The following is a 144,179-nucleotide window of genomic DNA, read 5'->3' as shown; positions in this document are numbered from 1 at the left end:
TTTTATAGTAAAATAATCAAAAAGGTACCTTAAAGTAATTTTACAAAAGTCTATAATAGTACTTTGTCCAAATCTTTCTTTAAACCCATTTAATATAAAGAATTGGGTTTCTATTATCCAATGGATAATAGTTCCCCTAACTTTTATTGTCCAAAGGACAAAGAATAAAACCAAATTTATAAAAGGAAATAAATAAGTAATTTCTAGGGTTGAAAAGGTTGACTAGTCAAATCAACTTTATTAGAAGGTTCCCTAGTCACATCGGTACTTTATTTGGTCAAAAGACTCTATTATCCAAGGGTCACTAACTTCCCTAACGGTTATTACCCAATGGATAATAATTCTCCTTGCGGTTAATAACCAATGGACAAAAGAGTACAAGTACCTTTTATTTAAAATAAAAATTTGAAAAGACTACATGTACTTTTTTTTTTTAAAAAAAATTTATTGTCCAATAGACAAAAATTACCCTAACCATTATGGACCAATGGATAAAGGCAAAAGGTTCAAAAGGTCCAAAAAGTTCATCTAGTAACTAGGTGAGTTGGTTGCTCGGTTCCTCCAAGTAGTCGGTTGAAAACTTAACTAATTTGGTCAAGTAGGGTTTCTAGTCGAGAGCAAAATCTAACTACGACGAAAATCAAGAAATCATATAGCCACTCAGAGAGAAAATAAGTAATTCAAATAAAATTCAAATATTTAACGAAATTTTTACTGACCAAAATTGAGGGTCGTTATAGGTAAGAGAATGGACATGCTCCATAATTTTGATGAGTAATTCCATATTTTATGGGATTAGTTTGTAGTTTTTTTGGCTCGTTTTGGACTTCTCGGCCCCCATGGTCCAGACCAAGGTCTTGGTGGTCCAGACTAGAGCTTGTATTTGTTTCTGGAGCGATCTGTTTTCCTGTTCGGACCAGCACATACCGTGGTTTGAACGACGATGACGGGACATATTAGTATATAAGCAATTTTTAGGGTTTTTGCTTATTGTATTGCATTCACAGCAGCTTTTCTATGAGAGGCAAAGAGACGAACTCTGAGAGATCTCATCTGTAGCCCTTTGGGCATCCGATTACTTCCGTATAGTAAAACCCTTGATCGTCTGTTCGTTACCGAACCACGTATATCTCTGTGTTCTTTGTGATTGCGCTCTCTCTCTTTTTCTGTGGTTTGTTCAATTACATAGCAATAATCACGTCCATTTCTGTGTTTGTTAATGCTTCCGCACAGCAAACTGGTATTAGAGCTCTAGGTTTTCGATCTAAGGTTTGTTTCTGGTGATTTTGCTTTGTAATTGAAGAACTATGTCTGAAGAACCCAATAAATCTGGTAAAACTTCAAAAGATGGAGAATCCACCAAAACTGAATCGAGTTATCAACCTGGGGCTTCGAGGCCGATTATGTCGAGTGCGAAGTTTGACGTAGAAAAATTTAATGGCAAAAATAACTTCGGTATATGGCAGTGCGAGGTTATGGATGTTTTGATCTAAATATATACTTAGAAAAAGGGAAGAAATCTGGTATCGCAAAATTTAAGAAGAAGAAGAAATACCTATGTCTGTTTGGAGAAAGACGAAGAGGAGGAAGGGGAGGAGGGAACACGCTTGTTGCGGAACATCATGTAATCGAGGGGTAATACGACGCCAATCATCATTATCGCCGCTCCGATTATGTACCTAGGAGGTTCTACCTCTACGATTAGATTCTTCAAATGCATCACAAATACGATTTGTTTGAGGGATCTGGATCAACACGTTGAAATCTAGAGAGAGAGGACTTACTGGCATCGTGGTGTATGCAGCAAGAGGAGAGTGACCAAATGGGTTTCGCTGGAACTGTGGCGACGACGTAATGGTTTGGATCTGTCGAGATGAGAAAAAAATCTGATCGAAGCTTCGTACGTTCCAGTTCCAAGATCTCAAATACTCTGTAGTACTGAGTCCTGAGCTGAGAGATCCCAAATATGTTGTTAGCTCTTCTACGCGTACATATTTTTTCAATGGCTGACATCTACGGGTAGAAGATCTAACGACATATTTTAGAAATGATGGTACAGATATTTTTATCTGAAATCACAGGAAGATTTAAATGATATATTTAGAAAGTATGTTGATATTTACTTTGATCGTTAATTTTTCAATTAGTGCAATCATAAGCATGACGCAATCTTCCCTAAAATTACTTTGATCATTATTATTTTTCAATTATAGGGAAGATTTATACCTTCTATAATATCAATTACGCCATCCATCAAATTTTTTTTTTTTTGTATCTATTGGTTTTGTGTCAAATTGTAGACTATTGGTGCGTCTCAATGAGAGAAATCAAAAAAGTAAAAAATTACGATCCAAACTCAAAATTTTATGTATTTTTAACTTGTTTTCCAAAAAAATTAAATGTGGATAATAATTTTACTTTTTCGATTCCTCCATTTGAGACTAACTAATAATTCACAAAAATTAACACAAAATTGACAAATGCGAAAATACATTCAGTAAAGACAAAAAAAAAAAAAGAAAATTAGCCAACCCAGATTGTGAAGCCAAACCACGTGCTAATTAATTTACAGTATACATTTTCGATTGGAATACCAACTTGGAAATAGAAAATTTTCAAAAAATTGCATATAAGATTTATAAGATACTTTTTCGATCAGGAATATTACCTAAATGAAAATACAAGTTTTTCTCCCAAATCTCAATAAATCCTCTGTTCATCATTATACACCATCGTTCATCATTTAGGAATATTACCTAAATGAAACGTTTCTCCCTATTACCTTTTCCAATTGATTTTCCCTTTATCAAATACTCATCACCACGTCTCTCTCTGGTTCAAACCAGATCATTCAAAGTTCAAATGCCGCTTCTCGCTCACCATCACTACTAAACTCCGATCAGCACCTTTCGGAAGTTACAACAACCATCGCCACCAATACCATCGTACACCACCGCAAACCACCATCGTCTACCGTTCGATTTCTCTACCTTTTAATAATTTCTGGTCGACAGCGCTACGATGTTAAATCCAAAAGGGGGAGTTTATTCTCTGTCATAGTTTCCTGTCATTGCTTTTAATTAGTTTAAAACCCTAAGCAAAATAATGTGATTGGGTTCCTTTCGAACTTACATCCAGTGTGGTTAGTTTCTCACCCCCTTTGAGACAGTTTCAAGAAGGGGACCTCATTCGAGACAGTTTCAACGAGACTGATTTCACGGTAATCGTTGATGACACTAGAAGAGACGTTTTTTTAGTAACGTTTGGAAAAACCGTCGGTATAGATGGTGTATAGTAACGGTTTGCAAAACATTACTAGAAACAGGACTATAGTGACGGTTTTCATGCAACCGTTACTAGATTATAAGATTGTAGCAACGTTTTTTAATAACCATTACTAAAAACTGGACTATAGCGATAGTTTCAGAGTTTCCAATAACTGTAACTATAAACTGGACTATAGCGACGGTTTTCATTAACGGTTAGTAGATTTTTACACAGCCAAAACCTATTTTCTTTCATGCGATCGGTTTTTCAAACTCGAACTAACGATCAAGATGGTTGATTTTTTTACCATGTTAATTAAATCATTCTCATAAAAATTTGACTCAATCGGGTTTAGAAAGTTTCTTTATCGAGACACAATTTCATTAACAAAATGAGTTTTTTTATCTGATCAAGTGTGTAGTGATACCTGATTAACTTCATTTTTGGTACGAATGAAGTACTCGTTAATATGTAAAAGATAAACGGTTACGATCGGGAAAAAAAAAGACTCAGGTGGGGGTCGGATCTTACAATCTAATACTTTAATGTCTCGGGATGCATCAAATGTGGTCCGATCAGGCTATTGCTGATATCCGACGATCTTCGATGTTGGTGACAGTGACGGAATTAGTGAGACTTGAAATCCCAATGGTTTAGATTGACGATTGTAAAAATTGAGTTTGTAATTACATTTAAAATATATAAGTTCAATGTAATTCATAACAAATTATGTCTTGTGTTGTACTTGAACGTACAGTAGCCACTTGACCAAAACACAACCGTGATCATCGAGACCATTGATTTTGTTTTTCTTGTTGATTAAATCATTCTCGTAAAAATTTAGCTTGATCGAGTTTAGAAAACTTCTTCATTGAGATAAAATTTTATTAATAAAATATTTTTTTTGCCCGATCAAGTGTGTAGTGATACCCAATTAATTTCATTCTTGGTTTGAAGGATGTACTCTTTACTATGTAAAAAATAGACGGTTCCAATCGGAAAAAGAAGAAGATATTAGTAGGTGTTTGTATAGTATAAACCGAGTTTAAAAAATTGGATTAAGAAAATTTCGGTCAGTATCGTATAAATATTAGTAGGTGCTTCAAGTAACACAAGTGCTTTGCTAGCTTAGCTAATTCATGCGCGCGCGCAAGTGTAGGAGGTCCTGGATTCGATTCCAAGGAAGAGCAAGCAATATTTGTTGTGCTGCCACACGAGTGCCATGCGGGCGACAAGTGGGTGCCACGCCAGTGCAATGTGGGCTCCACAAGGGTGACACGGGGTTGCCATGTCAGCACCACGTGGAGGACACGTGGCCAATCACGTCACAAAATGGTGATTTTTCCAAAAAAAAATTGTCTTTAGGAACGGTTATAAGCGTCGCTAAAGAAAACTTTACTAAAAAAAATTTGTACCAACGCTCGTCAAAACCGTCGCTATACCTCTACAGCGACCAATATCTCGCGACGCTTTGGCCAACAGTTGGTGAACTGTTGTTATAGCCTTTAGCGATGATTATTTTGTTATTTAGTGACTTCTTTAGTGACGCTTTTGACCGTTGCTAGATCCCAATTTTCTTGCAATGTGAGGCCGTAATCGACGACAGTTCCGTCGTCGCTATGCACCCCAACATTATACAATTTTTGCCTTAGGGATAAAAGTGTTGAACCCTATTAGTTGTTTAATCGGACGTGTTGGGTAAATAAAGGGTAATGTAGAATTGTACAGGGAGTTGGTGTTGGATTGAAGACAAAAATAATTTTTGGGTCAGCAGGAGGAAGTTAAAGTATTGCTTGCTCAAAACGTGTGTTCTTTAGTTTTGAACTTACCATTGTGAGATCATAAAGCAGGAGCTATAAGTTGTTGCCTCCTAATTTTTGGATACTTTAAGCTATTTCTTTCATAAGCTGGGTTTTCTACTACTTTCGCGCACGGCCCTAGATTCTTCTAGGACTGAAGTTTTTTATTTTTCTTGTAGCTATGTCATCAGTTTTTGGGGTTCTTGCTATCACCGAAGGTGTACATTTTTCCTTTCTTCATGTACATGCAGCTATGTCATCAGTTTTTGGGGTTCTTGCTATAACCGAAGGTATACATTTTTCCTTTCTTCATGTACAAGATTGAGCATGTCTGTTGTGAACGTGTATAAACGGGAACGTACATACGACAGTTTTTTGCTCTTTGTATGTAGGTATAAATAACTTGATCACAATCATCTTAGCATCAGAAGTTTTAATTGTTGTGTTATTGCTAGGGCTTCCCATTCATTGTGGGAGTTGTACCTTATATTCATGTAGTTACATTCTCTTTGCTCAGGAAATTAGATAAAATCTTTTATTAAGGGGTGTACTTAAGGAGGGTAAAACCTTTTATTAAGGGGTGTACTTAAGGGAGGTTGATGAAGCTGGGGTTTTACTATAGGAGGATGGGCGGGAAAGGGATTTGGAATTTTGTGACGGGTAGGAAGAAGGAGTTGGAGGGGAATTTATGGCTGCAAACGAGCCGATCTGAGTTTTAACTTGTTCAGACTCGGCTTGAAGTATTTTACATTTGTCCAAGCTCGGCTCAAGCTTGTGACGAGCCATGATCCTGGAGTTTGAGCTCATAAACATTAATGGCAGCTCAAGCTTGACTCGTTGCTGCTCGGTAAGGAGCAACATCTCAAGCACTGCCTCTAAGCACTTGGAATGGACTCCAAATTTAGCTATATGAACATTTTAACATGTAAAAAGTTATCATCTCCGTAGTAGATGCTTACCATGTGTCTAAATTAATGTTTCTTCTATTTCATTAGCATTTGTTTACGCTTAGAGGTCAGTTTTAAGAGAGTTTATCTAAAATAAGTGAAGTTCATTTTCCTTCTGTCTTCTTAATTTTTTTTATTAGAGTTGAATTATTATTTTTGAATAAAAAATTTCACTTGACGAGACTAATCCAACAATAAAAAAAAAATGAAGTAAAGACGACATTAGTATTTGAAGAAATGACTGTTTTACTCTCTCTCACTTTTTTTAATCTTTTCTGAAAGTTTTTCAACTTCAGCCTCATTTGTGCACTATGTTGATTCTTTTTTGTTGAAACAAATGTGTACCAAGGAAACTTTGGGTGGGTGCTGTGCAGTGAGGTGCATACTTCCGAATCGTCAGATCGTGCATCCGACAGTTCAGGTCTCATCTCGGCAGCCAACGATCGAGAGCCGTTTATTGCTAAGATGAGATCCGAGCTGTCGGATGTACGATCCTATGGCTCGAACTTGCGCAGCACAGTACTGCGCACACCACTGCACAAAATCATCCTCCAATTCCCCAAAATTAGACTGAAAGCTTAGAATAATTTGGAGTGAAACGTTAGCAACTCAACACATACTTGTCATATAATTCAACTTGTTCAAAGAAAGACGAAGGTACTTGCCCAAAAAAATCGAGCCCCCGAAAAAGCTTCTTTATAGCCATGGCTTGACCATCCCAGGCCATGTTTTCACTTGCAATTTTCGGTAATAATTTATGGCATTTTATTAAGTTGTTTAAACTAATTAACGAATTATTGCTTAGTGAAAATAATTTGATACTAGTATTTTTTAAAAAAAATTTCACTCATATACCCATCTATAATTTATTGGTTAGTAGAAACTGTAGAAATTTCACATCTATCTCAAAATCAATTGGTAATGAGTAGAGAGATTCCAAAAATTATTAAGTGATCACTTATTCCACCCCAAGCAATATGGGACTAGATATAATTAACAACCCTCCTCACGTGCTGCAGTCACTGTTTGAGGTCAATCACGTGTGTCTTTTTTTTAGAGTCTATTATCGTGCAGCCTTTTTGCTCGTTTGTAATCGCGGAGTGTGAATTGTAAAATTTTAAAATGTGGGGTAGAATGAGCCTCACTTGGATACCATCTGAAAACTTTATATTCATTTCAAAATCAATTGACAATAAGTGGAGAGATCCTAAAGGTCTCATTCCATACCCAAGCAATATGAGACTACTCTAAAATCGCCCTCATGTCCAGGCTGCACTAAGGTCTATCACGTGTGGCCTCTAGTTTCTTGGGTCTTGTTAGAATTGTGGCTCATATGTTAAATATGAAGAGATACTAAGGAGTTCTAGAAAGAAGGCCAGATGTCAGAGTGGAGCGGGGCAGAACGAGTGGAGTGAAGCGTAACGAGTGGAAATAATAAGAACAGTAGCCGCTCTCGCTCCCATGGACGTACCCGGTAATGGAAAACCACGTTTATCTCTGTGTTAATTTCTTTATTATTTTATATTCGTAAATCGTGCGCGTATGAGTGTCGATCCTTACAGGTCTTATCATAATGCAATCTTTTTTTTTTTGTCTGTCATCGTGGGGACTGAGGTGTGAGCTTCATTTTAATTTTTGTTATAAAATTTGTGATGGAATGAGCCCGCTCCGATACTATTTTTCTATAACTTATAATTGGCTGATAGAAACAACCAATAATTTTTCAACAACAACAAAATCTCCTTAATTTTTTCCCTATCGAAAACACCCCTCAATGGGTGAACAACCACCACCTATTACCTAGGTACTTATGCCTGTTACAGATTGTAACAGATGTAATTTATAATTAAGCCTTACATATTTCAATTCGAGATTAAATTCTTGCCGTCTATTGTGGACTCTATCATGCGTTTATTATTATTATTCAAATCGTTTAACTTGACAGGATCAAACTGTCCATTTTAAATTCTTGCCGCTTATTGTGGACCCCACCATGCGTTGATTAATTTATCGATGTCCGGTGAAGTTAATTTTTTAAATTAGAATACTACTCTGCGAGCCCTACAAGATGAACAGTTCATATCGACAATTAACGCAACGTAGGGCCCAAAATGAGGGTGATAGAAAACCCATAATTTCCGCCGCGAGCGAAAAGAATTATAGCTAGTCTCTTTCAACATCAATATATTATACCCAACTTTTGTCACCATTAATCAAAACTTATACTAATCTGGATATCAAGTTCAATCAGTCATGGGTCGTGCTAGTGGTCGACACTTAGGAACCCACAAAGTGAGTATTCTTCCATTTATGATTAAAGGAGTAAATATATCAGAAAACCTATGAGTACCGACTATGGGGGAGGGAAAACGCACCGCCGGCCGCCAGCGGGCCGTCTCCGGCCACCGGACGGCCGATCCGAGCCGTCCAAAAATTCTAAAAAAAAAACCGATGGGGCCTACGCGGGAATCAATGGCATCCGAGGTGTGTAGGGTGCTTGATCCGAGCACCCATTTTTCGTATATATACACGTATATACATATATACACGAAAAATAGGTGCTCGGATCAAGCACTCTACAGACCTCGGATGCCACTGATTCCCGCATCGGCCCCATCGGTTTATTTTTTTAGAATTTTTGGACGGTTCGGATCGGCCGTCCGGTGGCCGGAGACGGCCCGCCGGCGGCCGGCGGTACATTTTCCCTCCCCCATGGTCGGTACATATAGCAATACTCTAAATATATATACTACATTTTGGATTGGACTGCATAGGAACTCCTCAACGGAGAACACAATTTCTCCATAATTCTACTTTTGAAATACTATAAATTAGGACAAATTTGAATCATTAAAGTATGACCCTGAAACCTTGGGATTTTTTTTACGAATTTTGTCTTGTACTCCGTATCAATTATATATATGGTTCAAATCTTCCATCTCACTTTTGTTTCTCTTTTCCTGAATATTGACTTTCAAAAAGAAGGAAATTGAGGTACTATATAAGGCGGTCATTGAGGCTCCGTTGATGAGCACCCAATATTGTAGATATTTGGTGCGACTAGTCCCGTTTTATGTTGTTTTAACTTGTGTTTATTTAGCTATTATAATGATTTTGCACGTAAGGTTCGTTTGAGGGTGTTTCAGGTTTTACGCCCTAACAAGGGTGATTTTGATGCCTTGGACATGCCTCGAGGGAGTCCGAGCTTCCAAGACCAAGTGGCGAAGTGCCACCGTTCTCTAATGAGCAAGATACGAAGCATCGGGTGAAGTTCGGAAGCGTCGGGTGCCAAGTTTTGAAGCTAGGGGTCATTTCTACAGTTAACAAGGCAGTATCCATACAACCGTTTTGGTTGTATCCATACGGTGGCCTTATATTTTGGACAGATTCCTGCGTATCCATACATCGTTTTGGTTGTATCCATACAGCTCCTCTACGGAGCATTTCCAACACAGGCGTAACAGCACGGTATCCATACAACCGTTTTGGTTGTATGGATACAAATTGCTTACTGACAGCTTTTCATAGTTTTTCAACCTTCCATATTTGAAAACTTGCTACTTGTAGTATCCTTTTAAGATATTTTGAGAGAGGAAGTTGGTTTTTGTGTAAATATCCCTCTCCTCTCTCATAGGAAAGGATAGTTAGCTTGTAGTTAGCTTAGGATAGTCTTTTTCCATTGTTATGCTTTCAAGTTTTCAAGCTTATTTTTCTTAGAACTCAAGTAAGTATTTGGTATTAATGTTGTAGCTACGGACTAGATTCTTCTTTAAATCAAGTTTATTTCCGTTTTTATCGGTTAAACATGTTTTCCAATTCTAGCATGCTTTCTAGTCTTTTTCTTATGTGTGAGTAGTCGATAAGGCTTGGCCATGGGGTGAATAACGCCTCGGGACTTTGGTTAATCTTGCCTTTCTCAACTTAAGACTTGAGGTTTGGTTTGGAAATGTGAGTGGTTCGCCTTTTATGTAACAAAACTTGTCGATGTTAACCTCCAGTGATCATATGCTCGCTCATATGGTTTCTTGAGCTATGTCTCGACTCGTGTTTGCCAGAAGAACCGAAAAACTTGCTCGCTTTCCAAACCATACTTCTAGTTCTTGACCTTGATATTTAGTTTGAATGCAAGTCTTGGCGTTGTTAATCTCCGGTGATCATGTACTCGCTTACATGGTTCCGGGAGCTATGTCACGCCTTGTGTTAAGCTTGTTGTTCAAACTCTATATCAAGTCTAACTATTTTCATAGCTAAATCTTCCGGTTGATAACCTATGCCGTGTGATTCAACCGTGTTTTCGTTGAGAATTGTTGGATGGCCTAAGTTACGGGCGTTAGTAACTCCATTGCCTTGCCGCTTTTAATTCTTAGTTAAAACTCATTTCTAGTCTTTTCCATAAGAGTGTTTCGCCACCTTTCAAAGGAAAACCAAAAGTTAGTCGTCTAAACGCCAGAAACCCTTACATCTACTATCCGAACAAGCTATATTCGAACTCCCTGTGGATCGACTCGGACTTCCTCACTATACTATGCAAATCTTTAGTTGTAGTCCGGTTAATAAATAATTGAATTTGACGGCCGTTTGGTAAACTTCAATGACTACCGAATGAGCGCGATCAAATTTTGGGCTCCGTTTGTTTGGACGTAAAATATTTTTGCCAAAAATATTTTGTGTAATTTCTGTTGTTTGGTTGTTCAAATGCACGAAAAATAAACTTTTTTGGAAAATATTTTACACCTTTGGCCATAAAACAATTTCCAGCCAAAAAACCGGTAAGTCAATTTCCTACGCTACGCACCCTTTGCACATTCGACCATCACCTCTATCGAACAACTGCTCGACAAAGGGATTCTCGTATTCCCTCGTGCCACGTCAATACACACATGTGCAAGGAAAAAGGTCCCCCCCCCCTCTCTTTCTCTCTCTAACTAACTTCAAGACTCTCTCTCTACCCACTTGCATCCCTAGGCACACCATGGGCCATGGCCTTCATCTCTCTCCTGGACTTCCTCCAAACATCAAAGTACTTCCACTTTAATACTACTCCATGCAAATTAGATTAGGTATTATTTTGACAATTCAACCAAACACCCAAAAACAATTGTAAAACTTATATTTTCATGTAAAATGTTTTACATGAAAAATATTTTCAACTGTAAAATATTTTACGTCCAACCAAACGGATCATACTTTATCAGACATGGATAGGTATATAAAAAATTGAATTTTGGTTTAAAATAAACATGATAATTTGTATTTATTTGCATGACTAATTTGTTTTGCAGGTGTATGATCGAAGCTGAACGATTTGAATTGAACTTGGGATCGGCCCATAAATACCATAATGCAAATTTATTGATTGGATTTCTCGCGAGTGAACGATTGAATGGGTCCTAGAAAAAATAAAAAAATGTTAGTTAAGGTGCTCATAAGTCATAAGCTAACTTATAAAAGAAAAAGAAAAGAGAGACAACTCAAAATGATTATACGACTAGCTCGAAGGTTAGCCTTACCTGAAATGAATTAAAAATAGAAAAGTAAAATCATATAATGAAAGGATGAGTAGCAAATGAAGATCAAGGAAGATGTTTTGGGAAGTAAAAGACTTGAAAATATGATCCAAATTTCAGACTCATTCTTCGGTAAACAATGATATATAGTACGAGCAGTTTTTTTTAGTAAGAGCAGTTTTTTTTTTCTCGGCAAACGAAACTTTTTATTAACTCGAAAGGGTACACGTACATCGAGGGAAAACAAAGATAAACAAGGCAAAAACAAGCACTTAGCTTGGTTTAACTTTTTGAAAGTAACTTTTAACTTTCGGTACATTTTTCAATAAATCTTTCTCTTTATCTATCTCCACTCATTACCACTCAACTCCCAAAAATAACTTTCTAAGATGTAAACCAAACAAAGTGAAGACCATCCAATTGAGAGTTGAACAAATACAACACCTCAAAAGGACCTATAACTTGAGCTTTCGAACTCCATCCAAAAACAACCTAAAGTCCTCCAAAGAGTAAAACTTAATCTCAAATTTAGACTTCATCCATATTGCAACTCTGGTCTTCACTAACTCACCCACTTCCTCAATACTAGTTGTAGCATTGTTGAATACGTAGTCGTTCCGAATTAACCACAATGACCAGAGTGTAGCATAAAAAAAAGCTTCCCACAATTTTTTCTCCAAGTCTCCAAACCTATTGTCGAACCACTATAAAGCTAATTCTGCCAAGGATGAAGGGCAGATCCACACTACATGCCACCAATCTAGAATCAAAGACCAAACATTCCATGAAAACTGACAGAATATCAACAGATGATTGGGAGTTTCTAGTTGCATGGAATACAGAGGGCAAGATAACGGTTGATCCTCCTGAATCATATTCCTTCGAGAGAGCGCTGATCTAGTGGCTACCTTTTCCTGTACTGCCAACCACGAAAAGATTTCCACATTAGGAGGTCAGATTCTTCCAAAGAGATCCCAAAACCTGGTTCCTGTTTTGATCAAACTGTTCCCATTGGTTGTATAGTAAGAGCAGTTTCCATGCAATGAACGACATGCATGTCCCAATTTACTTCATTAATCTCGGCAACGATAATGTTGTGTTTTGATCTTCATTTAATTATGGACACTAATCGGTGAGGACAATAGAAGAACTAATTTATGAACCAAAACTTTGAAAAACATACATTGGTAGGTTTTTTTTTTTTCCCGGCAAAAGTAACAATTTTATTAAGAGGAAGGGAGAAATGGAATTCTAACAAAGGGTAGGAAAATACAACCAAATGGTTTAGATGGTACAAAGCCCGTACACATCTATATGGGCAAAGCCCATTATAGCTGATGGCCAAAAAGATCAAATAATACAAATAAAGCCCAATAACATCAGATGGCCGAAAGCTCAAATCTTAACAGGTAAGCACTAGAAAAGAAATCTAATCCACCAAAGTGGGCTAGACCCAGCTCAAGAAAATCCAAAACAAACCCTAATTTTTTACACAATTTCAAAACCTTCTGCTCCACTGTCTCCGCCCACAAAACAGTCGTCAACCACCAAGATCCAATCATCCACCACTGGTAACCTTCAAGCCACCCCTGGCCATCCACAGGGGTAATGTCACAGGTCACCAAACCACCAGAAAACTGTCTCAGATGCTCACCCTACCATTAGGCGAAGACCGTGGCACCCAACAGTGACCACGGCAGGAGCCACACCGATTGAGCTGCCCCTGAGTTCACGCCATTGGTAGTTGGTAGTTGCCAACCTGAGTTCACGCCAATCCTTCAATAGCTAACTAATACATTCAAAAGCCCAAATCCATTTAATGAATTTTCACATCTCCAGACAATCCTATTTGAGAAATGAATATGCCGATTGATATTGTGGCAAAAAACTTAAGAAGTTAGATATTACCATAGCCAAATCAGGATAGGATGAGGTTCACTTTTCTTTCGTTCAAAAAAAGAGAGAGATTGATATACTTTCTGCACAAAAAAGAATCTTTAATCTATTTTTCTACACTGCATCGTCTGCTATCACTATACAAATCTAATTATTTAAGGCCGCACCAACCACGACCCCACCTCTACCGTCGCATGCCCATCACATAAAGGTATTCTTGACGGCAAAGTAAGTTTTTGCGACAACGCTGTCTTGACGCAAATTAAAAGCTTGTTTTATTGTAGTGGGAATAGACCGGAATAACAACAATGTGATTCCTAATGTCACCTTATATTTACAGTTGATTTTAACACGATGCCTTTCATTTTTCATCGTAATTTTGCATTTCTGGTTTATACCATTAAAAATGTTATTAACTCTAGAACATTCTAAAATAAACTTTTTCAAGATGAAATTACTGAACTAATTCAAACGCTGAAATGAAGTTATTTCAGATGTTTTTAAATTACTTAGAATTTGATTCATCATAATCAAATTTCACTCTTGCCCAAGATTACGAACATTTCAAATAAACCCAAGGGGCTTTTTGGAATCTGCACATTGATGACTTGATGTTCACCACATGTTGGAGATAACCCATGCGGTAGGTTAGCCAAAAACTTGTGGTATTTTAGCATCCTATAATAAAGCATTAATAAAAGAAATAAGATCATGGTCCACACCAAGGACTAGGAGGAAGACTTAATTGGCAATGACTTTGACATTTTTGTCCTCAACTTTTGCTTGTCGATCTGGAACCTATGATTCGATTAAATGTCTTGTTGAATGAGAGCCATTGACAAAGACACTTGAAGGAATTAATGGCTTTTCCAAATTTATGGTCCCATACAAATTCGAGTAGGCATACCTTTTTTGGAATTGGCTTGTCTGTGCGGTCTAAGTGATTGCAACATTCGGTTAACGTTTTCAAACGGTTCACATTTGTTTTGAATTTTTTACTAGTAATAATATATTTTACCGGTAGAAAATTCAACAGATCAAAACCATTAATTATCGATACGTACAAACAGTTTAGATTGGACTGTACACCCCTCTCTACAGTCAACTACAAAGAAACCGGATACACCGTTTTTCCAGAAGACAGAATGAAAAAGTATGTTTGATCATTCAAATGCATAAAGGGCTTAAAAAATCTACTCCAAGATTCTTCTTGTTTAACTTCTTTCCAACTTTACTTCGTCATCTAAATCATTGACATCCAAATTTGATGTACTCCACACTCTAGGAATTCTAACTCATCAAATACACTAATTGAGTGGTCAATTAAGCAACATTGTTCTAAAAGAACAATAACATGTTTAATTCACGATTTTGATTGAATAAATGAATATAAAATTTAGGCAACAAACACAATACGAGGATGTGCATGAATCACCATAATTAATTTGCATCTGAAATATATTAAAACTCATCCAGTACATATGATTAAGGCTTAATTGCAAGAATACCCCTTAAGCTATCACTTTTTAGCAACTTTACCTTTTTAAGTTTAAATTCGAGCAACTTCACCCCCTAACTACGAAATTCAAGCAACTTCACCCCCTTCCCCATTTTCCTTCCAATTCTGTTAGAAATTTGGATGGAAAAGTAAATCAACATACAAAAATGCCCTTATACACCCTTTATAAAACTCTCTCTCCTCTACACCGGATACACCAGATAAAACTCTCTCTCTCTCTCTCTCTCTCTCTCTCTCTCTCTCTCTCTCTCTCTCTCTCTCTCTCTCCTCCACACCTCTATAACATCACCAGAAAAACCCTAAACCTAAAACCCTTTTATACTCATCCTCCTACCGTAGAATTACCCCCTCTCACCACACCACCCCACACCACCAGCACCACCTTCACGAGATCTGAACCTCCTCCTTCTCCGCTCACCACCCAGGCATACCACCTGATTACCCTCTTTTCTCTTTCTATTGAAACTGATTAATTTGTCCTCCTCGTCCATTTCCTCTCCAACACCCTCCTCTATTTCCTCTCCAACACCCAGATACTTACCAAAAAAAATAAATGGATTATCCCCTTTTAAATCCCCAACCCAAAAATGAGTAGTAGCTCTAGTTACACCAACAACTACTTGCAGCACAATGGTGATGAAAGATGAGATTGTAGACGAAAAGTAGTGATGAGACCCTCATTAACTGTGAAAAATCCAGGTAGAAGGTTCCTTGGTTGTGTAAACTACAAAATAATTTAGTTGAATGTTTTTTTGGCTGTATAATTTGTCATTTCCTAATAAAAAGCCTAAATGCTATTGTTTTGTATATTTACTGATAAGTTCGAATTATTTAGAAAAACAATGGCTGCAATTTCTTCATATGGGTAGATCCACCAACATGCGAAAGAGGGTTTGAATATGCTAAGATCACACTACAAGAAAAATTCAATTGGGTGACGAATGAAAATCGTCACAAATTGCATGTTTTTCGTCATAAATAATATAGGTGACGAAAAAAAAATTGTCGACTAAAGGTTGTCGAGGATTCCTACCTGGTGACGAAATCTATTTTTCGTCACCTATAGTGTCTTTTGATGACGAAATATTTCGTCACCAAAAAGTGAATAATTGGTGACAAAATTTTTTTCCTCACTTATTGTGATTTTTTACGACGAAAAAATTCATCACCGATGGGTCACATTGGTGACGAAATTTTTTGTCACTAATATAAGAAATCGGTGACAAAATTTTTCGTTGCGAAAGATGTTTTCATATAGGAAAAGAAATCCGTCTTTCTTGCTCCTACTGGGTTTCGACCCCGAGTCTCTTGAGTTTTCGCGCAAGCTCCAACCAACTGCACTACACACACTTTTCAGTAAATATTTGAAATATCTAATATATAACACATATGTTTAACATGAAAATATATTTCGAATGTAATTTTGGACCATTAAACATTAAAATTAGCAATTTTGATAAACATGAAAGTTGTAGGCAATTGAGTTATTGTTCAAACCCAATTTGAATTATCTCAATCGGAGATTTTAGAAAAGAGTTATGTCCGAAATACATTTAGTGACAAAGCGCAATTCATAAATTTCGTCACGAAAGGTACCCATTTGACAACGAAATATATTTTTTGTCGCTGAAAGCGTTAAAATGGTGACGAAATTATTTTTCGTCACCAAAGTTAAGCATTTGGTGACGAAAAAAATATTTCGTTACTAAATTGTTCACATTTGGCGACGAAATATATTTTTTGTCACCAAATGATTATCTCTGGCGACAAAAAATAATTTTGTCACCTTTTTTAAGCTTTCGACAACGAAAAATGTATTTTATCGCCAAATGGGTACCTTTAGTGACGAAAATATTTTTTTCGTCGCTAAACAGGCATAATTGGTGACGAAATTATTTCGTCACGAAAGTTATCAAAAAAGTGACGAATTTATTTTTTCGTCACCAAATATACTCATTTAGTGACAAAGTTAAATTTCATCGCCACTTTTTCGTCACTAATTTTCATTTTTCTTGTAGTGTCATGCAAGCGAATTGAAAAAGGAAGAACTCGAGAGATAAAAGCTGAAGGAATCTGGATCTACGTTCATTTCAGAAATAACCCCATTCAAGTATTCAGACTACAAGCCCCTGACTAGTTTACCACCTACGCGCATGAACAATGTACACCTGAGGTCTACCATGATTTCTGTGCAACAAATAACTTAGATTAATAACAGGAGAAGTAAAATTGCATGTGGGGCTTAATTTGTAATTGTTGAAAAATGTATGCATTATAATTTGTGAAAATTTATATGCATCTCTATTAATTATTTTGATGATTAATTCAATGATATTTTTATTCGGCAAATACAAAATTATCGAAAAGTCGATTCCCGAACTAAATATTTTCGTGACCTTGAAATATAGCATAAAGTCTCTTGGATTCATGATTTATATTTACAAAGACTTTATTGAGCTCAATACATGCTTTAACGGTTTATTTAGATGAAATTGTGAGCCACAGGTTGACGAACCGGCTGACAAGCCGGCTGTCTGAACAGAAAGCTGTGACAACCGGAAACCATCGGACGACCACCCGGATGACCACTCTGTTAACGGCTAGTTCCAACGGCTAGTTCTAACGGCTAGTTCCAACGGCTAGTTCTAACGGCTAGTTCCAACGGCTAGTTTCCAACGGCTAGTTTCAAACGGCTAGTTTCCAACGGCTAGTTTCCAACGGCTAGTTTTCAACGGCTAGGAAGCATATGGATGGCTATATAAGGCATCAAGAACTCATTAATGAGTACATACACAAGCTACAACATTCCATATTATTGCAAGAGCAAATTCTCAAAAGATCAAAGCCAAAAATTCTCATTGTTCTTCCACTTTCATATTATTCTTGAGAGAAAATTTGTACAAGTCGTGAGCGATAATTTTCATACCTTCTTCACATACTTGTATTTCCTAAGTGAGTGTTTGAGTCAAACACTTGAAAGCTTAGAAGACCAAATTCAGGTTGGAATTTGGGTGTTATTGTTTTTGAGAAGTTTTCGGAGAAAATTCTTGCGGTTGTGCTAGCTCCTCGGGAAAGCTAGAGGCATTCGGTTCTTGTAAGCACCCGCAAGACTTACAAGTTGTAATCTTTTAAAGATTAGTCTAACCTTCAAGTAATTGCTTGAGGAGAAGTGGAGTAGGGCCGGATCGTGGACAAATCCGGACCGAACCACTATAAACGGGTTCTATCTCTCTATCTCTCTATTTTGATTGCATACTTATTGTTTGCATATATTGTTAGAGATAAATTTTTATTGGTAATTATTACTAGCAATCCTATTCACCCCCCCTCTAGGTTGCATAATTTGGGTAACAATTGGTATCAGAGCCTCGGCTCTTGTTTGTAGATTTAACCATCTAAGAGTTAAAATCCATGGCAACCACTAGTAATGTTTCTTGTATCGAAGGTCAATCATCCAATAGACCTCCCTTGTTCACCGGAGAAAATTACTCTCATTGGAAAAATAGAATGATGATCTTTATTCAATCCACGGATTATGATCTATGGAAAATTATCAAAAATGGTCCCATTATTCCTACTAAGAAAGTTGGAGAAGAGACTATGCCTAAACCAGATTATGAGTGGAGTCATTTGGAAAAGGATTCAATAGAAAAGAACTATAGAGCTATGAACCTTCTTTTTTGTGCTATTACTCCCAATAAATATGATTGTGTTTCCGCATGTGAATCGGCTAAAGAAATATGGGATAAGTTAGAAATGTCACATGAAGGAGATAGTCAAGTTAAGGAGTCCAAAATTGATATTCTTGTGCATAGCTATGAGCTCTTCAAAATGAAACCGGATGAATCTATATCTCAAATGTTTGCTAGATTTGCTAGTATTACTAACGGTTTAAAAGCTCTTGGAAAGATTTACAGTCAATCCGAAATGACAAGGAAGGTGCTCCGTTCCATGCCAACCAATTGGGACATTACCACCTCCATCATCCTACAATCCAAAGATTTCTCAACATACACGATGGACAAGCTCATGGGATCTCTCATGACGGAGGAAATGCATCACAACCTCAAGGGTGAAAAAGAGAAGAAAGTTAAGGATCTTGCCTTCAAAAGTACAACAAGCAAATCAAAAAGCAAGGAGGATTCAAGCAACGAAAGTGAGGATGATGAAATGGCGCTCATCACAAAAACGTTCAAGAAACTCCTCAAAAATAGAGCATCTCACAAAGGCAGAGGATTTTCAAGAAAAGATGGAGGCAAAGAAGAAAATAGTAAAAAGGATCCAATCATTTGCTACGAGTGCAAGAAGCCCGGCCACATCAAAAGTGAATGTCCATATGCAAAAAAATATTCAAAGAAGGACAAAAAGAGAGCTATGATGGCCGCATGGGACAATAGTGACGATAGTAGCTCCGATGAGGACGATGAGCAACAAGAGGTCGCTAACTTGTGTTTCATGGCCATCGAAGAAAACGAGGTAGATCTCGACTCATCCTATTCCTTTGATGAATTATTTATTGCCTATAAAGAGTTGAAAGTAGAATTTGAAAAGGTTGTTTCTAAAAACAAATTTCTTAAAAAGGTTGCTAAAGATCTTTCACTAGAAATAGATGATTTAATTGAAGAGAAAGATATTTTGGAGGAAGAAAATGAAAGTTTAAGAACCTCTTTGGAAAAAGAAAAAGAGTATTTGAAGGATACTTCCAAAAACGAATCTTTAGAAAAACAAATTGATGATTTAACTAATTCTCTTTCAAAACTCACTAATGGAAAAGAAAGTTTAGACATTCTTCTTGGAAAACAAATGGTTTCTTTTCACAAGGCCGGAATTGGTTATAATCCCACTCAACACAAAAATCTTTTTGAAAAAGATGTTCCTCCTTCTAGCCATTCTAAATTGACATGTCATTATTGTGGTAAAATTGGTCATATTTCTCCTACATGTCCTATGAAAGGATACTCATCTTCTAATGCAAAAAAGGTTTGGGTTCCTAAGAACCGTATCAATGCTAACCTTCAAGGACCCAAGATGATTTGGGTACCAAAAGTCAAGAATTGATGTGCTATTGTAGGTATGCTTCAAAAGTTCTCTCAAGGAAGGAAGTTGGTACCTTGATAGTGGATGTTCAAGACACATGACCGGTGACAAGAGGGCTTTCAATTCTCTTTCGTCTAAAGATGGTGGACATGTCACATTTGGAGACAACAACAAAGGCAAAATCATAGGAATCGGTGATATAGGTAATTCTCCTATTATTGAAGATGTTTTACTTGTTAGTGGTTTAAAACACAATCTTCTTAGCATAAGTCAATTATGTGATAGAGGAAATCGTGTTATCTTTGAAAAATCCAAATGTATCATTGAAAATGTCAAAAGCAACAAGACACTCTTCGTTGGACAAAGACTTGAAAATGTATATGTTTTTAATCTCAATGATTTAAGTAATTGTGATATAAAATGTTTTTTCGCTTTGAGTGAAAATAGTTGGCTTTGGCATAGGCGCCTAGGACATGCAAGTATGGATGCTATTTCAAAACTCTCTAGAAAAAATTTGGTAAAAGGTCTTCCTAAAATCAAATTTGAAAAAGATAGACTTTGTGGTCCTTGCCAACAAGGAAAACAAACCAAGGTTTCTTTTAAGTCCAAAAATGTTGTTTCAACTACTAGACCTTTGCAATTACTTCATATGGATTTGTTTGGACCAACTCGCTCTCCAAGTCTTTGTGGAAACTATTATTGTCTTGTTGTTGTTGATGATTTCTCTAGATATACATGGGTGATGTTCCTAGCTCATAAGAATGAGGCTTATCCTAATTTCACTAAACTTTGTAGAAGAGTTCAAAATGAAAAAGGATTTGTTATTTCTAACATTCGTACGGATCATGGAAAAGAACTTGACAATTCTTTATATGAAAAGTTTTGTGATGAACATGGTATTGGTCATAACTTTTCCGTACCTCGTACTCCTCAACAAAATGGAGTAGTAGAGAGAAAAAATCGTACTCTGGAAGAAATGGCCCGCACTATGCTTTGTGAAAACTCTTTGCCAAAATATTTTTGGGCGGAAGCCGTTAATACCTCATGCTATATTTTGAATCGAGTTTTAATTAGGCCTATCCTCAAGAAAACTCCTTATGAGCTTTGGAATGGTAGAATACCCAACATTAATTACTTTCATGCCTTCGGTTGTAAATGTTATGTATTAAACAATGGAAAAGATAACTTGGGTAAATTTGATTCAAAATCGGATGAAGGCATCTTTATTGGTTACTCTCTTACTAGCAAAGCATATAGAATTTATAATAAGCGCACTAATCTTGTTGAAGAATCTATTCACGTTTCCTTTGATGAATCTAATCCTTGTGCTACTAAGGATGTTGTTGATAATGATGACTTAGAAATTACACATGAGATTCATGACTTGAAAATTCAAGAAAAAGTTGATGGTGATACTCAAGTAGAAAGCTCTCAAATCAAAGAAGATGAAGTTATTAATCAACCTCAAGATGCCATGGGAGACAACCAAGATCTTTCCAAGGATTGGAGATTCGTGCAAAACCATCCAAAGGACTTGATTCTTGGAGAAGTTTCGAAAGGGGTAACCACTCGCTCGTCTCATAGAAATTTTTGTGAAAATCAAGCTTTTGTTTCTCAAATTGAGCCTAAAAACTTTCCGGAAGCTCAAGATGATGAAAATTGGATTTTGGCCATGCAAGATGAGTTAAATCAATTTGAAAGGAATAAAGTTTGGGCATTAGTACCTAAGCCTCTTGATCACACTATTATAGGTACTAAATGGGTTTTTCGTAACAAGCTAGATGAATCCGGAAATATTGTTAGGAATAAAGCTAGACTTGTTGCTCAAGGTTATAATCAAGAAGAAGGTATTGATTTTGAAGAAACTTTTGCACCGGTAGCTAGATTAGAGGCTATTCGCATATTACTTGCCTTTGCATCTTTCAAAAATTTCAAGCTTTATCAAATGGATGTGAAAAGTGCATTTTTGAATGGGTTCATAAATGAGGAAGTTTATGTCAAACAACCTCCCGGCTTTGAAGATCATGTATACCCCGATCATGTTTTTAAACTCTCAAAAGCTTTATATGGTTTGAAGCAAGCACCACGTGCATGGTATGATAGACTTAGTTCATTCTTGCTTGACAATGGCTTTACTCGTGGAAAAATTGATACTACTCTTTTCATTAAAGCCAAAGGTAAAGATATGCTCATTATTCAAATATATGTTGATGATATTGTCTTTGGTGCCACTAATGATAATATGTGCAAAGAGTTTGCTAAGTGTATGCAAGGTGAATTTGAAATGAGTATGATGGGGGAGCTTAACTTCTTCCTCGGACTTCAAATCAAGCAAACTAATGAGGGGATCCTAATCAACCAAGCCAAGTATGCGAAAGAACTTATTAAGAAGTTTGGCATGGAAGGATCAAAGCCAACGAGCACACCAATGAGCACATCAACTAAGCTAGACAAAGATGAGAATGGTAAGGCCGTCAATGAAAAGATGTATCGAGGTATGATCGGCTCATTACTTTATCTCACGGCAAGTAGACCTGATATAATGTTTAGTGTCTGCATGTGTGCTAGATTTCAATCATGTCCTAAAGAATCGCATTTAAAAGCTATTAAACGTATTTTTAAATATGTTGCCGGTTCTCATGACTTAGGATTGTTTTATCCACGTGGAGTTGCATTTGATTTAATTGGTTATTCGGATGCGGATTTTGGAGGTTTCAAAGTTGATCGTAAAAGTACAAGTGGGACTTGCCAATTTCTAGGGCACTCTCTAGTGTCTTGGCATAGCAAGAAACAAAATTCCGTAGCTCTATCTACCGCCGAGGCGGAATATGTAGCGGCCGGAAGTTGTTGTGCCCAAATATTGTGGATCAAACAACAAATGGAGGATTTCAATTTGCAATATGATCATATTCCTATTAAATGTGATAATACTAGTGCAATTAGCTTAACCAAGAATCCAATTCAACATTCTCGAACAAAACATATTGAGATTAGACATCATTTTATAAGAGATCATGTTCAAAAAGGGGATATTGAACTTAACTTTATTAGTACCGACAAGCAATTGGCGGACATTTTCACAAAACCCCTTGGTGAAGAACAATTTTGTTTCATTCGACGAGAACTCGGCATGTCTAATCATTTATGAAAAAGTTGTGTTCTTGATGTCAAAAGTTTTTTTTTTGGATTCAATGTTGAGTTGATTGAATTCGTAAATATCATACTTGATGGAGAGTACAAATGATCTTGATAAAGAAATCACCCTCCAAACATTTTATCATATGATTCATTTTCCTGTGTTTGGTATGCAGAAAAACAGTTTTATGGTCTTTAATGCTACTCCTCTTAAACGTTTTCTGGACTTAACCTGCATTTGTCAGTGTAGAGACCCGTATTTTATTTCCATAATTCTTTATGTTTTATTAAGGCATGAGTTGTGATATAAAATGGAGAATGAGTTCGGATGTCGAATGTGCTAGAATTTAGAAGTTCGGGATGCAAGTGTAATATGCATGGGTGTATAAGTGAAGGTGTGTGTAGGGGATAATTCTCCCCCACATATATTTCTTTTCTTTTCCGGGCAGACACACACACGTTTCTCTCTCTCTACTCCCTCGACCGACTCTCTCTCTTTCTCACCTCTCCTCCAAACTTCTCTCTTCGATTTCATCGCCTTAGAATGAGATTTCGGAAAAATCCCAAGTACTAAAGTTGTTCTACGCGACGAGATCTTCCTATTGATCGAAGAAGAATCATGATCGGAGCACTTTGAGGTTTCCTCCATGTTCGGGCTTGCTTCTAACCCTCGAGGTAGGGATCTCCTACCTTCTTTACATGTTTAAGTGTTGGTTAGATGTACAAGAATCAAGTTTGATCATTTATTTTGAGTCTTGAACAAATCTGTTATATGCTGATAATTTCGTGGGTTTTGGAAATCTGTCTTTTGGGAGCCCTCTGCTAGAAATCACTGGCATTTGTCATGATTAAGACCTCAAGGGGCGGGTGAGGGTCGTGACAGTCAGTCGGATGTCCAAGCGGATGTCCAACCGGACAACCGTGAGGATTGAGACTTATTCAAGCTTTTGCGTTGCTAACTCTGATTTATTAAGTCTGTTACACTTAGTTTGTATGAACTTCATGGCTTAGTGCTTAAATTGTCTCTTATATACTTCGCCGATATGAATTTCTTGTCTCTAAGCTTGCAGGGATAATCATTCTCGGTAATACCCCTCGCATTCTTTAAAAAGCTCTCTTTTAGGGGGAGCATGTATTAAGGGGACACAACAATAAACACCCGAACACAATTTTCTTCCCCTATTCTTGTTCTTTTCGGCGCCACCCCTATCCTATCTCTATTCGGCGCCACCCCTATCCTATCTCTATTCGGCGCCACCCCTATCCTATCTCTATTCGGCGCCGCATCTCTATCCCTTATCCTCAAACACTTCTCTCATACTCTATAAATTCAACAACACTCTCTCTATCTCTTCATCTATCTATCTTTCCTTCTCTCTCGGCCTAAATCTCTCATCAAGCAATGGCAAACATACCGCAAGGGTTACCGTTTGAGTTTTACGAAAGAGATGCCGAACGAGCAGAGTTCAGGTTGTTTATCCAAACCATTTGGATGCAACTCTTTATCTTCATTCTGCTGTGTGCGTTACTTACCATGAGAATACCACCATGGTTCGGATGGAATGTAAATGTGGATACTCTGTGGTATTGGATTGGCATTATAGCTGCCGTTGTAGCAGCCATTATTCGAGAATACGAAAATCAAGGACGCCAAGCTCTCAATGAACGAAGATAGAGTGCTACAGGGCAAGAGCGGCATGGTGCTGGAACCATGGCCCTATTGTTTTTCTCTTTTTAGTTTTTTTTTTTGATGTCACAGGGGGAGAAAAAGCCAAGTTTTAATTGATCTATCTTGCCATTTTGGGCAAATTTAAAAAATTGCTTGCTATGATCTGATGATTATTGCTATTACTCGTTGATCATAGATAACTGCTTTGGTGCATGTATTAAGGGGGAGATTGGCATAACTCCTACTTGAATAAAAACTATCATTTTGTGTCATCATCAAAAAGGGGGAGATTGTTGAAAAATGTATGCATTATAATTTGTGAAAATTTATATGCATCTCTATTAATTATTTTGATGATTAATTCAATGATATTTTTATTCGGCAAATACAAAATTATCGAAAAGTCGATTCCCGAACTAAATATTTTCGTGACCTTGAAATATAGCATAAAGTCTCTTGGATTCATGATTTATATTTACAAAGACTTTATTGAGCTCAATACATGCTTTAACGGTTTATTTAGATGAAATTGTGAGCCACAGGTTGACGAACCGGCTGACAAGCCGGCTGTCTGAACAGAAAGCTGTGACAACCGGAAACCATCGGACGACCACCCGGATGACCACTCTGTTAACGGCTAGTTCCAACGGCTAGTTCTAACGGCTAGTTCCAACGGCTAGTTCTAACGGCTAGTTCCAACGGCTAGTTCTAACGGCTAGTTCTAACGGCTAGTTTCCAACGGCTAGTTTCAAACGGCTAGTTTCCAACGGCTAGTTTCCAACGGCTAGTTTTCAACGGCTAGGAAGCATATGGATGGCTATATAAGGCATCAAGAACTCATTAATGAGTACATACACAAGCTACAACATTCCATATTATTGCAAGAGCAAATTCTCAAAAGATCAAAGCCAAAAATTCTCATTGTTCTTCCACTTTCATATTATTCTTGAGAGAAAATTTGTACAAGTCGTGAGCGATAATTTTCATACCTTCTTCACATACTTGTATTTCCTAAGTGAGTGTTTGAGTCAAACACTTGAAAGCTTAGAAGACCAAATTCAGGTTGGAATTTGGGTGTTATTGTTTTTGAGAAGTTTTCGGAGAAAATTCTTGCGGTTGTGCTAGCTCCTCGGGAAAGCTAGAGGCATTCGGTTCTTGTAAGCACCCGCAAGACTTACAAGTTGTAATCTTTTAAAGATTAGTCTAACCTTCAAGTAATTGCTTGAGGAGAAGTGGAGTAGGGCCGGATCGTGGACAAATCCGGACCGAACCACTATAAACGGGTTCTATCTCTCTATCTCTCTATTTTGATTGCATACTTATTGTTTGCATATATTGTTAGAGATAAATTTTTATTGGTAATTATTACTAGCAATCCTATTCACCCCCCCTCTAGGTTGCATAATTTGGGTAACAGTAATGGCTTATAATATTGTCTACCCAACCATGAATAACAATATTTTACTCTACTATTAAAAGACAATAATTTTTTAACCTCTGAACTTTATGAAGCCTTACCTTACTATATTAACAACAATATATATTCTAAGGCCTAAACCATAATTTTTTAAGCACTAGCCGTAATCCCTAATCCCCAATATTTTAAAGCCGTAATTTTATAACCTAGGTTAATTAATGCACAGCCAAGTCAATGAACAAGTATTTTATACCCTAGGTTAATTAAATAAATCAAAATTTCCCAACTTTTAAGGGTTCCAGTCTAATTTTTTAACACCCTAATGTAATACCCAATTTCTTAAAGCCCTAATCTCAATTTTATAACCCCCATCTTGTACTTTAGGGTTAAATATATAAAAAGTTAAAAAATCCCCAAGTTTTAAAACCCTAATCTTGGATCTCAGACTTGCAAAAAATTTACATAATTCGAAGATCCCTAAAACCCCCTAATTTTTAAGCCCTAATCTCAGACTTTTAGGGTAAACAATTAAAAAATACGAAAACCCCCAAATCATCAGATTTCCCAGATTTTTTTTAGCCCTAATAACCTCATACAAAATGATATAAAGAACTTACAAATAGGTAGAACTCGTACTTGAAGATGATGAACGAAGTCTATCGATTCGTAATTTGTACTTTACGAACCCTAAAACCAGGGGTTTCTACTGTTTGTCAGTTTTTGCTGTTAATTCGTATCGATTGGAGATGAGAGGTGGGAAATGGAGATGAGTAGAGATGAGATGGGAGATGGGTTCTAGAGTTTCGGTCGACCTCAACCACCCATGACGGAAAAGAGTGACAAAGAGAGAGCGAGAGAAAGAGAGAGATGAAAGTGAGATCGTTGTCATCGTTTTTTTTCAAGTATAAACAAACCTTGTTTTTTTCTTAAAGCTTAGGGGTAGGTTGGTCTTTTTATTTTGGTCCATTCATTTTTTAACAGAAAATGGGGGAGGGGTGAAGTTGCTCGAATTTGATAGTTAAGGGGGGTGAAGTTGCTTGAATTTGAACTTAAGGGGGTGAAGTTGCTAAAAAGTGATAGTTTAGGGGCTGATCTTGCAATTAAGCCTATGATTTAAACAGACAAACTTGTCTGTCTGCTACCACTTCCTGGAAAATGCGTTTCGCTTTCATCAATGGGGGCGACTATTCGCAGCTCCGTATTTTCTCTCTTAATCTACTACTTCACATAGTCCATTTCCAATATTTTTTTTAAAAAAAAATTCTCCATATAACCCATTAAATGTACCTGATCTTCTCATTATACCATTCCCCTTTAAAAAAATACACTTTAACTACCACCCTACCCACAGCCACCACCTCCACCTCCACCTCCATAGCTACCACCGCACCACCGCCACTCCTGCGAGAACACCACCGCCGCACCACCACCTCTCTTCAAGGTGTCGCTCTCTCTCTCTCTCTCTCTCTCTCTCTCTCTCTCTCTCTCTCTGTGAGTATATACATACATGTATGTATGTATATATACAATAACAGCAATTAAATCACTTTCGGTAACAACATGTTGAAAATATATACAAAATTTGGTAACCAACTGTCGAACTATATATACGAAAATCATACATAACATTTCGGTAAATACCTGTTGAAAACAAGATTATATTTCGGTAACTATATGTCGAAAATATGTTCAACCTTCGGTAAGCAACTGCCGAACTACTATATACGAAAATCATACATACATTTCGGTAAATAGCTGTTGAAAACAAAATTTTATTTCGGTAACTACATGTCGGAAATGCATACAACAAAAACAAGAAACATATATTTTGGTAATTGGATGCTGAAAATGTATCTCAATTTCGGTAACTAACTGTTGAGTATGGTAATATTTTACAGTGGTTAGCTACCGAAATTACTTACTTTATTCTATTCGGACCAGACACATTGAAAAATTGAGTTTTGTAAACCCAGACGCCACAACAACAAAGAACAAGAGAATGATGAAGAACAGTGAGAGAAGAAGAGAAGATGAAGAACAGAGGGAGGTCACCTAGTGTGTGTGTTTTTTTTTAAAAGAAAATGTGAATGATGATTTAGGGGGAAGGAGGAAGAAGATAATTTATGGGTTTCGTTCATAAGGGCATATATGTCATTTTATGTATAGGTATAAGGGTAAGTAGGTTATTTTGCATTAGGGGGTCATGTTGTAATTAGTTGAAAATTTTTAACGAGCTAAGGAAGAAAATACGGGGCTGCAAATAGTCACCCCCTCATCAATCCATTTCATGCTTTTCTTCACCAACTTTTCATCACTTGGCCAGATTGTGTGAGAGTATACACTGATGAAGCTTTACACATTTTGTGATCATTGCATCGTACTAGCTATTATGGTGTTGTATAAAGTTAGCCTTCAGAGCATCTCCGACTCTACATTTTTATTTTTCCTAATCGAAATTATAGAAAAGTACATTCTTTATTTTGTCTATTTATTTTTTGGAGATGGCTTCTCATTCCTCAACTGCTGTGTGCAGTTCGTATTTTTTAAGGCTTGTGCCGGGTTTTTTTTGATGATCTAAATCGTTCACTTTGTAGAGCTTGTCGAAAGCTTTAACTATCCAAAAAATTATCTTCATCGGATATCAATCCATATCCTTTTGGAGCACATTTTTCTTGGAAAAACCGAATAGAATTGGATTTGATTCAGTGTCGCTGAGTCCATTTTACCCAAGGGAAATGTGCTTCAAAAAGATATGGATCGATATCCGATGAAAAGGAAATTTTTTTTTTTTGGAGTGGTTAAGGCTCTTGACGAGCTCTACAAAATAAATGATTTAGATCATCAAAAAAGACCCGACACAGGCCTTAAAAAGGATGAATTGAACGCGGCAGTTGGGGAGAAGCCATATCCTATTTTTTCATCTACAAACCTCGAATTCTATGCTCTCTTAATTGATCAAGACATATAGAGGAGCTGTGAATAGGATAGTAACGGTTATTTCAATAGTTTTATTTTTATATTCTTCTGATTTTGTAAGACGTTCAAACAAAACAAAAAAAAACAAGAAAATACGTAATTTGGCTTTTCATCATCCCCTTTTCTTCTATTGACCTCATAAAATATTCATTGGCTGCATATCCAAAAATATACAACAAATAACATAATTCGTTATCTCATGGGTCCAATATATTTTACCAATTTCTATTCACAATTTTGTTTCTTTCTGCGACCACCCAAATATAATCAAACAGTAAAACAAGTTGTCATGCAACCAAATTGTATGTTCCTCTCGTAGATAACCTTCTTTTTATTTTAAGTCAAAATATGTCGAAATTTATTAACCACAATTTTATCTCTGTCCGGAAGCACCCACAACAACAAATATACAATCACGTTGATTCACGTACACAGAAAAGATAGATTCTAAGTTTATATTGTAATTTGGCCTCAATTATCAACTCTGCGGGGAGAGGTATCCAGCAGTGGTAAAATAGGAGATTATGTTGTGAGTCGTGACATAGACCAAATATATAACCCCACACCCCTACACGAGCCCTCGCCGAAGGATATATAATTGAGCCCTCTTTCACCCCTGATTCTCACCCGTATTTGTTTCTTGATCTGATTCTCTCATCCCCGTACTTGTTTCTCACATCCCCTCACATCTCTATCATTTCCATCAACAATCTTTTATCTCTCTCACATAATCACTTATATATCCCTTAGTAAATATAAAATGTCCGTGGCCTTGTGCCCGATGACATCCTTGTTTATTTTTTTATTTTTTATTTTGGTAATTCCAGAAACTTATCTTGTTTTTTTTTTTTGTGTGTGTGCGTGGATATTTTTTAAAACATTTGGAGAAAAGTAATTTTTTTTTTTACTTTTTCGATTCCTCTCTTTGAGAAGAATCAATAATCCACAAAAATTAGGCGCAAAACTAATAAACACAAAAAGAATTTAAATAAGGACAAAACAAGAAAAGGCTAAAAAAAATTAGCGAAACAAGGCCTAACTAGCTTTCTAATTAATAATCTTCCTAACCTAAACTTAAGGAATGGGAAATTTCTTAATTATTGGTTTGCTTTACTAAATCAATAACAATAAGTCATCCATCACATGGGTGGACCCAACAGAAAAGGAGTACCACAGTAATTTTATTAATTTGTGAACAGAAAATCAAACTCATCAAGGCCTACCACATGCAGAGAGCCAGTCCTGACTCTTTAGGAGTCTAAAGCGAAAATTAAAGATTGGACCCTTTTAGTTAGATTATTATAAATGGAGTACCAAAATATGATGAGTTTGAGAAAAAAAATTGGAGTAGGCCTACCTTTTTGGATATGGCTTGTCTGTGCGGTCTAAGTGATCGCAACATTCGGTTAACATTTTCAATGGTCCAGATTTGTTTTGAATTTTTTACTAGTAATAATATATTTTACCAGTAGAAAATTCAACAGATCAAAACCATTAATTATCAATACGTACGAACAGTTCAGATTGGACTGTACACCCTTCTCTGCTGTCAACTACAAAGAAACCGGATACACATTTTTTCCAGAAGACAGAATGAAAAAGTATGTATGATCATTCAAATGCATAAAGGGCTTTAAAAATCTACTCCAAGATTCTTCTTGTTTAACTTCTTTCCAACTTTACTTCATCATCTAAATCATTGACATCCTAATTTGATGTACTCTACACTCTGGGAATCCTAACTCATCAAATACATTAATTGAGTGGTCAATTAAGCAAGTTGTTCTAAAAGAACAATAACATGTTTAATTCACGATTTTGATTGAATAAATGAATATGAAATTTAGGCTACAAGCACAATACGAGGATGTGCATGAAAACTCACCAATTACGGGGGATATAACAAACACAATAATAACGTTAAATACAAGAGTTTCAACAATTTTTGACATGAATCACATAATTAATTTGCAAGAAGACTAGCAAAAACTCACAAATTGGCGCTCTCGTTCGGTCAGCAATAACTAAAATGTGTCACTTATAGCTAAGTAGTGAATATATATAGTGACTAATAGGATGAATTGTTCTTGAAGAATTAACGCTAATTCCCGCACCATAAAATTGTGTCACTTTATTGGTGATGAGAATAACACTTCTCATTTAATGGGAAGCAATGCTGCAGAGCGGTCGATATATCCGGCCGTTCATTTCGGCACAAACGGCTCGGATCGATTCTGAGTACGTATAAATGTGAACCGTCCACTGGTCAACTAAGATCCATGTCATTAATTATCGAGATGAGCAGGAGATGTTTAATTAATTGGCAGCATCTCCCATTTTGCAAAATAAAGAAAAGTCACCCCTCGAAGTTTTTTCCATCTTATTTTTTTTAAGGGCATCATATCATGATTGTCTCTAACATAAGATCATGATATATATATTTTTCTCGATTGCCTTGCGAGTGCTATACATCTGAAATGTATTATTAAAACTCATCCAGTACATATGATTAAACAGACAGACTTGTCTGTCTGCTACCACTTCCTGGAAATGCGTTTCGCTTTCATCTATCCCTTTCATGCTTTTCTTCACCAACTTTTCATCACTTGGCCAGATTGTGTGAGAGTGTACACTGATGAAGCTTTACACATTTTGTGATCATTGCATCGTAGCTATTATGGTGTGTATAAAGTTTTAGCCTTTAGAGCATCTCCGACTCTGCATTTTATTTTTCCTAATCTCGAAATTATAAAAAAAGTACATTCTTTATTTTGTCTATTTATTTTTTGGAGATGGCTTCTCGGCAGCTGTGTTTCCCCAACTGTTGTGTGCAGTTCGTAATTTTTAAGGCTTGTGCCGGGTCTTTTTTGATGATTTAAATTGTTTACTTTGTAGAGCTCGTCGAGAGCCTTAATTAGCTAGAAAATCGTCTTCATCGGATATGTCGATCCATATCTTTTTCGAGCACATTTTTCTTGCAAAAACCGAATAGAATTGGATTTGATTCAGTGTCGCTGAGTCCATTTTACCCAAGGAAAATGTGCACCAAAAAGATATGGATCGATATCCGATGAAGACAATCTTTCATCTCTCTCACATAATCTCTTATATATCCCTTGGTAAATATATAATGTCCGCGGACTTGTGCCCGATGACATCCTTGTTTATTTTTTTATTTTTCCTAATCTCGAAATTATAGAAAAAGTACATTCTTTATTTTATCTATTTATTTTTTGGAGAAGGCTTCTCGGCAGTTGTATTTCCCCAACTGCTGTGTGCAGTTCGTAATTTTTAAGGCTTGTGCCGGGTCTTTTTTGATGATTTAAATCGTTCACTTTGTAGAGCTAGTCGAGAGCCTTAATTAGCTAGAAAATCGTCTTCATTGGATATGTCGATCCATATCTTTTTGGAGCACATTTTTCTTGCAAAAACCGAATAGAATTGGATTTGATTCAGTGTCGCTAAGTCCATTTTACCCAAGGAAAATGTGCTCCAAAAAGATATGGATCGATATCCGATGAAGACAATCTTTCATCTCTCTCACATAATCTCTTATATATACCTTGGTAAATATATAATGTCCGCGGACTTGTGCCCGATGACATCCTTGTTTATTTTTTTATTTTTCCTAATCTTGAAATTATAGAAAAAATACATTCTTTATTTTGTCTATTTATTTTTTGGACATGGCTTCTCGGCAGTTGTGTTTCCCCAACTGCTGTGTGCAGTTCGTAATTTTTAAGGCTTGTGCCGGGTCTTTTTTGATGATTTAAATCGCTCACTTTGTAAAGCTCGTCGAGAGCCTTAATTATCTAGAAAATCGTCTTCATCGGATATATCGATCCGTATCTTTTTGGAGCACATTTTTCTTGCAAAAACCGAATAGAATTGGATTTGATTCAGTGTCCCTGAGTCCATTTTACCCAAGGAAAATGTGCTCCAAAAAGATATGGATCGATATCCGATGAAGACAATCTTTCATATCTCTCACATAATCTCTTATATATCCCTTGGTAAATATATAATGTCCGCGGACTTGTGCCCGATGACATCCTTGTTTATTTTTTTATTTTTCCTAATCTTGAAATTATAGAAAAAGTACATTCTTTATTTTGCCTATTTATTTTTTGGAGATGGCTTCTCGGCAGTTTTGTTTTCCCAACTGCTGTGTGCAGTTCGTAATTTTTAAGGCTTGTGCCGGGTCTTTTTTGATGATTTAAATCGTTCACTTTGTAGAGAGCTCGTCGATAGCCTTAATTAGCTAGAAAATCGTCTTCATCGGATATGTCGATCCATATCTTTTTGGAGCACATTTTTCTTGCAAAAACCGAATAGAATTGGATTTGATTCAGTGTCGCTGAGTCCATTTTACCCAAGAAAAATGTGCTCCAAAAAGATATGGATCAATATCCGATGAAGACAATCTTTCATCTCTCTCACATAATCTCTTACATATCCCTTGGTAAATATATAATGTCCGCGGACTTGTGCCCGATGACATCCTTGTTTATTTTTTTATTTTTCCTAATCTCGAAATTATAGAAAAAGTACATTCTTTATTTTATCTATTTATTTTTTGGAGATGGCTTCTCGGCAGTTGTGTTTCCCCAACTGCTGTGTGCAGTTCATAATTTTTAAGGCTTGTGCCGGGTCTTTTTTGATGATTTAAATCTTTCACTTTGTAGAGCTCGTCGAGAGCCTTAATTAGCTAAAAAAATCGTCTTCATCGGATATGTCGATCCATATCTTTTTGGAGCACATTTTTCTTGCAAAAACCGAATAGAATTGGATTTGACTCAGTGTCGCTGAGTCCATTTTACCCAAGGAAAATGTGCTCCAAAAAGATATGGTTCGATATCCGATGAAGACAATCTTTCATCTCTCTCACATAATCTCTTATATATCCCTTGGTAAATATATAATGTCTGCGGACTTGTGCCAGATGACATCCTTGTTTATTTTTTTATTTTTCCTAATCTCGAAATTATAGAAAAAGTACATTCTTTATTTTGTCTATTTATTTTTTGGAGATGGCTTCTCGGCAGTTGTGTTTTGCCAACTGCTGTGTGCAGTTCGTAATTTTTAAGGCTTGTGCCGGGTCTTTTTTGATGATTTAAATCGTTCACTTTGTAGAGAGCTCGTCGATAGCCTTAATTAGCTAGAAAATCGTCTTCATCGGATATGTCGATCCATATCTTTTTGGAGCACATTTTTCTTGCAAAAACCGAATAGAATTGGATTTGATTCAGTGTCGCTGAGTCCATTTTACCCAAGAAAAACGTGCTCCAAAAAGATATGGATCGATATCCTATGAAGACAATCTTTCATCTCTCTCACATAATCTCTTACATATCCCTTGGTAAATATATAATGTCCGCGGACTTGTGCCCGATGACATCCTTGTTTATTTTTTTATTTTTCCTAATCTCGAAATTATAGAAAAAGTACATTCTTTATTTTATCTTTTATTTTTAGGAGATGGCTTCTCGGCAGTTGTGTTTCCCCAACTGCTGTGTGCAGTTCATAATTTTTAGGGCTTGTGCCGGGTCTTTTTTGATGATTTAAATCTTTCACTTTGTAGAGCTCGTCGAGAGCCTTAATTAGCTAAAAAAATCGTCTTCATCGGATATGTCGATCCATATCTTTTTGGAGCACATTTTTCTTGCAAAAACCAAATAGAATTGGATTTGACTCAGTGTCGCTGAGTCCATTTTACCTAAGGAAAATGTGCTCCAAAAAGATATGGATCGATATCCGATGAAGACAATCTTTCATCTCTCTCACATAATCTCTTATATATCCCTTGGTAAATATATAATGTCTGCGGACTTGTGCCCGATGACATCCTTGTTTATTTTTTTATTTTTCCTAATCTCGAAATTATAGAAAAAGTACATTCTTTATTTTGTCTATTTATTTTTTGGAGATGGCTTCTCGGCAGTTGTGCTTCCCCAATTGCTGTGTGCAGTTCGTAATTTTTAAGGCTTGTGCCGGGTCTTTTTTGATGATTTAAATCGTTCACTTTGTAGAGCTCGTCGAGAGCCTTAATTATCTAAAAAAATCGTCTTCATCGGATATATCGATCCATATATTTTTGGAGCACATTTTTCTTGCAAACACCGAATAGAATTGGATTTGACTCAGTGTCGCTGAGTCCATTTTACCCATGGAAAATGTGCTCCAAAAAGATATGGATCGATATCCGATGAAGACAATCTTTCATCTCTCTCACATAATCTCTTATATATCCCTTGGTAAATTTATAATGTCCGCGGACTTGTGCCCGATGACATCCTTGTTTATTTTTTTATTTTTCCTAATCTCGAAATTATAGAAAAAGTACATTCTTTATTTTGTCTATTTATTTTTTGGAGATGGCTTCTCGGCAGTTGTGTTTTCCCAACTGCTGTGTGCAGTTCGTAATTTTTAAGGCTTGTGCCGGGTCTTTTTTGATGATTGAAATCGTTCACTTTGTAGAGCTCGTCGAGAGCCTTAATTAGCTAGAAAATCGTCTTCATCGGATATGTCGATCCATATCTTTTTGGCGCACATTTTTCTTGCAAAAACCGAATAGAATTGGATTTGATTCAGTGTCGCTGAGTCCATTTTACCCAAGAAAAATGTGCTCCAAAAAGATATGGATCGATATCCGATGAAGACAATCTTTCATCTCTCTCACATAATCTCTTATATATCCCTTGGTAAATATATAATGTCCGCGGACTTGTGCCCGATGACATCCTTGTTTATTTTTTTATTTTTCCTAATCTCGAAATTATAGAAAAAGTACATTCTTTATTTTGTCTATTTATTTTTTGGAGATGGCTTCTCGGCAGTTGTGCTTCCCCAATTGCTGTGTGCAGTTCGTAATTTTTAAGGCTTGTGCCTGGTCTTTTTTGATGATTTAAATCGTTCACTTTGTAGAGCCCGTCGAGAGCCTTAATTATCTAAAAAAATTGTCTTCATCGGATATATCGATCCATATCTTTTTGGAGCACATTTTTCTTGCAAAAACCGAATAGAATTGGATTTGACTCAGTGTCGCTGAGTCCATTTTACCCATGAAAAATGTGCTCCAAAAAGATATGGATCGATATCCGATGAAGACAATCTTTCATCTCTCTCACATAATCTCTTATATATCCCTTGGTAAATATATAATGTCTGCGGACTTGTGCCCGATGACATCCTTGTTTATTTTTTTATTTTTCCTAATCTCGAAATTATAGAAAAAGTACATTCTTTATTTTATCTATTTATTTTTTGGAGATGGCTTCTCGGCAGTTGTGTTTTCCCAACTGCTGTGTGCAGTTCGTAATTTTTAAGTCTTGTGCCGGGTCTTTTTTGATGATTTAAATCGTTCACTTTGTAGAGCTCGTCGAGAGCCTTAATTAGCTAGAAAATCGTCTTCATCGGATATGTCGATCCATATCTTTTTGGCGCACATTTTTCTTGTAAAAACCGAATAGAATTGGATTTGATTCAGTGTCGCAGAGTCCATTTTACTCAAGGAAAATGTGCTCCAAAAAGATATGGATCGATATCCGATGAAGACAATCTTTCATCTCTCTCACATAATCTCTTATATATCCCTTGGTAAATATATAATGTCCGCGGACTTGTGCCCGATGACATCTTTGTTTATTTTTATATTTTTCCTAATCTCGAAATTATAGAAAAAGTACATTCTTTATTTTGTCTATTTATTTTTTGGAGATGGCTTCTCGGCAGTTGTGTTTTCGCAACTGCTGTGTGCAGTTCGTAATTTTTAAGGCTTGTGCCGGGTCTTTTTTGATGATTTAAATCGTTCATTTTGTAGAGCTCGTCGAGAGCTTTAATTATCTAGAAAATCGTCTTCATCGGATATATCGATCCATATGTTTTTGGAGCACATTTTTCTTGCAAAAACCGAATAGAATTGGATTTGATTCAGTGTCGCTAAGTCCATTTTACCCAAGGAAAATGTGCCCCAAAAAGATATGGATCGATATCCGATGAAGACAATCTTTCATCTCTCTCACATAATCTCTTATATATCCCTTGGTAAATATATAATGTCCGCGGACTTGTGCCCGATCACATCTTTGTTTATTTTTTTATTTTTTCTTTTGATAATTCCAGAAACTTATCCTATTTTTTTGTGTGGATAATTTTGAAAATATTTGTACGCAAAATAAAAAATTTAAATAAGGACAAAACAAGAAAAAGGCTAAAAAAAATTGTGAAACAAGGTCTAACTAGCTTTCTAATTAATAATCTTCCTAACCTAAACTTAAGGAATGTGGAATTTCTTAATTATTGGTTTGCATTACTAAATCAATACCAATAAGTCAACCATCACATGCGTGGATCCAACATACAAGGAGTACGACAGTAATTTTATTAATTGGTGAATTGAAAATCAAATTCATCAATGCTTACTCTTCAGGAGTGTAAAGCCGTGTGGAGGTTTTTTTAAAATTAATGTGGATGGCGCTTGGACAAAAGGTTCTGGGTTGGGTGCTTTTGGGGTAATAATAAGGAATGAGCTGGGTGTTTTTAGAGCCGCTGCTAATGGAAGACTGAATTGGTGTTCTAGCCCCATGGTTGCAGAGGCATTAGCTGTTTGAATGGGGGTCCAACTGGGACAAAATTTGGGTCTGAGGAATGTGCTTATAGAAGGTCACTCACAAGCGTTTATCAATATGATTAACGGTCTAGTAGTGGTGAACCAACAAGTGAAGATTATTATTGACGATATCAAGGTGTTGAGTAGTTGTTTTGCGTCTTGTATTTTCTCTTATAGCCATCGGTCTTCTAACTCAGTTGCGCATTTGTTGGCTAGTAAGGGTTTAATTGGGTTGGGGTATAGTCATTGGACTGACTCCCCACCCGTTTGGCTTCTTGATCCCTTGTCAAGGGATGAAGTGTCCTCTTGATGTATTGGTTTTGAAGTTATAATATCATTAGTTATCGTTTTGACAAAAAAAAAAAAAAAAAAAACTAGACTATTATAAATGGTACCAAACTATGAGGAGTTTGAGAAAAAAATTGGAGTCTAAAAGCAGCCGCCTCTTTGTCTTTAACCTAGTTAGGGCCGACTCCGTCAAATTGTCAAATTTTGTAAAATCTTGGTTCATTTAAGTGGATGATCTTATTACTTTGTTGGGCAGATTTACCAAATGGTTTTAGGAAGGAATAATAAACTTAAACATATTATTATATGGATTCACTACAGTTTATAGCAAACAAAAAAGGGAAAAAAATTAGTGAAGCAGAAAACAAATTGTCAAAAAAATGTAATTAATTAAGCAAGTGTCGTGCTAGGCCCTTTGGAATTCCACATCCTTTTTTGTATTCACTTTTTAGCCACCGATACCTTCCCTTTTGGAATACGTTCACTTTGTAGTCATCCGTTCATTTACATTCCAAAACGATTCTCTCTCTCTCTCTCTCTCTCTCTCTCTCTCAGAAGCTTTCACACAGGTCTCTTCGCTTTTAGGCTTTTCTCACTTACTGGAGTATTTTTTATTCGTACAAAACCCAAGTCCCAACTCCTCTCTCTCTCTCTCTCTCTCTCTGTCTCTCTCTCAATCAAATTTAAGGTGGTTAAAATGGAGGCGAGTATGCTGCTATGCAAACTGATCATCTTTTTGGCTTTTCTGGGAGTTGTAATGAGTACAACATGGGGAGAAGACAACCTGATAAATCCATCAAAGTTGCAAATGTTTGTTGATGATCTTCCTGATATGCCCAAACTCAAAGGTTTTGATTTCGAAAACGGCGTCCCCGTGCCCAAATCCTTGAAAATTGGCATGTTTCGCAAGAAATGGGTAAGCGTTAATTCCCCTCTCTCTCTCTCTCTCTCTCTCTCTCTCTCTCTCTGTATATATATATATATATATATATATATATATAGTCTGGATCAAGTCCACACCCCTTTCCATCCGCACCTTCCCTTTTCCGATTACTTACTGGTACCCTTAAAATCACGTTATGAATACATTGAGCGGTTCGAATCATCAAAATTCGATCGGAAAAGGAGAGGTGAGGACAGGTGCGGCCAGAAAGAGGTGTGAATAGAAACCGGACTGTGTATATATATATATACACACATACATACATATAAGGTAGGCGTATTTGTTTACATATTGAAGTATTTATTCCAAAGCCCCCTTTTGATTTTCCGTATCAATGATACAAAACTTTGGTTCAGTAAATTAAACTGAAATAGTACCCTGTGAGCCCAAGGGAAGGAAGCAAGAGGGTGCCAGAGTTCTCGTACTCTTGCACCACTCTAAATATTTTTAACAAAATATTCTTGTTAAAATGGAGTATTACTTTTTGCGACCACAAAAGCATGAATTATTTTACAATTATTTAAGAACCCCTAAAAAGTTGAAGTATGAGGTTCATCTTCATTAGTGAAATTTCGCATAATGTGACCAATAAAGTATATTATCACATATGGTTCAAGAAGCTTCAAAAGATATTATCACCTAATATCCACCAACTATAGATATTATCAGTATCACCTATTTAAGCATTGTTCCGCTAAGAAAAATAAGTATTTATTTTATTTATTGTTTAAATTAAAAGTGGTGTATTATGAGAGAATGATCTATCTCGTAAAATAGAAAATAAGTACTCTAAAAATAAGAACTATAGCAGAACGGAGCCTTATTCTTTCTCTAGGCAGGTTGTATTTGTTTGAGTTTTCTTGGTCAAATATGTTGTTTACTCAATATTTTGTCCATGTTTGGTACCCACAGCTGGGCACCTTTCATGTCTGTTAAGTTACTAAAGATCCGGTAGCTTTAATTGACATCTCAACGAGTGGGCGGTGAAATTGATTCTCCATAACTAGTTAAGGTGTGCGATGCTGACCTAGACACATGAGTCATCAAAATTCAAAAGTCACTAGGTCCGGTTAAGCTTTTGCGTATCTCAATTAGTTTGTTAAGGGCATCTCTAATCCAAAAATCTCTATTCCTCCATTTTGGAAGATCAAAATATAATTTTATATTGAAAAAATGATTTTGAAGGATTTTACTAGTCTTATTAACTCCAATCCAGACATCTCTATTCCTCCATTCCTTTAACAGGAAACAAAAGGAAAAAAAAGTAGAGATTTGGAGTTGAGGACCAAACTCAGCCTCTCCAATCCAATATACTCTATTTTTGCCTCTATTCCTCCATAAATTTTTGATCTTTCGGAGTATCAAAACCAATCCTCCAAAATGGAGGCAAATATAGAGAGAGATTAATTCCAATATACTCCATTTTTGGATTGATTAATTCTTCTAAAATTGAGGAATGGAGAGAGATTTGAAGATATAGAGTATGTATTGGAGATGCCCTAAGAATCAATATCACCGTGTTCTAATAGGTATCCATTTAAAGTTGGTTCCAAATCCCGTATGAACACGTAAAAAATTGGAGCCTAAAAACATAAGAGAAAAAACACTTCGGGGTTTATATTATTTCTCCAAGTATTATGGTGGGCCCCAAAATACTAGACCCGTTCGTTTTGTAATTTTAGATTTGGATTTGTAGGTAATGAGTGAGAGAGAAATAGAGTAATGATTGAAAATATGATTAATGATTGGAGAAAGATAAAGAGAAAAAATGAGAGTAATAATTTGAGGAAAATAGAATAATTATTAGAATTCAAAATCCAAAACTCTTAAACGAACGGGATTCTAGTAATTTTCGTGTAATTAGATAAAAAGTCCGGATTGATATGGTTGTGATATTTTCTTGCTTTTGCAGAAATTCCACAGGGACCTCCCTCCAACCCCGGTGTTTGCCTACGGTACATCCAAGCGCACCGCAACAATCCCAGGACCCACGATCGAGGCCCTCAATCAGGTTGACACCTACGTGACGTGGCGCAATCATCTCCCTAAAAAGCACATACTTCCTTGGGACCCCACCATCCCAACAGCTATGCCAACCAACAAAAGGGGCGTTCCCACGGTAGTCCACCTCCACGGCGCCATCGGCGAGCCGCAGAGCGACGGACACGCGGAGTCGTGGTTCACTGCTCGATTTGAAGAGAAGGGACCCACTTGGACAAAGAAGAAATATCACTACTACAACCATCAACAGCCGGGGAACCTATGGTACCACGATCATGCCATGGGGTTGACCAGAGTCAACATTCTGGCCGGCTTGCTTGGGGCCTACATTATTCGCGATCTGAAGATTGAGGCCCCGCTTGGACTCCCGCACGGCGATGAATTCGATCGCCCGTTGGTCGTCTTTGATCGTGGCTTTCGTACCGACGGCTCGTTGTACATGAATTCTACCGGAGACAACCCTTCCATACACCCGCAGTGGCAACCCGAGTACTTCGGCGACGCCATTATCGTCAACGGGAAAGCCTGGCCCCGCATGATTGTGAGGCGGAGAAAGTATCGATTTCGCATCATCAATGCGAGCAACGCTAGGTTCTTCAAGTTCTTCTTCACCAACGGTCTAGGATTCATCCACGTGGGGTCTGATTCGGCCTATCACGAACGGCCCGTGATGCTCAAAGAGATCCTCCTGGCCCCATCCGAGATTGCCGATGTAATTGTGGACTTTTCGGAGTCAAAGTCCGATTCGGTTATCCTAGGCAACAATGCATCGTATCCTTACCCTTCTGGTGACCCGGTCAACGAAGCCAATAGCAAGGTGATGAAATTCCTCGTTAAACAACAACACGAGGTTGACTCGGGCCGGGTACCCGAAGAGCTAATTAAATACCCATCTGCTGATTTATCCGGTGCTTCGGAAACACGGTACATCGCAATGTACGAGTACACGAGCGACATCGACGAGCCCACTCATTTGTATCTGAACGGGAAATCGTACGAGAAGCCGGTGACCGAGACGCCGAAAGTGGGGACCACGGAGGTTTGGAATGTGATCAATCTGACGGAGGACAACCACCCGTTGCACATCCATTTGGGTTTGTTTGTGGTGTTGGATCAGACGGAGCTGGTGGACTTGGACAAGTTCAAGGAATGCATGTTGAAGATGAACGATGCGATCAAGTGCCAAATAAGCAAGTACGCACGTGGCAAGAGGCTGAAAGTGCTGGCCCATGAGAAGGGGTGGAAGAATGTCTACAAGATGACGCCCGGATTTGTCACGAAGATCCTAGTGAGGTTTTCTTACATACACTCGAATGCGTCGTACTCGTTCGATGCAACCGCCGAACCTGGTTATGTCTACCACTGCCACGTAAGCACACGATTCCTTTTTTAAGTATCTTCTTGAAACCCCCCCTTTTTATTATCGAAATCGTTTTTCTATACAATTTTTGAATACTCGCGTTAACCAGGATAGTTGCTCTGAGATTGTGTAGTTGTATTTAGGTGCAGTAAGTTCATGGATTTAGGTTTGTCAACGGGTCGAATCCGACCCGAATTCGATAGTAGTAATTCGAATTTGAAAAATTCGGATTCGATCCGAAAATCCGGATCTAATCCCAAAATTTTTGTACTTCAAAAACTTTAGCAAAAAAAATATTTTTTAAAAAAATTCAAATTTTCTTTTCAAAAAAAATATTTTCCAAAAAAAAATTTAAAATAAAAATACAACTTCTTGAACATTTTTTTTTCAAAATAAAAAATTTACTGTTTTTTTTTTTAAATTTTAAAAAATAAAGTTCAGATCCATATTTGAATTACCGGATTTGGATTATCGGATCGACGTTATCGAATTCGGATCAGATTTTTTGAATCGGATCTGGCCCATTAACAAGCCTACATGGATTTAACTTATATGAAGAGGAAAGTTCAGAGCCTTATTGACAGGCTAGATAAGGATGGATTAGATAATATAAATCCCTAACTAAGACGGATTGACATCCGGTTCAGTTTGTTCACTTTGTGAGCACTACAAGGGAAATGTTGTCGTTATTATTCGCTGAATTTGGGTATTAACACCTATGCCCGATCGTTACCTATAGGGCTCCGAAATTAGTTGAGGTGCTGGCACCTATGCCCGATCGTTACCTATAGGGCTCCGAAATTAGTTGAGGTACTCGCAAGTTGGGCCGAACATCAGGTTAGAAGAAAAAAACGGGACACAAAAGAAATAAAAGAGTAAAAACAGAAATTAGAGAAATTCAGACCTGACATTTTGATGCCTGCACCATACTGTATTTATCTTCCACAACCTTTAAATTTATATACCCCATATTGAACTTTCTATTGGTGGTTATAAAAATCCAAGGAAAACCTGCAGTTTTGTCACGGGTGTCCTGAATCTATGTAATCAAAATAAGTTAAGATTCTCAAGTATTGCCTGCCATGTGATCGAGCACGAAGGCCCACTAAATTCCATCCAGACCTACGTAGTACCTTTTAACTTTGATTTTTTTTTTTTTTGATTTTATTTATTTAACCTTTTCACTTTGTTGAGCATGCTTCAAGGGCTTGCTGGCTTGCTGGCTTGTTGATGTCAATTGGTCTATTACCCTTTCCGTAGAAGTTGTCGTTGTCCAATAGCGCAAGGTATATATTTCTTAAAGTCACGACTAAAGCAGTCAATACTGACGTAGAATGTGGGCTCCCAACATCACTTTGACGACAGATTATTTGGTGGTTTTGGCCTTTTGGGAGTGCACCACGTGATGCTCCAATACTGTCGTTTATCACCCATTTCTGCGAGAGTGTGGGTTCCATTTTTAAGTGTATGAACTCTACGAAAATGTGTAGTAATAAGGGTGTTAGCACAAGATGTGGCGGTGTCCCAAGACTATTGAATAAAATTTAGCCCTTTTTTTGGAAGTAATGCAGGATGTCACGAGCCAGTTTTCGCGAATTAAGAACTAATTTCTGTAGTTCCTCCCACAACTTTTACATATTCGTACGCAAGGGGACCCCAAGAGTTGGTAAAAAAAAAATCAAACATAAGATTTTAGGTAAGAGAAAGCCCTAAATACTAGACCTAGACCACCAAGCTTAACGGTTACAATTTACCCCATTGATATAGGCTACAAGCATACTAGCCTGAACATGGGCTATGCACGGCGATTGGGTGTCGGATAAGGAGAGACAATTTAGTCCCCTTTTTTGGGTAACGTTGAGTGTTTTCGGACTAGTTTGTGCCTGAATGTGTATATGTGTGGCCCCAAGAGTTATTAGTAAAAAGAATCGAACATGAAATTTTAGGTGAGAGCAAATCTTTGAGTCCCAAACCTAGACCAACGAGCCAACCTATTAGGGTTGCAACTTAATCCATTGATATACTCCATAAGGGTACGTGAATACTAGCCTGAACTTGTGCTCCACACGGCGATTGAAGGAAAAGATTAACTAAAACAGATTTTAAGAATGCATTTTGTTGCCGCAACCGCAAATAAATTTGGTTAATCCCTTACTTATATGGTTTTTTCAAATTCTAGGTTATCTTTTGTGATTTTTGCTGAATATTATGTATTTTATGGCTCTCGAATTCATGATAACTAAAATAAGTACCTATTACTTATTTTTTAAACTAAAATTGATGTATTATGAAAGAATGATCTGTCTTGTAAAACAGCAAACAAGTACTTAAAAATAAGAATTTAAGCAGAAGGAAGCCTGTGAATCCTATGCACAGATCTTCCCTTCGAGGAAGTTCCAGATAGAAGAACTTTGAAGCAAATTGAAATCTCTGCAAACAAATTAAAATATTTGAAGCATTGAGTGGGTCAATTGACTAAAAAGTACAGTAATAATTAATGCCTTTTTTGTATGCTCACCTTGTTTTAATTAAGTACTATTTTGTTGGATTTCTTTTTTCCAAAATGCAGATCTTGGATCATGAAGACAATGTCATGATGAGGCCCATGAAGTTGATCAAATGAGAAGCTCCAAAAACAAAAAGGTAAAACCAAATTTTCAGAAGATGGCCATTATCATATGTACTGTAAAAATAAATACCTTGTTATTGGGTTTTGTAATTGGGCCAGATATTACTATTTTTGTATTCGAAAAATCTATGAGTACCGACCATTGGGGGAGAGAAAACGTACCGACGGCCGCCGGCGGGCCGTCTCCGGCCACCGGACGGCCGATCCGAGCCGTTCAAAAATTCTAAAAAATAAAACCGAGGGGGTCAACGCGGGAATCAAGGGCATCCGAGGTGTTTAGGGTGCTTGATCAAAGCACCCTTTTTTCGTGTATATATGTACACACACATATATACACGAAAAAAGGGTGCTTTGATCAAGCACCCTAAACACCTCGGATGCCCTTGATTCCCGCGTTGACCCCCTCGGTTTTATTTTTTAGAATTTTTGAACGGCTCGGATCGGCCGTCCGGTGGCCGGAGACGGCCCGCCGGCGGCCGTCGGTACGTTTTCCCTCCCCGTGGTCGGTACATATAGCAACACTCGTATTGTATTTGGGCTTAAGTATTTTGTTTTGTAGTTGGGACTACATATTAAGTCCAGTCCTAGTTAGAAAGAGTGTATTAGAGTGGGGTGTATGTGTATTTAATTATCGACAATCATGAGTGTCTGGGATAGTTTATACATACCTTGACTATTTCTCTCTCCCAGTCCGGTTAAAAGTAGGGCATCCAGGCTTGGATGAGGAAATTCACAAGAGATTTTTGTTTTGTGGCCTTTGAACTTAGGATGTCTTAGTTTTACAGCTAATTATTGTTGCCACTTGAGCTATTCCTGGCCTCAAAGGCGGAGCCAATTAAGGCCCAAGGGTCACGTGCCCCGTAGAATTTTATCAACTACTCCCTTTTTTAATTTTTAATTTTTTTACACCTATTCAAAAGATTTTGGAAGAATTAGAAGTTTTGGGTCTATTGTTTATTGAGTTGTCATGGGTTTTCAATTAAATCAATGGACCCCTTCAAGAATTAAATGCTTATTTCACTTAGAATCCATCTAACTCATTTTTTAGTTTTTTGAAGAAAAATATTTAAATTTTTGCGCTCAATATTTCTTCGTTCTATTTTACTGTGAATTTTTTTAGGTTGTCGTGAAAAGGTGCCCTCTGAACAGTATTTCTGGCTCCGCCACTGCTTGGCTTGGGTTTTTTTTTTTGGATAAGTGCTTGGGGTTGTATATGCGTATGCTTATGAGGAAATAATGAAATATATAGAGAGTAAACAGCCCCAAAAATTTTCCCTGCTACTGCGACTTTTCATGATTTTGCCCAATTTTCTCTTGACTATCAAGAGTAGGTTAAGGTTATGGCCAACAATTAATAATGCTAATTTGTTTGTTTCCCATATAATTGTTTTTGCATTAATGGCAACTTCTTCTTTTTTTGAATATAGGTGGGGTTAAATTGTAACGAGGGGAAGCTGGAAAACCACCGTCTCGTGCTGCTCTTCTGATCAGTAGCGATTAAGTACAGCTGAAAAGATGATTTCACTGTAATTCAATTTGTTCATGGCTATAGAAGATCATGATTATTGGAATTTGTAATGGAGTAACTTTTGGAAGTTATATTACTTCAGTTTGGAAGTTTTGGAATTTATATTGTGGCAGAGGGTTGATTCTAACCAAGTGGTTCAACCTATCAATGGCGAACTGATTGCGATTCTTTCATTTTGAACTGTATTAATCTTGCATCAAAATTTTCATCATGCGAATTTTCTCATGTGAAACGTGATAGTAATAAGATCGCGCATTCGGTGGCAAATAAATTCCTATGAAGATATTAGGATGAAAAGTTGAAAGAAGTCTGCTCTCTCCTGACTTTCAATTTTAGCTCTTGACAACTATAGAGACTCTGGCCCCGCTATTATCTAGCAATAAAAATTTCTCTTTCCGAATTTATAAAAGCAAAAGGTTATTACTTACAAAATAGGGAGTTGAATCCGTTGACATGAAGATTAAATGAGAAAATATTAGTACATGGCAATTGGCCTTGTATCAACAAATGAAAAATTGTATAAAGGTGACCGAATCCGATCAGTCCACTCACTTAAAAAGCGGGTGAGTATTTCAATTTGAAGAGCCCCTGGAATATGCACTTATAACATATAACTCTTCGACTTGTCATATGGGTTGTCAAAGTACATATCTTATGTGATATTTTGTTTCTTTCCTTGGAGATGCTTAAGGATGTGAGAGGCAGAAACAATAATTTGTGGACTAAAATAAACAAAATGGTCATAGTTGGTCTGCGTTCTTATGAACTTAATTTAATCTTAATTTAAATTTAGGAGTTTTGTTCTGATTTGAATTTTTTTTCACATTTGTTAGTTTTGCGTCAAATCTTTGTGGGTTATTAATTTGTCTCGACAAAAAGAATCAGAAAAGTAAATTTTTTTTTATCCAAATAATTTGAAAAATAACCACTTTTTAGGCCAAAAAGTGTGGAAAAAAAAAATATATAAACAAACTTCCAAATTTAAGTTAAGTTGATATTCAATACTTATATAGGAATTAACCCGTAGGTATTACACGAGTGAATTACTAAAAGAAAAATCCTGTCCTTCCTAAAAAAAAAAGGAAAAAGAAAACAGAAAAATCCTGTCTGCTCAGCTCCTGGCCTCCACAAGACCACAGCACAGAGCGCCAAGCGAACGCAATCTTCCGGCCGACAACGGATGGCACTGCTAACCAACACCCTGCCAAACCCCCCCGCCCCCGGCCTACCGCCGCACTCACGGCCGCGCAGAATCTTCTGTTCCAACTGTTTTCCGGCAACCAAGGTCAGTCACTTCGCCAAATTTCAAGTTTTATTGTTCTATTATATGTAGCACAAATAGATACAATTGCGGTTCGTACATTTCCAAGTGTACCGTACGTGTACATATACATTGTTGGTGATCTACTGAAGTGAGCGTGTTGATTGGGGCAGTTTAAGAGGCCGTACACGAGCGTGATGATAGTGCCAACAGGGATAGGCGCTTCCATTGGTGGCTTTGCCGGCGATGCTCTCCCCGTTGCTCGTGCTCTTGCCTCCGTCGTTGACTGTCTTATCTCACACCCTAATGTATTGCGTTCTCTCTCTCTCTCTCTCTCTCTCTCTCTCTCTCTCTCTCTCTCTCTCTCTCTGTGTTGCTGTTGTAATCCCTAAAATTATTTGCTTGTACAACTTTTATAGTACCAAGTAGAATCCGAACAGACAAACGAGAATAAGCGGGCATCATATGGTTTGAAATCTGGTGGTGGAAGGTGCCCTTTTGGTGCCAAGCGTGGTATAACAAACTGATGAGACTCTATAGTTGAAGCTTGGCAGATGTTAAATGGGATGGATCAAGTGTGAGATTTAGGTCATCTTTAGCAGTGTAGAATTTTGGTGTATCTGATGAAAACTATGCACGATTGCCTCAACTATACTCTAGCAGTGTAGCAAGTCATGAGCTATAATAAGTTACCAAAAAAGAAGAAGTCATGAGCTGTAATAGCACGATGTGATTTATTCTGCTAAATTTGGCACATGCTTCTTAATGGGGATAAGAACACGACATGACACAGGGTACAAGGACACATTGAATATGCATTATAATAACATGCGTATATATATATGACAATAGTCACCCGATGAGTATTCATAAACGAAGCATCCACAGTGAGACCGTGACTCTACTTTTAGAATTGTATTTTGTCCTCCTAATGATTTCCTACCGTGTCCTCGATATGGCCCACTAAAAATTTTAATGCTCATTTAAATGTCTCCGACACTTGTTCGGAGTGTGGGGTGTCATGTCTGTGTCCAACACGTATGATGTTGACAAAAGTACGTGAAGTCGGTAAACTTGTCCGTTAAATAATGGAGTAACGTCTTTTGTTTTATAGCCCGTCCGGCCCTGCTTCCAACGTGTTAGGGTTGCTACATCAGGCATACAAATCTGTAACTCCTTCTCTCTGGTAAATCATAATTTTTTACAGGTTCTTAATGCAGCAATGTTGTACTGGTCAATGCCAAATGTTTTGTACGTTGAGGGTCATGCTCTTGATCAGTTTGCAGAAGGTTTGTGGGCATTAAAACCAGTGCATCAAAACAAGGTGTGCTCTAGTAGTTTCTTACTTATGTTTCATCACTTGTTGATGATCAGATATCATGTGCCAACAGTCAACAGTATCAATCCTTGCTTCTTACCTTGTGACTCTATATTGAGTTTTTTTTTGCAAAGTAGGTGGGATTGGTTCTTGATGCTGCAATAGAAGACGAGCTTCGCATTCGTCAGCTACAAGTGGTTGATGCTACAAGGGCTTCCCTTGGATTGCCGGTTGTCGAATATATTGTCACCGATGCCCCTTTGCAGGTATCAACTCATCATGCTACAAAATTCATTAATGGACTCAATCACTCAATTTAGAACTTTCCCATTATTTGGCCTCTTCTTGAGTGACCATAAACTGAAGATAAAAGAAGCTGTGGGAAGCAAGTTTTTCATGACATATAATGCAGGCACTGACTTAGTTGTCCGTTTGATGGTTACTAGGATTCTTGGTCAGAAATATAAACCATGAACCTACTGAGCATAGTACTTTGTCTGTTGAGATATAGTCATTCATAGCACATCTTCATTGTATATTGATGTTGAGGGAGGGAAGAACAACTCATTTAAAGTTTAAATAGATAAATGATCCTCAGTAACTTCGAAGTTTAATCTTATCTGAAGTTGTTTTCATGTATAGTTTCACTTCTAGCTAGGCAATTGATAGAAAGATGTTTGCCGCTTCTGTATTGTCTTTCACGATGGAAATTTCCTGGTTACTTCTTAATTATTTGATTTTTCCATAGTTAGAGTTTTCTACCAATGGCCTTGCTTACCTTGTTGCTTAATGCTTAAGACATCTTTGCAGGTGGAAAAATGGGTTGATCTAAAGACTGGGCAATCGACAGGGAGGATAAAAGGCTCTGATTCGTTATTGAGGGCTGTACATACGCTAATTAACAGATCATCAGTGAATGCCATTGCAGTTGTGGCACGGTTTCCAGATGATGATATTCAAGATGTGGATGATTATCGGCAAGGAATGGTATGGTGATTATACTTTAGGTAAGATTCTGATGTTAGCGCCACTCTAGAATCCACTATCATTTCGTGTAGGGCTATGTCGTTATGTGCAGCTGCTATAAATGTGTTATGCATATTGGATAAATGGTTGTTGACATTCTGCAGACATTTTCCCACATTTTTAGTAAGTCCTTCATTATCTTGTTTTGTCAGGAATTTGCTGCTGTATCTTATTGCTTGTTCATCTATTCATTAGTCCTTATTTTCAGGCACTTTGTCTTGTATTTGTGAACCCCTGGATATTCAATGTTTTCAATGAGGAAAGAATATGCAGCCTATCTTCCTTAAGAAGGAAAAATGCTTATGACCATGAATGACTTCCAAACTGAATGTGAAGAAACATGTGAATTCTTCTCAGCGGGATATCCTTTTTCCCATCTTAGTTGGGCCTTGACATTTTTTTCTTCGATTGGGCGTTACATGGGTACTATTATTGTTGTTGTTGTCAATGTTCTAAAAATCACTAGTCAGGGACTAATCGGGCCTCTAGATACGGTTTTTCTATATTTTTCAAAAAATGTCTCCCACCTCCCCAAAGTTTGAGTAAGATATGACATAAGGCGGATCAAAAAAAAAGATATGAAATAAGGGGGTAGGAAGAAAAGAATTAAAACTAAAACTCCCCAAAAAAAAAAAAACTACAAAATAGACCTGCCACCTAGCTGACTAATCCCTGCCTAGCCGATTTATCCCCTACTGAGTCCCGACTAATGTACTGCCGTTTGGTCGCTGATTAGCCGACTAAGGATGTGTTCCACCGACAAGAATAAGTACTTATTTTTTGAATTAAAGGTGATGTATTGTGAGAGAATGACCTATCTCGTAAAGCGGAAAATAAGTACTTAAAAAATAAGAACCTGAACGGGGCCTAATTCCCGCCTAGCTGACTAATCCCTGCCTAGCTGACAAATTGCTGACTGACGTACTAAATGCATAATGAATGCCTAGGCCCAAAAATCTAGGCTTTGGGTGGTCGCCAAGTGCATAGGCGCTGCGTAGTCCAACTTTTAGGAAATTGGTTGTTGTATTGGTTACCCAAACTAAAATTTGCTCGTATTATCATGTATGATTTATTAACAAGCACCAAAGTCATCATGTAAATGTAATGTTTCTGGGATCCTGATTAGTATTTTTCACCAGCTAGGTGATCACAAGACTTGCAGCTAATATCATGCATTCATCATTTATGTCTTATGTACTGGACTGGGTATAGATATTTTACATATTGCTTATGTCCAGTTGCCACGTAGACGACACTCAAGCAGTTCTGTGGACGTTGTAATCTGTGTTCATGACTTCATGTGTTTACTTACTGTGCAGGGAATAGATGTTTTGGCTGGGGTGGAAGCAATTATAAGCCATCTAGTTGTGAAGGAATTCCAAATTCCTTGTGCGCATGCTCCTGCTCTTTCTCCCCTTCCTCTAAGCAAGTCACTCTGTCCAAAATCAGCTGCTGAAGAGGTGAGTAGATTCTTCACAGAAACAAAGAACTTAGTGCTCTCAGAAAATGCCCTAAAATTTTTTGAACCCTGGATTATGTGTGTAATATAATCAAAATATGACATATGTTAAGCTCCGTCATTGCCTATTTCCTATCAAGTTGTGGACTTTATTTGAGGGGATTTGCGTTGGAAGACCATAAGAACACTGTCCCTTACAACAAAGGCTTCATGGTTCCGTTATTAAAACACTTGTAGACGTTGCATTAATTGCTCAAGGTCCAAGGATATCAATTTGCTGATAAATAATCAGTATTTAGTTTCTGAATGGTGAGATTGGCGGCTTTTGTTTTATTCTCTCCTCCCCCCCCCCCCCCCCCCCCCCCCCCCCTTTTTTGTAAGAGAACTTGAAAGGCTATATCCTGGAAAGATGTCTTACTAGAGGTTCAGGCAAAATTGTAAAATGCTGTAAATACAGTGTTGTCAGCATATAATAATTTTGTTGTGCTGTCTCGTATACTAGAAAGAATTTATTCTGAATTATGTCTTCAGGCATGACAAACTGAATAAGAATACTACAACTTGGTATTTTTCCAAAAACATGCATATTGCTTCAGGCCTTCACACAACATTATCAGTATCTTCATTATGTGTATAGTGTATGCACTTAAATTAAACAGATAAAACAGTGAAATGAAGAACAGTTTAGTGGTTTTCCCTGTTCTCACCCAGCAAATGAACAAGCATGCCTACCATGCCTACTGATTGTTAGAGTGATGTATTCTCAATCCTGTACTGCATCCCTCGATTTCTCTGTATTGGAAAAGCTGAATTTCAATCCAATGCCACAGATAGGATACACATTCTTGCCATGTGTGCTCGCTGGGCTGAGTAATGCACCACAGTATATAGTGAAGAGCTCTGGTTCCTTAGAAATGGGTTGCATATTGGCAAGTGATGTAGACAGTGTCATTCTTCCAGCAGATGCTTGTGGCGGGGATGGTGTTCTTGCATTTGCGAAATATCAACAGAACAAGGTAAAACGTTTTATGCAGTAGCTGTTCTCATTTCATAATTTAAAGTGTTACAATGAATCTGAAAAAATCAGTTTGGTCCCGATGACTTGTTCTCGTCATGTAGTCCTGCAATACGTCATTTTGCTTTCTCACAAGAAATTATCTTTCAGTTGCTGATATCTTCATGTTACTAACGGTGACTTTGGTACAGCCACTTATAATTACCGTGGAGGAGAATGAAACAGTTCTCCACGATACACCAGACAAATTTGGAATTGAAGCGGTAAGCATTAAATAATCTGCATTATTTTGTTTCTTTTTGGTTTGTCCTTTTGAGTTTTGTAAAACAAAATTATGAAATTTGAAGTTACCATGTTAGTAATCAATTCATGAAGAGGGAGCAGGAGCAAAAGCACAAGCAAGACCGCAAGATCTTCACTTGCGCCTCTCGTGTATGGATATAGGAAATCTTTGAATAAGGCAATAAAGCTATTGGTTGAAGTAAAACTCATTCTGAGTTAGCAGATTTGACATAAATAGAGCTATTTAACTTGAATTTTCACTAAATTCGTCAATTCGCTTTCTGGAAGTGGGGTCACCAATCTAGGTGGGCAAGTTAGGTCACTAAGTTTACCATGACTCTAACATTATCATTATGTTGATGTGATGTATGATGTATCATTGTCAAAAGTTTTTTTCAGGATGAAGTGACTTCTTTAGACACAGTAGTTGAAAATCTCTAAAGATCACAATATCAGATTATGCTGTGAGTATCCCTAATTACGATACTGATGCTTTGAAGTAACGTGTATCACATGCTTTCCAATGAGGTGGAATGGGTCCATTGAAAAACGTGCAAATATATGTGATTTTGAATAAAAGTGGGCACTGCATTTTTGATTAGATCAAACTTGTGAATGTCAAAGCATTCTTAGTATTCAACTAAGGACTATTATTTGCGACTAGTTTTCCGTTGGACTGATTCCGAGCTTAATAATTGAAATGTGTGGGACTTCTCTTTCAGGTCAAGGTCTCAAACTATTGGGAAGCTATAGGTGTTATTGCAGCTCATAAGGCAGGAATAGACCCAAATTCCCTCCGCAGAAACCAAATTAGTAATATACAACTCACTCCTGCCAATGGTTATGCAGTTTCAAGTGGCAGATCTTCTGTTGATTAAGGTAAGAAATGATGTTAAGTTGGAATCAAAACTGTAGTGAGAATTTTGTCATCACTCTCTATGGTAAAGGGAAAATTCATTTGTTACATGTTCTTTAACACTGTGATTTTACATTTGTTTGAATACCAACTCTAGGCCCAAACTCATCCCATTTATTCTGATATATGTGATTGGTATTCAGACGAGCACAGTTGGCCAATCCAAGCCAAATGTTGAGCTCTAATCTGACTAAAATCTGTAGCTGAAGTGAAACACGCACCAATAAAGTTTGTTAGGCGGCGCCAAATCACAAAAATTTTCAACGAGGGTTGTTGCGTGCTGGTACAAGTTCCAACTCACTAGACTTTTACGGTAAGTCTAATACTGTAAAGTTTCTTGCATTCTTCTTTTTACTTTTGGCTTGTTGCCATCAGGGTTGCGGATTAGTATGGTTTATTTAGGCAATGTTTGCATCAGTATAAGGTAATCTTGATGGGATGGTCTGCATGATGATGACACTCAGTTGCACTAAAGTCCTAGTATCTAATCTTCATTATTGCATTTTTTTGGAATCTGAAGTATAACCTACCAGTAAACACATGAGATAAGTTTGTGGTAGATCATTAGGCATCCAACTACCACTCCACCAAGCTAGCAGTCTTGAATTATGCTCATATAAAAGTGCTTTTGCTGACTATTAAAGCATCCAACTCAAAACCAATTGGTAATGAGTGGAGAGGCTGCCTAGGCTCTTATACTAGTTTTGGAGGAGATAATTAACCTATGTGGGACAAACTCCAACACTCCCCTATATATGCAACCCCCGACTCGCACATGGAGAGGTAAACAAACGATCCATAACACATGGATCACAAAAAACACCGGTGCACTTATGGCAAAAACAAGGGGGAACAAATTCTCCGAAACCCTAGCTCTCATACTATGTTAAAGCATCCAACTCAAAACCAATTGGCAATGAGTGGAGAGGCTGTCCGGACTCATATATTAGTTTTGGAGGAGATAATTAACCTATGTGGGACAAACTCCAACACGGACAAACACTCAAGCTACACAACTTTTTTAATTGCGCAAGTACCCATGTCGGACACTTGAATAAGGATATACATAGATCCAACATCGTTAGAGAAAGTTCGTTTTGCGAAGTATGTCGAAGGATTTAAGTTTACCATGTAGGTATGCATAATCACTGATATAAAGTATGAATGATTTGTCTTTAGATTCCTGCTTTACCTTAAGGACACATATTTTGTTGTCTCTCCAAATCCTTGCAAAATGAAACACACTAAGACATGCCCTCGTTACTCTTCCTACCTGACAAAGGCACACCCAATTCCTTCTGAACTTCACGTGCGTATATAGTGCATTGACTCATGTGCGCTCAAGCAGATCTGAATAACTGGTTATTAAAGAAAACTGTTTACCTGACATAATCCCCCGTTTTTCTGTGTTTTGTGCTGTTTTTGTCATTGGTAAGACGCTAAGTACAGCACTAGTGCTGGTAAGCGCTAAATTGAGGAAGAAATTATGTTCAGTGTGTTGGTTGTTTTGAGGTTTAACAATTTATAATTAGCATATTTTTAGATCCAATTAGTGCTTGATTTTCTATAGTAAAATTGCAAGATGGGAACCCAAGTTCTTGGTTTTGAAATGAAAATTCCTATAATTTAGCTTTCGGATTGGTCATCTGGTGGTTTATTTGTAGCTTGTGTGAATAAACTACTGAATAATTCCTTTGTGAATAATAGGTTGCTATTTAATTGCCATTGCTCGCTCTTTGTTTTCAGAAATCTGCAGCTTCTTTCAATTTCTTGGATTTGAACAGGACAGATGAAACCGTGATCGAGTCTGAGAGATTTTGGGTAGCAAAATTCAGAAAACTTCTGTTGGACAAATTAGCCATGTTAATATTTTCTTGACAATCTACTAATAACTATAGTAGAATTTTATGTTCCCCTCTTGGCAATCAAAAAAAAAAACCGAAGAAAAACTAGTAACTAAAACAAGTATTGAGACGATATCGAATTTTTTTTTTTTGGGACAAAAGATCATTTTTTTTTCTTTGAAAGGCAGAAACTTTACTACTCCATTTGATATCCCTATTGACCAGATTACGGAGAACACTTTGGAGATTATGAGGGGGAAAACATGGGCAGGGATGTCCTCGGCAGCATCCCCTGTCCCCTTTCCTACATTTGCTAGCAAACGTGTTAGCACATTCATTTGCAACTCTTACACCAAACAAAAGCATGAACCATATCTTTAGTGGGCGAAACTATATCCTCGATAATGGCCTTAACACTCCAATTTGTCACACTAGACCTTGGCTGCAACATCTGAACAAGGTTGAAACAACCCGATTCAAAGATTGCTTCCCTAACCACCAAGGTGGTAGCCCAGTTGGTGGGAGTCACCACCTCTCTTTAACAACTGCGTAGGTTCGAGCCCCGGGAGGCACATGTGTGCAGGTACGCGCTAGTGCCATTAAAGGCTTTGATTCGAACCCGTAGTTGGACCGAAGAGGGGGATTTCTTGCCGCTGTGCACCAGGTGGTGCCGTGGTGACGCCTTGTCCCCCCGGACGGTAGCTATGGCTCGAACTGGACATTCCACGGCAGGTCGGGAGCTTCTATGGTCACGCTCAGGGAGGAGTTGCTATGCTGGTCGCCCCCTTTCACCCTTTTGATGATCAAAAAAAAAAAAAAAATGATTGCTTCCCTAATTCCTCACATTCTGGCCAAAGAACAAGCCACGTGAAGGGTCGATGCCTCAGCCGCATGCGCTGACGAAACCTTAATTCTCCCATGGCACACATCCATAACTACCGCCTTGGAATCTCAGATAATGACTGCAAAAGTTGCGGACTTATTATCTGATGGGTTGTAGGTGCCATCACTGTTGAATTTCCATTTGTGGTCATCGCTATCCCCTATTGAACGGATTGGGCTAGGCTATCCCGCTGTGCATAAGCTGCAGCCAAATGCAACACCCTCTATGATTTTGGATCGCCATTGGAGAAGATCCACTCATTCCTTTGCTTCCAAACGCCCCAGCAGATTTGCGTCTGGGTGAACTGATCTCCATTACCAGTTAACAACATGACCTTCTGCCATTCTTCTAATAAAAAGAGACCACTGTTCTGTTCCTCCAAACATTTGTCATCCATTCGCATCAAAAGAGAAGATGCTCTACAGATTTAATCTCAGATTTGCAGACATAACGGCTCCGTTTGTTTCGATCTAAAATATTTAAAATTCATGTAAAATGATTTTGCGTAAAATGTTTGTTTTTACTTGTGTTTTCCGTTGTTTGGTTGGAGTTAAAATTATTTGTAAATGATTTTGACTAATCACAATTGCAGAGAGAGAAGTACAGAGTTTCTAGGTATAACTTTGTAGAGAGACACAGAAATTGCTATGGAGAGAGAGAGAGAGAGATTCCTCATGTTGGTGAACTATTGGGGTCCAATTTCGGAAAGGGAAAAAGCTAGCTACTGGACACTTCCGAAACTTCATGTCTGAGACAAAGGGAAAACAACTTACCGTCATTTCCTAGGTAAGTCATTTTACGCCGGATGATGGAAAATAATTTACACCCGAAAATATTTTCCTTTTTTTTTGTCCAACAAACACTGAAAAATAAGTAAAATATTTTACGTTGAAACAAACGGAGCCCACATAATAGAGATTTAGAGCACTTTCTGGAGAATAAATTTTCTTTCGTTGCAAAAGCATTTTTGACAATGCGCTTCACAATGTTTTATCTTCGAAGGGCATCTAAGATGCGAATAATAATAGGCAAATGCTACAGGATGCACTATAGCAGCGGATATGTGGGTTCATTGACAAGCTTTACAATTCTCCCTGTACTGGACAATGACATCACAAAGCGCTTCTAACGTGTTTTACAAGTTTGCCCTTAATTTTGTAAGTAATGACAAAATAACCATTTACCCAGAAAAAGTAATGGGAGACCAGCATCCCCACCCTCCTCCTCTTCTTCTTTTCTTTGTTCCTTTTTTTTTTCTTTTTCTCTCTCTCTCTCTTTAGGTGCCAATTCCCCTGGCATTTCTTTTTCACCTTTTCTTCTTCTAAACTCTCTGTTTCTCCTATCTCCTAAACTTGTTTTTGTTCTTACATTTTGTATAATCATGTTAATTTGCTCGTACGATTTGACCTTGTTGATGGGCAACAAAAATAGATCAATGCCCATATATATATTTTTAGTTGTGGCCTGTTGAATGATTCTTGATACGGGGTCATAATACCTTGTCTTTTTGAAATTATGTCATGTGAAAATGAAACGTAGCAGGAACATGATGGTTTATGGAATTTTTGGCGTTATTCAAGTTCTCACTTAATTATGCACTTACTAGTTGATTTATTTGTGGCTTCCGGTGTTCAGGCATTTCTATGCACTTTTGGTGTTGTTCAAGTTCTAAAATACAAGATATTTGGCTTCAGGTGTAGTTCATCTGATTTGTGTAAATTTGGCTTGGAAACTCTAACTTGGACTTGTCAACTACCTCAAAAAGAAAAACAATCATGCTACCTTACCACATGGTTTTGTTGCGCATTTGTACCGCATGGCTACTGGGATCCACTTCTAGTCTCACAAAAATACAAAAAAATATCTATAAATTTTAAAATAATATTTTATGGGATTTTATAAAAAATCAGTTCCAACGAATATCGGTAAGTATTTTTTTTATGGATTCATATAAGAGAAAGTGCTCAACTATTCAGTTTTGCACCTATGAACTTAAAAAAAAAAAAAAGAGTTATTGATATTCGTTGGAGCTTATTTTTTTCAGGGCCTCATAAAATATTATTTTTAAATTTATGAATAATTTTTTATATTTTTTGTGGGACCCGGGGTAGGCCCACTAGTCGTGCAGTACAAATGCGCGGTAAACCATGCGATAAGAATAAACTTTTTGAAAAGAAAAAGAAAAAAAGTATACTTCAAAACTAATTCTCTCTCGATAGTTGTGTGGGTCATGCAAAGGGTAAATTAGGCAAATATATGTGACTCTCAAGCATATCTAGCACATCATTTCCAAGATGAAATAAAAAGAACAAAGGTTGACATCTAGTAAGAGGAAAAGAAATCAAGTACACAATAGTGCACAAATCACAATGTTAAGAGTGCCATAGGACACCCGTTATCTGGACCGATAATAATACTCTTCCACACAGTTGGGGATGGCGTAAGCAAAGAACCGGAGAGGGAATGATTCTGATTTTGAGACATACCCAAAGCATAATGGTAAGAAAAAGAACTTTTGATTTGATTCCCTTCGAAACTTTAGGACAAAAGATTTGAAGGGAATTAAAATGTATGTTTTCTGTAGAATGCATTTTTTGGAAAAAGACCAGACTGAAAATGAGCTCGAAATATCTTTTTCCTTGTTTGGCTTGCGCGATAAATCAACAATATTTCACGTGTCCAAATAATTCATCAATCAGCCCTCTTGAAAAATTTATCACTATTTGGCATCTTAAATGCCCTCCCAAGATTAAAAAATATATATATAATGCCGAGTTTGTTAGGAATCGACAATGTGGGACGTCGAATAGAGCACATCATAGTACGTCCTAGGTAAGGGTCATCATCGGGCCGGGCCGGCCTTGCCCGCTAAGTCACTGCCCAAGCCTGCCCGCTAGGTTTTTTAAAAAGATGCATTTTTTTTTGACAGGCCGGGCTACCTATCATAAATTGAAGTCAAAAGCAGGGCGGGGCAACCGGCGGGCTTAAATTTCATTGGGCAAAACTAAATAAGTTTGACCAAAAAAAAGAGATCTATATGAAATGACTCCACAAGAGTTAATTGCACCAAATAAGTTTCGAACTTGAAATCTTAGGAGGGAGCGTACCCTTATTTCCCTTAGTTGGCGATTCTATTGACATACTCTCTTTGTCCTTAAATAAGTGTCTCGCAAATTTAGACCTTTAAAAAAATACATTTTTTGGTAAAAAAAATTTCACAAATCAATAGATAGAAATTTCAAATGCAAAAAATGCATCTTTTTAAAAACCTAGATTTGTGGGCCGGAAACTTATTTAGGCTAAGTTCCGCTAAGAGATTTTTGGGTTTTTTTTGTTTTGTTCTTATTCAATTTTTTTTTCTTTGCTTTTGTTAGTTTTGCGCCTAAATTTGGTGGATTATTGATTCGTCTCATCAAAACAAATCGGAAAGTAAAAAATTATGACTTTTATCCAAAATATATTTTGAAATATCTAAGATAAAGCCCAAAAAATCTGAAAAAAAAAATTGTACGCAAAGCTAACAAGCACAAAAAAAAAATTTAAATAAGGACAAAACAAAAAAATCTTAGCGGAACTTTAGTCTTAAAGAAGGAGGGAATAACAACCATGAGCAGGTACGTACCTGCTGAAGATGTAATCGTCGGTGGATATATAAGTGACAAAAACGGCTGAACCTTTCTTTGACAAAAGGACTCAAAACATTGCCGTGATTTCTAATCCGGAAGATTCGGAGATCACATTTTTTTCGTTGAAATTTAGGATTTAAACAAGATGACCCACATCGTTCAATTCCATCAATTGATGCCCACACAATACGGTGCGTACTAAATTGATTTTCGTATGAAAGTCGTTGGCTTGAATTAAAACTCTGAGAACGATGTGTCCTTCCTTTTTATTCACCACAAAATTTGATTTTGATGTTTTTAAATTACTGGCAATATGATGGGTCACATTGTATTGTACTAAATGAGGTACGTTCAACCTGTTAGTCAAAGAAAACAGTATTATCATTTCCCCTCCACGAAACTTAGGTGTTGAAAAAAATGGGCAAAGATTCATGTATGCACATGATTGGGGTTAGCTCCCCTCGAGAATCTCCATCCTAATATTAATTCACATTTCTCTCCATATTCTACCTTTGCTAGCCCCATCCCGTTCCGTAATGATTTGAACCGTTGATCTCGTATATATATCTCATACGGAGAAGAACATATTTTATATAGATTATTTTGATCGAGCATTTGATAAGTGTTAAAAACAACTCGTATGTTTGCTTATGAAATAGACGGCCTTGTAATGAGTTCTTTCACATTTTCTGAATCTGGCAGCCACAAGAGGGACCCTCCTCTCCTCAGGGACCTCTTTGAAATCCAGGATTTCGTTCGTGGCATTCATCCAGTCAAGGAACTCCTTCAGCGTCATATCTCCCTTAAACCCAGGCAAGTCAATCTTCATACTGCTTTCCCAGTAACGTAACGTGAGTCGCGGGTGCGAGCCACAACGTCGCTAATCTGCCCTCGTTGTTGGCGGTAGCCACCAAAAAGATTGGAACCTTCATCATCTATAAAAACTCCCTCTGTCGGAAGCTTAGGTCCAACAGGACGATAGCGAGGCTAGTTTGCAACTTCTAAAGCCTCCATGCGATAGACAAGACCTCTAAGCATTGCTTTGATGTCAGCAAGCCCTTCCTCCATTCGAGCATCTCGAGCAACCTCATCTCGCTCGTAGGCTTCATCAACACTAGCTGTTGTACCCCCTCGTCCATTACCTTGAACTCCAATACGTCTCTTGGCCATAGTCAGTATTGAAACTTGGGCTTTGATACCAATTGATGCAGTGCTGCCTTTTTTTACGAAACTATTTGCAACAAGAAACAATAATAATGTTTGAGAGATACTCTCTCTTTGAACAAATGAATTTGAGAATTAATCTCGATTTTTTCATCAATCAATAAAAACCATCTTGCCGTAAGACTTACATCCTTATTTATGATGATAGCATTCTACCTTAAAAAACTAAAAAGGAACTAAAACAATCAAAAGCTAAATCTAAGTCTTTGAGAACAATAAAATAATAGAAAGGAAATAGAATCAACCTAAGTAAGATTATTTTAGGCAAGGAATGATATTATCTTCAACAGTTCTACGAAACAACCGTGGGAGGTGGGGGATTTAGTAAAAACTAGAGTGGCGATGTGGATGAAGGCGAAGTTTGACATCAAGGTCTACACCGTTGAGGAGTTCAAGATTTTCTTAGATGGTATCCGCAAACTGAAATTATAACCCAATTCTGAGGAGAGTCTCCAACTGTTGGTTGGATGTGTTTGTAATTTTGGGTTCAACCAAAGCTTAGGCTTAGGTTGAATTTCCTCGATGTACCCCTTTCGAGTTTTATTAAAAATGTTCCGTTTGTCGAGCAAAAAAAAAGATTATTTTAGGCAATTTATGCTAGAGTGGAAAGATTTCTAATAAAATACTAATTAAAGAAATTATAAAATAAAATTTTAATATTTCTAGAATATTGGACTGCATCAAGGACAAGGACCCTATACCAGCCTTGAACCTAGCCCACTTATTTCTTAGGGCCTCACACAACAGACTTTGATATGTAGGCTTCAATATATGTACGTATTCTTCTGAAAATCCATGTAGTAGGTGAAAAAATTGCAATGAGACAATTTGTCGATATATAGGTCATGTAGGTCATGTGACCATGCAATACACTTACGAGGGTCATAGTCTTCAAAAATATATTTGTGACAGAGGGGATTGAACCATTTGGAATTTTCTTCTTCTCCAAATGCTTGACAAAGTTAGGTGCGGAATGTGTCCGGATGGATAGACGTTTTGTATGCAAACTTCAAAGTGGAGGCCCTACAATTTATTTGGTTTTAAAATTGTGCGATTATGATTGATAAGTTGACTCCATGAAGATCTGGATCCGCCACTGCCAAGCTCAACATCAAACGTACCCTTGGGGTACGAAAAAATTACAAATTCTTATGTGAAACTATAGGAGTTCTCATACATTTTTTTGTATGACCGTTTTTACATGTACAAAGTCCTCCCCAAATTCAAGAAAAGGCAGAAAGTGATTGGTGATGAACCGAAGATGAGTACATATTTGCAGACAGTTTCATTTTTGTATGTAGTGCTGCTGATGTTTTGCAAACTAACATTCAAACTGATGATGATGTTGGTAGGGTTAGGGGTTTTTTTTTTAAGGTTTTGGGCTTGGCCTAATAGGTGTTTTGGCCTTCTGGGCTTTTAGGTGCGGGCTTGTTCAAATGAGTGTTTCCTTGGTTGGTATCTTGCCAATTTCAGATTCAGGTATCGGATTCTTGGACACAGAATTGTTTCTTTTCAGAGATACGATGATGCTGTCAAATCCTTATTCCTTTAATCTTTGTAACAATTTCAAAGATTAATAAAAAAAAGTTGCCGTTAAAAAACAAAATTCAAACTGATGATTAGTTTGGTGTCCTTGAGCTCTTTTTGCTACAACATAAAAAATGACCAACCCCACCTCTTTAAGTTGACTATCACCCAGTAATTCCATCTCCCAATAGTCAAAATGGGATTAAATAAGCTACTTTTTTCCCAATGCTAATTCATTTAAACATTGTCAAACCCAAAGGTACACCTACTTTAATTAGCTATTTAGTGAAGAAGTGGGCAGAAGTGTTCTTTGAACATGGATGCTTTTTCCTTGCTCCTATTAATCTTTTAACAATTTTAAGATTAATGAAATTTTTTGCCTTTAACAAAAAGTGAAATATATCTCTCCCTCTCTTGCCATGCATATATCTACCTCTTTGCGGGTCCTCATCCTAATAGGCATGGAAATTGGGCCATTTGAAGTCAAATCCGTCCCCGCCTCCATTCATATTGCGGTGGAGTCGGAGCGAAAAAAATTAGGTCGGTGTTGGGGGTTGGGTAACAAGTTGGGTCCCCATTCACCGTCGTAATTTACACTAATAATAACTTTGCTCTCTTTAGAGTGTTTAATAAGAAAAATAGTGTCACGACCTAAAAACTACCTTGGAAGTCAAGACCGGCCAAGCGGGTGTTAAGTCGCCGAAGGCCTGCACATATTCTAGTTTAGGGATTTCTAACATCGGCGTCATTTTAAACCATATAAGCAAAGTATGTGGAAGCGTAGAATAAATAAGATAATCCAGAGCTTCTAAATGTACAAGTATAATAGTTACAAACCATTAGACAATACACGATTATCTACGGTTATTCTAACACCTCGTTCAGCCACAACTTGCTATCTACCTTAACCTGAAAAATTGGAAAAAGGTTTTCATAAGCCGAAGCTCGGGTCAGAAACGTATACCAAAGTTACAAGTTTGACCATGGAAATATCTCACTTAGTAAAACAATTCAAGAGCAAGGCAACATTCCCAATATTCCCATCAAATTCTCCAGTACGTGCATTTTGATCCATAAGCTCATTTATTGGTCCAAAAGATGGATCCTTTTCAATTCATTTTTCTTTCAACTTTTGCACTTTTGAGCGATAATAGCATTCAACGGTATTTTTGCCAGTCGGTTGGGGAGCGACCCCATTGAAGAGTGGTAAGATATCATTACCCGGTGATGCCTGGCTGCATCTCCTACCTTATTACTTCACGCCACTAGTATCTTTACCCGTCCCCTAGCGCTCAGGATACCGTTCGAATGAATCATATTATCACGAGCATGTACTAGCAACCAGTAAAATTCAAGTTTTTAAAACATATTGCCATGGTCTAATTTAACTGAAACTCAAAAGATTTATAAACCAATCATCGCATGCATTAACATCAATTAAACCAAGTAGGAAGTTCAAATTTCATATTTTCCAGCAAAATCAAGCAATGGCATCTCATTCCAAATTTTAGAAAATACATGTAACTAAGGTATGCGCAACTCACCTTTAAGAAGTGCTTAATTCATCATGTATGTGAGATACTTCATTGAACTGGTACCTAAGTAGAAATGCATTGATTGTCACTAACACATAAATATTGCTCAGTAATTTGTCTAAATTAGTACACCCATGTAGGACCCGTAATAGTACTAGCTTGTGACGTCGGAATATGACCTTTTAGGACCTCAATTGAGGGTTAACCAAAATCACCATATCGACAAAAGAAGTTTATGAAGGTTAGGGGACTGAACAGACACAATTTGAGGAGTTGGGCGATCATAGAATTCCAATTGGCTACACTACGTCTTTCTCCATAACTCAGAGGCTAATAGTATAGATATTTCAAGACCCAAATAGAACAATCAGATCACTGGGTTTGGTTCGGGAGTTCGCACGTGGTGTTCTAGTAAGCAGCCGGGAAGTTCAATTCAAGTTTCTAAGACTCTCATTTGGGGTTTAATTCGTCGCTAGTCCGAACCCCAGCGACAAGTCCCTGTTCTGGAAATAATAATTCTAATTTTGAGATGCAAATGGTTATGGGTTACACTACAAATACATTTTTTTTTCCTACTCTTATGTAACCTAGGGACTGAGAAATGAAGTTTACCGTGAGAAAAAGGAGAGAGATTCCGATGAAATATGAACGGAACGACAGCCGGCAGTCGGCGTGAGAGGTTGGAGGAACATGAGCCGTGCTGCTGCTGCTTCTTTCTCTTTGTGTTTTCTTTTTTTTTTGTTTTTGTTTTTGTCTTTAGTTCCCTTAAATTCCCTAGAATATATCATAGCTATCACATATTAAGAAGCTTATGCTGAATAACCACCCACGTGTCATTCCATTTGAATAACATGAGACACATGGCATTGTGCATCTAATTGTCACAACTTCTGTCCGATCGCGTCCAAATTCCAGTCTGCGAAAATTCTCATAAATTCAACATAGACTAATAAAAATATGAGGACTATTGTGGCAGTGGAAAAATTCCGACTTCGGGTAACTCGTACCATGTAAAGATGTAACTCAATTATACCCTAGTAATTACAAAATTAAATTGGGACAAAATTAAATTGGGATTCACATGCTTATCCAGACCACGATTCACTTCGCATAGTCTTAACTTACTATTAGAATTAAATTGAAGTGTCGAGTTCCTATTCAGATCATGTGACTAGAATTTTAAAAAATCAGGATTTTACAAATAGATATTGATGATCCAACCGTAACTTGAGAGCAAGCTCTTTAGCAGATTCAGTCTGAAGTATAATCATCAATTCATAGTAATGTCATTCTCCAAAGCTTAGGTAATCATCAATTCATCATCATCAGTCAACGCCAGCCCTTGGCGGCGAGCAAGCTCTTTAGGTTTCAGATAATCATGGACAGATGGAACAAGCTGAATAAATTTTTTTATTTTTTATTTTGTAACGGGTGGGAAGAGGACCTCTTCATATACCATCAATCATCTACCTATCATAATAATGAGGATGATTAGGATGTTGATCTGATCTACACAAAAGAAATGCAATATATTCATCAATGCAATCTATTATTAGGTTTGAAACGGAGTCCGCCGGTCGGTTAAAACTGAGACGGGAAAGCAAATACCAACTCGGTCTGATTTACTTATCGGATCGGAAAAATACTCGGCTGATCATAACAAGGACGCGGATAGGACGTACGGAAAAAGTTGCCATCCCTGCTTCCGAATGCGTTACTCGAAGACATCATATTATACGAGGGGCCTTCCTGCGTGTAATGGTAAAGATTCAGTTAATTAATTAGCGTGAAAACGTGAGCCACTTTGTGTAAATTAAGGTTGGATCTATATTTTTTTAATTTATTTTTTTGAACTGTTAAGGTTGAATCTGTCGGCTAAAGGCGATTTCCCAAGACAAGGTCTTTCCTTTTTGTTTTTCACATTAAAGAAACACACTGAATTAAGAAATTACTCCATATAGTTTAAAAGGAAAATGTCAACAATACGCACATGCTGTGTGTTAGCGCGTGTGTGTGTTTTTTTTTATCATTCGTTAAACCTAATCTACTTTATCCTAGGGGATTTGATGAGAATGATGAGTGCTTACAGAAATCGAACCATGTCATGTGCTTAAGAGTATAAATAGAGGCATCAATTGCACTCTGCTCCACTTGCTCGCGTGTGCGTTAGCAGCGTAAATTTTTCATGTTTAATACTTTGCCTATTTCCTCTATGGCTATAGGATATGAGGACCTTGCTTAATTGTCATTAACTCAAAGAGATCTTTAAGCGAATATCAAATGAATCTATTATGTATATATATTTTGTATTAATTGTCATTAGATATTAATTAATTTTCTGTATTTTCCAAAGGACATATAGTATATGTCATGTATAACTTTGCATGCGTAAAATTTAATCCCATCAATCAAGACTTCTCGCTCCCAATGAACTCACAGATATTATATTGGACAAGTTTTGACGGTGTGGATTCTGGCCAATAAGCAATACCGCACGTACTATATATAGTAGCTTGTTAATTAACATGGCTATCCTAAAATTAATCACGTTTACGTGCTTAATTTCCGGATACTATATGGTGAAGTGGTTAATTTGAAGTTAATTATAATAGTGTTTGACCATTTGATTAATCCAAGAGAGAAGACTTTAGACATGCCACACAGTCCCTCACCCATCTTTCTTCCTCTAAACTGTCCCCGCACGAGATCCACATGCTCATCAAGCAGTCAATTTCCAAACCAAAACTCATGCACGTAAGTATACACATACCAGAAAAACAGAAAATAATAGAAAGACACATTCTACAATAAAAAAAAGTCTAAGAACACGACTTCTGGACACAACTGTTTTCGGAGCAGTCCGATGTTAGACTAGATTAAACTTATTATGTTGTGGTTTCAAACCCCACCGAATCCACGCCCTCCCCAATCCCTTATATTAGACTAGATTAAACTTATTGTCTTCTTTAAAAAAAAAAGTACTCTCTTCGTCCATTTTTAGGTGTCTTGTCCATTTTTTGGTGTCTTGCTTCATAACTTCAATTTATTAAAAAGACATCATCATTATATTTTTCACATAAACGTTTATCTCCATTTTTCCTATTTACCATCTATGAAGACATCATCATTATACTTTTTATTCACTAACTTTTCAAATTGAAATATACTTTTAGGGGCAAAATGAAAAATGAAAGCAACTTTTACCTACTAACTTTACAAAATGAACAGTTATTAAATGATAACCAAAAATAAAATATTAAATTCTGAAAAAGGGACAAAGGAAATATATATATTATAGTACTTTCCTAAACTTTTTATATCTGGTAGTTGTTATGTGGTGCTTTGGGCAATAGTTTCTAGATATGTGGTATGGCCTATTTGCGTATTCATTTTGAGAAATGGTACATACATCTATAGTAAGTTAGGTGTAATTATTTCGGTGGAATTGTCTCACTAGTGCGAATCTCACCACAAAGTATGTCGCCAAATTGTGGATGAGTTCAACCCCTTCATTTAATGTAAAATAATATAAATTTGAAAAATGGTAAATGTACTCCTCCCTGTGGACTCATTTTCAGGGTCCCCCAACAGTGAAGAGATGCAACTCAATTGGATAGATATGGATGAACCTCTTCGATTCTTGTCGCTCTCGTAAATGTACTCCTCCCTTTTTTTCCCCTTCCTTTTATCTCAACTAACTCATAATTATCCCATGTGAGAACCACTGCCCATTCAAACCTCAGAATGCTGATGTCCTATATTTTTTATTATTTATTTTTGCAAATATTCTTCTCCTTCTCATTAATTAGTCTTTTCACATACGGAGTAATATTATAATAGGATAGGAGAACCACTGCCCATTCGAACATCTGTGGGGAGTGGGGACTGGCCCAATATATTACAATCGTACCGTCTATAACTCCATCCCCGAGTGCCAGCCCCAGTTTCAACCAAAGAGTTTTCTTATACATTAATTAGTGTTATTCAATAGAAGACCACGACAAAGAATTAATAACGCTCACGACAAAGCCTATTTATATGACTTTACGCTTTTAATCATATGAGAAAACTTTTAATAACTCAACAAGGGTATATCGAGAAAATCAAAGGAAAAAAAGAAAAAGGAAAACACTAGTTACATGATGTTGAAACATATAGCAGAGAACAGAATGTGAAGGGGAGAGAGATTGAGTACTCCACTTAATTATATAAATTGTACATAAAAAATTTAGAGCTTAATTTAACCTTGCGAGGGAGCAAACCTCTGGGCTTCGAGAACAGAATGGGAAGGGGAGAGATTGCATAACCTTGTTAAAAAGAGGAAATAGGGAGAAAACTCAGAAAAGTGAGCTAATATAACCTTCTTAAAAAGAGAAGAAGATTAGTATTCCGTTGCACCAAAAAATTACTAGTACGTACAAGGAAGGAAGAGACAAAGATGATGGAAGTTTAGTTCACTAGTACGTACTAGTGTATAAGGGAACTGAAAAACTGACAGATGCAGAATCCTGGCCTGGGCAACTAGAAGTCTTATACTATATCCATGAAAGCATTTTCCCACTCTGGCCGATATCATACGTGTTGCATGACCAGTAGATTCTGCTACTCCAGTTTCTTCAAAAGGCAAGCAACCGGCTTAATTAAATTGTCCTTTCCAACATGTCAGAGGCCGGGTCTTGGATTGGGACATGTCAAGCATTTACCAACAATTAAGATCATCAGGGTCAACCACATGGTTTGGGTTTTTTTTTAATTTTTAAATGACAAATAGTTTTGGTGGTGATTTTTACATTCCCATTTTTATAACTACACTTCATTTTTTTTTTTTATCCTTTTGCGATGTGAGTTTATAATATTGTTATTTTTCAAGTGTGAAAGATTGTACAGATAAAATGTTAATTTTGTAAGTTTACATTACAAGAAGATGGAAAAATGAGTGCAATTTTAAAAAAAATAGCGCGAAAATCAATTACCATTCATCTTTTACTTTTTCTAGGAGCTTCTCTTCAAGGGGGATTGTTTGGCTTTTTTGAGGTTTTGGGGTTGTGTGTTGTCTCCTTTCATCATGGCAGTTCTTGGTAATTTCCCTTTCATAGTTTCATGTTATTGGCTCAAAACTAAAGTTTGAGGTGCGATCGCTTTAGACTCTTCAAAAATTTATGAATTCTACAGCGGGCACCTCGTACTTTGATACTCTTATAATAGTTTAAAAAAAGCATCATCTTTAATCTTTACTTTAGGCTAGCTCCCGAAAAATCATGACCGGTCTTGATGTCATATGTAGTTTTTGCTGAGAAAAAAAAACCAAGAAAGCATCTCCCCAAACCTAGCCATCGGTAAATTGGAGAAGAGAATACAAACTTTTACTAGTTGGGCAAAAGTATTTTCAGTATTTTATCACACCTGTCAAATTTAGAAGAGGCAAAATTCAGACAAAAACGTTAGGCCCACCTGCTTGAGTCACGCATTTGGAAAGAAGAAAATGAATGTCGTACCAGGAATTAAAACATTGCACTTGTGATCCAGTCTATCCAGAATATATATATTAGTCAGAAAAAAATTAGTTATATAGCACTCTGCAAATAGTCAGAAAAAATCGTGGACATCTACGTACTTTCTTCAAAAATTAACTAGTCCCAAAAAAAAATTAAAATAATATTTGTCGCCTAAAATGTCAAAATTAACTAGTCCCAAAAAAAAATTAACATAATATTTGTCGCCTAAAATGTCTATTAATTAATATTTCATCGCAAATGGTTTGCAACAGAACTTCAATTTCCTCGCCAAATGAGTAACATTAGGCGACGGAATTATAATTTGATCGCATAAATTATTCTTTTGGCGACGAAATTCCTTTTTCTCGTTAGCAAAGGCGATGAAAATTTTGTCACCGTAAATATACATTTGCGACGTAAATATATACATATTTTTTTGCAGCATGAACAATACATTTGGCTGATCAGTGGTCTTTCGATCTCCATGAATTTGAGTCCTAAGGGTGAAGTCGTGGATTCGAGCTTATGGAGCAGTGATTGACTCCTATATAGTAATCTAATTGACTAACATCTTATCGTGTTGAAAAAAAAAAAAGAAAACCCATAGCTCTCAGTTAAGTTTAATTCAATTTTATTTTGGTGTTCCGAAATATCGATCCCAAAGCTATCAGTCAACACGAAAACATGTGACAATCCCAACCTTTTCTTTTTGTTCCTTTCCTAGTACTGGTAGACCAGCCTCACATTTCTTCTCTCTCTTCGTAGTTAAGTCGTTCCTGGACTTTTTCTCTCCAACATGTTATACTTGGTTTCATAAAGTAATTTCTGTGGATTGTTGTGTCCAGTTGTCGGCTCAAAGAAAATTATAGACCAAGAAACCCAGAAATAGAAAGAAAAAAAATGTGAATGATCATTCTATCATTTAAGGGAAAATGAAGGCTAATGACGTGTTTTGATAAATAATACCTGTCAAGGACATTTTCAGCATTAACAATTGTTCTCAGCATGTCATTGGCGGGTATTAATTATCAAAATACGTCCTGGGCTGTCATTTTCCCATCATTTAATATTGGTGAACCAAATATAGGAATAAGTATGCCATTGGAATTAACTATTCCATTCCAACTTTGATTCATCAAACCAAATATACTCTAAAGGAATAGAAAATTCAGTTTTATGTGAGTGTTCTGTTGACAAAGAATCTTGTAGAAAAATTAAAATTTCTTCCTTTTTTTTGGTTAGAGTGATTGGCTTTTTCCAGATTACGACAAGCCATTTGGAGTCTGTATTGTTTCTTTTTCCATTTGGGTTTGGGAGGTGGTGTGTAGCTTGTTGAGTCTAGATAGATACTCTGCCCGGTGGATCAAGATTGGTTGATAAAGTCATCGCCATGCAAATTCTATTACTAAAATGCATTCCGGAAAGCTACAAGCATATGCATTTTATTTTGCATGCATTTAAACCCTGTGTTCTGCTCTTATTTTGAAAATGATTAAGATTTGAGGAGATAATTTTTCAGCTGCAATGAATCTGATCTGATGCTGCTAAGGAACTGATCTCGACCAGTTTTATTTCCTGTGCTTTCAATTTTTCGTTGAATGTAGTCTTTTTGTATCCGTTTTCTTTCTTTCTTTATTTTGAACTCTGCTACTTGCTTTGCCTCAATTTTTCTTTGTGGCTTGCATTTAGCTTCTACCCTCGATATACCCTTTTGTCAAGTTTTTATATAAAATTAATTATTGCTGATTAAAAAAATATTTTCTCATCGTTCTCGTGCAACTAAATAGGGCCCTAAAGTGTTAAGTTCAAAATCTTTCAACTGTTATCAATTTTTTTTTAATCTAATCTGTATAAAATATTTGTTCCGGCTTTAAGTGGGCCTCTGCTATGGGACGGTAAAATTTATGCTGTCCAAGATTAATCAAAGTACACAATCTAGTGCAGACAATGGTTATTACCAAATATATATATATATAGACACACACACACACACAAATGACAAAACATGTCAAACCCTCTGGCTACCTGTTTCTCCCTCTAATAATCATGCTATTGTGGATCACGCAGGAGGCGAACCACCGGTCCAAAGTCAACTCTTCTCCTCCTCCCTAGCTTTTACCCACCAACTATATACATACACACATACACATATACCACCCCAAATATATATATCCCCCGTTCCCCATACCTCTCTGTCCCTCCTCCTTCACTTCTTCTTCTTCTTCTTCTTCTTCTCTCTCTCTCTCTCTCTCTCAGTGAAGGGTGTTTGGGAGTTGTATGCAAAGATAGTACGTAGTAAAATGAGGAAGCCATGTTGTGAGAAGCAAGACACGAACAAAGGGGCATGGTCGAAACAAGAGGATCAGAAGCTCGTAGATTACATTCGGAGACACGGCGAAGGCTGTTGGCGTACCCTTCCTCAGGCTGCAGGTTCGTTGTTTTCGGCCGCCATGTTTAGCTAGAACTAGGGGAAATAAAAAATTAAAAAAAGGGGAAACAGAAAAATTAATGGGTTTCCTTAATTTAACTTTATGTTTTGTTTTTTGTTTTGGGATCAGGACTACTTCGATGTGGTAAAAGTTGTAGGCTAAGATGGATAAATTACCTGAGGCCGGACCTCAAAAGAGGAAACTTCGCCGAAGACGAAGAAGATCTCATCATCAAGCTTCACGCACTCCTGGGCAATCGGTACTTGGACATATTAATACCCTCTCACAAATATATATCTTCGCAAAATGTTGTAATACACACTCTATCCATAGAAGTTTGGACGTAAATTTATATCATCAATTTGGGACTCATAATTTTCATGTATAGCATTTGGCACATAACTTAAAAACAAAACCTTTATATATGAGTTTTAAACTTGATGTCCTAAATATTATGCAAAATTAATTGTAGCATTTTCCTTAATCTTTTTCTTCCTTTTGTAAGGCTTAAGTAAAACTTCATAAAAAGTAGCACCTATAACAAGATTTGTTATAATAAGAAATATATTGCTAATTCTACTACTATCATTAATTGTACTATGATTAATCCTTTGTGTGTTCAATGTCCCGTATTGAATACATCCTAACTACAATGGGAAAATATTTCATTTTAGGTGGTCATTGATAGCTGGGAGATTGCCAGGGCGAACGGACAACGAGGTGAAGAACTATTGGAACTCTCATTTGAGAAGAAAGCTCATGAACATGGGAATCGATCCGAAAAATCACAGGCTAAATCAGAATCTCCCTCGCTCTCAAAACCCGTGTGCCTCTGGCTGTGCAACAACTTCTTCTGCTTCTAAAGAAATCGTATCTCATCCATTGACGACCAAGTTAGGGGAGAATGATCAGCTCTCTGAGGCTGCAAGTTGTCTAGAGGATTCCACCCGGTGCTTGCCTGATTTAAATCTTGATCTTAAAATAACCATTGATCATTCTTCTTCAATATCCATCGTTGAAGTGGAGAAAAAACAAATTGATGAATCTACATTATCAAGGGATTCCAAATGCGACACGCGCCCCACCCTTCTTCTCTTCGGATGATACTTTTCGTCGAAGCATTCTATCTAAAGAAAAGAAATTTTTTGGCACGGGGGATCGAACAGCGAAAAATATCGGACTTTTGGTCACATTTTGATGAACTGCATCATTTTAGTGAATATTTATAACCAGTTATCAGTTAAGGGAAGCCGATAAAGTCAAGAACTGACTTAAACCATTTATTCTTTATGGTTTAAGAGGGAGGACTCGGCTTAAAACATTGATATTCATTCAAGAGCTTAGGACATCCTTGTAATTGTTGCAATTTATTGGATAGTTTTCGTTCACATTCCATAAATATATAGGTGTACCATATAATATGGCCAAGGTAGTGAACTGTTTGGCAAGAGCCTAATCCCTTTGTAAAGTTAGAACATTTCTGCATTGCAGGTTGATTGAAATTCGTACCATTTATATATCAATAGTGACTCATAAATGTAATGTACGTTTTTTTTTGCTCGGCAAAAGGAAATCATGTAAATTCTATACATTGTTAATCACCATGTTATCGATCGGTCCACTGTTGAGTTTGTCGATTCCGGTTTTCATCCGTTTATGCGTGACTTGAATTTTTGTTTTGAAAAGAAAATAATTTTATTAGCTTGACCAGAAATTACAGCAGGGGAGGAAGGAAATCACACATGAATTAATTTGACTGACAAGTCCAGCCTTGTTGCAATAATATTCTCATTAATTAGCAGAATTCGATTTGGTAAATATATAGTACTGAATTGTGTTTCTTGTTTAATCTCATCAATCTTAATTGGCACCGATGATTTAATCTCCAACGCTGCACAGGTATATATACAAAAATTAGAAACATCAATAGGCAAAGTCTGACCGATATTCTGTGGGGTTTCAGAGAATATTAGTCTGCCTTAATGGATATCGCATTTGGTGTCCAAGGCTTTTTGGTGTGTTTGTGTTTAGATCTTGGTGTCCGTTTTTGGGTTTGCTTTTGTATCTTTCTTTGGTTTGTTTTCGCTGTTTCGTTTGGAGTTTTCGTTTAGGTTTTTGGGTGATTTTTTTTTAGGTCTTCCTCAGGTTTTTGTTGTTTTTAGTTGGCATCTTGCCGTCCTTCTTTGGTGGCTTGGGTGGCTTTTACATGTGTGCCATTGTTTTGTTTAATCGTGCTAATTGTTTATAAAGATTAATAAAAGCTTTTTGCTTAGAAAAAAAATTTAATGGATATTACATTTTCCATATCTGGCTGAAAAAAAAGGATACATGACAATATAAATTCCTATCCTTCTTGTTCTTCTCCATTTTTTTTCATCACCAAAACCTAGTTTCCTTTTGGATTGCGAATACCAGCCTTATCAAGAAGAGCATTGGTTAGTTTCATGGAAGGCAGGGACGGAGTTAGAATTTTTATCTGGGTGGGGGGCGAACATTACATTAAAAAACATTAGAAGATGGAGCACAGTTTGCATATTTATTGACTTTTGAAAAAATTAAAATAACATACTAAAAAGTTTAATAAAAGATGTTTTTGTAATATGCATGCACACTACTAAACAAGATTAATTTTAATTTTATCTATTCACTAAAGTGAGGCATCTTAAAATATTGTGACGCTCTTTCATGTCATTAAAAAAAAAAAATCGATGATAGAATCGGCATCAAAATTTCTAACAATGTCCTTCTCAAGTCTATATGTAATTCTCGACTTCTCGACTTTGAAGAATGTATATTTGCAAATCTCGCGGCCCAAGAACTATTAGTAACGAGAGTCGAACCTAATATTATCTTAAGAGGGAGTAAACCCCTAAGTCCTAGCTGTTTGCATATCCGTCGGAAAGGATAAGGATAAGTAGCCATATACTCCTATATAAAACCCTATCTTTCTTGTTCTTCTTGTTCTTCTTGATCTGTTTTTTCATGACTAAAACCTAGTTAATTTCCGGTAGGATTGCAAAATACCAGCCTTATCAAGAAGAGCATGGGTTAGGTTCATGGCAGGTGCCATGAGTTTTGCATTGAATCAATAACTCGGAATTAATTAAGGGATTAAATATTCAAGAAAAGAAATATTTAAATGAACCTCGATCTCTTTGCTTAATGGATTGGGATCGATGCAATGAATTGTGATGGTAGCTTCACACATACTACTTCTAATTCGCTGCGGAGTGGTTGCATGTGAATCGATTGTTTCCAACTACCGCAAAATCATGAGATGTACATGTTTTGACCTTTTTCCTTGTACAACTTATCCCAAAAAAAAAAAACTTATCCCAAAAAATAGTTGCAACATTTGCATGAGATGATTGGTCAGGAGTAGGCCAATATAATATATATCTACCATTCAAATTCCCTATGTTGGTGTGGGAATAGCAAGTACGATATAGGGATGGCATTTGGGACGTTCGGGATGGATATGGAGATTTCCGTCCCCGATTTCTGAAACCAATATACGACCCATATCCGCCCCGATAACCGAACGGGGAGGGAAAAATGAACCATAACCGAACCATTCATTTTTCGGGTAATCCCCGAACCGAATAGGTAACTGAACCAGATCAGAAAAATAGGGGAAAAAAACCAACATTTAGCCATTCTTTCTGGATAATTCGGAAATTCTTCAAAAAAAAAAAAATTTCATAACAATACAAGTGAATACAAACCAACAATCAGTGGGTCGAAGGAGAAGGAGAGAAGAAAATGATGCCAAAACGAGTGAGCGCGGGCCGGAATCGGAACGAGTCGTACTGTCTCAGTCTGTCACCTCAGTTTTCAACTTTGTTCGGTTCACCGAGTTCGAGATCCTTTTCGTTCTATTCTTCGTCATCGCTTTTATCATCTTCAAAGATCTCACAACTAGGCCCGAGTACAATCAGATCCTCGTGAAGATTTGTATCCTTACTAGACAAGTTTATCGAGAAACATGAAGGATTTGTTGGATCAAAAAGCATATCTGAAGAACAAAAATCCATGTGAGATTTGGGGGAAGTTTTGGGTTCTGTAAAATGAGTCCAGAGAGAGAGAGAGAGATATCACGGAGTCACTCACAATTGCCGCTCTCGGCAACTGGTCTGATGGAGGAGTGGGGAAATGGGGACAAACCCTAACCGGTAGTGGTATAAGTGCATATATATATATATATATATATATATATATATATATATATATATATATATGGGTATTTTTGTAAATAAATTGGTCCGGTTCGGGTATCAGTTGAACCATAACCGAACCGAATCTGTTCGGTTATCTCCCACCCCCACCATATCCACACCAATGGAGAATATTTCAGGTATGGTTTGGGGAAAAAAAGCAATTACGGTTCGGATACCCATCGGTTTGGTTAAGATTGCCATCTCTAATACGATACAGAACTGGAATTAATTTTCTAAACTTTCCTGTCCTAGAACTGCATATTCTTTCGAGAAAAATGTTAGGTACACACCCGCCAATCACAGATCCAACCTCACCCTTGGATCTGTAGTTTTGGTGGGAGTGAATGTAGGCACTGCTGTTCTTTCAATGAGTTTCTTCTTCTTATACGTCAATGTATGCATTAAGGAAAGTGCTTGGGTGTGGGTGCCAAAAATATTGGCAATGGGTATGGATCGGGGCTAGAGAATGCTATTCCCAATCCCCAAACCCCTTCTCCGTCTCTGTTCCCGTCCTGATCCCCAACGGACCGGGATTGGTTTTTTTCCTCCATTCCCGCGCCAAATGGGGAACGGGGATCTCTGTCAAATAGTGCAAAGTGCAAGTGTATTTGGTGGATCAAAGGTCTGAACAACAAAACAACTAGATTATTTGGTGGATCAAAGGTCTGAACAACATCCAAATCTACTCGATCAGTGGAAGAGTACTTCAAAAACTGCCTAGATAGATGGTATGAGGAAACTGGCGGTTTGAGGTATTCTGATCGATGCATCACAGGCAGTGTGTGTTTGCTGTTTGGGCAGTCATTCAACTTTGGGTTGGACCTTATTTTCATTCTTTTGGTGTTTTTTTTTTTTTTTTGGGTAAATTAGATATTTCAAACAATTCTATTAGAATGTAGTCCTGGGTACTTGACCCCTAGAGCATCATCCGCGCCTCCATTTGCTTCTGCCGCAATTAAGTTGGTTTTATTTGGCTGCTCCTATATGTCTTCATACTTATTGGGACTCATAGATATTAAGCTTTAACTTTGTATGTCCTTTTCTCGATGTACCCTTTGTCAAGTGTCGATAAAATTATCTTACATTAAATATTAAAGACACGCACAAATTGTTGCATGTAACTTGGTTTTCTGGCTGTTTTTACTTGGAGTAAAGTATGTAACTAGCTACATGCATTAATTTTTTTTTTGGTAAGTAAATTTGATTTCAAAAAAAAAAAAAAACCGCGAAAAGCTACAAAAACTCACAGGGGCATACCCCTGGGAAATAAAACCAAACCGGAACTACAACAAACAACTCCTTCCAAACAACCAGAAAAAACTATCTACAAATTATTCACACCAAAAATTCGAGTATCCAGAAGTCAATCCTCACACAACCTTTCATTCTGGGCTGTGAACTTCACCGTACGTATGCCAAGAGTTAAGCCTAGCACGAATCGCATCAAAAATTATTTAAATTAATAGCAGTAATTTTTCTTACACAATTTACACTGTACCCTAAATAGCAGTATATATCTAGCAAATCATTTAATTTCTGAAAAAAGGTTGGTGGACAGCTAACTTCATGAATGGTATAGGGAACCAACAGTAAGTAACAAAGAAATCTAGTTGTGCGTATTTATGGTGCCTAGTTTTGTCAAAAGCGGGGGCGCTATCAGTCATGTGTAAATTGAAAGCCGGTACTAAAATCCCAGTAGTATTTACATTTTTGGATTTTTCTCTTTTTTTTTTGGGCTAAACTGAAATTCTCCGCATGCTCTGCCGTGGAGCTAGAATTTAGTTTTGTTTATCCTGGGTGAACATTACCCTCCTTTCTATTGGTTGAAATAGTGTGAATCCCACCATAAAGTGATGTCATGCTTATCAAAAAGTGTATTGTTTGGATGAGACCGGCCTACATCATTTCGTAAATCAATAAGAAAGAGGGTAACATTCACCTTGTTTTAAGAAGAGTGAACAAAATTGGTGGCATGTGAGATGGGTGTGCCCGGAGTCATTGAAAGGTCTTTTCTTATGGTGGGAGGACAATAGTTTCAGAAAGTGGGAGCAACTCTTGTGGGAAGTTACATTCTTTGCGATTTTGTGGTCCTTGTGGTTGGCAAAAAATGCTTATGTGTTCAACAATGCAACTACAAGTACTGGGGAAGTGGGTGAACTGATTAAATCTAGAGTTGCAATGTGGGCAAAGGCGAAATTCGACATAAATGTGTATTCGGTGGAAGATTTTAGAATTTTTCTAGATGGAGTTAGGTTGTTGAAGCTGTAACTTTGGTTGAGTGGTGAGGTTAAATCTAGAGTTACATTCTTTGCCATCCAACTTTCTGTTGGATGGCAGTGTTTTTGTTGTTTTTTTCTCTTTCTTCTGGTTGGATCGAGTAAGTGTGTAATCTTTTGGTGTTCTAACCGCTCGTATCCCTTCGAGTTTTGTTATAAAATTTCGTTTGCCGAGCAAAAAAAAAAAAAGAGTGAACAAAATTGCACTATGTGGAGCTACCAAGTCATGTGTGTTCCAACTTCCAAACTAAAGAAATCAAATGTCCAAATTAGTTAGGTCACGGGAGTGTTATGGGCAAGTCAATGACAGAGAATTACTAATTCCCTTGATTCTCTGAGGATACAATTAATGTGCATGGATTTCTCCCAGTGCAACAACTAAGCTTCTGCTTCGAAAGAAATCGCATCTCATCCATTGAAGACCAAGTTATGGGAGAATGATCAGCTCTCTGAGGCTGCAAGTTGTCTAGAGGATTCCACCCGGTGCTTGCCTGATTTAAATCTTGATCTTAAAATAACCATTGATCATTCTTCTTCAATATATCCATCGTTGTAGAGGAGAAAAAACAAATTTGATGAATCCACATAGGCCTGTCAATGGATCGGATCTAATCCGGATCCGATCCGAAAAATCCGATCCGATCCGGATCCGGATCCGATAAAGTCGATCCGATAATCCGAATCCGGTAATTCAATACGGATCCGGATCGGATCGGATTAAATCCGTTATCAATCCGAATCCGAACTTTATTTTTAAATTTTTTTAAAAAAATAGTAATTTTTTTTTTTTGAAAAAAAAAATGTTTAAGAAGTTGTATTTTTATTTTTATTTTTATTATTTTTTTCGGAAAATATTTTTTTTTTAAAAAAAAATTGTATTTTTTTGAAAAATATAAATTTTTTTTTGCTAAAATTTTTGAAGTAAAAAAAGTTTTCAGATCGGATTCGGATTTTTGGATCGGATCCGGGTTTTTCGGATCCGGATTACCACTGTCGGATTTGAGTCTTATCGGATCCGGATCGGATTGGGTCTTATCGGATCCGGATCTGGATCTGTCCGATCCGGATCGGATCGGATCCGGTCCATTGACAGGCCTAAATCCACATTATCAAGGGGTTCTGAATGCGACACGCACCCCACCCTTCTTCTTTTTAATTAGATGATACTTTCAATCGGAGCATCATATCTAAAGAAAAGAAATTTTTTGGCAAGGGAGATCGAACAGCGAAAATATTGGATTTACGGTCTCATTTTGATAAATTGCATATTGTAGTGAATATTTATAAGCAAGTTAAGGGAAGCTGATAAAGTCAAGAATGACTTAAACCATTTATTCTTTATGGTTGAAGAGGGAGGACTCGGCTTAAAACATTGATATTCATTCAAGGGTTTAGGAAATTCTTGTAATTGTTGCAATTTATTGGATAGTTTTGGTTCACATGGCATAAATAGCTGTAACATATAATATGGCCAAAGGTAGTGAATTGTTTGGCAACAGCCTAATCCCCTTAAGTAAAGTTGGAACATTTCTACATTGAAGGTTGATTGAAATTCGTACCATTTATATATCAATAGTGACTCATAAATGAAATGTACGTTGATCATGTAAATTCTATACATTGTTGATCAACATGTTATCGATCGATCCACTGTAAAGTTTGTCGATTCCGGTTTCATTCATTTATATATGCACGACTTAAATTTTTGTTTTCACAATAAACTAATTTTGTTAGCTAGACCAGAAATTGCACATGAATTAAGTTGACTGACAAGTCCAACGTCCTTGCGGCATTCTCATGCATCAACCAGAATTGGATTTTGATAAGTAATAGTGATTGTCTTCGGGAATTAGTCTAACTTAATTAATTACAGAAGTGGTGCAAAACTTGCAAATCTCCAAAGCTGGGTAGATATTCAAAATTAGAAAACGGATTGTGATTTTGACACTCCTAGGCAAAATCTGACTGATATTCTGTGGGGTTTCAGAGAATACTACTGTAGTTTCCGGTGGATATTGCATTTTCCTATCTGGGTGAAAGACAAGGATTTCTTCTTTTCTTCATGGCTAAAACTTACGTAGTTCAAGTGACATAAGGTTGTTCCTCACTCATTGGTCTTGAGTTGATACATGGGACGTGATGGTTGGAAGATGAGGCTCTAATCAGGGCTGGCCCTAGGGTGAGCCTCTTCTTCATGTGTCAACATCATGATATAGGTGTCTTGTCCCTTTTTACTTTCTCGATGTATCATTTGTTGAGTTTTTAATAAAATCTTTTTTACCGTTTCAAAAAAAAACCCACGGGACTCGGGCAACCAAAAAAAAAAAAATTTAATTTTGTATAAATATTAAAAAGTTTCCTGCAACTTTTGCAAACCAATTACTTGGTTGAGCGGCCATTGCATGCGTATCAATGATCAAGGCGGGCCACGTTCGAATCCCGGGCACTCCATCCCTTCTTTCCTTTCCCTCCTTTTTTTATATTTTTTTACCTCTTTTTGTTTTCCTCCCCCATACGAACAATATTAGGTAAATAAATAATAATACTAAATTACTTTGTTGAAAATTATTCATTTAACAAATACAATAGTGGAGTAATTTATAAGTGAGTGTTATGTTCTTACGTACATTTGATTGCTAACACGGTTTTTGTTTTTACCTTCGAATTACCATTTCGCAAGAAAGTTTAAGTAGTTTGGCTATGATATCAATTGAAAATGAGGCGCCGTTCCACTAAAGAGTATTTTGGGGCTTTTTTTTAAAACTGTTTACACTTTTCGAGATAGGATATTCTTGTCACATATATGAACTAAAAAATCCAAAAATCCGAATAACCAAAAATTAGAGGTACAGGCCCCGAGTTTTTAGATAAATAGAGTACGATGACTGAATTGACCAATTTGCTTTAAAAAATGCTAGGAGAAGTTATTTTCTTTGAATCGGATCGTGCTAATCATAAAGCACTATATCCGGGGTTACATTCGATGTTGATTTTTTTGATGTTATTCAAGCTAAAGAAACATTGAAACATTGATTTTTTGTATTTGTATTCGTATTTTTTTTAAAATTTTGTATGACTTAATAGTAAGTAGGCAACAAAGCATAAAGTTGGGTTTGGACAACCCAAATATCGGGGTCGACACTGGCACTAATTTAACTTGCATTTTGGTTGGGGTCTGGTGGTGGAGTCCACGACAGAGTGACGGATCAGTATTTTATCCCGGTCAACTAGCACTATGGCTTAAATTTGAACATTCCACGTCAGGTGGGTTCACAAGTTTATCGGGGGATCGCAATTCTAATTCAATCCCGTGGCTCCAGCCCAACCTTTAACCTAGAGAAAAAAAGAGAATAAAACCTAGCTAATTCCCATATGGATTGCAAAAAATATTAGCCTTATCTAGAAGGCGGTGAGTGGTGGTCCGACAAGTGGCGGACGTTGATGTGGCAATAAGGTGAGGTTTGGGGTTAGGGTTTTTGCTTTCCTTTCCTTTCCGGCCGTTTGGCTTGGATTCTGCCGGTCAGTTTCCCCGGTCCGGTCTGTACTAGTCTAGGCTGCTAGATCCGGTGGGTGTTGGTGGTGGGCTAATAATTTAGGTTAGGGTTTGTTTTTGGCTGGTGTTTTCTGCTGCAGTTTGCACCTTTGCGTGTTTGGGTTGTGTCGGCGGTTTGGTACACGTTTGGGTTGTAGTGGAAGGTTTTGGTGTTCGAGTGTCATGTCCGGTGCTCTGCTGTGGTTACGTGAGCTCGTCGTGCTATCGGCGGTCGCGTGCCAAGGCCTGAAGTGTCAACAAGGCTTGCACCGGTATGGTCCTACCCGTGTTAAAGTGGTCGTCGACGGTGGTGGTTCGCCAGTGTCGTCGTTCTTTCGGATGTAAGTGTGCCAGAGTTTTGAGCTCCTTCTGTACATCATCCCAACCAGATTGCATCTTTGAGCTTAGTTTTGGGATTGGACTGTTGTTCCTGGGACTTCTACTATCACTTTCGACGACTTGCTCCTAGTTCGGCAACCTAGTTGCAGGCCTGCTCCAGCAAGGGTGTCAAGAGTAGTGGTGTCCTTCTGGCATGTGCTCGCGTCTAGCTTGTGTTAGTTTTGGTTCAATCTTGTATTTTGTGATGTAATCTATACTACCGTCGGGCTTCTCCATTGTGTAATAGATTGCCGTTTTTCAAAAAAAAAAAAAAAATCTGATCCATAGATTTGAAAAATTGCATAATCTAATCCATTGATTTTGAAATTGGATAGTTAATTTGGGACATGTATAATTCAAAAATGGGACAAACAAATCGGAACGGAGGGAATAGAAACAAAGAATAAAAGCCCTAGAGAGGTTCAAATGAACATTTTTTTCCCCCCTTTTTTCTCTTAATTGGGAGACAATGACTGTGATGGTAGCTTCAAGCATACTTCTTTCCTGCGGAGTAACACATGTGAATCAATTGTTTCCAACTACCGCAAAATCATGAGATGCAGCTAGCATGACCTTTTTTCTTGTACAACTGATCCAAAAAAAATAGTTGTACATGCATGTGCATGAGATGATTGGTCATGAGTAGGCCAATACATATATCTACCATTCAAATTCCCTATTTTGGTGTGGTATGGATTTCTCCCAGTGCAACAACTTAGCTTCTGCTTCGAAAGAAATCGTACCTCATCAATTGAAGACTAATCAGCTCTCTGAGGCTGCAAGTTTTCTAGAGGATTCCAGCCGGTGCTTGCCTGATTCAGCTCTCTGGCTGCAAGTTGTCTAGAGGATTCCAGCCGGTGCTTGCCTGATTTAAATCTTGATATTAAAATAACCATTGATCATTCTTCTTCAATATCCATATATCGTTGAACTTGAAGAGGAGAGGAAACAAATTGATGAATCCACATTCTGAATCCATTTACTGCTCTGTTTTATTTCAAAAAATGCAAAGTATTTATGTAAAATCCCCTTTTTTTTAAAAAAAATTAGTATAATAGAATTATTGATTAGATTTATATTTGTATTTATCCTAGAGTAACTACCCATGTTTCTCTCCCCTATTTCTATCTTCCCACCTTCCCACTCTCTCTACAACTCTCCCACTCTACCTAAAATCTCTCTCACAATCCTAATCCAATTAGTATTCTCTCTATCTATATCTAAATTTCTCTCATAAAATACATTAACTCTTCCCACATAAGAGAATCCACAATGCTATAATCAAAAGTAAAAGGTCTTTAAATTTAAAAATGTTGGTGCAAAATATGGCTCATAATGTTATATTCAAATTTAACAATCTCTTTAGAAATAATCAAATTTTGGACTTTGAATAACCAAAATTAGCAATCTTTTGACAATAACCAAATTTAATAGACCCTATATATTCTCAATCAAACATACCAATCATTATATAAAAAATTTCTATCTCTCTTCCCTTTTCCTCTCTGTTTCTTTCTGAAAAATATTTTTGAAAAAAAATATTATATTTTTTTAGAACATAGTTTTTTCCAAAAAAAAAAAAAAGGCTCTATTTTCTATTTCTAGTAAATAGTTTTTATTAGTTTCAAAACTATTTTCTACTGTTCACAGTTTTTAGTTTTTTGTAGTTTGAAAAGATGATGTGACAAATTTTGGTTATCCAATTTTGTTTATACCATTGTAGACATCTACATTGCTAATCTTAGCAATCTCATAAATGAATAATCAAAAGCTGATGTGACAACTTTTAATTATCAATTTTTGATTATAGCATTGTGGATGTCCTAAGAGCATCCGCAGTAGAATAACCAAAAGTCAATAATCAAAAGTTGTCACAATATCTTTTTATTATTCATTCAATGGTTTGCTAAGGCTAGTAATGTAGAGATTCACAATGGTACAATCAAAATTGAATAACCAAAATTGCCGCATCACCTTTCCAATTTATAAAAATCTAAAAATTGTGACATAGAAAGCAATTTTTTTCAAATAGTTTTCAAACTAATAAAAATAGGTTATTAGAAAAAGGGAAAATAGTTTTTTGAAAACTTTAATTTAAAAAAAAATTCTGGAAAAAGTTTATAAAAAACAGTTTTTGAATAAAAAACTTTTTAAAAAAAAAGTTTTTGAATAAAAAGATCAGTTTTTGAAAAAAAAGTTTTTATAAAAATAAGCAACTTTTACAAAAAAAAAAAACTGTTTTGAAATAAACAGCTTTTACAAAAAAAAATTTCTTAGAAACATGTTCAAAATGGAAGAGAGAGAAGGTTTTGTATACTTGATTGAGGAAATGTGTGGATAACTAATGCTGTGTTTGGATAAGTTTTTAAAAAAAATTTTGAGGGTTATAAGTAGAGAGAGAAATAGAATATTGATTATAAGGCCATCCACAGTGGTATAATCAAAATGTTAATTGTTTTTAAAGTTAACAATGTTTGTGCAAAAGATGGCTCACAATGGTATAATCAAACTTAGCAACATTCTTAAAAATAATCAAATTTTAGGTTTTGGATAGCCAAAACTAGCAACATTTTTCAATAATCAAAAGCATTTTAAGCTTTGGATAACCAATTTTAGGCTGTGGACCCCTTATTTTGGTTATAGACTAGAAGCGACCATTGTGAACCTCAACATTGGTAAGCTTAACAACCTCTTAAATGAATAATCAAAAGCTGATGTGTCAACTTTTGGTTATCCATTTTTTATTATACCATTGTGGATGGCCTAAGTAGGGCTAATAAGTGGAGATAGATAAAGAAAGAAATGAGAATAATGATTAGAAATATGAGTAATGAGTGAAGAGTAATGATTCGAGGTAGAGATAATAAGTATTTTTTGAGTTCGAATTTTTTTTCCAAAAACCAAACCGAACAATGCATAAATTTGGTTATTGGCAAAATGTTGCTAGTTTCGATTATCCAAAGGCCAAAAGATTGATACCTAACTTTTATTAGGATTTTTTGTTTACTTTTTTACGGGTATCACTTATATCAAAAAGAGAAGTGAGAGGTGATTAGTTAGTAAATATAGTGAAATGCTACACACACATACAATCTGTGCACAGATTGTGCACAGATTTTGTTGTGGGGCCCACCACAGGTCCCACACAAATCATCCGAGCCGTTCATTAAATGTAAAATATTTTTTCAAGGGGCCCCGTAAAAAATAATCTCAATCCGATACCTATAAATACTCGATCCAATCGTATAACTTTTCATTATCCGAAAATCTGAATGAAAAGTTAGATGGTTGGATGAAGCACCTATAGGTATTGGATTGAGCTTATTTTTTACGGGGATCCTTGAAAAAATGTTTTACATTTAATGAACGGCTTGGATGATTTGTGTGGGACCCGTGGTGGGCCCCACAACGAAATCTGTGCACAATCTGTGCACAAAAATCTGTACCGGTAGCAGGACTCGTAAATATATAGTAGGGGTTTGTTGGATATTGAACCGTTTGCATGTGGAAATTCGCAACATCGAGAAAACGGTTAACTTGCACGTTGTTCCGTTTTATAAATTTCGGACCTTTTGAGTTAGATTCAGGAGAAATTCATAACACAAAAGTAGTAGCTCTCGAAAAATTAAGCAGTTTTGATATAAAATTTGTAAAAAAACCGAAGTCGGTAGATTTAGTTATGAATTTGAAGTTACTGTCCAATGCAGTTTCGAGATAGATTAGCGAAATCACTTCAAACCTTTTTTTACCACGTTCGACGATGGATTTGGATTTTGGGTAAAACATGAAGTTGTAGATAATAAAATCTATAGGGAAAATGACGGCCCAAGACATGTTTTGATAATTAATACTCGCTAAGGACATACTAAGAACATTTGTTATTGGCCGTCATTTTCCCAATTCTATACGATTTTTCATACAGAAATTGTCTCAGAAGGAGGTTAGAGAATTTAATATAATTTTTGGAAGTGACCGCACTATGCAGATTTTAGGCAGTTCATGACTAAAAACATATGTTAACCCCATTTAATGTCAAAATTTGACTTTGCATGAACCATGAAAGTCGTTGCTAACGTAATAAACTTTGCTACTGTAAAATATCGTAAAAGTTGGGATCAATAGCACATGCCAGAGCTATCTCTCTAGAAGCCCCTCTCTCTCGGCATTTTACTGATCTTTCACAGTTAGGGTTTCAGCCGCCTGGGGAGAGGTGCCTCATTCCCTCCTCCCCCGGGAATCTCCTCCTTCTCCTCGATCGCTGCTCTCTCCTCAACCCTTTTTCAATCATCTCCATGCTCATTCCGGCGTCGTTTTCCTCCCTGCATTGCCTTCTTCTCCCGTCGGTTTCTTTCCCTGGTTTGATCCGATTGATGCTTAACAACTTGGTGGAGTTGTGATTACGGGAGGGTCGACGGTTTGGGCGTGTGGTTTCATTGGCCTGTTGCCGTTTTTGGGGAGCGGACTTGTGCTTAATGGCGAGGGTTCCGCTTAGCTACTATTATTATGATCATTTCCTTTGGCTGTGTTGATTTTGACCAGTGGCCGTCCCTCCTCTGGATTGATAGGTGGATGGCGTGAGCGTGCATCGCCGGTTTTCGGCTTTGGTGGCTGCTGATGGTGGCGGTTTGGGGTGGTTGGACGGCGGTTTTGTTTTGGTGTTGGCCGGGATTTTGGTATACTGCTAATGGTGGTTTAGGGATTGCGGCGGCGATGTTTGGGTTTTGTAACGACCCGGATTTTTGACCCAATTTTTTTTAATACAAATTTATATTGTTAAATTTCTAATTCAATAATTAATTAGATTGAATAATTAAAATATATTATTTTGTGTATAATTGATATTATTTGCACTATTGAATAAGATATGTATTTAAACTTTAGATATACAGGGAATCAGTGATTCATATTCATCTCTTATCTTTCCTATCTAAACCCTAAGTAGAACTCTATTCAAACTAACTCTCCACTTCTCTATCTCTCATCCTATACATAAAAGCGTCCAGATATATTCTCACCATGTACATACATGCGTCCACATACATTAGAATTGAAAACCCCCCCAAATGTGGTACTTGTCCCCTATCTTTTATCATTATCAGTATCCTCTCTTTCTTCATTCCACCACTTCTACACTTATCCTCTCACCTTCTTACTATCTTATTCTCTCTCATTATTCATACCCACATAATCCGAAAATTGAATACCAGTATATTATTTCACTCCCAATTCTATTGTTGAGTCTAGAATAGAGAGAGAGAGAGAGAGAGAGAGAGAGAGAGAGAGTTGTGGCCATAGGTGTGTGCGAGTTTCGTGGGCACACCGCCACTGCGGGCCCTGTCGGAGTGCCGCCAGACGCTGTCTCGAGATTTCAAAACCACCATGGCGATCTATGGACTCCGTACAACACTTGTCCGGACTTAGAATCGCGTTTGAGGTAGTTTTCCGGAAACCCAGAACCTTTATCTGCATTTTAACAGAGTTACTTAGATTTAAAGTTTATTGAAGATAATGATCTGCTGTTAAATTGTCAATTTATTTTTAGCCCTATTTATATTAAAATTTAATCCGGTTGTACTAGAATGATTAGTGTTATACCCTGTGAAAATTTATGATCGTTTAACAAATGTTTGATTGTGAAATTATTATTGATGATGCATTATTGATTTATATTGAGTGAACGTTTACGTGTTTAATAAATTATTGGGGTAGATAAATGTTTATGAAATATTCACAAGAATATTTTACTAGTAAAAATTTATTTAGATTGTAAACAAGAAATATTTTAGATTATATATTAGTTAATCTTTAACTTTAATAAATATTAACTAGAATAGCCTCTCATAATTTTGTTGTTATAAAAATCTCATATTAATATTTAATATAGTTAGTAAATACTAAATTTTGCAATAAGTATTTTTTTTCAATAAAAAAAATTAGTTTGTAAAATCTATAAATAGTGTGAGAGTTAAAGAAAATGTTTAAATAGTAGAAATGTTTTATAAAATTTCTAAATGAGAGAAATAGACTTAATTTGAAGTGTAGTAATTAATTGTTTGACTGAATATTATTTTGTTACTCGCATGATAAATTCTATGACATGATTAATTTTATCGCATGGTTATGTGTTGTTAGTACTTTTAGTTGAAATGTTGAACCGTGTGATATTTTGTTGTGGCTGTAGATTGGACAAATAGGTTCCCTGAGTGGTTACGAGTAGTGACTCATGTAGACGATGTTAAGTAAATGAAAATTGATAAAGTGTTGGAAGTGTGATTGTGTGGATTGTGATTTGAGCCATAGTGATGGCAAGGGTAACCTATGGGGCCCTGTGTTGAAATGGGTTACCTGAGGGGCCCGGTGTTGTGACGCTAACGTATGATACGTCATGGGAAGTTTCTCTTCGAGGAAGAGAATGGGTCCCATGAGACGGTTATAGTTAGTGAGACGTTAATGTATGATACGTCATGGGAAGTTTCTCTTGGAGAAAGCGAATGGGTCCCATGAAACGGTTATAGTTAGCGTGGGGTAGTGGATGTCCGACCCTAATGTACGATACGTCATGGGATGACTCAATCCTCCTGTTATGGTCTTAAGTGAGAACATACTCGGTACATAACTTAAATGCGCTCAACTAGGACCCTGGTGCAAGACAAGCAAGAGGAAGGGTGGACTCATGAGACGATTGTAGTTAGTGGATGTGGGAGGAAAGGATCTCGCGGAGAGAATCCTTAGATTACATGTAAGATGATGGATAGTAAAAAAAAAGACGATGTGTTATTATTTTGTACCTTCGGTGTATTATGAATTATTATATTGTTGATCTGCATATTGTAGTATTGGGTTTTAGGATTTCTACTTAGTGAATTATCACTCAGGATACGTTTGTATCCTGGCAAATCGTTTGCTTCGGCGTTCAATTTGCCAGAGTGTGCAGGATTCCACAGTGGAGCAGTTGATACAGGTGGGACCCTTGGAATGGAGTCTGGGCCAACGTTGCTTGGAATTCGTGTCAAAATTAGAGTCGTTCTGGAGTTGCTTTTATTAAGTAAATGTACATAGATTTTTGTATTATTTTGAAATTGTAATTTTTGTATAAGGATAAATAAGGACCTAATAGTTTGTAAAATTCAATGTATTTTAGGGTTAATGATTCCGAAATCCCTTGAGAAATCGGGGAGTTACAGGTTTGGCGAGCTGTTGCAGGTTTTTAGGATTAGGGTTTATTTTTATGTTTTGTTTTGGATTGGGTTGGTTTCTTATTGGTCGTTAGGTTTTCTTTTTTGTGTTTTTCCTCCTAGTTTGGGCTTAACCTGTTGAGCCTAAATCAATTTCCTCCGTGTGGTTAGAAAAAGAAGATTTTGGGTAATCACACCGATGTACTCAAGCCCCTATTATCTCTGTACTTCGTGTAATGAGTTAATGAAATTTATTTTTGCTGTTTCAAAAAAAAAATTATCATAAATTGTGGAGTTAAATTGCCATTTATTAAAAATTAGAAGTTGTTGGATCATTCTTCTATCTTTGAATCTTACTCAATATTTGTATTTAACATTCAATGTGTTCAATTTGTGGACTTATGTGATTATTGGGCCCACGTGTGCATGAACGCTAAACTTACAGCTGTTGATTTATTATCAATTGTGCGAATGATTAACTAGTGATGTGGTTGTCGTGAAGTTTGGGACGTTCTAATTGATTGTCTATTTGTGGGTGAGAACTGATATCGGATATTGTGATGGTTTGACTTGAAATATTAATGTTTGAACCTGGCATGGGTCCTATACGCAAATATTCCCATAAGTAATTGTAGTCGGCCATGGACCTAGGAGTTAGGCATGGTGGACGGGAGTCTAATAGATTGTCTATTTGTGAATGGAAATCGATGCCGGATTATGTGGTGATTTGATTTAGAAATTGATAAGTGTGAGATGTGGTATTGAAAACTTTGTTACTAGATGTTGGATCCATTGAATTCATTATGGCAACCTTGGAAATTGAGAATAAGACTGTTGAATTCACTGAATCTATTGAATTAATGGATTAAGAGATTGACTTATTATGCTATAAATTTTATTATTTGATGCATGAGTAAATCTTAGTGAAGGGGCGGTTTTGAGTGCCCTACCGAGTGATTTTCACTCACAGTACTATTTTGACTCTCGCATTCTATGCCAGGTAACGAGGATTATGCGAAATATAAGGAGCTACCTACAGAATACAAGGAGATGGAACAGCAGGATGGAGATGGAGATGGACTGTCAGAATCGTGGCTTTATTAGTAACTCCGTGACTTAGATGGCTCTGTTTAATTTTCTAATAAAGTTGCACGTTTATTAAATTTTGAGATTTTAGAGAATATCTTACTTGAACAAAATTTCAGTGTTATAAGTAGTTAATTTCTTTTATCATTTGTGTTTGGAGGTTTGAGATTTTTAATGAGATTTACATTTTCTTTAAATAACCAAACCAAATTGTAGACACCCCATTTTGGACTGTCCAGAGAATGCTATTTTTTCGATGTTTTATTTCCCCAATGATGATTTTGGCCGAGAACAGCCCGAGGATGATGGTGTGTTTGAGCTTTGAGCATCTTGAACCTCTTTCAAACCCCCTTCAAACCCTTCAAAACCAGAGCCAAACAGCCCCAGCAAAACCCAAACTAGCTTACGCCAGTACCCTGATGACGTACGCCAGTTAGCTGCCACGTATCGGTCATCGACCGTTGACTCAGTTATCACTGGCGCACGCAGGTCCATATGTGGCGCACGCCAGTCAAGCCCAGTCAAATCAACTTTATTCAGCCACATGGACGAGACTTTGGTAGCCACCCTGACGTCGGCCACAGTATCCCTGATGATTACTCTCGGCAGAGGCATTCCCTCTCTCTCCTACACCCCCCATCAAGGCAAGTCCCATGCATTTAATGCATGGGAAGCTCCCTTCCTCAAGCAACCAGCCAAACAGCCCCTTAGCCCAACTGATCTCAGTCACTCTCTCCTCTATAAATACCCCCCTTGCATTCATTTGCAAGGGGTTAGACACATTAAGAAGAAAAAGGCCTTATTCTCCTCTCTTTTTGCTCTCTATCTCTCTTCTTCCATTGAAATAAAAAGGAAAGCATCCCACTTCCACACACCCACTGATGTCCAGTCACCATAACCTCCATCTTCCACATTTAAAGCTCAATACCATCTCCAAACCTCAACACAAAAAGGTATACCACCTTTGTGTTCCTTTCTATTTTCAGCCCCTGAGGGGAACCAGTAAGGCCCAGGCTAATAAACAATACCAGTCCTGGCCTTAAACTGGTAAAATACAACAATCGTATGAGATAAAATATGGCGCACGCCAGTACTCCTATGCCGTACGCCAGTCATGGCAGTATGAGCACTACTGGCGTGGGGATCATGGATCGTCACTTCTGTTACTTTATCTTTCTGTCAATCACCCTTGCATGCTAAATAATCAGTTTACTGCTTTCTGTATCTAGAACTGCTTAGCTGTAAGTAGTTACTGCTTGCTGCTTCCTATGTTCAAAAGGCCTCTGGGATCCTTCTAGTCATGCTCCAGAACCCAGATGATGCAAAGCCAAGCACTGGATCAGGATCGAAGTGCCGTACGGCCTTCCATAACTGGCGTACGGCAGTTTGTCTCAGGATCCAGTGGCTGGCCCTTGCATCTTAGCTTAGACTTGGCCTCTTTTCTATTCCCACGTTGTTTTGGGATATTCTGCTGTCTTTTGGGGCTGGAAGCCATTTCATTTGTCTGTAACCATGTATATTCTGTTCTATTAAACTGCGTGATTTGCCCTGGGTGTGCGCTGGTCCCTTTCCAGAGCCCAGAGGGTTGCAAACAAAGACTGTGAAACCTGGCAAGTGGAGTACGCCAGCTTGGTTGTGGCGTGCGCAGGTCGTATCTGCATGCACTGGCTCGGCCAGTGCGCATGCTGGTGCGGACCCTGCTCATGTTCCTTCAGGGCAGCGTACTTCAATTCAATCGGGTTGCCCAGTGCTTGTTCTCAATCTATATTTATCATTGCAAGCAAGTCATTCATAAAGCATTTTGTCACGTAATTGCAACTTGTTACGGTTTTAATCCCATTAACTGTTCCCCCGCCCTAACTGGCTAAAAAATGATCAAATGAGAGAAAAATGCAAATGTTTTACAAAATGCCCGAGTAGAGACCGATCTCCGGATTGGGCGAGAGGGGTGCCATAAAACCCTTCCCCTCTCGTAACCTGGCTCCCGAACCTCAGATATCGAAGGTGACGACGGACCGGTCTACAAGCCTTTTTCAAATCAAACAAACGTGGCAAACGTTTTCGAGTTCGGTTCCTTGGGTGTTTTCACCGCTAAAACCCGAGTGGCGACTCTGAATCGAGGCGTTTTCGCCGCGCTGTTCTGAAAAAGGGTCGCACCCGATTTTACAAATAATGGAAATTTCCGGGGCGCGTGCCCACACAAATCGAGCCTTAAGTCCCAATCACTTGGGGTCGGCTACATGAATCATTTTCCTCCATTGAGCCATGTCGAGAGCCACTTGTTCACAAACCTACTATACTCATATCGTTGTGCACCACGACATCTAATATCTTAAGTCCCAATCACTTGGGGTCGGCTACATAAATCATTTTCCTCCATTGAGCCATGTCGAGGGCCACTTGTTCACACAAACCTACTATACTCATATCGTTGCGCACCACGGCATCTAATGTCAATTTAGGCCTACCTCTCCCCATAGCATTGCTATCCAAAGCTATTCTAGCTGCTCTATTAACTACTGCATCTCCTGGTCTATGGTAGACATGCCCAAACTATCTTAGCCTATTTTTCCTCAACTTCTCTTCTATGGGTGCTACACCTACCATCTCACGAATTGTTTCATTTCTAATCATGTCTCTTCTAGTCTTACCACACATCCACCTCAACATTCTCATTTCTGCAACACTCATCTTGTTCACCTGTTGTTTCTTAATAGGCCAACATTCTGTCTCGTAAAGCATCGCTGGTCTGATGAGTACCCTTTTGTTACACAATACACCAGTAGTACTTCTCCACTTGAGCAACCCCATTTGGATCCTATGAGTCACATCATCAGCAATCTCTCCATTTCTACTAACGATTGAGCCTAAATATCTAAAATGATCACTCTTAGGTATCTCCTGATCTTAAATCATCACTCTTTCTTCGTGCGTACTGCTGGTACCACTAAACTTGCACACCATATACTCAGTTTTACTCCTAATTAATCGAAAACCCTTTGACTCTAATGCTTCCCTCCAAATTTTTAGTTTCGTATTAACACCTCTAGCGGTTTCATCTACGAGGACAATATCATCTGCAAATATCATATACTATGGGATATCCTCCTGAAATTGTCTAGTCAATTCATCCATAACTAAGGCAAAAAGGTACGGGCTCAAGGTTGACCGTTGATGCAATCCTACAGTGATTAAGAATTCACTTGTTTCCCCTACCGGTGATCGAATGGTAGTGACGGCACCTTCATACATGTCTCTAATTACCTCGATATACCCTTTGGTCACTCCCTTTCTCTTCAGAACCCACCATATGATGCCTCTAGGCACCCTATCATAAGCTTTTTCTAAGTCTATGAAAACCATATGGAGATTATTCTTATTTGCTCTATGTTTTTCTACCATTCTCCTTAATAAGTAGATAACTTCTATGGTTGCTCTATGAAACTGTCAATTCGCCCCTACTTATCCAAAAGTAATACTTACCGACATTCACTGGAGCTGATTTTTTACAGGCCCCATAAAATAATATTCAAAAATTTATGAATATTTTTTTAGATTTTTTCGGGATCCAAATGGGGCCAAACGCGTTTATTCCTGCGGATTGTCCCTGCGGATTGTCCCTGCTCATAGCAGAGCTGAATTCAATTCCAAAAACTGTTCCCCTGAATTTATTATCCCAGCTTCGACACAAAGTCCTTCGGAGCTCCACCAGTGCCATCAGGAGTGTACACTTTTGTGGTGGTAAGTGAAGGATTCGTTGCTTGCTTCTCCAGTACCCCTCCCCAGTTCTCCCCTTTACTGGATTGTCCTCCTTGTTTTTGACTAAATTGCATTGGTCTCGTCTTTGCACCTATATGGTTGTCAGTTGGGACATCCCTCAAGAAGTCGACTCTGCTGCCGCCATTGATGCCTAGTTCACAGCATTTTCATACCCTTCTTGGCTCAAGCCTTACTCGTCTCAAATCAGGTTTGCTTGTGATAAGACACACATTAATTAGTGTACACAACTCGCGACCACAACTCCGGACAGTTGTGTCCGGAGCTTTGTGTACTTGTCTTCTGGTCGAGAGTTGCGTACGTAGCATTCCTCCATCAATGTCGTGCTTTGTGTTGTCTTCTGGTGTTTCCTTTTCTTACACATGACACTAACATTGTGTTTGTCAGGGGATTCTCCACCAGCGTTCCTGTATGACGAAGGTTTAAAGCAGCATCCGTCTTTCTTTATTGTTGGTGCTTTATGTTTTCGACCTGGTGTTCCATTCTTACATGTAATACCCACACTTTTCTCCTTGTTAGAAACTGCTGAAAGTCGCCGGCGTTTTCGTGTTAGAGATCTTGTTCGTCGATATGGTCCTGAAACTCCAAAAGAGGAGTTGCTTCTGGAAGGTGGAGCTATAGGGCGCTCAATGACATCACGAGCTGCTGACACTGTCCGTGGGTCTATCGTTTGCTTAGCTTTCCTTCAAGGTAATCTCTGGAGACCTGTTAGGTTCACATAATCTTCTGTGTTGTGTTTTGAGACTTGCATGGGGGTTCATCCAACTTTCAGTTGAATAAGTATATCATTTTTTCCATTGAGGATCTGACATATGCTTCTGTAGATTCAGAGGCACCTGTGGTATTCTCTGGAACTGTTGTACGTTCAGATGGTTTAGTTGCAACTTCCTCTAATTGCTTGAGACATCTCAAAGGCACCAAATACAAGGTGACTTTTAGTTGAAAAGCTCTTTATTTTTGGATTTTGATTTAATTGTAGAGTTATATAACTGCCAGTGCATCTGCGAATTTTTCCTTGATTTGGGAATTCAAGTATAAGTTGCCCCTTTAGGTGATTATTGCTCCTTGCGGTTGAATTAAGTTAGCAAAACCAAGCATGTAAAAAACCCCTTTGTTGAAGCAAGGATTGCAATTAGTTTGTGTTAATTGATATGCAATCACTTAATTTCTGTCTTTTTCTAACACTCAAAAAATTGGTTAGTTTAGTAGTTTTTTGGAGTCCTAACCTTAATTATCGAACTTATAGAATGATGATATTCTTTCCCTATTAACTTATAAATGATTTTCAAAAGGAGACCTTATATTGTACTACTAGTGGTTGAAGCATGCGTGACGAGGAATGCAATTTTGTTCACCGTCCTTAAAAGAGGGTGAACGTTACCCTCTCTTATTGGTTGAAATGGTGTAGGTTTCACCTCTGTTAAACACTTTTTGATAAGCATGACATCGCTTTGTGGTTGGATCCACACCATTTCAACTAATCACCATTTCATTCCAATAGGAAGGACGGTAATGTTCACCCTCTTTTAGTGCAATTGAAGTGGCTGTGAAAATGTAGGAAATAAAATCATGTTAATAACCCCAAATCACTGTCATACTATGCTTAATTTTAAATCAATCACATATTTGATTTTTAAACTGACAAAAGTGTTTTTGGGTTCGGAGGGAAGAAAAACAATGTAAGTAAAACAAGATTGAATCATATTAACATTTATCAGATTTGCAGTTGAATTTCAAGTGGATACATAAGTGTTAAATAGCCTTTGAGATCACTGAATGTGAACCTACCACATGGGCAGCCTTCGTATGAATCTCTGGTTTTGATGTTGTCATGATTTATCACAGTACTTCACTGCGACGACAGTACAATCACTGATCAATGCTTACGATTTCGACAAAGTTGAGGGGACAATCGGTTGATTAGTCTGGCCACCGAAAGAAAATAAACTCAAAAGGCGCTCATGGTTTTGAACAATCAGTCAGCCTGTGATATTGGACAATTTTTTTTGTTCTGGGCCAATTTTTTCCGGTGGTATTCAACTGTTGCACAGTTGTTTAAAGCAGAGTGGGGGGATACAATACTGAATCAACTCTTATAATGGTTGAGTTTTCTGCTTGACTGGTTAAATACTTAACTTGTTTGTTGATTCATGATTGCCATTTTTAATCTTGGCCACTATAATTAAGTGTAATAGTATTTATTTCGGAAAATGGTGGTTAGATGTGGAAAAAGAAGTCCGGCTGGCTTCAAAAACTTAGATCTCTACTTAAAGAAGTTTACTGAACCAACTCTTACAATGGTTGAGTTTTCTGCTTGAGTGGTTAAATATCTGGTTTGTTGATTGCCATTTTTGAATCTCAGCAGCTATAATTAAGTGAGTAGCATCTAATGTTTTCCTTTTAAAAAAATTTTGTGGTTAGATTTGGAAAGAAAGTCCAGCTGTCTTTAAAAAATTAGAGCTTCTCTGAAAGAGGTTTTCTTTTGTTATAATATTCAAGTAGAGCGCACACACTAAAAGCTAAAAAGATTCTGTGTTTTCTCGGTATTTGTGAAGCTTATTTATGACATCTGTTTTGATCAGGATTAGGGTGATTAATGAATTCAGATACAATTGATACTTTGACATGGGATACAATCTCCCTCTTCTCGTATTTTTCCTGTCTCTATCACAATGTATCTTGTCTTTTCTTGTCGGTTTCTCTTTTTCATTCCTTTGTCATTGACAATTTCTTTCCGTTTGCTCATGCATTTTGTTATCCTTGCTTTTCTTCATTGTGTTTTTGCTGTCTTAATTTTATTATCTTGTGGAGGTTAGAAAAAGAAGGCTTACTACCTTTGTCTAAATTTTATTCATTTTTTCCTGCTTTCTTGGATGTAGCTGGCTTTGTTTACTTGTCTGTAAATTTGCGAGAACGGCATTTCCAAGAATATCGTGCTAAATTAAAACAAGAGGGGATGGAAATAAATTTTTCCTCTGAAAAAAATTCTTCTATTTGTTCCTTTGAAAAAGGAATTTGGACCGGAAATGCAATTATGGTTGTTCAATTGTTTTGAAACTACTTGCAAATTAAGATTTCTTGATAGTTATCATAATCGTTCAAGATTCATGCAAAAATGCTATCAACCTCTAGGGGAATCAAGTATTAGACGAACTCGGTGATGAACCGTACGATTCACGGTTTGGTTCATGATTAATTCGCAAATTGGTATTCATGCAGATCTTATAGCTTTTGCATTTTGATGAATTTTGAATCTTTTTAGCCTATTTTCTTTTTGAAAAAGCAAGATTACCGAGGGGAACTCTTGGCTGGAGACAACCCGGATGAAGTGTTTTAAGTGTGAAAATAATAAATACAGATGCTTAGTTTGCCAATCTTTATTAGCTCTTTTCCTCAATTTGTTCCGATAAACAGCAATGTTGATCCTAGAAATGCTCAAGGCTAAAATAACTTGGACTCCTGATTTTACCATTGTCATTTTGGCCAAATAGCTGTAGTTTGCTAAGTCAAATGAGATGGGTTCAATGTCTTCGAAATCATTCTAGACAATTTTTATGCAAGGGATTGTTATTCTTTTTGAGGAACATCCTATCTCGATGCAAATTTTGACAAATATATCTACTGAATTCTGGTATCCTTTATACAGTGGACTCGGAGCCTCGGAACAACCCACATATCTATTCCATATAAGCAACTCTCTTACCTTCTAAATATAATCATTTTTTCAAAAAATTATTTATCGTTTTGGGCCTATACTCTCAGATACATTACCTACATGTTTCGGATTCTATGACTGCATCTTTAAGATTCACAATTTGGAAAAAGACCATTTCTATTCACGTGTCGCCGTGTTGGTACAATTTTACTATCTTTATTCCTTTGCTGGACATAGGTCCCGCATCTTCTTCCTTATGAACCAGAAAAAAAATGGATTCTGTGAACGTTTTTGTGGGGGTATACATTTGTTTGTTTTTTGCATGTCAAGCTTCTGGACAGTCCAATGACATAGATGTTCTGTGATTTATGTTTGAGTTGATTGCAGATTGGTGTCAAGATTCTGGGTTCTCCAATGCCAATGGCATACAAGGGTGTCTTGCATACTGATTTTGCTTCCAAAATAGCTTTTGTGAAGATTTTACGGTGCGAAGAACAACTACCAGTACCAAAATGTCGAGAGTTGGACTGTCTGGAAAAAGTAAGCGCTCAAGTGGTGGCTGCGGGCTGTACTCGGGTGTATGGTTATTGGTTGAATGCAATATGTCCGATCATATTTTTTTGCTAATTTCATGCGGGCACCCTTAAAATCACATTATGCACACATTGAACGATTCGGATCATAAAAATTTAATCGGGAACTATGAGATTGAGATTTTAGGTGTTTCATTAGTTGTCCAAAGAACCACCCCGATAAATATATATAATCCGTCTCCCATGAAAAGGGTTCTCATTTCAGTTAAAATGCAGACCTCCCAATTTCTCCCAATTTCATATCAAATTTCGATGATTCGAGTTGCTCAATGTGTTCAGAACGTGATTTTAAAGGTACCCGTCAGAAATCGGCACAAAAAAAAAACACATCGAGCTGGAAGAGCTTGATTTGAGCAATTTTTATTTGAACTGTTTAATAAAAAATTGTTCAGAACTGTTCGGATGAAGCACTTACCGGTCTTTTTTTGCCGATTTCTAGCGGGTACCTTTAAAATTACATTATAAACACATTGAGCAGCTCAAATCATTGAAATTCAATAGGGAAAGGAGGGGATCCGTATTTCAACTAAATTGAGGGATGAACACTAAAATGAGGGACGAACTATGTGTCACACATACACACACACAAAACTTCAGGTAAGGGCATCCTTAACTTTTGAAGGTAAGGACCTCCCCTTTCCCTATCGAATTTCGATGATCCGAGCTGCTCAATGTGTTCAGAACGTGATTTTAAGAATATTCGCGAGAAATCGGCAAAAATAATGACCGATAATGGCTTCATCCAAACAATTTTTGTTTGCTTTTTATCGAATAGTTAAAATAAAAACTATTCGGATGAAGCTCTTTCCGATCTTTGTTCTTCCTGATTTCTCCCGGACACCTTTAAAATCATGTGCTGAACACATTGAACAACTCAAATAATCAAAATTCAATCAAGAAAGGCAAAAAAAGGGGACGTCCGCAACTTAATACGGTAAGGGCGTCCTTACCTGAAGCTGACTATATATATACACATACACACACACACAAAATTTCATTCCTAAAATTCAATTAATAAACAAAGTATTCCATTCCTAAAAAAAAGACATAATAAGGGTTACAGTCTACTGTTTAAAAAAAACGTGAGAGAGAAATAACTAACTGACGAGAGAGAGATTGAGATGAGAGAGATATATATACTGCATATACTCAGTATGTACTCCAACATATATATATATATATATATACACACACACACAGTAAATAGCCAGAGAGATGAGAGAAGACAGAGAGAGAGATGAGAGATGATCGTCTTCTTTCTTCTAGACTTTTCTTCATTTCTTCGTTTCTGATTTATAAGGGGAGAAGAAACATATAAATATCTGTAGCCCTAATTGCAGTTTAACCCATATGTTTTAAGAAATAACATATTTACTCTGCGCGTATCCAAAACGTATCCGAATACCAAAAAATAAAATAAAAAAACAAGATACTCTATAAAATGTATCGAATACGTATCCGGAGCATATCCAAGTGAATCCGTATCCGATACGCATACGGTACGTGATACAGATGCCAAAATAGAATATCTATGCTTCATAGCATGCAACAATTCGAAAGCAAAAAACCCTCTTTTTTATATATATTATAGTTGTCAAATCATGAATAGAAAAGTTGCTAGCCAAGAGATTTTTGTTTGTCATTTTCCATTTTTTAGGAAGCAAAAGGAATCTTTGCATCAAGCCATCAGCTCTCGAAAAGAGAAGCAAGTGCCATGCCTATTAGACCGCATGATTATCCAAAAAATTCAGACCTAGGTAGGACTAAACATTATAGATATTGAATACTTAACATCAGATTTAGGCTTCTTTCTCGAAGAGCTAATGCCTCCATTCCAGAGCCGGTTTTTAAAGATTCGGCATTCCTTTCTGCCCAAATATTGTAGATAGATGCAGCTGGAGACAGCTTATAATCAGCATGACTCCTATTTTCCCAGCTTTACATAGCATAGTCTGTATTTAGAAGGGAGGGACCTCTAGACACCCCATTAATTGTCTAGTGTTGGTTTTTGTACTCGTGGAATAGAAATTGTTTTTGTTTCCTACTCTATTTAATGTTCTTGAGTTCTCTTCTAAGTAGGTTAGAAGAGATTCTATATAACTTGAGGGCGTGAACACTTGCAATTTTAAGGGGGTTAACCAGTAAACCATAGGGAGAAATAACAATGTTATCATAGATTTTCTGTGAAAATCCAACTATTGTAAATGGAGGAGAAGAGGAACCACCAACTTGAAGCCAACTTCCAATCGGATCAAAAGGCAAAAAATTAAAAGCAATACTGGTGCTAAAGGATTTGCAGATGAGACGTAGTCTTCGATTCTTCATTTTTCTGATATATACCATGTCTCTATTTAAGGCAAGTGTTCCAGAAAAACTATGGTCTAGATCAAGTTGTGACATTTATTCTCTCTCACACGCATAGTCACGGGAGCAGAAACCTGTTATGCTGTGGCTTATGGCCAAGCTGCTATAAATGTAGTCTGATTTGTGAGTTCAAGATCTTGCACATTCGACATTTAGCTGCATTAACACTAAACATCTTTGACTTACCTCACTGATAAGGAAATAAAAAATGCATAATTTCAGCGAGATGATTGTTTCCAAGATCACAGGCAGGAACCATTCTCACAATTTGTGAACAGACATATAATCTTCCGGCCTTCCTTTTACTTTTTGTTATCATTTTTGGGCTAAATGTTCCGGCAGAGAAGGAAATAAAGATGGCCACCATTCATAATGACATAGATCAAGGGGACTAGGCTATCAAGAAGAACAATCTATTAGCAAAAACTTCTTAATAACTGGGCAAAAATTTGTGTATATATAAAGCACCACTGCACCAGGGGGACAAAACACACAACCGAACGAACGCAAGTATTACGAGTACATGTATTACCTTTTCTTCGGTTACCAATTAGCATCCAACTTGGGGCGCACTAAGGTGCTGTAACGAACGCACTCTACCGGGTCAATCATATCAAAACGGCCGATCTCCATAACCTTGAGGACGCTGTTTCGGTGCTTGAATTGGACATAAGCGTAGTCATCTTCGACCTGGCAGTGCTCGATCTCGCCATACACTCCAAAGCCCACGGAATGCAGGGCTTCCAAAGCGTCGTCATCAGTGAGGTACGGGTGGTCGAAGCCGATGCCTCCGTTCACATAAACCTGGCGCTGGACGGGGTCCAAGTCGGCCTGCTTCTCGACGGTCTTGATGAAATTGGGGACCTTGGAGATGGCTTCCTTGACGAGGGCCATCAGGTAGTCCTCCCCGAAGGATTGTACGAGCTCCATGAGGGGCTCCCCCTCCTCCTCATCCCCATAGTTGTTCATCATCGAAGGGAATGATGGTATCATGCTCTCGTTTCCCGAAGTAAAAATCCTTTGGGGCGGTTTGCGAGAGAAGAGCACGAACGAGGGATAGCACCAGAAGGGCCCGCGCGAGGGTTGACGGTTCCCGATCTTCTTGCGGGGATCTTTGACCGCCATCCGAGCCGCTTTTCGGTGCTTGAAGAGGATGCGAGCAGAGACCCAACGGAAGCGCTTGGTGTTGAAGGACTCGATCTCGCCGTACCGCTCGAAGAACGATCTCAGGGCCTCGTCGGTGACGTCCAAGTCGGGGATATTCACGCAGACCATGCGCTGGGCGGGATCCTCGTCGGCCAGCCAGCGAACCCTGTGGATGAAATCGTGGTCCTTGGTGACGGCTTCCATGACGAGGAACACCAGGAAGTTTTTCCCGAAGCCTTCTACAAGGTCATCGACTTCCTCCTTCTCCACGACATTTTTTTGGGATTGGGATCGACAACGCTTAAGGCCGCCCTCCCGCTTCCTGCTGGCCGAGGGCGAAGTCTGTGCCTTGGTGGTGGTGGTGGTGGTGGTAGTGGTGATGGTGGTGGTAGTGGTGATGGTGGTGGCGGCGGCGGATGAGCGCGTTATGGGCATGGCCTGAAGAATTGAGAATGTGGAGGCTAGGGTTTTCTTTTCTTGCAGTGGAGGCTAGGGTTTCATCAGTCTATTGGAGAGAGAGAGAGAGAGAGCGAGGGGGGGGGGGGGGGCAGGGAGGGGGTTGGTAGACCGGGAGAGTCGAAGAGGAGAGTATTATCATACATCCTATGCCCCTGGGTTATTAAGATAAATGACTTTTTTTTTCTCCTCATTGAAATTTTTTGTGGATTGGTCAGTTTTTTTAACAAAATTTTTATTGATTATTGCTTCGTTACGAGGAGAAAAATCTAAAAAGTAAAATATTATGATCGAAACTTGATTTTTTTAATCAAAACAAAAAATAAGCCAATAAGAAAATTTTTTTGTCTTTATTCAAAAAAATGAGTTTCGATCGTGATATTTTATTTTTTAGATTCTTCACGTCACGTCATGACGAATCAATAATTCACAAAAAATTGAAGAAAAACTAACAAATGCACAAAAAAAATTGAATAAAGACAAAAAAATAAATCATTTGACTTATTTAGGCCAAACTTTACCCGGATCTAATCCATCTTTCAGTCTTCCACCCTTTAAGGAAAAGCACGATTAGTCCTTATTAAAAAAAAATCACGTTCGTTTGTTATGCGTCAAATTTTTTTGAATTATTGATTCGTATTCGTCTTGATAAGACAAATCAAAAACGCAAAAAAAAATATTTTTACCCAAATATTTTGGGAAAACCATTTTTAAGTACAAAAAAAAAGTTAATTTTTCTTATTTTTTTGCTTAAAAGTAGTTATTTCTCAAAATATTTAGAGTTTTCCAAAAATTAATCATTTGGCTTATATATTTAGGCCAAACTTTACCTGGATCTAATCCATCTTTCAGTCTTCCACCTAGGGGTGATACCGATCCGGTTTCGACCGGTTTGAGTGTATTTTTCGGTTGAAATCGGATATCCGGTTTGAGATTTTTAGAAACCGGAACCGGTTGAGATAAAATCGGTCCGGTTTCGACCGGCTCAACCGGTTTCGGTCCGGTTTATCCGGTTTTCATTCATGGGCCATATTTTTTGCTCAACACATCAAAAAATTCACAATTCAACTCATAAAATATCAACTAAAAATCTATAATTCAACCCTTTTTTTTGGGCCCAACAAAAAAGGATCAAATTTGAGCCCAATACATAAAAAAAAAATCCATAAAAACATAATTAAGCCCATAAAAATAGTTTTTATCTAATAAATATATTTATTAGACCAATATACACCACGAAATATCAACCAAAAACCCATAATTCAACTCCTCTCCTATGTTTTTATATATATATATATGTTTATATTATACATATATATAACCGGTTCCGGTTTTTAAAACACATAAATCGGATCGAAATTATTTTTCCGGTTTATAAAATTTTATAAACTGGAACCGGATCGAAATTATTCAACAGGTTTAAAAAATCCGATCCGGTCCGATTTTTTCGGTTTCAATCGATTTTCCGGTTTCGAGTAACAGCCCTACTTCCACCCTTTAAGAAAAAAAGCACGTTTAGTCCTTATTAAAAAAAAGTTTGCATTTGTTAGCTACTATGCGCTAAATTTTTGTAGATTATTAATTCGTCTTGACGAAACGAATCGAAAAAGCAAAAAAAATTATTTTTACCCAAATATTTTGAAAAATAACCACTTCCAAGTTTTTAAAAAAAAAAGTCAGTTTTTTCATACTTTTTTTTGCTTAAAAGTGGTTATTTTTCAAAATATTTAGAGATTTTTCAATAATCTACAAAAATTTAGCATAAAATTAACAAACACAAAAAAATAAAATTGAATAACGACAAAACATGCATTCCTTATAAAAGCCCTAAAAGTTACACCGGAATCCTAGTACATAACAATACCCTAGAGTTTAACCCATGAAACAAATTAGACCCTGTACTTTTTTAATTGTATCAATGCAAACCCAATACTTACTGTACGACATCAATTCTAACCCATTGTTCCTTCTTTTTTTTATCAATCAGTAGATATTATTTCATTATTAATTCGATGAAAAGTCCAAAGACGCAATCCGTTGAACCCAGCTAGGAAAATCTCTTGGTACCAAGACACTGGATGCTCAATAAAAAAGGCATATTTAGCTATTTCATGAACCGCTCTCATTACAAATACAAGGAATAATGCAAACAACGAACTAATTTTAACACATCTTCCACATTAGCATTGGCCTCTATCTCCTTGTTTAGCATTTTGATGATTCCTTGCGCATCACCTCCCAAAACGAAAGTTGTATTTGGCTGATCCTTCGCTACCTCCGCTCCAAGCGAAAACCCCATGCCTCAACCATTTCTGTTGGCTGTAGGGTGAAATCTCTTCTTCTACTACTTGGACAAAATTCATGATGCTCTTCCATGGCATTCGCACAAATTTTCATGAATTTGAGGCCAGGCTTATGATTCGTATGAGTTGTTCCCAAAAAAGTTGATAGCATGTCACGCCATCGATTTTCAACATAATAACAATACATTTTTACATAAATAAAAACGTCAATAAATCCGACCACAATTCTCCATGAGACCATCTGACCATGCCACGTAATTTCATTGAAACCAATGTTCTGTCCTAAAGTAGTCGCGACGAATTACAGCCAATATACCCAGAGTGATGACAAAAGAGTGTATTTAGTTTAGTACATTCATCCGAAAATCAACGAATATAAATGAAGTTACATTTTCATCTTCCCAAAATGTGTAATACAAAAGATGAAAATATAACTCTCCAAAAAAAACTTTCAAAAGATGATCATATGATGCACACCAAGTACTCCAGACTATGTGTCACATCCCGACTTTTACATAACTAAGACAATAACAAGAATAAAAAAGAAGGGGTTAAAAATTAGCAGCCCACTTACCATTAGGATTAAAAAAAAAGGGGATATTTTTCAATTAGAGTATTTTTTTCTGCGTATTTGTCAATTTTTTTTATTAAAACTCTACGGATATCGCCCGAACCCTTTCAACTTCATTGCGGCACGAGAATGAGGTATGAGTCCTCGCAAGGCAGAAAACCGTAAGGAATAATCCGGAAAGAGTTGGCATCTTATTATAGGGGTGAATCGGATTAAATTCTATTAGAATATCCCTAGATTTTGCAGATATACTTGTACCTATTTCCCATTCTATATAGGAAATGCTATGAACACATCAATGTGTCACACCCCAACACCACCTCTCTCACATGTATGTTTGGGAATTTCACAATAATTTGAGAACAATTATGGTGCATATCTTGATAAACCGATTTTAAATCAAGTTTCTTGGAAGCTATATTCTGTTGGCCAATTCTTGATTACGTAACCAATAACAACGGCGGGCATGATTAACAAGCGTAGCACGTTGCGAAAGCACTAGTAATAAGATAAGAAGGTCTCCAACTATGAATTCACTAAATTCTTTCACACATTTCAAAATCAAAGACCGACCAAGGCCAATGGTAAAATGCTTTCACCTCCGCTGAGGTTATGACAAATGCAGTGCACTCCCCTGCATTTGAAAAGAATATGCAAAAACCTCCCCTCCCGTCAAATACTCAGACGTTAATTCTGGTGTAATAAGACAATTATACCCTCACAATATGAGGGACACTTGAGCAAATTTAGGATTTGTATTCACAAACAACTTCCGGTGTCCTGTATATGAATTAGGTTTTTTTTTTTTTTTTCAATTTCATTTTGGTTTTCAAATTAGTCTTATTTGCATTGCTACTTGTTTTATTTATTCATTTTTTCATATTTTAGGGTTTAGGGTTTGTTAGGGCTTGCCTAATTTATCAAAGTAGGGTTGCAAATTGGGGCTTTTCATTGTTAAATTAGGGCATGTAAATTGGGATTTTTCATTGTTAAATTAGGGAATGTAAGTTAAGTTTTTATTGTCAGTCACCTTGATTACTTCTTTATATCCAATTTATATCCACAATCACATATTTGCTCCGTCTTTTAAGAGCACTTGCATTGCTTGAAGAGGATGTATCTATACTTGCAGAAATATAGTTTTCTCGAAGAGCATTGCAACTAGTTTTTTATTAGATGATGATATTGTTGTGACTATTGTTTCACGCTTCAGGTAAATTTTATTTCTATTATTGAACAACTAATATATATAGAAAATATGGGAGGCCCCATTTTTTAACCTCGCCTAGGGCCTCAAAAATCTCAGGGCCGGGTTAAAGGTCCTCGGTGTGGCCCGTCTAATTCCAGTAAAAGACCAGCTTCAAACAACTTCTCAGGGAATTCCTGGACTACCTATAAATTGTTTAGTTGTCCAAACCATACACATGCTAAAACACAATTTTGCGAATTTACGAAAATCCTGGTGCTCTTTCTATGTACGTTGTTCCAACTTCTCACATTCAAATAGCTGTTTAGACTCGCTGAAAGTAAGGCGTGGTTCTACATTTGTCCATAACAATGGTTTTGATGAAGAATTTGATGACTAGTACAAATGTTTCTGTACCTTAGGTCGGCTCAACCCCATACTGAGAATATCATGGAAATGTTTATTGCTTCTCGTATCTAGAAGAAATTGCCCTCTCTTCCCTAGATTATGAAACCCACTATCAATACTTCTATCTTAACAAAAAAAGTTTATGTACATATTCAAGCCCCAAATCGCTGTCAGAGATTTCCTGTGAGGAAACCGATCTCCGATCAGACCTTGCATAAGATGGAGAGTGGCGTCCTGCACCTCGAATGCTAATTTTGTAAGCTTTTACTGTTCACTTTTTGAATAGCAATTAACAAGTCCTACATGCAAATTCGGTTTTAATAGTTAGATTCTTATTTTATTTATTGTCCTTTGAATGTAGCAAGAAACGGCATACTCTTCTCTAAAGTACTGGAATGACTTTTTTAGTAGAGAAAAATGTTGCTGCAACAAATGCTCACAATTGTTGTCAGCAGATCGAAATATTATTTAGGGGTGTATCAAGAGGACATCACTGGGTGAAGGTTGCCATGTATGTTAGATTTTTTAATCAAGAAACACCATTCAGATTGCCCATCCTTGCTGTGGACACTCAGACAGACACATGCCTCTTAGGTTTACCAAGAGGCATGGCCGATCCAGAGGTACACTTTTGTGCAGAACTTTGTTTTGGCATGCATCTGTTAGCGCAGAGTCTATTCTTTTAACCCCTCATCCTAAATCGAAACAAAAAAGCATTAAAACAAGTCTGTATACATGATAAAAATACAAACGGGGCATCAGTGAACTATTTCCAATCAAGAGTAAATTTAATGAACCACCATATCAAACTAAGTATCATGACACTAACAAAAAAAAATTGACACTACTAGTATTTCTCAAAACAAACTTTGCACGCTGAAAAAATGAGCAGCAAGTTTCATAGTTCCTGCTAAATAATACAGCGAAAGACGATAGAAAGATAGAGATTTTGCAATACAGGAAAATCTCACCAAAGCACTATAGATAAACAAAATTACGAAAGTGCATATTATTAGCCCTTTCTACAAGCAAATCCTCTATAGTATCACCTTCTGCCCGTGTCATCACTCCATAAAACTGGCGAATATCATTACTTTTGAGATACATTGCATTGCCATTCCAACCAAATTGATTTTTTAAAACTCTTAACTAATCTTAAATGGGGTTCAGTGGCCATTGAAATTATTGTAGCCGTCACCAGAGGGGCTGCAGCAATCCTGTGTGCTTCTAATGGTTGTTGTATTGCTTGCATTGCATTTGTATAGAGTTGCCACGTGTATTCGAATTGCTGGAGTCGATTATGTGCACGTTAGATGGCTTCCGCAGCAAGCTCAGTGATTTCATTAAATTCCAAGCCATCGATGACATTTATATTGTTTGGTTTGCGGTAGAATGCAACCCCATTCCAACCAAAAGTAGGCCCCCCACTTCTATAAAATGAACATCATGTGCAATGACAACTGGTATCCTATTCTCCTCCACAAACAAAGAGCACCAAGACCAAAAATATATATCCTCGCTTCATTTAATACATTTTGAGCAAGTCTCAAAATTTCAACGGCCGCCTCGAAAGTAGTTAACTGGTTGTGTACCCTCTCCTCTACGATGAATGCATGCAAGATTGAGAACATCGTTTGGGAGGAGATTAGCCATTTTCAGAAGTGGGTGTGATTTGCGCAATTTGAGCTGTGTTTAAAGCTAACCAAACATCTAAAACTCCACAAAACTAGATAGCACACGCTTTTTAATTTCTGCCCAAACATACACTGGGCAACCCGGCCCAATACCCGACAGCCTACAAACCAAACCTAGCTAAACCCGTCATCTCCATCCATCGCAACTGAAAAACCTTTGTCTGCCCCTATCAAGGTCACGCCATAAACCCTTTGTCTGCCCTTATTGCCGGAGAACAACCCTTGCCAGATCTTTGTTCACCGTATTTGAGACCCTTTGTCTGCCCCTGAATCACCACCACCACCACAAACTCCCAAAGCCTCACTTAATCTCTACCACCGTGCTCCTCCACCAACCCCTCAGCCCCTCAAACCTCAAGGGAGCTCTCTGAATTACCAATACAGCTGCAAACCCCTAAATCCTTCAGGAATGGGAGTTACTTTGAGGGGTTGTGGAGGAGATTGGAGAGGCAATTTAAGAGGTGTTCGGGAATCACGCTTGAAGGGTTTTTGGGGGGTTTAACAGGGCAAATGGTGGTGGCGGCGGCAGAGGAGCCTTGATGGTGGCAGTAGAAAGGTGGCGAAGGCTTTAGGGGTTTGCAGCTGTAGTGGCAATTTAGAAAGCTCACCTCTAAAGTTTCAGAGGTTGGAGGATGAGCATGGTGGTAGAGATTGAGTGAAGGATTTGGGAGTTTGGGGTGGTGGCGGCGATTCGAGGGTAGACAAAGGGTCTCAAATGTGGCAAACAAAGATACAACAAGGATTGTTCTTCGGCGATAGGTGACATTGATAAGGGCAGACAAAGGGTTTTTGGTTGCGGTGGATCGAGATGATAAATTTAGCTAGGTTTGGTTTGTAGACTGTTGGGTATTGGGCCAGGTTGCCCAGTGTATGTTTGGGAAGGAATTAAAAAGACGTGGGCTATCTAGTTTTGTGGGGTTTTAAATGTTTGGTTAGCCTCAAACACAGCTCAAATCACGCCACCCGCACCCACTTCTCCACTTCTGAATTGGAAAATGATGGCTAGTCCCCTCCCAAACGATGTTCCCAATCTTGCATTCATCATAGAGAAAAGGGTACAGGACCAGTTAACTACTTTCGAAGAGGCCGCTGAAAATTTGAGACTTGCTCAAAATGCATTAAATGAAGCGAGTATATGTTTTTTGGTATTGGTGCTTTCTGTTCGCAGAGCAGAGGAGATAGGATACCAATTATCACTGCACACGATGTTCATTTTATAGAAGTGTGGGGCCTACTTTTGGTTGGAATGGGCAAGGGTTGCATTCTACCCCGAACCAAACAATATAAATGTCATTGATGGTTTGAAATTTGATAAAATCACTGAGCTTGCTGCCATTGGTGACCATGAGGAGGCCATCCAACGTGCACACAATCGACTCCAGCAATTCGAATACGCGTGGCAGTCCTTTACAAATGCAATGCAAGCAATACAACAACCATCAGATGCACACAGGATCGTTGCAGCCCCTCTGGTGAAGGCTACAATAATTCTAGTGGCCACTAGACCCCATTTAAGATTAGTTAGAGTTTTAAGAAATCAATTTGGTTGGAAAGGCAATGCAATGTATCCCAAAAGTAATGATATTTGCCGGCTTTATGGAGTGATAACACGGGCGGAAGGTGATGCTATGGAAGATTTGCTTGTAGAAAGGGCTAATAATATGCACTTTTGTAATTTTGTTCATCTGTAGTGCTTTGGTGAGATTTTCCTATATTGCAAATTCTCTATCTTTCTATTTTATTTCGCTGTATTATTTGAAATATGAAACTTGTCGCTCATGTTTTTCAGCATGTTTTTCAGCATGTGATGTTTGTTTCGAGAAATACTAGTAGTGTCAATTTCTTTTGGTTAGTGTCACGAGACTTAGTCTGATATGGTGGTTCATTAAATTTACTGATGCCACATTTGTATTTTAATCATGTATACAGATTTGTTTTAAGGCCTGTTTGTTTGGATTTAGGATGAGGGGTTAAAAGAATAAACTATGCCCTAATAGAGGCATGTCAAAACAGAGTTTTGCACAAAAGTGTACCTCTGGATCGGCCATGCCTCTTGGTAAACCTAAGAAGCATGTGTCTGTTGAGTGTCCACAACAAGGATGGGCAATCTGAATGGTGTTTCTTGATTAAAAAATCTACCATACACGGCAACCTTCACCCAGCGATATCCTCTCGATACTCTCCTAAATAGTATTTCAAACTGCTGACAACAATTGTGAGCATTGGCTGCAGCAACATCTTTCTCTACTAAAAAAGTCATTCCAGTACTTTTAGAGAAGAGTATGTCATTTCTTACTGCATTCAAAGGACAATAAATAAAATAAGAATCTAACTATTAAAATCAAATCTGCATTCAGGAAAAAATAAGTCCGACTTATTAATTGCTATTCAAAAAGTGAACAGTAAAAGCTTACAAAAGTAGCATTCGAGGTGCAGGACCCCTTTTCATCTTATGTAAGGTCTGATCGAGATCAGTTTCCTCACGAGAAATCTCTGACAGCGATTTGGGGCTTGAATATGTTTATAAACTTTTTTTGTCCGAATGAGTTAAGATACAAGCATTGATGGTGGGTTTCACAATCGAGGGAAGAGAGGGCAATTTCTTCTAGATACGAGAAGCAATAAACATTTCTATGATTTTCTCAGTATGGGGTTAAGCCGACCTAGGGTATAGAAACATTTGTACTAGTCATCGAATTCTTCATCAAAACCATTATTATGGACAAACGTAGAACCACGCCTTACTTTCAGCGAGTCTAACAGCTACTTGAATTTGAGAAGTTGGAACAGCGTATATAGAAAGAGCACCAAAATCTTCGTAAATTCGCAAAATTGTATTTCAGCATGAGTATGGTTTGGACAATAAAACAATTTATAAGTAGACTAGGAGTTGTTTGAAGCTAGTCTTTCTTGTACTAGAATTAGACAGGGCGGCCACATTGAAGACCTCTGACCCGGCCCTGAGATTTTTGAAACCCTAGACGAGAATAGAAAATGGGGCTTCCCATATTTTTTATATATATATATTAGTTGTTCACTAATAGAAATAAAATTTACCTAACGCGTGAAACAACGGTCACAACAATATCATAATCTAATAAAAAACAGTTGCAGTGCTAGCTCTTTGAGAAAACTATACCATTCCTAGCTGCATCGTATGATACAGATCTGTTTCTGCCCGGGAATTTGTTGAGAGAGATTCTGGGGTTGAATGGGTTGATAGACTTTTCGTGTTCGAATGAGTTACGAGAGAATTCATGTTTTGTGATCGAAAGCATGGGGGGAGATTTCTTCCAAAGTAGAAAACGAGACAAGCGTATGGGGTTTCGTTTTGAGTTTGATCTCTGGTGGGTTTCTTAAGATAGATTAAAGACAAAAGTAGGAAAAGAGAGTATTTGTATTAAACTTGAACTCCCTATTTATACTACTCTATGGAAAGTTTTAGTACAAAGAAGATAAACTTTGAGATAATTCCAGAATTCTACATGTGACTAATTCACACCAAAAACTCTAGATATTTTACAAGGATATTCTAGAGTTTTTAGAGCTAGATATTTTTGAATTTCTAAAAACTAGATATTTATATATTCTTCAATAATATCTTCATGTTTGGGTTTTGTCAATTAGAGCTTCGACAATTGGACTTGTTCGGACTTAATTTTTTGTACTTAAATACTAAATTTAGTTTAAACTTTCAAAAACGTTAATCATAATTAATATACATTTAAAAGGTGGATACACATAATAATACCAACAAACTATGCTGACATTTAAAAAAATAATTTAAGATGCAAAATTTCAAGTCTCTCTACTGGGGCCTATTACATTAAGAGTTTCTGTTCCATTTGTTAGGAAAAGAAAAGTCAGGTAAAACACAATAAGATTTGGCCAAACATATGGTTTAATGCATGCTCACGTTTGATGATACCTACTCTGAAAAGCCCTTCGCCCAGCTCTATGGATTGAAGCCAAATTCGACATCAAAATTTACAAAGTGGACTTTTTAGGATCTTTGGATATCAACTATTTCAACGGTCCTCCATCCCCTCTAAATGCACAAATGTTTGAGTTTGATTCATTCATATCTTTTCTATGATTTGTACGTAACTTCAACTTGAATTGTCACTACAAGAAAATTCACCATTCCCAACTAACCATTTAGTTGGCAAATGTGAGATTTTTAGTCGGCCAAAGGATTTCCCGACTAAATAATTTAGTCAACGGTACATTTGCCGACTAAAAAATATTTAGTCGGCTAAAGTTTGCTTTTTTATCGACCATCATGTTTAGTCGGAAATTAAAATTTAGTCGGTAAATGTTCAGACTATCACCAACTAAACTTTAGTCGGGGAATGTTAACACTCATCAGCAACTAATTGTTTAGTCGGCAATAATAGATTTTTTTTTAAAAGAAAAAACTGGGAAATAACAATCAGCGACTACTTTTTTTAGTCGGCAATAATAGATTTTTTTAAAAAAAATTGGGAAATAACAATCAGTGACTAATTTTTTAGTCGGCAATAAAAGCTGTTTTTTTTAAAAAAAAAACTGGGATATAATACACCTTGGTAACCAATCCGAAAAGCTGAAATCCCAAAAACTGCTACAATCCTTTTCCCATTTTCATTCCTTGAAAATTGAAGCCAACGATCATTACATCCACATTTGCCAACGTGCTGTAATTAATAGGAAACTAAAAATTCCAATAAATAGAATTGTCCACCAATTATTTAGTAAACAAATTATATCCAAATCCCTAGAGCGCAAAATAATGACACATCGAACGACAACAAGGGAAAAACCAAAAATCGAAGCGACAGTATACTAACCATGTAATATTAAACAAAATGTATCCAAACAAAAAGTTCAACTCGCTGCACGTAGAATCCACAACCAAAATCTAACGTTGATCTTCATAGTCCGTAACCCAAAGCAGAACCGTGGGATACTCCACTAAAATGACAATTTGTAAAAAAAACAAACCACCATCTATTATGCAATATGATCTTGTGCACTACCAAAATCAGATGCAGTCGGTCTTCTACTATATTACAATATAGGATGTAGCAGGAATAGATGTAGCAAGAATATTGATTGAGATACTAACCTGATCAAAACTTGAAGATGGAGCAGTCTTAATTGCTGTATCCAGGGTAGGGAGGGGTACTTTGCTGAAAAGTGCTTAAGTTGTATAGTTTTGAGCTATTGCCGGTAGAAGCTGCACTGTAACGAGGTGGGGGAAGAGAGACCCTTATTGAAGCATTCCCCATCCGTCAACTATTAAAGAAACAAAAAAAAAACATATTGGTTTTAGTAACTGGAGGTTAAAAGTCTTGGTCCAAAATACTTGTGGTATAAGAGTTAATTTTTTACCTAAACTACTGAATTTCAGCAAAATGCAGACATGGACACTTGCTGTATTGTCAATATTCAAATGGACAAACTAGTGGGAACCTTAAAATTGACAAAGGCTTGATCAGGGATGTTATCATCAAACTCCCTCATCTTGTCCCAAGGGCCACCTCCTACGCCTACTAAGAAAACAACAAGGGGTACTACGATGAAGCAGCATAAAAGTACGTGTTCCAAAACAAAAAAGACAGAAAGAGAAAGGTCAACCTAAGTCTCGAGTTATGAAAAGGTTGACCTTGCTTTTATCAAAGCATCAATAGTCTTCTCTTCCTACGGACTGACTTGACCATGCGCATTATCAACACATCTTGTCACCTAATAGCAATGGAAAATCAATGAAGTACTTGACAATGGGCTCCCAATCCTTTATGCTAAATACTAAGTCGCTTCTCAAGTAGTCCTAGGAATTTTCATGTAGTTTCAAATGAGTTTATTTTGCCCTTCTATTCTTTAAGCAAATACAAAGCTCATTGACTGCTCCTACCCCCATCATAACCTCTTAAAACTAAATGACTGCTCCTACCTCCATTCTTCGAAAAATCAGGATATAGCAGGTTGAATCATACCATTTTTTTTAACTAAATGACTGTTCCTACCTCCATCCTAACCTCTAAGCAATGGAGCTATGTAATTAAAATACAACCACCAATAGTCTCTCAGTAGTTAACCAACCTATTTCTGAAGAAATGTTAATTCCACTTTGTAGTGCGTTACTGTAGCTTGGGCCCTTGACTACATCTGATAAATATTGAGCCAAACAACTTTACGAGTGACAATATCTTATCTCAAAATTCATGAGTAAATAGCCAAATGAATAAGAAAGGCCGTACAGCAAAACCGCATAATATTCAGCAACTCAAAATTCATTTTCCAGCAACAAAGTTCAAATTTCGCATCCTATTTGTTCTCGAACCAAGCCGAGTGCTTCGAATACAAATTGAGACACTTGACCCAAAGAAGGGCTGGAGTCGGAACACTGACCTTATGAAAGAGCGAGAGATCGGAGTCGGGGAGAAAAGGAGTGGCTTCAGTGGTGGCGTCCATGGTGTTTTGCTGTGTCGTGCCATGCACTTTTTATTGTGTCGTGCCATGCCTTTTTTGTCGCGTCGTGTCGTGCCGGCCCGTTTACTTAATCGTGTGTCGTGCCGTGCCGTGCCTTTTTAAATCGTGCCGATGGTGCCGTGTTGTGCCATTGATTTTCGTAAACACATCACCAACCGATTTTCGTCTAAAAAAAAATCTTTCCAAAAAGCACACATTTCCATGCCTCTAATGTTCTTAAGTGTGTAGTATTCAATCCTAATTTGAGGCCTACTAGCAAAAAGAACTATCTTTTTTGCTTAAAACTTTATTGAGACTTGTAAATTTCAATTCAAATGGGAAAAAAAAACAGTTCACCTGTAATACTACTTCCACTAGACAGGCTGCAACCTTCTCAGCTTTGAGCCTCAGTTTCATCAACTGCTTCTTCCTCTCATGTGTCACCTGAGATTTTTCCTTCCTCTTCTTCATTTGCAGAAAGCAGAATACACCAGCAGCAAGAGAAAACAAGAAAAACCAGCAGCAGCAACAGCGCCGGAAAAGAGCTGGCTGGAAGTTCTCAATATTCTTCACATAAGAGCAATAAAAGCGCTTCAAGTTATGGAGTGTCTCCAAAGTGAATACTGACATTATCAGAATAAAACATTTCCATATAAGGATAAACTTCCACTATTTAAGACAGAAGTTGAACTGTTGGAAAAGTCATTCAGGGGTTGATCCAAAGCCTCAAGAACTTTCAGAACATTTATACATATATACAAAATGGCATCCGCTACAAAAAGGCATGGGACAGAGACGTTATCTGGATTCCACCATAAGAAAATCTTGAGAATTGGGAAAACTAAGCAAGGATTCATAAATTATCAAGGTATAAGTTGCAGAAAATGAGTCAGGCTACAAGATGAAGGGGATGAAACAAACACATGATGAGGTGTGAGAACCTAATAGCTTTATTTATTGATCCTATGTGATTTACTGTATAACATGCACTTTTTTTATTATTAATTTGCTATGAAATTCCAAAGCTTGTGTCTAGTCATATCATAACAGAAGACAGAACAGGACAAGTACATTGCAATGATGAACCAATTACTGAACAAGTGAACAACCAGAATTCAGATCAAATAGGAGTTTCCTACCAGAAGGACTGGAGGAAAAAGCATTTAACCATTGCATTTCAAAAGTGAAAACAAACTAAACATATTGCAATTCCAAACATTATAATTCAACTTCAGTACTTCACCAATTTAAAGCAGTATAATTTCAACTACAACAAGTCTAGCTACAAAACCCATATCAATTTCCATCAGTTGAGAGAAGTAACAAACCCATTTTCTGTTAACGAGGTGCCTTCTTTCCATCCAATGCGCTATGCATTCCCTTTCAACAGATCCGAGCATCAATCAATATAGTAAGGAAATGTAGTGAGCCTTGAAAAGGCTCCAAAGTCCTAATCCTGAATTTCTAGAATTTTTACTTTTTTAATTGGTCAAAAGGAGAAGACTTCTGGTGGGAGGGGAACGTGGGGGTTGAGAGAGAGAGAGAGAGAGATTTTCTGGTGGGAGGGGATCGTGGGGGGTTTTGAGTATGTGTGAGGGAGAGAGAGTGTGCGTGTGGCAACGTGGGAGTTGGCTGCCTCGGTGGGGAGTTGGCTAAGAGTGGGGAAACGAGTGCAATTGTCTCTCTCCCCAATTCGATTAATGGGTTTTCCCAATCTTTCTCTGATACTCTTCTCTTTCTCTCAATGGCCATTGGCCAAAATAATGGCTAAGCTAAAAGTAACTACTCCAATTTGAAGCCCTTTTTCGATGCTTAAAGTGTTGTTCTAAATAAAATTTGCCTCAACCCAAAAAATAAAAGAGGTATGCTTCTTAGTTCTTACCTAATTTTTTTATTTTCCTCTGTCTATTTAGTATAGTAATCTGTTTCAACTCCAACCTAAAAAACAGTGTGTAACTCTGGCTGTTGGTTTTTTAAGTCCCAAATGGTTGAATGTTCAAAATTAGTACCCATTTCTAGAAAAACCATTTCGTAACCCTAACACACATAAACAGAGTGTAACCTCGTACTACACTTTTTCGATTTCTCCTGTATGATTAGTCTTAGAAAAAGAAAAAAAAGACCAAAACCTAACACAGACATTACTAAACATACAAAATACAAATTGTACTTAAAAATTATTACCCACCTCTAAAACAGTTTACTGTCAACAAGCAATAGCCTCGGTTGCAATTGGCAGTAGCAAGAAGGAATTAACATGTGGTCAACAAACAGGAAAACGAAAATGGTAGCATGAATTAACATGTTTTCACATCAAAACCCCAAGTACTTGCAGTAAAACGGGACAAAGCCGACGATCGTGAATGAAAACGGGCCAAGGTTGTAAATACTCACTGTTTGAGAGTTGTGTGTCACCGGAAACGAAGAGAGACAGTTGTAGATCTAGGGTTTCAGTCGTTTGAGTTGCTGAACGGCAGCAGCAACGGAACGGAAATAGCAGTCGTTGAACGATCACAGACTCACCGCCGGAAATGGAAACGGAAACGGCAAAGGCAGTCACCACCGGTCAGTGGTCACCGACTACGGCTTCACTGTTTGAGAGTTAAGAGGGAGAGAGAAAGACGTTGAGAGAGAGAGAGAGAGAGAGAGAGAGACTCAAGCGTTGAGAGGGAGAGACGGTGAGAGTGAGAGAGAGAGAGAGTCAGACGAGAGTGAGAGAACAGAGAGACCGAGGGAAAGAGGGCTGCTAGGGGTTGTTCTCCGGCCTCATCTCTTTCTATTTATACTGTTGCGGTGCCTGATCATGTGCGACAGTCGCACGATAATGCATATACACTCAATAAAGAAAAATTCTCGTAGAGTCCTAAAATGCATCACTTGAGGGCCGTCCGAGCTGTTTTTTGAAAATCGGAACCGTCTACCTTTTATGTGGGAGTGATTATATCAGTCTTACAAAAAATAAACTAAATTGGTTATCGTTATATACTGATCGCACATAACAAAAAATTTTCTATTAATGAATTTACATCCCGATGAAAGGGCTTCCAAAACTCGATAGACCCGAAATTTTGTGAAAGTGATTAAAACACCAAGAATAACAAAATGAACGGTATAGATTTATCATACTTGTGTCACAATCGTGTGGCTAGCGTACATTGGACTATAACAAAATATATTGGTTTAGACTTAGATAAGTTAGATGTATAAATTTGAAAGGTAGCTACTAACTCATTTTTTCAAATGTTCAATCTAAACCGTTACGATTTAAGATCTTATGAAATTTATCATTCTCCCCTAAATAGGTGATAATTGGACGTCGGAAACCACGTGATCAAAACACATTTGGTGCTTTTAAACGAGTTAAAATCTTATATTGCACCACTGGAGGGCCGCTCGAGTTGTTTTTTGAAAATCGAAACCGTCTACCTTTTATGTGGGAGTTATTATATCATTCGTGCAAAAAATGAAGTACATTGGTTATCGTTATATACTGGATTGCACATAATAAAAAAAATTCTATTAATAAATCTACGTCTCGATGAAAGAGCTTCCAAAACCCGATAGACCCAAAAATTTGCGAGAGTAATTAAAACACCAAGAACAACAAAATGAACGGTATGGATTGTCATACTTGTGTCGCAATTGTGTAGCTAGCGTATAAGAGGCCCGTTTTTATAGAATATAATTATATAATATATATTTTCCTTGTTCTAATTATAAGTACAAAAAAATTGTTAACCTTGATGGTTTGTGTGTCAACTGTCAAGTCTCCAAGGACTTGGGTTCGAACGCTATAGAGATTATTATTTTTAAATTAGTTTTTTTCTTATTTATTTTCTACGTATTTTTTTTAAATATTTATTAGATAAAACGGAATGTATAGTAGTATATGTGTAGTAATTGGTATATTATCAATTATCATGTTTGAATTTTGATTCAAAATTTCTTAATCATATAAAATATTTTAAAAGCTTATTTTACTTAAATAAAAGGAAATGATTAATAAATTATTGGATTATCAAAAAAATACTTAGAAATAAAGTAAACTTTAATCTAAAATCCCTTGTTTATTTAATAACATATTTTTTTTGATTTTTCCATGTCTCGTGCCGTGCCGTGCCTGACGAGAACCGACACCATGTTGTGTCGTGCCTTGCCCGACTAAAGTTGTGTTGTGTCGTGCCATGCCCATCCTACTTCTGTGCTCGTACCCGTGCCCGTGCCGTGCCTGGCTAGAACCGTACCTGTGCCATGCCGCCTTCAAACGTGTTATGCCCGTGCCGACCCGACCCATTTGACACCTCTATTACAAAGGCATTAAAGCCCTATAATGCACCATTTGATGGCCGTCTGAGTTATTTTTTCAAAATCAGAACCGTCTAACTTTTACGTTGGAGAGCCTAGATCATTCATGCCAAGAATGAAGTAAATTGCTCATCCTTACATACTTAATCGGACATTAAAAGTTTACTTATATAAAATTTTACTTATATAAACTTAGAGGTTATACATATGATATTTGCGAACAAGCAAACGCAAACTTATGCTTGGGTATGGTGGAAAAGCACTGAGGCTCCAATGCAAACCACATGGTTCGAGTCATTGGACTCACCTTGACCGTTAGCAATGGCAATTTTTTTTGTTTTTTTTTCCCTTTCTGTTATGTTGCTTTTGTTTTCATTCTGTTATTAATATGTTATCTAATGCTTTGTTCTATTTGCAACTTAAAAAAAAAAAAAATTTAAAAATTCTCCCTAGATTCTCCTTACTTTCAATATTTTCCTCTCTATCTCTCTCCACTTATTATCCCTACTATTTTTTTAAAAAAATTTCAAATTCCAATCCAAACAAAGCATAAAAGACTAAAGTCTTATAGCACACCACCTGAGCCCCGCTTGAGGTCTTTTTGCGCGATCAAAACAATATATCTTTAATTTTTTACGGGTTGTATCTTTCTTACTGAGATTATAGTTGATAACTTTTCGTTGGACAATTGATCGAAAGGAAAATCCTATTTTTCTAATGAGTTCATGTCTCGATAAAGGGTTTTCTAAATCTGACCAAGTTGCAAATTTTTTAGAATAAATAATTCAAGAAGTGCAAAAAAATCAACGGTCTTGATTGTCATGCACTCGTGTGGCTACTATAACAATAAATACAACATAAGGTTTAGTTGATTATCAAGTGAATCAAAAGTATAGATAGCAAAGGTAACTGTCGGGTTATTTTTTATAATGCTCGATCTGAATCGTTAGGATTTTACATCTTACCGATTGTAGTATTGTCACCAAAATCGAGGATCATTTGATATTAGCGACCACATGATTGAAAACTATTTAGTGCGTTCGGAGACGTTTAAGTGTTATAATGCACTAAATGAGTCCCGCTTGAGATCTTTCTTGGCAATTGAAATCATCTATCTTTGACGTAATACGAATAAGATCATTTGTACCAAATATGAAGTTAATCCCATATGGGTAGACACTTGATCGGACAAGAATTTTTTTTTAATTTAAGAATTTGTGTGCCGATAAAGGGGCTACTTTAACTTGATCAAGACAAAATTTTACAAAAAACTTATGATTAAGAAGGACAAAAAAAATGAATGGTTTTGATCGGGAAAGTTGCATCGTGATCAATGTAGTTCAAACAAATATTTCCATTCTTGAAAGTTTTAAAAAGGGGGAAAAAATTGACATTCCAAGACTAAAATTGTTTTTCGTCAGCAAAAATATATAAATGCCGACCAAACTAAGTAGTCTGGAAATATATTTTGTTTATTGATTTTTAAAATACGTAAAAATTTTATTTTCCCCGGCTAAACCTATTATTAGTCGGCAAAAATATATTAATACCGACCAAATTAATTAGTCGGAAAATTTATTTCATTTATTTACTTTTTAAAGTGGTGAAAAATGCATATATTCCCGACTAAAACTATTATTAGTCGGCAAATATGTATAAATCCCGACCAAATTAGTTTAGTCGGAATTATTTTTCTATTTTTTTAAATTCAAAAAAATCATATTTTACTACTAAATTTAAATTTAGTCGGCAAATAAGAAAATTACCTACTAAATTTATTTTAGTTGGAATTATTTTTCTATTTTATTAAATTCAAAAAATGATATTTCACCACTAAATTTAAGTTTGTCGGCAAACAAGCCAATTATCGACTAAATTTATTTTAGTCGGAATTAATTTTCTATTTTATTAAATTCAAAAAAATGATATTTGACAACTAAATTGAAATTTAGTCGGCAAAAATGAAAATTACCGACTAAATTTAGTTTAGTTGGAATTGATTTTCTATTTTATCGACTAAAAATTCTTTGGTCGGTGAATGGCTTATATTTTCTGACTAAACATTTTTTAGTCTAGAAAGTTTAGTCGGAAATTGTGTATTTTGTTGTAGTGTGTATGATTCATTTTGGGAATAAATGTTTGAATCTTTTCTCTCTCACGTCACGCACACTCGTTCTCACACAGAGAAAGAGCGAGATAGGGTAAATTTAGCCACCCTACAACGCAATTGGATAAGTTGACCTCACAATACGGATTTTTTTTTTAACGTCGGATAATGCCCAAGGGCTACAAAACAAACTCCGACAATAAAAGAGAAACAATCAATTCAGGGAGACAAGCCACCTCACAACACAATTGGATAAGTAGGATTGCAAATATTTCAAGTGGTCATATTATTGTCACTTTTGTTGTATACTTATTTAGTTTGTAACATGTAAATATGATTCTATTCAGAAGATAGCATAAGAAGAGAGGGTGAACGTAGGTTATTTTCATTTAAATATATAGTGCAAAAACAAGTCGGTATGTTTTTTTTTTCTTTTTATTTGAGAAGAATACTGCTAGATTATTTTACTTTGTTTGACGTTTACATGTACAGTGATTTACGGGAAAAAAAATGTCATGAAAATTAAGTACTGTAAAATGTTTGAGCACAAAAATTGCTACCACACTCTCTTTCTCGATCTTTTCAGTTTTTTGGCGTTTCTTTTGGGTTTTGACTGAGGTAAAGAAATTTCTATAGGATAGTCGTGAGATGCACATGGCAATTCCTCTTTCTGTGGGGCAACTAAAAAAGTAGGGCCAGTATTTCTTCTTTTGAGAAAAACTTAATCATGAGTTACCATGAATAAGTTATTCGCAAAATCGTGCAATCGCAGTCGTCCGTTTCGGCAGTCATTGATTGAGATATGTTTTTAAATGTTTGACCGGTAAAAAATAGAATCTTTTATCAGCCAAAATTGATTTTTAATCCAGATCACTCAAAACACTTTTGAACGCTCGCAAATCGCAATTGATCGACTTCCGTAAAAACTTATTTATGAAACTCTCCATAAATTTCTTTTCATTTTTTTTAACATGGGAGGGAGTGGGGGTCCCCTTGATTCGCTGTTACTCCAATGGGTGAGATGTCTTCATTATGGGCTGAATTTCCTTCCCCAACAAGTGCAGCCCATTGGAATACCCTTAATTTGGATGGTAGTGTATGTGTAACTGTAAAAACCAACTACTTTTTCTCATCCTTAAAATTGCTACTACCACTTTATTTAGTACTATGTACTGTAGAACTCTGGTTTGTATTATTCTCAACCACTCCTATAAACGGTAGTACTAGTAGTATTAATTAAGATCCATTAGATTAAGAAGTAGCTATCTCGTTAAGAGTGCGAGCTGCATTTTTCATTTGGTTCCCCTCTTAATTATGGAGCAGTAGTTTTTGGAAACAATGGCCACCTTATTGGGGTGGGGGCAACAGTTACACCACCTTACTATCTCGTTATTAGGACCTTTGTGAATTGTCTCAAAGACATTGTCTTTACAATAAGAGAGGATAGGTAGAGAGTTCAGAGCCTCTTTCTCTCTAGAGAGCTCTTGCAGGGGTCGACGGAGTCAGGATTTCACTCTAGCAGTGATAAAATGTGTATACTAAAATAATAAAAAGATGAATTACAATATGAATAGTCTAGAACTCTAGGAAAAATAAAATAACATAATAAAAACTGTATTGGATGATGTTTGTCATATGCACGTAGATGGATCAAATTTTTTTCAATTCAACTTTAGAGCTTTTAAGAGGATGATTTTCAAGTTCAGTTGTCGAAGTTCTAATGACACTTTGTGGAGGTTCTGCGCTTTTCGTGACCATGATTGCCTACTACATTAGTTTACACATATCAATAGATATACTCTTATAACCTTTTCATATATTTAGTACAAATATCATCTATTGCTCAAGACAAACTCAACAAGAGATTCAAACCATTCAAAAAAATTCTCTAACTTCAATTGAATATTGAAAAATTGAAGAAGACTAATCTTTTTTCCAGTAAAGTTTGAGAAATCCTCAGCAAAATACCAAACGATAAATGATTTCTTAATTGTTCGGAAGTCTTTACCAGAGGCCGTCCCTTAATACCACAGGACCACTGCCGTGTGTTGGAGTTGTGCACTCCTTAGGTTTGTTTTAGGTTTTTGTTTCTCTTCTTTGTCTTTTCCTAAAGAGTACTTTGCAAAAAAGTAGTTTGAAGTTTTTTTTTTCCCCTTAATTTAGACCTCATCTTTTATAATATTTTATTTTGGCCAAATGAATTTAGTTTTGTAATACTTTTTTGGTCTCATTTCTTAAAAAAAAAAAAAGAGGATTAAGGACTTTCTATATAACAAAAAATAAAGAAAAAGATCTAGGGGTGGCGGGTTTATATAATTTGGGGATAAATATTTTTTTTACATATAATAATTGTATTTTTTTAAAATCGTTGTTGTGGCGGTTGCTGCCCCCCTAGCTCCATCCTTGAGCTCTAGAGAAACTGCAAATGCCTCACCCCCTTCTCTTTCTTCACCTTCCTCGACAGCTTTCTCCTACTTCCTCTCTCTCCCCTTTCCTCTCCCTCCTCTATATATGGTTGTGTGGTGGTCGAGACCATCGTCCTCGAGAGATATGTTCTCCCACCACCCCATAATTTTTGGACCTTGGTGACCTAGATCTGGTTTTCAGATATGGGGGTTGGCCCTTAGATCCGATCAGGCTTGGCGATCAATTCATGGGTTCTTTTGCAGTAGTGGTGCTGCCGCCTAGCAACAGTGACTGCAGTGGGACTAAGGGACGTTGAGCTCTAGTTGCCGATAGAATCCTCCATCTTCCTCCAGCCACATCCACTAGCGGATTGATGGTCTCCAACGTGGCTGACAGTTTTGGTGTGATTTTATATTTTATTGTTGTTTTTTCTTATTTTGTTCGGATCGTTTGGATCTTGTGTACTATGTAGTGTTTGATTATGAATATATGTTTGTGTCCCTAAAATAAATGTCTTTAGAATATTGTTGCGTACATTGTTGTTGATTTAATAGTCCAGATGTAGCATTGATGCATTTACTTTTATTTGATGCACATAAATTTTACAAAATAATGATCGAAAGAGTACTAGGTATTTATCGGACAGCACCGAACACATTTGTTTTTGAATTTGTCCACACTTTTCCATCTCTTATAACCTTGCAAATGATGCTAAGTACTTCTTGCAACCACCATAGCCTAACTACGTAACCAATATTGGATCTCATAACCACAACTTAATTAGAGCAACTCCAAGGGAGAAAGTAAATTTTTATATCATTGGTCTATATTTTTTTATGACTCTTGCCTGTAGCAAGTTGAAGAACAAACACTTGGAGTAAGTGCATTTTAAAGGGCTCTCCAAACTTTGATGGTTTTATTTTGGTCTTTGTGTTTTAAGGACCCACATTGTCAAAACTGAATTAATTTTTCACCAATCTCTACGACTGTATTTTTTAGTTAGAAATTTAAGAGTCATTTTTCTGGGGTTTTTTTTTTTTAAAAATTTGGAGAGGGAGAAAGTTAAACTAAAAATGCGTAGAGTACTTTCTTAAAGTATTTTTTGGAGTATTTTCATTTGTAGTGACATTACTTAAATTTCATTTTGCTGCCTTCTTTGAACATGCTCTAAGTTCCATAACCTTCAAATTGGAATCTACACAGAGAGGAGAAAAAGTCATAGCCATTATCATGTCGGCTTATAGAACTCCGCTCTATTATATGAGTCCGTTTATTTATTTAACGGATCTAACGATGAATGAATATATAAATTCCATCAAATATACAATCTCATCAATAGCGATCGCATGAATAATATCATAATCCATACCCTATAGTATTGTATATCTCATGTTTCGTGAGATCATATATCCAACTCATTTTTAACTCAGATCGTAAATGTATTATCCAAATGCTAAATACTTAGTCACTCTCAGATATATAATCCAATCATAACCGGTCAATCAAACGGCCTCCCAAATTTCTTATTGAGATAGTCAATGATTGCTAATCGCAAACACATTTATCTAATCCCAGCTCTTGACAATCCAGTACCCACAAACCTCAACTATCTCTTATCTCATCTTAAAAAAAAGGAGGTGGCGGGGGTTAGTTATTTTCCCCTCTGTATCCAATTCACAATATTCTCCGTCCAACTGTCTCGCCCTGTCTTCTCAACTTCGTCCCGAGAATCTCGGTCCTTAGTTTTTTCTTCTCCCTAAATCCAATTAATTAACTCTTAGTTAATACTACTTCAACCATAAATCAAAGCGATTGCCCTAGTGTCAAGGTCTTCAAGGGTTGGCTCCCTCCAGAGATCTTAGGTTCGAAATCTTCCAAGTGTTATAAATTCCTTTTAGGTAGTTTATATGGAGCTTTAATTGGAACCCCCGCAAGTTAGCCGTGGAATTGGCTTCCCAACAATAGTCGAGCTAGGCATAGTGGTGTAAATGAGCCGAGTCGAGCTGAGCTTCGTAGTGTTCGAGCTTTGCTCATTTATTAAACAAGCCTAAAACTCGAGTGCTTCGTAGTGTTCACTCGATATTAAACGAGCCTAAAACTCGAACTCAAGTTCAACTTGGTTGTAAACGAACCGAGCCTAACTAATTTACTTAACGAGCCTCTTTAAACGAACCGAGCCAATACAAACAAGCCAAGCTTTTACGAGCCAAGCCAAAACTTTTGAATATTAATCTAATCTCAATTACTAAACGAGTCGAGCTAAAGCATGAGCTCCTCACAAACAGCTCGATTGAATTGCAGTTTTAAATGCACGTAAGTTCGCTTGATACCAAAGATATTAAAAAAATACTACTTCAACCATACCGCCCATTATATTAATCCAATTTTCCCACTCATTAACTCCGCACCTCATAAATGATAGTAACTCCGCTCCGTCTCGAAACTCTATCAACGGGACGTACAAAGCGACGAAACAAGTTAACCACCACCTCCTCCGCCAACGATAATGGCCGGTGGAGACGCGGCGTCCGTCGCCGGCGACGCCTTGCGCCTCGTCCGCGACGTGGCGCAGCTGTCCGAGGCCGGGTTCGGCGGCCCGTTCAAGAAGGACTGCACAGATCTGTCGCGAAGGGTCGCGCTCTTGGCTCATTTGTTCGATGAGATTAGGGACTTCGAGGCCAGTTCTCTGCCGTTGGATTCCGCGTCGTCGTCTTCGGCGTCGTTTAGTTGGTTCTCCGATCTGACGTTGACAATTCAGGCTGTCAAACGGCTCCTATCGGCTGCTGATAACTTCGACTCGAAGATCTCCTCTGTAAGCCTTACTTAACTGGATTACATTCATATTTTGTACGTATACACACACGAATGTAGTGATTTAAGCGTACATTACTGTTGCCGTGTAAGTCTAAGTTAAACCTGTGTGCGTAACACTGAATTGAATAGAACTTCATACCGTGGCAATAGGACTCTCGAGCACCGTGATTTTTAGACAAAATCGAACCTTAGGGAGAACAATCATGATGGCAATTGTGTGTTGAGTTTTGAAGATTAGTAGTTTCGCAAAAATCTGCTGTGTGATGATGTGATAACGAGAAGATTTGTAATTTTTGGTATTTTAAGACTTTGCGAGATAGAAATGAAAGGGAAATCTTTGCGCAGTGGTAGGGATATGACCGATAGAAGATAAGATGACAAAGAAGAGATTTATCCCGGTGGTTTGGACATGCCTATTGTAGATCAGTCGATGTAGTAGTTAGGAGGAGTGATATGGCTATGGGAGATGGAAGTACTCGGGAGTAAGGAGAGGTCCGAAAGTGATTTTAGAAGTGTCTGTTAAAAAAGACCTAGGTTTCTTGGATATCACTGAACTGCACTAGATAAGGATTCATGTAGAAGACCACATTTGATTGGGACTTAAAGGCTCGGTTTGGGTTGACTTTCAATTCCAGTTTTTTGTCTAGGTTTTGTTGAACCGAGTGATGTCCTTATTCTGATTTTCGCCATAATAAACTGTTGCATAATTGTGAGAAAGAGTCAGCGCAAGAAGTTGTGGTGGTGTTGGGATGTTGCTAAGTATTCTTTTCATTTATCTGGTGAGCAATACTAGGTGGATTTTGCAAAATCGTAAGTTCATAGACAGATCTATCATCTATGTTTTTGACAACCACCACGTATGATGTGGTTTTCTGGCAAAAGTGAGTTTGTTTCTATAGTTTAGCTAGATACAACATGTATGATATTTTTCATTTAGATTTTGTGAATTCTCGAGGGAATGGTACCTTTTGCACACTTGCCAGTTCATGGTCAGTTCAAATTACAAATCTTTCAGCCACCGAGCTGTAATGGGCTGTGCACTTCACAATTAGTATCCTTCCCATTGTTTCGTCATCTCTAAAATCATGCTCCATCTAGTTTTCATCTCTTTTGATTGGAGCGGTTTAGATTCATTCAGTTATCATTTACATTCCATGGTTTCCCTAACTCAACCAATTCACCCCACCTACTACAGGTACATGATCTGTATTCACCAACTACTTCTCCATAAGAGACCATAAGTGGCTAATCTTGTGGGATTATTACCTTTTTCATTATTTTTCGGCCTTTTAGTTTATCGTTTCGATTCTTCAACTTGGATGGAATTGCTTCTCCGTTCTGGTGCATTTATGGATCCTTCCACTTCCTGAAAGTGGCCAAACCACCTTAGCCTTTTCCTCTTGTTATAAAACTTTGTTGGTTGAGTTCATGCAGTTTTTTTTTTATTATTGGCAAAGTCAAGCACATCTTGTAGCACTTTCCAACTTTAGCATAGCTTCACAATGATATGTCATTTCTGACAATGACATGGCTGGGATCAAGTGAGACAAGGAATTCAAAGACGGGAAGGTCTATGATCTACTAAAGCACAATCTGATGGGGAGTGATTTTCACTCCCTTTTTTGCTATGCACATTTCCCTTTGATGAAATCCAATCTCAGCACCTATGTGTATTTTCATCCTTGGTTTTCATTGAGTGTGATATTTGTTTGTTTTTCCTTTTGTTGTGTGTATATATGTGTAGTGGTTAGAGTCTGCATATTTACCGTAAATTGGATTTTATATGAGTGATTTTGGAGATTGTGCAGCTTAACATTCATTCTTTCAAGTGGTTATAGAGAATTCTGAATTAAGAATGAACATCTGATTTAGAAACAACTTGTAAAATAGGAAACTTCTTGTTGATGGCTGGATGCAATATTTTTTAGTTATGCTCATTCGCAAAGTATTATTGTTTGTCCATTTAATTTATTCTGCCCCTTTCTTTTTCAAGGATGTTCCTGCCAAGAAGATTGCCTTTCAGTTTCAATGTGTGACTTGGAAGCTAGAAAAAACATTGGGAAACTTACCATATGATCAGTTTGACATCTCAGAGGAGGTTCAGGAGCAGGTAGGACTTGTGACTTCAAATGGTGGTTCTGACTTGGCTTAATTCATCACTGGTTGATATTCTTCTTAATTTGTAATTTTCCAGGTTGAATTAGTAAGAGCACAATTGGAAAGAGCCACCAAAAGATATGGTGGGCGTTCGACAACCCTGTCTCGTGCCTCATCCCAGCCAGTACTAAACCAAGAAATTGATATGCAGCCACGCAACCGCAGGGTAATGGGAACCTTGCATGTAGAAAATATAGGCAACATTGATCATGAAGTCAAAGTCAGGGTGGCTCCTGTTCCCAAAGGAAATGGTTCACGACGTCATAATGCTAATCAAATAAGTCATGAATCGGAGATGCCAAGGAACTCGTCTGCATCAACTGAGGTGCATCAACAAAACAGTGTGGATGAAAGTGGGGAATTAAACACAACCAACAATAGCTTGGAGGAGAGTAAAAAGGCTGAGTCCCCCGTTGTTCCTGATGATTTTCTTTGCCCAATATCTCTGGAAATAATGAGGGATCCCGTGATTGTTGCTACTGGACAGGTATGGTCCATACAAGTTAGCATCATGTAATTAATTGTATTGCATTTTGACAAACTGATTCTTTAAGTTCAAAACATATTGCCTGCCTTGCCTTGTCATCTTATCTGCCCTTAATTGTACAGACATATGAGAGAGCTTACATACAAAGATGGATAGATTGTGGCAACACAACATGCCCAAAAACGCGGCAAAAACTCCAAAATCACACTCTTACGCCAAATTATGTATTGAGGAGTCTAGTTACCCAGTGGTGTGCTAAGCACAATATTGAGCAACCAACAACACTGATTAATGGGCGGATTAAAAAGAGTGATGGATCATTCCGTGATGTTAGCGGTGACATACCTGCCATTGAAGCAATTGTTCGCAAGCTTTCAAGCCGGTCCATCGAGGAACAAAGGGCTGCGGTGGCCGAAATCCGGTCACTGTCCAAAAGAAGCACTGATAATAGGATACTAATAGCAGAGGCAGGAGCTATTCCACTGTTGGTTAACCTGTTAACAGCAGAGGATGGTTTAACTCAAGAAAATGCTGTGACATCTATTCTTAACCTCTCTATATACGAAAACAACAAAGGGTTGATAATGCTTGCTAATGCCATTCCGTCTGTCGTACAAGTCCTTAGAGCTGGAAGCATGGAAGCAAGAGAGAATGCAGCGGCAACCCTTTTTAGCTTGTCGCTTGCAGATGAAAACAAGATAATCATTGGCGCATCTGGTGCAATAGCAGCTTTGGTGGAATTGCTCCAGAGTGGAAGCACAAGAGGGAAGAAAGATGCTGCAACAGCACTGTTTAATTTGTGCATTTATCAAGGAAACAAGGGAAGAGCTGTGAGGGCTGGGATTATTACGGCGTTATTGAAAATGCTTAGTGATTCAAGCAATTGCATGGTGGATGAAGCTTTGACTATACTATCAGTTCTTGCTAGCTACCAAGAGGCTAAGGTTGCGATTGTAAAAGCTAGCACAATACCGGTCTTGATTGATCTTTTGAGGACAGGATTGCCGCGTAACAAAGAGAACGCGGCTGCCATTCTACTTTCTTTGTGCAAGAGAGACGCAGAGAATCTTGGGTGTTTAAGTAGGCTTGGTGCTGTAATACCTCTATCTGAGTTAGCCAAGAGTGGCACTGAAAGGGCGAAGAGAAAGGCTACTTCCTTGTTGGAGCATCTTCGAAAGCTGTCGCGGCCCTAACAGGTTTACTTCCGCAGATAACTTGTTTCTGAGGAACTGTAATTGTTTCATATTTTTCGTTTTTTTCCCAAGAATTAGCGTTACACAGTTCTGTTCAGGTTATCAAAACTGAGTACAGAAGCATGAGAATACAATATGTTCTCAGAGCTTTCTTTGTTTTTTTCTTTACACGTTTTGTGTTCAGGTTATGAAAACCGAGTACAGAAGCTTGAGAATAACTTATTCTCATAGCTTTATTCGTCTTTACAGGTGTGGTGAAATTCCATTGAATCTGTTGTTTGGTGATTAGTTCTTTACTTTCTGGCTCTTCTTCTCTTTGTCCTACTGTTGGGGACTTATACACTTAAAAGTGCTTGAAATATAGTATTTATCAGCAAGATGTTCACCTTTTTCCCTTGTTGAACTTTTTATTCGTACTGCTAATTAATGTCAGCTTGTGTTTAACATTCTGTCCTAACCAATGACTAATGATATTGTTGCGACTTCTTTTTTTTTTCCTGAACGCTGTCAACTCAACAGCAGATCATCCCATATGTATAAAACAAGAACAAACTGCTGACATTGGGTTTTCTCCTGTTTAATTTGTGATGGTTTAAAGTAAGTTTCAATAACTAGCAATGGATTACTATAAATCTCTGTAATATTGGCATGCCCTCGTGATCTAATTGGAAAAAATGCATTCCGGATGAGAATCATTATTCAACTATGTAAATTTCATATGGCCAAATGTAGCACATTTATTCGTTTTTGTTAATTTCATCACAGGCTGTACTGTTTGCAGTACCCTACCACCTGAAGGGTGAAGGGTTTGACCACGATTGACCTGCGTTTAAATTATTTTTTCAATACCTCAAGTGTCGGCCGGCTCACTTTACGCGCACATTGATTAAATCTAGGGGCATGAAGGAACATCTAGAAGGGAAATCAGAGAATGGGGAGGTTACCAATTTTGTTCTACTATATATAAACAAACCCACAACCACCCCCCCCCCCCCCCCCCCCCCCCACACACACACACACACACACACACACACACCCCTATTTGAGATCCAAATACTACAACAGAATCTCTTTTAAGTGAGGAATCGCGAATCGTTTTCGAGAAGTTGTCTAATTTTGTAAGCAGTATGTAAACGTATGACTTAAGAGGTTAATTCAAGCCGCCACTCAGCTCAAACTTTAGTACTAACTTTAGCTGAATTATATACAAAAGCAAAAAGGTAAGCAGCCACCACTCAGCTCAAACTTAGTACTAACTTAGCTGAATTATACAAAAGCAAATAGGTAAAGCTTAAAAAGATTTAATATTCTGTTAATAAGTACTCCAATCAGGTCAAGTTAAGTACTCCAATCATGTTGTTGATACTGTAATGGATTTTTATTGCTCCTATTGAACGAGAAGCTCCAACTTTCAAAAAAGTAGAAAGCGGAAAGCAGCAATATTAATCCGGGCAAATACATTTCTTTTCTCCTTTTGGGTCAGCTTCTTTACCTACTTTGCTGATTGTTTACTGGGGTGGGGACAAGGGGAAAAAAAGGTCATCTTCATGAGATGAAGCTGTTGGGGATGGATTTGGCACAAGAAATAGTGAACATGTTTTCACACCTTTCAGGTAATTTGCTCTTAAATTGTAAACCTTAAAGAAAAAGATCGAAGAGCTACGTACGATAATTGTTTTCTAAATTAGTTTTCTGATTTCCATTTGTCTCTCGGTAAATTCTATCTTGAGATATTAGGTCATTTTCTTCATTTGTTTAATTTCTAGTTTTTGTTATCTACCACCAGACAACAGGAAACAAATAGAAAATAAACAGGATTAATATAGAGGTAGTAAGTCGATGAGAGTTACCTATCTTTAGTACGATCGAGTTGCAATATTGATTTAGCCAGTATCGTTTTAGTGACTGATAGAATTTGATCTCCATTGCAATATTGGTAGTTCGGCTCCAAAATGGATCTGTTACGAAGTTTCAAATGCCTCCTGCATATCTTCCGGGAAGCCAATAAGTGTGCAGACGCATTGACAAATATTATGTTCCTATCGCTTGTTGGGTATTATCTTTTCTAGACTTGGGTTTGAGTGGGACTTTTCTTCCTACATGGATTCATGTAGTCTTCCTATCAAGAGATGTATTCTCGATTATCGCACTTATAATTTGAAAATTCTTTTTGATGCAATGAGTGAAGAGAAATAAATAGAGAAAGTTATTGAGAACCGTACAGAGAATAAAATATTTTTCTCAAAGACGGGAAAAAAACAAAAGCGTTTACGTTTTATTTCTTTTGCATTTTGCTGCTCGAGCAAATTAAGCCCTAATTCGTATCATCCGTGAATGGTGCATGAGAGACATGCATGAGTCAATGATATCTCATTTCCAAACCAAACACATGCAAGAGTTGAAAATTTTGGACTTCCAATAAAGTGAGCCGAATATCAAGATTGACTACAATATATGTGTGTGTTAATTCATATTCAAACTTTATACAATGGGTCTTAATTTAAATGTTTGATGCACTATGCAACAATTTACGTCCATGAAGCAGCTGAGTGATAGTTCTTCGATCACGATCACGAATATAGTCTTAGAAAAAAATAATATATGCATTACAAAATGACTTACCTCATGAAGCGATATCCCCTTCGGTTGCGAAGAACAAATAACTAAATAACGCAGAATCAATAGTAACCCTAATTCTCATCATATACGTAACCCTAATTCTCACCATGTATATGATGTTCTCTTTGCTCGGAAAAAAGAAGTTAACTCTAATTCACTTCATAATACTCCCAATAAAATAAAATAAACGATATGTGGTCTCATGTTCGATGCTTATTGCCAACAACTCTTGGGGCTACCTCACCTCCACGAAAAAACGTATGAAACAGCTGTAGGAAGAGTTATAGGGATTAGTCCGAGGTGCCCCCAAACTGGCCCGGAATACCCTGCGCGCATTACCCAAAACAAGAAAAAAAAAACTGTACGTAGATCGTCAAAAAAGACATCGGCGAATGGAATCTGGAACGAAATCTTGAATCCACACACACCTGCGGAATCTTTTTCAATTGAAACGAAGTTAACCGAACAAGACGACTATTAGTATTAGTTTAATCCTAGAATTGGTCCACCACTAATCGCGGCCTTTTTTCGTACCGGTCCTACAGTTGAACCAAATGGAGAAGAAATTTTCTAAAAATGCATGTGGACGCAGAATATTCTGTTAATTTCCATGGAAAACGAAAACAAATTAGTTAGTTGGGGATGGAAAGTGAAAGGATCCGATATGAGGAAATAATTACTCCACTCCACTCGTCTCGTTTTGTTTACTTGTTATAAAAAGTCGTACTCATTTTGACATTAAGAATTAAAGAGCTTTTGAGAATAATTTCGAATTTCTTTTGAACGGTGCAAGAAAAAAGTCAAAAATTAGTTTGGACAGTAAAATGACATGGTATCCCGTAGATGGTAAACAAATGGGAGATGGACTAGTACTATATTACAATGGTGATGCCAAGACATCGGTGACAAGTGATAGACATTTCTCATAGTTGAAATGTATGGACAACTATGAACTATTTGCTCTTCCAAAATGAAATAGCAAAACACACTAAGAGTGAATCATCTGCGGAATGATAATACCGCTTTATCTTTTATCTTTTTCTTTTTCGGTCAAACGGAAATTAATGCATTAACTTAGACGATCAACGTCAACAAAGCCAGATAAACGGCATAAAGAAAAGTGTTCAAAAAGACTACAAGAGTCGTAAACCAACATCTATGGCATCTGCCAGGGCAAATTCCTTAGTTGCAAAAGGAATGGAGCTATAGACTACTAAATCTTCATATTGTTGCGATCCAAGTGTGGTGCCGTTCGCTTTGTCATTGATATCATATTACAATCTCGAGACCAATTCTTCTGTTTATGAAATCCATTTTATAAAAAAACTCAAAATAAAATAAAATAAAATAAAAATAGTCCTCGAAAAATTTCTCTCCTAGTTTAGCTTCCTTAGTTTTAAATCTTGCTTCCCCCTCTAGCGCTTAAGTAAGAAAATGAAATGATGATGCCATGAATAATTGATGATGTGGTGTCCCAGTGGGAACAACCTTTTACTCGTCAGATGCTACCTTTCTCTGTTTTTTCTGATAAGCTCTACCTCCCTCTGTTTGTCAAACCCTTTTGCTCAATTTCAAAATTTGCAATCTTTCTTTGACCCATAACTCCCTAATAACACCAAAAACTACTACCCATATAACTACATCTCTATCTCAACCCCCCCCATGTCATGTGGTCAGAGATCCCAACGCTAGGGGAACCAAAAAGGGTACCGACCAAAGAGAGTTGAGATTGTACTTGTTTTTGTTTCCTTAGGGGGGGGTAAACAACAATGGGAAACAGCTTAGGACGGGGAAAGACCGCGAAAGTCATGAAGATAAATGGCGAGACGATCAAGTTGAAGGCGCCGGTGAAAGCCGGCGATGTAGTGAAGGACTATCCGGGGCACGTCTTGTTAGAGTCGGAGGCGGTGAAGCATTTCGGTGTCAGGGCCAAGCCCTTGGAACCGTGGCATGATTTGAAGCCGAGGAGGCTCTATTTCGTGGTGGAATTGCCCAGTTTTCAAGAGGAGAAGGGCCCGAGGAGGGTCCGGTCGGGGATCAACATGACAGCCAAGGACAGGCTGGAGAGCCTCATGCTCTCGAGGAGATCGGTTTCCGACCTTTCGGGCATGAGGAGAATCGGGATCGAGGAGTCGAATAAAGCTGGGGAGGAAGCAGGGGCAATGAGGGTGAAAATGAGGCTTCCCAAGGCGGAGGTGGATAAGCTGATGAAAGAGAGTAGGGACGAGGCCGAGGCGGCCGAGAAAATCGTTGGGTTTTGCTTGGCAAACAAGGCGGCGGGCGGCGGTGAGGGATCGTTGTTGCACCACCAGCAATCGCATCGGAAAGGTGGTTTCAAGGCCCGTGAGGTTTGTAATTTCCATCTTCTGTATTTAGACACTTGTCCTTTTTTCATGGGGCATGTTCAAAGGGATTTTGACAACTTGTTTGGCTTTCTGCATGTTTACGTTTACAAAGTCATACTACTAATAATTACTAATGTTTTGACTTTTGGGGATTTTGAACAATGGGAAATTAATCATGATGAGCTAGTGCTAAGATAGCCAACTACTACTAAAATATACAATTACCAAAGGCAAGCTCTATGGAAAGATAAACATCCTGTGTGGTAATTACGGCCTTCTCTAGAGAAAGATAACCATCTCTGTTGGCATACTGAGTTGTTTTCTAGCTATCACTAAGAGTTTTAACCATTTGGATCAGAAAAAAAAAAGAGAGGCTCAAATTAAACCCAATGGTTGGTCTGGTGGTAAAGATTTGAGATGTTTTGTTTTCTTTTTGCATTTCCTTTCATACTGTTCAATCTCAAATAAGTGAGAGAGTTTGATGTAGCCCATTTGATATATATCTTCCTATTCGAGAATTAAAAAGTTCAACTCCACAGGTCTGATATTCGAAACCTCCTATGTATTATCAGGGACAGACATTGTTTTAACTTTAAATTGGACTCACTAATAGATGGTAAGATTCGTCCCCATAATTAGTGGAGGTTTGCATAATCTCAAAAAGCCATAAATGTTGTATTCCGCTAAGAGTTCTTAAAAACTTTTAAGTACTTATTTGCGGAGTTCTCACGTGAATATTTTCGCTTTCTTCATGCAAAACTTAGAGCATCCGCAATGGGAATAATCAAAATCGATAACCAAAATGTGCCACGTCAGTATTTGATTATCCATTTAGTTCATAATCAAACCAACAAACTTGATCTCCACATTGGTTATTTTTGTATCCCTATAAAAAAAAACCCTACAATACGGAATGCATCTATGTCCAATTGCAAACGAGTTCCAATCGCGCACCCGACCACACCAAATTATTCGTCTCGATGAGACGATTCTAATGTGAGGTGTTTTTTAATTTTTTAGTTTTGAATTTGGTTATTGGATTTGGTTATTAAGTTTTGGTTATTGGTAAAAGTTGTTAAGTTTGGTTATTCAAAGGTCAAAATTTGATGAGTTGCTAAGAGGTTGCTAAGTTTGGTTATTACAATGTGAGCACTTTTTTGAGCAAACATTGCTAACTTTAGCAACCTTTTAGTTTTGATTATTACATTGTGGATGCTCTTAGGGGAGTAGCTAGCTAGCTAGGTTTCTGTTCCATGATTCATGGCATATTCACTGGGCTATTGACAACTTTTGTTACTGAACAATATCAAGATAGCATAGCTAAAATTTGACTCCTAGCTAGCATACACCTTCCGTTTTCTTCCTGCAATCATTCCTTTTATTTTTCTGAATAAAAAAACTGCTCTTTGGAATGCAAACAACCATATTAGTATACGTGTTTTCTGATTTTTTTTTTAAATTTTTTATTGCATACGTGTTTTTACCATATTTCTAAGTTTTCTTAATTTTGACCCAGATTTTCAGCCAAATTTCATGTTACACTGGCACGTTATGAATATATATGATGATATATCCTGTAATCACGCTAACTTTCTGAAAGTAACATGCCGTACGTCTAAGATGTAGGTAAAGAAGAGGTCATTGTCGTCATTTATGTTTTCTTTCAATTCAATTTACACATGAGCTTTTCTTTTATCTTTATTGTGGGTGAACTTGGATAGCATTCCGAGGGACACAGATATCTGGATAAAATTTTGAACGTGTCTGAATATAATTGTTTAGATATCTCTGTTCGATACGCCGTTAATTTTGTAAGCATCGTTCAACTAGAATCTAGCGATCGATCGATCCTCTCAAATTTGCATGTTCCCATATTATTGCTTGTTCATAGGTACCGAATCACTCAACTGCTTTACATTGCATCATCAATAATTTTAGAGACGTTTATATATGGTTTAGTTATTTGTTTGTCTATTTTATTTTTAGTGTTTATAAGATCCAATTCTGTAAACTTACCCCAACCACCTCCCCACCCCCACCGACAAAAAAAAAAAAAATGTGGGAAATTAATAAATCATCTACCAAATACCCTATCCTACCCAGTCTAGCTAATACCATTCCTTAATATAATGAGCCCCAAAGGCCAACAGCCCTAACCTTCTAGTACAACAAATCCACTAAAACAACTCCAATTTCACCTGATTTTGAGGGCCAATTTATAGCCAAGGTTTTTTTTTTCAATCGATAAGACTTCGATTTTATAGATAGAACCAAAATAATGAAAAGACACATCAAATAGGACATCCATCTCTCGAAGAGAGGAAAGAAGACACACAAGATGCCTAAACTCCCACGTAAAAAAGACAAGACCTCTTGCTGCTTTTTGAGCGACACTATGGACAATTCTATTATTGCTTCTTCTCACAAAGGAAAACTCGGGTGTGGCTAGTTAAATACTATGTTCCATAAAACACCATTTTGTATGAACTTTATTATTCTTGGGTCATATTTTTTCTAATTGTTTATTCATCTTGAAGGAATCTAAAAAGTAAAGCTTATAATAAAAGTGTAAGTTAGTTCACTAACTATAAGATAAAAGTAACCTTAAACCAAACAGATTGTTTGGATTATATGTCTCTTCGAACTTTTTTCAAGTTTGACTTGTATTTTTCCTACCTTTCCGACTCATTTCATCGAGACGAATACATAATTCAAAATAATTTGGCACTCACTAACAAAAGCTTGTATAGGCCGATACTTCTATGAGAAATAATAGTAATGATTAAGTTTCACCAAACATTCCCTGAATCCAGACTTGTATTTTTCAGAAGAGACAGCCCCTTTTTTTGGTCCTTTTTCTTTTTGGAATAGCATATCAATGTCACTTACGGATTGATTTTGTAATTAGAAACACATTATCTTGTTTGGTTGTCATTTTTTATTTACGTAATCTTTCATCTTTAGTCAATTTTTCTGATATTGTAACAAACTTTTTACTTTTTGAATAGAAGTACGTTATATACATCTAAAAAGTGAAAAAATAAGAAAAAGAAATCGATAAAAAATCAATAATGATGAAAAAAGCAAGGATGACGAAATAGTCAAATATTTTGAAAACAAAATTTCTAAGAGGAGAACCAAATTGGATAAGACTTAGGTTGCCCTATTGGACTGCTTTTTGTAATCTTTAATTTTTTCTTTTGGAGGCCTAACTTTTTTTAACTCTTTTTGTTAGACCTTTTCCTTTCCCGCACGTGCATGATGACCATATAGGTTTTCTACATAGAAAACTGGCTAGAGAGTTTTCCACAGGGGCTATATTTCTTTTTTTTTTTTTTTGTTAATGCAGAGTGTCCCGAGCCAGCTTGCCCGCACTTCGGACTAATCCCTACAGCCCCTCCTACAGCTGTTTCACGCTTACGCGTGGGGATGAGAGGCTATATTTCTTGATTTGGGCTTTTTCATCCACGGAATTTCCCACCCCTTTGAAACAATTAAAATTGAAATTTAATGTAGATTACGAAAACTAACAAGTTTCTCGATCGATGCAAATAATTGACAAAAATCCAGGTCAGGGGATCAAATTTTGCCGAAGACATGGATATATTTGATTATTTCCCTTTCTTTTAGAGTGTGACTATTTTGGTTCCTTCTTGTTTTTTGGTACAAAGGATTATTTTTCTGAATTGATTCTAGTGTGAATGCACTATACTTGTTGCGGACTCTCTCATGGTTGATTTAGTGTCTTGTTTTGTTATTCTCGTGACTTATATACATAGATGATATCTCTTCGATCTTGCGACAAAATTAAGAAGAGTAGGAAATAGGAACATATATACTGTAATGTCTAAATTTCAGTACATTTTAAAAAAAATTTCTTTTGCAAAAAAGTCATGTGGGAGGTTCAAGCTGCTAGTCATATTAATATTGTTTCGATTGACAACGTTTGCAGAAGCGCGTGGGTTTCATGCCGGTCAACGAAGGAGAAATCCAGTTAGCGGTATCTTGAAAAGGCCAAATCATGATCACCATTATTAAGTACTTTCCGACTTTAATACAGTAGTGGAGTAGTATTGGAGTAGAAGAGACTCCAATCTCAATGGCTCTCGATCACATGATCTCTCCTCTCCTTTATGGAATCTGGATTACCAACAGATGGAGTTGTTCTAGGCAAATTACGTGATGCGTACATGTACTCCTTAACTATGTTTGTACATGGAGGTTAATTTTGAGATGATGAGAGTTATATGTGAAATAGCTTTTAATTTCTTGATTAATGTGATTAGCTTTCTCTAAATCCCCAATAATAAGAGAATTATGTTTTATACATAGTACTCATGATCAATGAAATGTAACCTTTTATTTTTTTTTTTGGAATAATCATCAAGTTTTATATATGTTTACATTGAGGAAATCATGCCAAGCTTCATTTAGCTGCGATTGCATAACTAAAATGATCATGACCAAAGAGAAAACTCATTTTCAAGAGGAAGCTCAGAATTAATGATTAAACACGTATTAATTGTAATTTAAGGATAATTTAGTCTATTTACGTATTAGTATAAGAAGGCCTTGTGAAACTACTCCATATCACTGTATTTTTACTAGCGTTACTGCACGTTCGATGCATGGAACAATAGGAAAAAAAGGGGTTCATGTTGATGTTTTTTTTTTGTTCCTTGTGTATTGAACGGGCACAACGCTAGTAAAAAAAGAAGAAGTAATTAAATGCGTAGGTAGTTTGGAGATTAAAACCAACCATTGGTATGCTCTATGTGAACAAATTCTCATAACAAATAGCCAAACTTGTACCAAAAAATCCATGAACAGATTCTCGCTAAACTTGGTGCTCAAAAATCTGTGAACAAATTCTTGGAACAAACGGAGCATACTTAAAATTACGTGAACAACTTCTCATAGCAAATGGAGCCGAAGAATACAGGTACATGGAGCCGAAGAACTAAATCAAATATACTGGTTGAAGAACACAGCCAATTATATGCCTAGCTATCACCGTGGTCAAAACTTCGTAAATGCGTAGGTACGTAGTCTGGAAATGGAAACCGACCTTTGAGCAAATGGTATTTGCTTCATGAACAAATTCTCGTAATAATTAGACCCGTACTTGGTACTCAAAAATCCACAAACAAATTATCGTGAAGAATGAAACTGAACTTGCTGCTTAAATTTCCATGAACAAATTCTTGCAACAAACCATGGAGTGAGATCATGGAAATTATCTGTGGGGGACGAATATTAGAAATGTTTTCATCAGTCGGGATGAATGTTCGAATTGCGCGCAATGATAATTCCGAAGAATGTGGGATTTGCTATTAGAGTTTGGAGGTGGGAATATATATGCCTATCAAAAAAAAAAGAGGTGGGAATATATATAAATAAGTGGTGTGGGCAAACTTGGAGCCAACTCCCGTTCCAAAAAAATACCCTTGAAGCTATTTTTTTTTTTGCTTTCAAATGGGCAACATTGCGGGGCACACGTGGGAGTAGCATTCAGGTATACATGGGTAGTGGGTGGAGCTTGTCCCACCCTAGAAATGTGGGTGGGACACGTGTTGGCCTGGAGAAATAGATTCATGGGCTTAGATTTTTGTTTTTTAGAAAAATTTAAAAATTCAGGAAATTAGGAACGTGGGTTTAGAGGCTTGTGAGGCTCACACACATTCCTATAAGATATAGATAGATAGATAGATATGTTGAACATTGTATCGAAAATATTGTAAATTTGAAGCAGTGGAAGAGATGGATAAAAAGAGCCTATCCTGCCCTTTTCTCTCTCTCAAAGGAGTTTCCATGGATCTGTTGGTTTTAACTCCATGTGTGCAACCGGAGAGTTTAAGTGTGGAAACTGGAAAGCCTAAACACAACAGCCCTTTTTCTTTCCCTTACACCCGCATCCGCATGAGGAGAACATTACACTTGTAAATGTAGGGGTACAATTGAAAGTATGCCCTCTTTTGGGGGTTGTTTTTAGAAATGAAGCAGACATCTTGAAATGACAAAACTGCCCCAATAGTGCACGACCTCAGTCACCTGACTGCACTCGGTAAAGACGACTTTGCCAAAGAACAAAGAGCAACGGCTTAGCACAACTAAGGGTAAAACTGGAAAAAATGCGGCTCTGTCCGGCGGTGGTGACCTTGATCTGATCCGTCTCTCCTCCTTGTCCTCTCTATAGATATGGCATGCGATGACCGACGAAGAGGTTAATAAGAAATGAGGTTTGGGTTATATAGGGATTCTTTTCCTGTTTTTTTTTTGGTTTTGTTTTGTTTTCTCTCCCGGCTGGTTTTCCAATACGGTGTATATCTTGGTTTGGTTTCCCCAAATCCGGTGGATGATGGTGGTGGACAAATAATTTTTTAGATTTTTCGGATGCATGTTTGTCCCTGGGGTGGTATTCATCGCCGTGGTCGCAAGGTTTGTCAGCGTGCTTCTACCATGGCAGCGGGGGCTCGCCCTGGAGTGGCGTCCAATACTCGTGGCAGCTAGGCTTGCTGACGCACTGTCTTCGGCGTTTCTCCTTCACGTAATAAGCGGGCAGGCGAGTGGTTTTGGATAGCAAATCCTTAATGGTTTACTTACAGTTTTTCGATTGTGGTTGTTTGGAAATCCACGGTGATATTATGATTATGCATTAAATTCATAGATGGGAATCTGTGATCCTTTGGGCACCTTTTTCTTTGTCGTTTGTTGGTTCTATTGTCTGACACAACGTGTTGGTTCTAGTGCAATGTTTTGGTGGAAGTAATTAAGTAGCACGTTTGATGTAATTTTGTATGTTTGTTGGTTTGGATGCGCATGATTTTCTGATCTTTGTAACTATTGAATGAAATTCCATTCTAAGTGGCCTTTGGAAATGATATGATCGTGATTGCCTTGTCTTCAAAAAAAAAAAATAATAATAATAATAAAGATACGAGCGCTCAGTAACGTGGTAAAAATAATCAAGCAATCACATTGACCTGCTTTCCATATATCACGTCTTGAGAAAAGGGTCTACACATTTGCCGTGTGAACGAACTTGAAAGTATCTTTGGACATGTACAAAGTGCACAAAAGAATTCCACTACCACCACGTCCGTTCATTCACAAAAACCTCTTCCCGGAGCTAACTCCGGCCAGATACAAAATAGGCTGTCATTGCTTCATTCTATTAGCCGTCCGATGCTTGCGCATGGAAAAAAGAATGCATTGATCCTTTCACCATGACCATTGGTCCGGTACTGTAAGAAAATATGAAGTCATTGCTTTCCGGAATCTTTTCTTGTATTGTTTGGGAGAAATAATGGTGGGGGAAGCATTCTTAGGGCCCCCAAGTATGCCTGATGCCTTAACCCATGTCTCCAAATGCTTGTCCCAAGTATACTGTCTCATGAAATCAATAATCCCTATAACCAGCTCCTTGCGCTCGTCGTCCACCCCCACCAGCAAAGAGTAGTCCATCACATCAACAGACTGTCAAAAAGAACAATAGAAAAATGATGATTTCAATTACAAGTTTGGGGACACGATTGTTTGTAAAACTTAATCAAAAGAACAAGGTGAAGCCATACATTGGGTACAAGTGAGAAATAATATTTGGCAATTTAACGATCAATAGCATAAACAAGCGTTCAAGTTGTTTATGTAATGCAAAAATCACTAAAGTATTGAAAAAGAATAACTCCATTCCAGCACTGGCACATTTAAAAAGAACCACCAGCTTATATTGGACAACTATCAAGTCAGAGCTAAATTCTTGTAGGTCCAAATTACCACATCACAAAGCTTATCAGAAAGTCAGGGAGAGCAATAATACTAGAAACCTAGGAGAGGATATTGGCCCAGGGGAAAAAAAAAACAGCTAGTTATAGTGAACAAGACTCGATATTACAGACAACAGAAGCTCCAAAAGTTTACAGATCCAAACCAGGCTTGAAATTTATGTCAAAAAGTATAAACTGAAAAATTTATGTTTTCTGTTGATCGGCTACAGAAATTTATGTTAAAAAGTAAACTTTAGCCAAGAACCATGATGCAATCTATTATGCTGTGATGTTAAAACAGCTTACCGCTAGAAAAGATGTATCATTCCAAACAGCCCGCTCTA

The 144,179-nt window shown here is 37.2% G+C and overlaps 8 protein-coding genes and 4 long non-coding RNA genes across 17 annotated transcripts in view; 7 read left to right on the top strand and 5 right to left on the bottom strand.

Moving 5' to 3' along the window:
* Positions 1–38,523: 38,523 nt before the first annotated feature.
* Positions 38,524–46,699, top strand: LOC131302046 (multicopper oxidase LPR1-like). 3 transcript variants are annotated; one of them, XM_058328618.1, is made up of 4 exons: positions 38,524–38,634; positions 38,754–38,981; positions 40,921–42,378; positions 44,939–45,111. In XM_058328618.1, the coding sequence occupies exons 2-4, from the start codon at positions 38,763–38,765 to the stop codon at positions 44,990–44,992; spliced, it is 1,731 nt and encodes a 576-aa protein (XP_058184601.1). In that variant the 5' UTR covers positions 38,524–38,634; positions 38,754–38,762; the 3' UTR covers positions 44,993–45,111. The 3 variants fall into 3 exon arrangements, with proteins under 3 accessions (XP_058184601.1, XP_058184599.1, XP_058184600.1); XM_058328616.1 differs by adding an exon at positions 46,426–46,699 and having other exon boundaries at positions 38,539–38,981; positions 44,939–45,012; XM_058328617.1 differs by having other exon boundaries at positions 38,539–38,981.
* LOC131302054 (uncharacterized) lies at positions 42,794–43,242 on the top strand. Its single transcript, XR_009191585.1, has 2 exons — positions 42,794–43,127; positions 43,180–43,242. It is a non-coding gene; the product is annotated as an uncharacterized LOC131302054 (long non-coding RNA).
* Positions 46,700–47,597: 898 nt separating the features above from the next.
* Positions 47,598–55,780, top strand: LOC131302048 (uncharacterized). The gene is made up of 10 exons (XM_058328620.1): positions 47,598–47,811; positions 47,961–48,095; positions 48,995–49,111; positions 49,243–49,371; positions 49,916–50,092; positions 51,451–51,591; positions 52,421–52,606; positions 52,797–52,868; positions 53,610–53,766; positions 55,550–55,780. The coding sequence occupies exons 1-9, from the start codon at positions 47,707–47,709 to the stop codon at positions 53,763–53,765; spliced, it is 1,218 nt and encodes a 405-aa protein (XP_058184603.1). The 5' UTR covers positions 47,598–47,706; the 3' UTR covers position 53,766; positions 55,550–55,780.
* A 7,875-nt stretch (positions 55,781–63,655) lies between these two features.
* LOC131301905 (uncharacterized) lies at positions 63,656–65,182 on the bottom strand. The gene is made up of 3 exons (XR_009191461.1): positions 65,055–65,182; positions 64,452–64,505; positions 63,656–63,816 (listed from the first exon to the last, which is right to left on the bottom strand). It is a non-coding gene; the product is annotated as an uncharacterized LOC131301905 (long non-coding RNA).
* A 6,920-nt stretch (positions 65,183–72,102) lies between these two features.
* LOC131301903 (myb-related protein 308-like) lies at positions 72,103–80,525 on the top strand. Of its 2 annotated transcripts, XR_009191459.1 has the most exons (4): positions 72,103–72,367; positions 72,496–72,625; positions 73,041–73,857; positions 80,401–80,525. XR_009191459.1 is itself a non-coding variant. In XM_058328413.1 (3 exons), exons 1-3 carry the CDS (start codon positions 72,238–72,240, stop codon positions 73,468–73,470), a joined length of 690 nt encoding a protein of 229 aa, XP_058184396.1. In that variant the 5' UTR covers positions 72,103–72,237; the 3' UTR covers positions 73,471–73,987. The 2 variants fall into 2 exon arrangements, 1 of the variants encoding a protein (XP_058184396.1); XM_058328413.1 differs by lacking the exon at positions 80,401–80,525 and having other exon boundaries at positions 73,041–73,987.
* LOC131301904 (uncharacterized) lies at positions 72,157–73,146 on the bottom strand. Its single transcript, XR_009191460.1, has 2 exons — positions 73,007–73,146; positions 72,157–72,945 (listed from the first exon to the last, which is right to left on the bottom strand). It is a non-coding gene; the product is annotated as an uncharacterized LOC131301904 (long non-coding RNA).
* A 14,077-nt stretch (positions 80,526–94,602) lies between the features above and the next one.
* On the top strand, positions 94,603–99,089 carry LOC131299747 (uncharacterized). Its single transcript, XM_058325328.1, has 6 exons — positions 94,603–94,771; positions 94,896–94,997; positions 95,195–95,227; positions 95,327–95,497; positions 95,632–95,735; positions 98,850–99,089. The coding sequence occupies exons 1-6, from the start codon at positions 94,603–94,605 to the stop codon at positions 99,087–99,089; spliced, it is 819 nt and encodes a 272-aa protein (XP_058181311.1).
* A 2,727-nt stretch (positions 99,090–101,816) lies between these two features.
* LOC131301900 (uncharacterized) lies at positions 101,817–103,143 on the bottom strand. Its single transcript, XM_058328410.1, has one exon. The coding sequence runs from the start codon at positions 102,998–103,000 to the stop codon at positions 101,963–101,965; it is 1,038 nt and encodes a 345-aa protein (XP_058184393.1). The 5' UTR covers positions 103,001–103,143; the 3' UTR covers positions 101,817–101,962.
* Positions 103,144–113,981: 10,838 nt separating this feature from the next.
* LOC131301902 (uncharacterized) lies at positions 113,982–118,408 on the bottom strand. 3 transcript variants are annotated; one of them, XR_009191458.1, is made up of 3 exons: positions 118,031–118,408; positions 114,557–116,203; positions 113,982–114,460 (listed from the first exon to the last, which is right to left on the bottom strand). It is a non-coding gene; the product is annotated as an uncharacterized LOC131301902 (long non-coding RNA). The 3 variants fall into 3 exon arrangements; XR_009191456.1 differs by having other exon boundaries at positions 115,994–116,203; positions 118,031–118,388; XR_009191457.1 differs by lacking the exon at positions 118,031–118,408 and having other exon boundaries at positions 114,065–114,460; positions 115,577–115,987.
* An 8,441-nt stretch (positions 118,409–126,849) lies between these two features.
* On the top strand, positions 126,850–131,393 carry LOC131301899 (U-box domain-containing protein 11-like). Its single transcript, XM_058328409.1, has 4 exons — positions 126,850–127,266; positions 129,262–129,378; positions 129,463–129,912; positions 130,035–131,393. The coding sequence occupies exons 1-4, from the start codon at positions 126,961–126,963 to the stop codon at positions 131,103–131,105; spliced, it is 1,944 nt and encodes a 647-aa protein (XP_058184392.1). The 5' UTR covers positions 126,850–126,960; the 3' UTR covers positions 131,106–131,393.
* Positions 131,394–135,225: 3,832 nt separating this feature from the next.
* On the top strand, positions 135,226–140,366 carry LOC131301901 (uncharacterized protein At1g66480). The gene is made up of 2 exons (XM_058328411.1): positions 135,226–136,072; positions 140,022–140,366. The coding sequence occupies exons 1-2, from the start codon at positions 135,494–135,496 to the stop codon at positions 140,076–140,078; spliced, it is 636 nt and encodes a 211-aa protein (XP_058184394.1). The 5' UTR covers positions 135,226–135,493; the 3' UTR covers positions 140,079–140,366.
* Positions 140,367–143,022: 2,656 nt separating this feature from the next.
* The window catches only part of LOC131301898 (putative 1-phosphatidylinositol-3-phosphate 5-kinase FAB1C), a 9,416-nt gene continuing 8,259 nt past the window's right edge, over positions 143,023–144,179 (bottom strand). Inside the window, 3 exon segments of the mRNA XM_058328408.1 lie at positions 143,023–143,409; positions 143,411–143,545; positions 144,142–144,179. The exon segment at positions 144,142–144,179 is cut by the window's right edge and continues 229 nt beyond it. Coding sequence (XP_058184391.1) covers positions 143,332–143,409; positions 143,411–143,545; positions 144,142–144,179 — 251 coding nt within the window. The 3' untranslated portion in view covers positions 143,023–143,331.

Source organism: Rhododendron vialii, chromosome 9a (assembly GCF_030253575.1).
Source record: "Rhododendron vialii isolate Sample 1 chromosome 9a, ASM3025357v1".
Lineage (NCBI taxonomy): Eukaryota > Viridiplantae > Streptophyta > Magnoliopsida > Ericales > Ericaceae > Rhododendron > Rhododendron vialii.
This window is presented reverse-complemented; position numbering and strand designations above follow the sequence as displayed.

Excerpts from the sequence above, each read along its gene's own strand:
- LOC131302046 (XM_058328616.1), top strand. The coding sequence starts at position 38,763 with ATGGAGGCGAGTATGCTGCTATGCAAACTGATCATCTTTTTGGCTTTT. Across the intron at positions 38,982-40,920 it reads GCATGTTTCGCAAGAAATGG|AAATTCCACAGGGACCTCCC; the intron begins GTAAGCGTTAAT and ends TTGCTTTTGCAG. Across the intron at positions 42,379-44,938 it reads GTTATGTCTACCACTGCCAC|ATCTTGGATCATGAAGACAA; the intron begins GTAAGCACACGA and ends TCCAAAATGCAG.
- LOC131302048 (XM_058328620.1), top strand. The coding sequence starts at position 47,707 with ATGGCACTGCTAACCAACACCCTGCCAAACCCCCCCGCCCCCGGCCTA. Across the intron at positions 48,096-48,994 it reads GTCTTATCTCACACCCTAAT|GTTCTTAATGCAGCAATGTT; the intron begins GTATTGCGTTCT and ends AATTTTTTACAG. Across the intron at positions 49,372-49,915 it reads TCACCGATGCCCCTTTGCAG|GTGGAAAAATGGGTTGATCT; the intron begins GTATCAACTCAT and ends ACATCTTTGCAG.
- LOC131301903 (XM_058328413.1), top strand. The coding sequence starts at position 72,238 with ATGAGGAAGCCATGTTGTGAGAAGCAAGACACGAACAAAGGGGCATGG. Across the intron at positions 72,368-72,495 it reads TACCCTTCCTCAGGCTGCAG|GACTACTTCGATGTGGTAAA; the intron begins GTTCGTTGTTTT and ends TTTTGGGATCAG. Across the intron at positions 72,626-73,040 it reads CACGCACTCCTGGGCAATCG|GTGGTCATTGATAGCTGGGA; the intron begins GTACTTGGACAT and ends ATTTCATTTTAG.
- LOC131299747 (XM_058325328.1), top strand. The coding sequence starts at position 94,603 with ATGGGGCCAAACGCGTTTATTCCTGCGGATTGTCCCTGCGGATTGTCC. Across the intron at positions 94,998-95,194 it reads CCTTACTCGTCTCAAATCAG|GGGATTCTCCACCAGCGTTC; the intron begins GTTTGCTTGTGA and ends TGTGTTTGTCAG. Across the intron at positions 95,498-95,631 it reads TTGCTTAGCTTTCCTTCAAG|ATTCAGAGGCACCTGTGGTA; the intron begins GTAATCTCTGGA and ends ATGCTTCTGTAG.
- LOC131301900 (XM_058328410.1), bottom strand. The coding sequence starts at position 103,000 with ATGCCCATAACGCGCTCATCCGCCGCCGCCACCACCATCACCACTACC.
- LOC131301899 (XM_058328409.1), top strand. The coding sequence starts at position 126,961 with ATGGCCGGTGGAGACGCGGCGTCCGTCGCCGGCGACGCCTTGCGCCTC. Across the intron at positions 129,379-129,462 it reads CAGAGGAGGTTCAGGAGCAG|GTTGAATTAGTAAGAGCACA; the intron begins GTAGGACTTGTG and ends GTAATTTTCCAG. Across the intron at positions 129,913-130,034 it reads TGATTGTTGCTACTGGACAG|ACATATGAGAGAGCTTACAT; the intron begins GTATGGTCCATA and ends TTAATTGTACAG.
- LOC131301901 (XM_058328411.1), top strand. The coding sequence starts at position 135,494 with ATGGGAAACAGCTTAGGACGGGGAAAGACCGCGAAAGTCATGAAGATA. Across the intron at positions 136,073-140,021 it reads GTGGTTTCAAGGCCCGTGAG|AAGCGCGTGGGTTTCATGCC; the intron begins GTTTGTAATTTC and ends CAACGTTTGCAG.